Raw genomic sequence first — 144,179 nt, 5'->3', positions numbered from 1 at the left:
TTATGATATTCAGAGTATGAGTTTTCATCTCTAGTGTTGCTCCACTACCATCAGGCATGGACAATGCCCCGACGGAGTCACTTCAGGACCAGAACAATTGTTTCGCTACCAATGAGCCTGGTTAGTACCTCGATGAAGTCACTTGCTCCACCTCCCTGCGCATAAATTCTTTCTCTTGTTTCACCCTTTATTTATTTATTTAATAGGATTGTGCATTGGAACTTATTATTTTAAATGAGTGGAAGAGGGATCCTGACTTATTGAGAGAAGAGGAGGTTTCCCCTTCATAGAAGTATTTTAGGACATCTGATATCGGTTTGCTCGCATTAGATTTTCCCCTTATCCCTTCTCTACCAGATTGGGCAAATGTTAACGCACAGGTAGATTTACACGAAGTTGATTACTTAAAACACTAGCATAGGCACGAATCTAATTGTTTCTCCTCTTGGACGAATTGTATTTTACATCTGGACTTAGCTCAACCTATGGAATTTTCCCAAACAAAGAAGGAGAACAACAAATATCCAAGCGTTGTGGTTGTCACACTTCTCTTTTTTTCCATGACAAAGTCCTTTTGAACCATGCACTTTTTCACACAAGGTCTTATTAAACAAACATGAAAGAAAGACATACAAAACTAAAAACATAAATGAGAGACAAAGCATATGGAGATTGAATCCAAAAATATCATACAAAAGAAAAACAGATGCAGAGACTATTTGGAGAGCTGCAAAGAAGGTGGATGTAATGCAAGAGGAACTAAATGCAACTACGCCTTCTCCTAACCTAATCAGTTAGAAGGTCAAGGATAAGTGCAATGATATTTCTAATGTAACCATTGTCGTTCCTGACCTGAAACCACAAAGATATGAGAAATTGAAAGCAATATAAAATAATGTGCAATATAAAAGATAAGAACTTTGAAAACTTGCACAATAAGCTGAAGGTCTTTATTATAACCAAAAGAAGTTTCCATACGGAACAATTTTAACATGTTTTGAACTTTACCTTTTTTCGCTGAAATATTTATCATACAAACCTTGGAGGTTTCTTGTGAATACACATTCACCTATGTTTTTAGTTCTTGTGAACATCAGAAAAGATTGAAACTTGTTATTTACATAGGGGCTTTCCAAGTAAGATTTCTCTAACCTTTCAGCAACCAGATCATGATATTCATAACAACCAATTTGAAGACCCTTGGACTTATGGGAAAATGAATTTTCATTAATGAATTTGAATCACAATGAGAATATCTGGTATTATGATCATATTGGTCAATCAACATGTAAGGCTCTCGATTCTCTATTGGTTCCCTTTGTATCCAATTACACGCAAAGTCAATAATAAGAAAGGTTAGGGAATTCAAGACAATTGTTGACATTGTGAATCCAGGAAACCTATAAGGATACTGAGTTGACAAAATATTATAAACATATGTCAAATCAAACTCAGTAATAACACAAGGATTTTGGTCGGTTGAATGATTGAAGCAATTACAATTATTCCAAAAGAGAAAATGTGCCATGGAGATTATTAGCTTCATGATATGCACAAAAGAGATAATAAGATGATTAGATTCAGAAGATTTTAACAGAGAAAAATCCTTCAACCCAAAATGTCCTTTATCTCGATCATTAAAATGACAAGTTATCAGGTTGTAAAGATCCAGGAAAGATGGGATTTCCAACCCTCGGTCTAACCCAGAGGATTGACGTGAAAGGTAACTAACCAAACAAAAAGCTTTCATCTGATAAAAAATTACATCTTGGAGATGATGAAGATCAGCTTGAAAATTCCAAGAGTACTTTAATAATGAACTCATAACCAGTGGATGAATATTAAAGAAAGAATTATGTGTGAAAATATGGATCCAACTTTGTTAGGAGATCTCGACGAGATTGCAATGACCTGACATAACCATCGACAGGAGCAGAAGTGCCTCAACTTCTTGACAGGTCTCAAAACTTTATGATGGTGGATCATCAAATTTGGGTGGCTTAGAAAAATCAATTGGCAAACATGCACCACTATTAACAGATGTATCAATGAAAATATTGTTGATGTCACTAGTTTGACCATATTTATGATTGAGCATATTAGATTCTTGATGGATAGAACATTGAGATAGATCAATCCCTTGATAATGTAGGGTTGGAACATCCTCCTCCTCACTTACGAAATATTTACAATTGAATAGATTATGAATAATAGATTCAAACTTTTCATCCTCTAATTGTAGTATCACACCATATTGTACCTGATTGCAACCATGACCAACTGGATAAAGATCGAAAGGATTTAGGGGGGTTGATGGGGTGATAGACTTATCAAACATATCTAGGTACAATGAATAGTGTTCTAAAGAGGAAGAAATATTGAAGGACTCAATAGGAGCAGCAGCAGTTGTCAGATTGAACTTGAAATAACAAAGGTTCAAATTCATTTTAATCAATATAATGGTCAAAGATAGGCATACCATATGACACTTAGATTAACGAGGATCTTCAAAATATTCAAGAACCTAACAACTTACCCCTTTTGATTTGTCATCCAAAGAATCATATATGAATTAAAGAATATTCAGGATCATTCTAGATTAAAAGAGCATCCCTATTCACAAATGGAGATTGCAAATTGTGAGAAACAAATTCTGAATCAATACCTTTCAAATCAAATCCCTCAAAAGAAGAGAAGATATCACCCAATATACTTGGATATTCACCACCATATGTGTTAATGGAAACATGGATATCATGGTAAAGAGCATCCCAATTCACAAATGGAGATTGCAAACTGTGAGAAACAAATTCTGAATCGATACCTTGCAAATCCAAGCCCTCATAAGAAGAGAAGATATCACCCAATATACTTGGATATTCACCACCATATGTGTTAATGGAAACAGGGATATCATGGTGATGGTTATCCAAAGTCTCAACTTGGATGCGGGGTTCAGATTCATTTGACAAGTTATCAAGATTAAACGATTGGAGATTAGCTGAGAAGGTAATATTATCATCTTGAAGGGGAAGGGGGGAAGATAAAACATATCTTCACCACTTTTCTCCTATACATGTGAAATACAACCACCTTGCTCTTGATTGATGCTTGAAATAATAGGAGTAACATCATTATGAGTTGAAGTAGTTGAAACCAGCGGATCATGAAGCAAGGAATCATGAAACATAGATGGTAGAGGTTTCAGAGTATCATCGAAGAAAATCGAGTTTTCATTTGGATCATATTCAAGATTGGACTTATGTACTTTAATATGACCTTGAAAACTCGAGGGATCAAATTTCACTTCAAGCTCCATGCAATTATTGAACCATTCCAAGTTTTCCTCGGTAAGATGTGAATCATAAGAATTGGATGGAGGTTGAATGGATAGATTAATAGTTTGGTTTTCATATCTCTTAACTTTAACATCATCACCAAGGGGCACCTGAATTGGTACCAAAAAAGTAGGAGGACAAGGAACAAAAGGAATAATAGGTTCCTCCTCAAAATATTGAGGTATACCATGGTTAGCAAAAGTTGGGGAGAGAGAATCATCTGGGGGTTCATATTCAAAAGATCTCAAAGTGAGTAGAATCAAATTCTGAAAATTTTCCATAATAAAATTTGAATCAATAACTCCCTCGGGAAATTCATAGCAAAGGTGAAGAAACTGATTAAGAAAGTCCTTTACAAATTCACCAAGTTCCATTCTAAGAAAATCAATTTTATCGCATACATCTTGATAATTATACCTATCAAAAGCTTCACGGAGCTCCTTAACAAGTTGTTCAAATGAATGAATTGAAGCAATAGGTAATGTATGACACCATTTCTTTACTCTACCTTTAAAAGTGAGGGTGAACAACTTGGCCATGACATCTTTACAACATATTCCATTAGAGAGGAAAAAAATGCATAAATTGAAAGAAGTTTTTGAGGCCAATTAGTTCACTTTCTCCATCAAACTTCAATTGAGACAAGTCATCAATGATTTCCATAGGGATGGTAAAATCAAGCTCCTTAGAAAAACATCCTGGGATTATGATTTGGGAAAGAGCCATATAAGATAAGAGATTCAAAATAGACTAAATGGGCACAACTTGTCATCTGGCCCTCCTTCTAGTGCCAAAATGTTGACGGTGTTGGATATCTCCAACATATATGGTGTCTCCCCTATGTCAAGTCCCAATTAGACCTCACACTATTTGGAGTAGGAGCCCCATCTGGAGTATCAGCTTGGCCACCATAACACAAAGGTTTGTCTTAGTTTCAACAGATAACATAAGAGATTATATATGTAAACTTCAAATAAGCAAGTAAGTTAACATTGTGAAGCACCTATTGCAGAATGTAAATGGAAACCTTCACGAGGGGACTTAAGAAGTGAGTCTCTAAGAGGAAAGTAATAGTACTATCCTAGAAGCACAAGAGAGCATGGAAATATTCGTTAGCGAAATAGTTCACACAACGATATTAAAGTGAATACAACACACATTCAACAAGATGAATACTAAAGCCACTGAAATAGTTCAATTTCTCCAATACATATGAACATAAAATATACCGTAAACATTCTAAGAATAGTCCTAAAACATTTTTGATACATGTATGAAAAATTTGTTGACTCATAGAGCTTCAGTTGTAAGGTGAAATATCTAAGTACATCAATTACAATTGTGAACACTAGTTCCAATAGTGGAACATTAGTCACTCCTTGCTTCTCCAAAGAATAGTTTTCTCTCCTATGCCAAGTAGAGAAGCCAAGACTAGTTATCCAAAGCCTAAGCCTCTAAAAGCATTTTGCTTGAGTTCTGGGGTTGATTTTATAACAAGGGGGGTGACCTTTCATATCCCCATGACTCTTGAATTACCCTCATGACTCTTGGACTTCAATTATGACCTTTGTACTTCCATGCAACTCTTGAAATTATAAATGACTTTTGGATACTTTTAAAGACATTTTGTCCATATATAACTAAGTGACTTTTCATAGTCCACATATGATGCTTAGAATTCCGCTTATTTATGTTTACAATTATCATAATAATACATCAATACCTCCACATCATCATGTGATGAGACTTGAGATGTCACTATCTTTGATGATTGGGACTAATAGTGACTGATGACATGTACTTTCTCCAGTGGTGACATGGTTTCCACTTGTGTCTTCATTTCTTTATGCAGCTTCAATTGTTTATGCCCTCACCCTCCAAAGGGTCTTTGATGTAATGGAGTATTTGGGGTGTTTTTATCATCAAGGTTCAAGTGTTCTCTTCGTTCTTCATGCAACTTCCTTCATTTGTTCTCTTTGCCCGATCTTCCTCGTGTGTGCTTGCCATGATGTTTCTAGAATACTTATATCTGTAATCACTCATGACTAGCAATGATCAGCGTAAAAATCTCCTTTTATACCATGTTTTATACATATTTTATGTTCATTCCTTTCAGTGCCCTTGAGAGGGACAAAAGGTACTTCTAGGCGCATGGGCCCACTTTGAAAGGTTGAAGGGTTGAAGGGGAAAGGCTTCATGTCTTCGACATGTGCTCATGCACTTAAAAGAGGGTGACAGTCAAGGAAGGGCACATGGCACAAGTCCGAGGGATGATGGGGAAGGCTTCAGGCTTCCCAAGTGCATTGTGTGCTCAAGGGAGAGAAAGAGGGCACAGGGCACACTCTTGAAGGTTGAAGAATGAGGCTTTGTGCCTTCGGAGTGTGTTCATGCACTCAAGAAACTGATAAGGGTGCATCCCTTCAGGTCGAAGGATTTCTCTCAAGGAAGGCACATCCTTCCATTTCGAAGGAGTGCGCTCAAAGGAAACCAATGAGGGTGCATGGAACAAGTCCGAAGGCTAAAGGATGAGGCTTCATTCCTTTCAAGTGCACTCAAAGGGTCAAGAGGGTGCATGGTGCATTATGGAAGGCTGAAGGGTGGAGCTTAAGGCCTTCTGGGTGTGCTTATTCCCTAAAGAAGGGTGAGTCGAAGGATTGCTTCCAAGGAGGGTGTATTCCTCCTGGCCGAAGGATTGCTTCCAAGGAGGGATCATTCCTTCGGGTCAAAGGAGTGCTCCCAAGGAGGGTGCATTCCTTCGGGTCTAAGGATTGCTTCTAAGGAGGGTGCATTCCTTCGGGTTGAAGGAGTGCTCCCAAGTAGGGCACGTTCCTTTGGGTCGAGGAAATTCTTCCAAGGAGGGTGCATTCCTTCAGGTCGAAGGAGTCCAAGGAGGGCACATTCCTTTAAGTAGAAGGAGTGCGCTCAAAGGAAGGCTTAGTTTTTGAAGGGGGTAGTTCGCAACAAGGAAGGAGAAAGATGGATTAAGGAGTGTGATTTGTGCTTTTGAAGGGTGCAAGGGGAACTTCCAAACAATGAAGTATTCTCGATCAAGGCTTCAGAGTGCACTCATGTGCTCTTTTCCTTAATGAGTAATTACTTTGAAACCAAATTAGTCTAAGTCTGGGAGATAAAACAAAGGGTGATCATGATTATTTTAAATGTAAAACCATGTGCGACCCATACCAACTCATCGAGAAAAATTAAACAGTATTGAAAAATGATAAACACACATCAAAATGCCACTTTGTACACATTCCCCAACTAGAACGAGTGAAGTGTGTGCAACTGTGACCCAAAAGTGTCGTTTTACTACGAAAAAAGATGCTATGACCATGGAATGAACTTGGAGATGTTCTAATTAATACGACGAAATTTGAGAACATTCAGGAATACTTGAAACATATACCATAACATGAGATGACACTTGATGATCAAGGAAACACTAGATACAACAATGATTATAGGATCCAAAATTTTAATGTAGTGAAATTTTGGAGGGTGTTGTAGCAGCGACAACATGCCACTAATGGATTTCTTTACTAGAGCTCGCCTAAACTCCTCTTGTGTGATATCTGCCCACATCTAGTACCATCCGGGAAACCGATATCATCCCATAATTCCCTGGACGAAGGTCTCCTACTCCTTACTGACGTTATTCAGGGCCAAACACACAAGTTCTATAGGTGGAGGCGATTCTCCTACGACTGCAAGCTCATCTCGGATATCCTGAATTCTGGTGAGATAGGGGTTGATGCCTTCACCCTTTTGCATTCAAACATTCCTTAGATTTTCCTTCAGGAACATCTTTTGTTGCTAGGAAGGATTTTTATATAGTGTGGCAATAACATCTCACATTTATTTGGTTGTATTCTTGACCGCAATGTGTGAGACTATATGATCTCGAATTTCGTCGAGAATACCCTACTTCACCTTGGTCATCTCCTTATTATAATTCACTAGTTGATCTGGATTTTTAGGCATGGAAACAATGTTTTTTGTGTACTGCTTCAGACCATACTCGTCAGCAAGGATGCCATCTTGGCCTTCCAGATACAATAGGTTGATGCACCCTCTAATTTTTCTTGATCTTGGAGTCCTGTTGAAGCCATCACTACAAAAAATAAACCTGGGATAGAAATATCCCTCTTTCACCTGCTTGGATATCATTACTACTCACACTCCTTCCTAGAGTTAGAAAATTTGCATGTTGCTAATGTCTACTGCAACTAGAAATTTTGGATTTCTGAAACTAGAAACCCTCTGAGAGAAACTCCCTTTATGTGTGCAATTTCGCTTCCTCTTCCGCTCAAATCTGCTCAACGATTTTGTTGCGTTGCTCTCTATAATTGCTTCCTAACTCTACCTCTACCTATTGGAGCTCTAGCCTGAGCAATTTGAACTTTTCTCGTCACTCTGCAACTGGAAATCGAACTTCTACTCTAGTACTCACACTGCCTCGCTAGGCCCTACGCAAACCCTGGCGAAATTTTGTTGTTGCTCCCTTTGAACATCAAATTTCTCCCTCTTCATCTCTGAGCTACTAATCTAATCAAAATCAATCTAGTACCATGTGAAAATTCCTTGAAATGCAGCAACTGGAAATTATTCTTCTTACCGGTTAATTATTAAGCAGCTTATTTCTATGGCAAACAATTAATAATTCACACTACAATTCTTCACAAATAAAAATTACGTTGTGGAAATAAAATGTGCAGAACTGGGAAATTTAGAGAAATCACACACACAAATTGACACCATTATTTTTGGACAATTTTCCCTGAAAAAAGAAACAAAACAAAAACAAAAAGACAAAACAAAACAAAAAAACTAAAAACAAAACAAAACAAAAAAAACAAAAAAAAAAACAAAAAAGTGGGAAAACGGGTGCAGCAGATGAGGGTTTTATTATTATGCAGTAGTAAGTCTGAGTGTAATAATTTGGATTCCAAACTAGCAATCCAATCTAAGAGAATCATTGGAAATTTTCTTGTGACTATTTTTCCTCACCCACAGTTGATCTCAACTCCTGAAACTGGCTCTCAGCAATTCACACTTCCTTCTGCGTCAGCCTCTGCATAGTTCTTGCACAGGCTTTATTGTTGTTGCCTCCAGAAACTCCTGAAATTTGAAACTTTTCTTCTCTCATGCTCTAAAACTTATTCACTGGCTCTCCTAATCAAAATCCAAACCACCAGCTTCTGAATCAACTTCTCCTCCAACTAGATCGAATTTCTCTACTAATATTGTATGTGCAGTCCCTTTGGGCAAACTTGTATTCCCTCAATCTAACTCTTCTATCACTGGAACGCTCCACCGGAATAGTGCCTTACTCCTCTGCCACCTGATATTCGATCTCTGGCTCAAATACTCCTATTGAATCACTCTGGTACTGGAAAATTGATCTGCCTATATCACTGAGTATCTACATTGGTGTGTTCTCAATCTACCCCATCAACCTCCTCTTATAATCTATCATTGGGGAACCAACGACCATGACTAAATCTTCATCAACGACTCAAATCATCTCTGAGTTGATCCATGTGATTTTTTAGAGAATTCTCACCTTTCTCAATTAATTCCTATTAATTAATTGAATTTCCTAAGTTAGACTTAGGAAATAATTAATTATCGACTAATTAATTTAATTGAGTTGTATCTAGGTGGAATTTCCATTAACGGTTTTTGGGTTTTGAAGAAATCATATGTTTTAGTCTCTCCACAAAGTTTGATACTAGAACACCATCCAATGCTACAAGAACTAATAGTTACACCCTTAAATATATAAGCCAATTATCATTATAATGCATGACCTCTCAATAGAACTCATGTCTCTACCTAGGATTTATTCTGTGTTTAAATATGGTGCTACTGTATCGAATCTACAAAGCACTATTTGCTATGCATTAGCTAATTTGATGCCTAGTTGTAGGCAGGTTAATGCATCCATTTATGGTATCATGTCCATGAATAATTTCTGAAATGTTAGAGATGGAATGAAGGTTCCATTCTTATAGATACTAGTGTTATGAGCAACATTATGCATCAAGGAAAGCTTGGGTAAACTCCCTTGAATTTTCTTGGAAAGTCTAAGTGTAAGTATCACAAAGATTCATACATGTATCTGATGCCATATGAGCCTTAAGCATGACCTTGTATCCAGTTCAGACACATCCCAGACTCGACAGATGTATGCAAACATCCGGGTCATTTGTATTAGCACACTTTTGTGGAGTCACCGGATTCAAATCGATCCAGATATATCACAAGTACAGTTGACATCCATTGTAGGGCCCACTTAAGGGTCTGAAGGTTGGGATCTAGATATAATCACGAATTAAAATTCAAATGAAATTTGAGGTGGGGACCTTTGGCGAAGGTTGGGATCTAGATATACTCACGAATTAAAATTCAAATGAAATTTGAGGTGGGGACCTTTGGGGGAGAAAGCAGAAGATTGTACAGAGAAGCTCAGCTGGCTTATATCATCAATGATGAGAAGAACCCCACTAATCATCCCATTTACACTGTGGACACTGATTTTGGAGCATGTATTCTCCAAATTGAAGAATCCCATAAGACCCCGATGCAGCTCAAGAAACTAGTAGGCCAGGCCATGGAAGAAGAGGGGACGCAGACTTGGGAGATGTTCTTTGATGGAGCCTATTCAAGGGAAACTGCAGGAGTAGGAGTGGTGCTGGTATCTCCAAAGCGAGAAGGCATACATCTGTCTTTCAAGCTTACTTTTTAGGTCACCAACAACATAGCAGAGTATGAGGCTCTAATATTTGGCTTAAACGTTGCCAAAGACAGAGGAATTAGAGACATAAAGGTGTTTGGAGATGTTGATCTCATCATTCAGCAAGTGAACAAAACGTTCCAAGCAAGGCACCCAAGGCTGAAAGCATACAGAGATGAGGTATGGAGACTCAAAGATGCTTTTGACAGTTTTTTTATCTCATATATTCCTAGAGTCAAAAATCAGCTTGCTGATTCCCTTGTTGTGTCTGCTAGCATGTTCATCCCTCCCATGCCTCCTAGGTTGGCTTATGAAGTCCAGATAAAATATAGACCATCTTTGCCTGATAATGTCCAGCATTGGAAAGTCTTTGAGGGTGATGATGAAATAAAGAGGTTTCTTCAAGTCATTGATGAATTCTCTGAAATGCAAATTGATCAAGAGAATGAAGCCTTGGAGGAAAGTCCCCAACCCTAGCTAAAGAATAGAATTGGCCAAGACAACATTGTGCAGTTGCCTAGCAATCATATACCAAAGGGGCTAGTCCCTTTAGAGAAGCTGTTTGACCATAATGATGTGCCTCATAAGATTTCCCAAAAAGAAGATCATTCCGCAGTCCATAGGCATAACATAGGGAGTCCAGATCATCTAAAGTATATAAATCTGTCGACCCATTTGTCTGCCGCCCAAAGTTCTGAGTACTGCACCTTAATGAAGCAATTCGTTGATCTCTTTGCCTGGGAATACAGCGACCTTAAAACATATGATAAAAAGATCATCCAGCATAAGATCCCATTGGAGAAAGACACCATTCCTTTCAAGCAGAAGCTGAGACCCATAAATCCTTTGCTCCTCCCTCTGATTGAAAAAGAAATCAAGAAGTTGTTGGCTGCCAAAATCATAGTTCCCCTGAGGTATTCAAAATGGTTAGCCAACTTGGTAGTGGTGAGGAAGAAAAGTGGAGAAATCAGGCTGTGTGTCGATTTCAAGAACCTGAACAAATGCTCTAAGAAAGACAATTATCCTCTACCAAAGATGGAGCATTTGCTACAGAAAGTCTCAGGAGCCAAAGCGATGTCTTTCCTGGATGGATTTTCAGGGTATAACCAAGTTGCCGTACATCCAGATGACCAAGAAAAAACTGCATTCACCACTCCTTGGGGCACTTTTATGTATTCCAAGACGCCTTTCGGGCTAATGAATGTTGGATCCACCTTTCAGAGAGCTATGGATATAGCGTTTGTGGGAGAGAAGGATAAATTTTTCCTTGTCTACCTGGATGATATAACAGTATACACCAGCAGCCATCAGGACCATTTGCAACATTTGAAGAAAGTGTTTCTGAAGTGCAGAAGGTTTGGGATATTAGTGAACCCCAAGAAATCACAGTTTGCTTTAGAAGAGGGCAAGCTTTTAGGACACATTGTTTCTGCTGCAAGTGTCAAGATTGACCCAGAAAGAGTGAAAGCAATACAGACCTTGTCTGTCCCAAGATCAAAAAAGAACATCCAATCCTTTCTGGGCAAGATAAATTTTGTAAGGAGGTTTATTCCTAATTTTGCAGAACAAGTGAAACACATCACCTCCATGCTAAAAAAGGGATCATAAATCAAATGGACTGATGCAGCAAGAAGATCTTTCGAAGCCATCAAGAGAGCCATTATGGAAGCTCCCACTTTGATCAGCCCAGACTACAGCAAGGAGTTCCATATCTTCTCCTTTGCTTCTGGTGACACCCTTGCAGCAGTTTTATTGCAAAAAGATGATGAGGGTTCAGAGCATCCAGTGGAATTCTTCAGCAAAACCTTAAGGGATGCTGAACTGAGGTATGATACCATCGAAAAACAGGCTTATGCTTATCAAATCTTTAAAGGCTTTCAGGATATACATCCTACACTCTAAGGTGATTGCATATGTGCCCTCTCCTTCAGTAAAGGATGTCCTATTTGCAGCCAGATGTTGATGGAAGAAAGGCCAAATGGATTGCAAAGCTTATTGAATTCAATATAGAATTGAAGCCCACCAAGATGGTCAGAGGTCAGGGCCTTGCCAAGCTAATGGCTGAAGAAAATTGCAGGATACTGGACATGAATTTGATAAGCACAATTTCAGAGGATGGGCAGACAGAAGAAACAACAGTGGGACAGAACCAGTCGTTGGCAAAAAATCTAGCTTCTTGTGAATGGTATTCTACAATAGCTCAATTCTTGCTGAAGCTAGAAGTCCCTTCAGGTCATAGTTCAAGTCAAGCCAGAACTATTAAGCTTAGAGCTGCCAAGTATTGCATTCATGAAAACTTGCTCTACTGGAGGGATCCATCTGGAATCATTTTAAGATGTCTGGACAAAGAACAATCTATGGAGGTCATGCATCAGTTCCATTCCAGCATCTATGGATGGCATCACTATTGGAAAACCACGGCCCATAAGATCCTCAGAGCAAGGTATTATTGGCCCACTTTGTTTTCTGATGTCTTTTCATTTGTGAAATCTTGTGACAAGTGCCAGAGATTTGAAGGAAAACAACAGTTGAAGTCCCTGCCCTTAAAGCCAATACATGCTAGTGGCCCTTTTCAACAGTGGGGTTTGGATTTCATAGGAGAAATTAATCCACATTCCAGTGGCCAGCACAGATGGATCTTAGTAGCCACTGATTACTTCACTAAGTGGATTGAGGCCATCCCTACTAGGAAAGCTGATCACCATGTGGTCATGAAATTCTTGACAGAAAACATTTTCACCAGGTTTGGCTGCCCACACAAATTAGTTACAGACAATGCAGCAGCCTTCAGGGCAAAAGAGTTGGTGGATATGTGTGACTCAATGGGCATTAAGCTAGTTCATTCCACCTCATATTACCCTCAAGGTAATGGTTTAGTAGAATCTTCCAATAAGAGCCTGATAAGGATAATCAAGAAGCTGCTAGAAGACAATAAAAGTAACTGGGATTCCAAGCTGAAGTATGCATTGTGGGCTAACAAGGTAACCACCAAGAAATCCACAGGGAATTCTCCATTCAAGCTAGTATATGGCAGTGAGGCTATATTTCTAATTCAATTGACCCTCCCTGTGGATAAGTTCTTGCAAGAAGAGCAGAATGAGGAGGATGACATGGCTAGGAGGATTAGTGACTTGGCAGAAGTACATCAAATCAAAGATCAATTGGTTGAAAGGTCTGCAGCACATCAGAAGAGAATCAAGGAAGCCTTTGACAGAAAGGCAAAGATGGACGATTTTCAGATTGGAGACTTGGTGCTCAAATGGGATGCACTGAAGGAAAAGAAAGGCAACCATGGGAAGTTTGATGCTCTGTGGACTGGACCTTTTATTATTTCTTAGATCCAAGGGAACAAAACCTTCATATTGCAAAGTATGGAAGGAAAAATAGTTTTTGATGGCCCAGTTAATTGTTTTTCAAAAATTGAGAGCCGACCTTCATCTTTTCTCTCCCTTTTTCTATTTAAACCCTAAAGCAGCTCTTCCTCTATCAAGCATTCAAGTTGTCCTGATGATGGATCCCGGTTGGGATTTGAAACGTTGGCAGAAAATGATTCTTACTGTGGATTCTCCGGTGACTAAGTCGAAAATAATAAACCACAGAGGTCTTAAATCCAGAATCATTTCCCTATACGGAAGGGATACCTGGAGTGAAATCAATTTACTCGAAAAAACTAGAGCTAAGATAGCAAGAAGAGCTGCTGATCTGCATTTGCTGACTTCTCATCAAAATAATTGTTTCTCAAAAATTGAGAGCCCACCTTCATCTTTTCTCTCCCCTTTTCTATTTAAACCCTAAAGCAGCTCTTCCTCTATCAAGCATTCAAGTTTTCCTGATGATGGATCCCAGTTGGGATTTGAAACGTTGGCAGAAAATGATTCTTACTGTGGATTCTCCGGTGACTAAGTCGAAAATAATAAACCACAGAGGTCTTAAATCCAGAATCATTTCCCTATACGGAGGGGATACCTGGAGTGAAATCAATTTACTCGAAAAAACTAGAGCTAAGATAGCAAGAAGAGCTGCTGATCTGCATTTGCTGACTTCTCATCAAAATAATTGTTTTTCAAAAATTGAGAGCCGGCCTTCATCTTTTCTCTCCCCTTTTCTATTTAAACCCTAAAGCATCTCTTCCTCTATCAAGCATTCAAGTTGTCCTGATGATGGATCCCGGTTGGGATTTGAAACGTTGGCAGAAAATGATTCTTACTGTGGATCCTCCGGTGACTAAGTCGAAAAAAAAATAAAAAAAATAAAAAAAATAAAAAAAAGAAGTTTACATTGTTTAAGGCCTCCAGGCCTCAACATTGTAAATATGTTGTTTTTATAAGTTTTAGTGTAGGCTTAATTAGACTCCATGCCCAATGGAACACTAGGAGTTTTTGCTAATCTGGTTTTTGTGATAAGGCAGTGGTCTACGGTTCTTGAGACCTCATAGGGAGGATCTCATCCCCAGAAGGAGCCAATGTTAGCGCTGTTGTTTAACGCCGATTTTCTAAAGGTCAGAGAAGGGCTCGTTTCGTTTGGTGGCATCTTCAAGGAGCTCACAATGGCCATTTTCTCCTTTTTCCTCCACCCCACTTATTCTCCGCCACCTCTGTACCCTATTTTCCTCCTAAAACTCAGCAAAATAGCCCCTTTTCCTTTAAGCCTCGAGCGCAAAGCCTAAACCCGCCATAAAACCTCAACCATATAACTTTGCGCCTTTATAACTCATCGTCTTTCATCTCCGCCGTTGATCTTCCCCATCGATCTAATGGTTCCCGTCGCCTCCGATAAAGCAACCTGCTCTCCCATTCCCAATCTTCCGATCATCTCCAAAACAATCCGACGGCATTCTCTCTTTTCACGCACGCGATTTAATTGAACGTTAGCGCGCAATGAGAGCGGATTTTCTCTCTCATCCGCCGCTACGTGTCGATTGCTGAATGGAATCGCGCGACCTCGTCCTTTTACCGCTCAACGCCCAAAGGTGGTGCGATCAATATCGTTATCTCCCATCCAAACTGCCCGCACCCGTTATACGACCGCGCAACTCCTTAGCCCAATCACCGTCTGATCTGCCTGCCTAAGATCTAACGGCCCAAATTCACCCCGCTCTCGCCTCGGCCAATAGCCTCCGCCGAGCCATCTCCGTCGTCTATTCCCTTGATCCGACGGCTATTCTCCCCGCTCATCCAAATCGTTCACCTGCCCATGCATTCCACATCCTTCACCATTCCGTTTGCCCGAAGAAGGAAGATGACCAGCTTGCCAGCAGTCACAGTTAGACTCCCAACCACCATATTTAACCGCAAGCATGGCCGAAGGGGGAAAGGGACAAGCATGACCCTATAACTGCATTTATCAGTTATGGAACCCCACTAGTACGAGCACTCCAACTGCCTAAGAGGACAACACAGCACCTGAACAGATCAGATTCTTCCACTTCCGCAAGCAAACACACTCAAAGACTCCATCAGGCAATTAAATGTTGTTGGTGGTCAATTATGACCCCTCCATACCTAAAATGGCCAAGTTCCTTTGTAATGAAATCTATAAATACCCAGAAATAAGATGTAATCAGGGTTGATGGTTGGCATTTGATGTAAAGTTCAACTTCTGGAGACTGTAGATATTTTGTCACTTGCAGCATCTCATCTTCATTTTCAGCTAATACAATCTTCTTTTGCTATTAACTGCTCACTTTCCATTTTCCTATGTTCTAAGTTGTGCCTGATATGTTGTGTTCTTGAGCTCTTGATGTTTAGCACTAGATAGCTGTCATCCTATCTCTGTGTTAGAATCTTGTATGCATCATTGAATAGGTGGTCCAGGTTTCTTCCTATCTAATGCAGGAGAGCTGTCATCCTGTCTTTGCATTAGTAGATTAGATTTACATACTTCTTTGCTAGTTGCAGCCGGCCATCACATGGTCTTGTGCATCTGCTGGTGTGGTTAGTATTCTCCATATTCACCTAATACCTCAAACTGTGAGCAGTTGGTGGTCTAAATCCTCGTAGTCTGGAGGTGTTCACGCATGTCTGGAGTGAAACAAAGTAGAAGTGGTTATCTGGCTTGAACTAAACCATCAGTCCTTCCATTAATCCTGCAACAATAGTTGAATTTATATGTTACCAGGCATCTCCGAGCTACAACCTAGGAGAGTTTCTTGGAATCCTAACAGTTAGTTCTATGAAAGCACTGGTGCGTTAAGAGTTACAATGCACCGGGGCATTAATTAAAAACAATACCGATGCTTGAAGACCTAAACTCTCCATGTTGTAGTTTTCTGAAAATGCATCGTTTATGCTAAAAGGTAACATCACTGTGATTTTATTTAGAGTACAACACCAATGCATTTTTATGTTATGGACGCACCGGTGTTTTTGTATGAGATTTTTTTTTTTTTTGAGACATTGACCTGTGATAGTGCAATTATTGTAATTTTTTTAATCTGATATTCATTGAAAAATCAACATATATCTTATAACAGTATTCATATAAATTAATATTTGATTAGTGCATTTGTATATGATGTTTGGATTAATTTGTTATATTATCAGATTTCACATCTCTTCATTATAATATTTAATCATCCATATATTTAATCAGTGGTGTAACATTTCACAACGACATTGGATAACACAATAGAATAAATTAAAATGTATTTTATTATATATCAATAAGAGGCTATTTTTCATACAAAATGGGATTGTTATTGGTAACCTATTTTCTTTCAATTGGGACACTATGTCCATGATTACATTAAAAAAAATGTCTAATTTTCATAGACAATTATTTCAAAAAATACAATAGGTTGCATTGATATCCAAATAAATCATCATTCTTCGTTGGAACTGTTGTCAGTGTTCGAGCTACTTCCATGACTTGGGTTATTTGGAGGAATGTTTTGTTTATTACATCGATTGTTTTCATCTTCTTGATCTTGTTCCATCTGCAAACATAAAAATAAAGTGTAATGAGTGTATCTACATTGGTGAGAATAATGAAAATTGAAATAAATAATATACATCAATGTAAATCGAAAAGCAATGTACCATAGCAAGAAGTGACTCATGAATTATACACATTCTTTCAAAACCAAATCTCATGCCTTATTTCAACAACTCTTATGTTGGCGCAATTCCATACTTTGTTTCCTGCAAGTTTTATACCCCATAATAAATCATATATTTAATATAAAGGATTTTTTTGTTCTATTAATTATAAACTCAGAGAAGTAAAACAACATAGATACTTACAAATTCCACAATTAATTTTTTATATGCCAACATATACTCACAACCCTTATTTAACCCAATGTCAATCAATTCTTCTGATGGCTCTTCTTTGTATGTTAGCACCTATTTGAAGACATTCAAGGATGGTTGTTGTAAAATAACTTAAAATATACAAAAATGAAACCTTGAGTTGTTATAAGGAAATATTAACAATTACTCACAAACTTTGAAATCAACCCTTTTCTTCCTTGTCGTCATGTTTTATGTGCTGAATGAGTTCCATCTTATTTTCTTTTCTGCAAGAAAATACTTGAAAATTAATATTTAATGCTAAATTATTTTTTTTATATGTACAAAGTCAATCATGATTACATACATTTGAAGCACGTTGTTATTGAGATGACTCCTCCTGTGATGCAATTATGTCCATTTCTTTGACCATCTCCTTATACACTTTTTTGGACATTCCTACTGGCATGTTTCACATATCAGCGCATTGATCATTTGGGATTTTCATAATCTTCCTAAAAAAGTAATAAACTATTTTTATAATGATATATGAAAACTAAATATAACAAAATCGATATTAACAAATTAATGATTTATAGTAATATATACATATAATTCTAGAAAATCATTTTATACAATCAGGAATATTACCTTTTGAATGATTCTTTTTTGTTGTTGTATGTTTTTGCTATTGCAACTCTGATATGTCTCATTAACAATTGCTCTAGAAACATTTCCTGTTGTTTAAATATAATTTCGTTATTAGAATCATTGCATTGATTTTTGTATTGTGAGTGGAAAGAACGTTTATATGTTCGTTCCACTAGATCCCTCATAGTTTTGCAAAAAAAAAAATTCCTTTTCATTAACCTTCAGCACCATTCCAGATGAGCTAAGGACCAATTCATCGTCATTTACATGTTCCATAATTTTTCTTTTCTTATAATGGTATTGATTTTTCCCTTTGTTGTTTCTCCATATAGAACATTAAACATATATGAATTAATAGATTGTTTGAAGCATGTTATCTAATATTCTTAAGTATATTATTATTGAAAATTCAAAAAAAAAATTGATATTGAATAGTATTTTTTCATTCACCTGATTCATCATTCTACAATTTTTCTATCAGGCTTTTATGCACATTTGCACTTAGGTTATAAATAATCTTATCGACCTTGTTCATTTTGTGGCTTTGCATGACACACACCAATAATACATATTAGTTAAAATTACATATAGTTCAAACATATTAATTTTGTAAAGAATTTACAAAGAACTTGCCTTTTCTAATTTTTTTGATGTGTTGGCATTGCGTCGATCAGTGTTTTTGTTACTTAAGACCTTCTGAGACCTTTTTTTTATCAATATACAACATGCACCAATCAGAAGCCATTAAATATATTTTAAAAATAAATCAAATAATTTTCAACCAAAAAAAGCTCTGGTAATCGGTGCATTTATCTAAACAAACACACCGATGCGTTTATAAGATTAAAAGCACCGAGCATTTAATTGTTCAACACTGTTATGAAAAGTGATTTTTTTAAAATAATTTTAAAATAGGACAGTGTGATTTGTAAGGCTAAACACACCACATTAATTTAACGGTACTATTAGGAACAGACACACCAATGCATTATAGTACACAGGGACCGACGATGAACAGACTGGACAAAATCGAAAGTGTTATAATATATTGTTGCGTTGTATTACTCTAATAGCCCTAAAGTGTTATATTACATAAAGTGCACCGTGAAACATATAGTCATTTAAAAAAACAAGAAGGAGAAGGTTGACAATGCTATTTGTAAGGCTAAACACAACAAAATGATTTAACAATGTTATTAGGAACAGACGTGCCGATGTGTTATATTACATCGGGAGCAACGATGAACATACTGGACAAAATCCAAAGTGTTATAATACATCGATGCGTTGTGTTACTTAGATAGCCCCGGTGCGTTATATTACATAGGGCGCATCACGAAACATATTAATGTTTTTAAAAAATAAATTGGAGAGGACTTATGGTGCGATTTGTAAGGCTCAACACACTGCAATGATTTAACGGTGTTATTAGGAACATGCGTGTCAGTGTGTTATATTACACCGAGAGCAACGATAAACAAACTAGACATAATCAAAAGTGTTATAATTTACCAGTGCGTTATGTTACAGATGGCGCACCGCACAACACAAAGTTGTTTAAAAAAATAACGGAGAGGGCCAACAAGGTTTGGATCTAATTCAATAAGTGATTTCTCTACTTTATATGTCAAACACCCTATATATAGTAAATACACAAACCCATTAAATCTAAAATGCCTAAATTGAAAAACCCTAATTGTGAAGTGGTAGAGAAAGTTAAACCCTAATGTGAAATTTTGTAGGAAGAAGCAAAGGTTTAAGGTAAGCATTGATTTATTTTTTTAATTTTTTTTCCTGAATTTTAATTAAATTTAAATAGGAACAAATATCATAAAAAAAATTACTAGTAAAATCTATAGTAATTTTTTTTATTATACAGGGTTTTAACTTTTATTTTTTTTGAGTCGTGAATAAATCTAACAAAAAATGTAAAATATTTTAACAGTAAAATTTAAAATTCTTGCTATCCAGGGTTTTGAGTGAATTGCCATACCTTTCAATTTCTGATCTTTCAACGGATCCAAAATATTTTGTAGCTCTGATTTGACCTTCTCTTGCAAATGATCTCTCTTTTAATTAAACCCTAATAAAATTTATACAAAAAATTATTAGTAAAATAAAACATAAAATTTAAAACTTACTCTGCAGGTTTTCACCATACCTTTTAGCTTATGATATTCTGAATAGTTCTGCCACTCCAAAGTATTTTGTTGCTACTGCACAATGCTCCTAGTACATCGCTCTTGCAAATCACTCCCTTGAAAATTTGGGTAAAATAATGAAATGGTGAATAACTTTTTACTATTTAAAAGACTTTATGAAATTAGATTTCAAAAAATCAATTGTCGCTCGTTTTTTAATTAAAAAATAATAATAATAAATAAATAAATTTCGCTCTTTTTTTATTTAATTTCTCCGCACATCAGTGCATTTGATAGTCAAGCGCACCAATGCGTTTATATAAAAATCACACCGACATTTCTGGGGCACCATATTTTTTCAACACATTGACATGATTCAATTCTTTTTCATTCTCAAAATCCTGAAACAATGCGATTATTTTTTTTTAACGCAACGGTGCGATCTATATTTAAAAGAGCACCGAGATGGTTGAATTCATTTTTATTTTCTAAATTCAGGAAACAATTGCGTATCGGTGCGGTTGCATGTAAAGGGGCACTAATATGATAACTTAATTTTTATTTTATTTTTCGGAATATCGGAAACAGGTGCAAGTATTATTTAAATGCCCCGGTGCTCTTATTATTTAAACTGACCCATGCGGTTTATTCTGATTAGCGCACTGGTGGGGTTTAAAAGTTATCTAAAATTTGTTTTCACATAAAATGACATATTAATCTCAAATTATTCTTTAGGACGCATCCACATGAATTACAATAGTTCATAGTATACATTTTCCGCTTAAAGTCGCCTTGTTCTTGAAAAATGGTTTCAAAACTATATTGAAATTCAGATTGTGGTTATATGGTTCTCGAGATTAATTTTAGATATTCACACAAAATTTTATTTCTGTTTTTTCTCAAATACAAGGACAAAATATCAATAATATCAAATGACCAATTCTTCAAATTCCAGCTCATTCCATATTGTTGATCAAAGTCCTTCGCAGAGTTCTCCCTTTCCATCTCAAGTAAGTTCAGATTTTATTTATATTTCAATTATCTAATTGAATTTATTTATTTTAATCCATTTCAATTTGAATAAAAATGTATGCAAATTATTTGCAGCATCTAGATTAAGAATTGAGTTCAGATGCAAAAACTATTACTCCATATTATTTTTAAAAATGTCGGAAGCTCTTATAAAGAGCACCATACCGCAAGAAGTTGGTAGATGAAAATGGAAAGCCTCTTCACCCTGCCAATTGGAACATGGCATCTTCTAGCTGCAATCCTGGATCAACGATGGTAATAATTGTTTGGTATACTGAAATTTCAACAAACCAATTGCATTGACGTGCTTACTAATATCATTGATATTGTACTAATGACGTTTAATATTTTTTGAAATTAGGATTCTAATGATGATGAGCAACCCACCTACCATCTTCTAGTGCACCCCACTAAAACGCCAAATCGAGAGAAGGTTGCATTAAGAGCGAGACTCGGAGAGGAAGCATATAAAGAATGGTTGAATCAACCACCTATTCAATTCCCACTATGTTCAGATTCACCAATTAGGAATGACTAGAACAATAGCATTTCTTCATAACAAGTTGGCAATGGAGATAATCAAATGGAGGTTGGCATGGATGATTACTTACGGGATACGACTGCCATGGAGACAATGTTGTTAGATGCATTCCAGAATGATGAACTAGGGGATGATGCTCATATCACTAATACCTTATTCGAAATCTTGAAATATGCTTCCACCACCCCTCTCTTTGGACCTAGCAGCAAGTCAAAGTCTACTCAGTTGGGGATAACGATGTTGTTGTACAATGTGAAAACAAAGTTTGGCATGTCGAATGCATGTTTCTTGACAATATTGAGGTAATTGACTTGCATGATTGATGAAGTTCCTTATATTTTGTCACACAATCAAATTTAAAAATGGTCGATTTTATGAATGTTAAATATTGACATTGTACAATTATATTCCCCACCAATTGCAGGATATTCAAAGATAAGGTTCTTCCGAGTGATAATGTCTTGTCAGGTAGCTGCGAAGAGGCAAAGTAGTTGTTGAAAATGTTGGGTGTTGAGTACATATCATATCATGCATGTCTGAATGATTGTATTCTATATAGAGGAGAATATGCATACAAAGAAACATATTTGAAATGTGGGCATGATATGTACCGTAATTAAAAAAAAAGCAGGCAAATCACATGGTCCTCCCCATAATATATTGAGGCAAATGTCTACAATCCCAATGATTCAAAGACTCTTTCATTGCAAAGAATTAGCTATGTTGCAGGGATGACATGCGTCACATAGAAGTGATTAAGGAGTTATGCGAATCCTAACAGATTCAATAGTCATGATGCATATAGAGGATACATGGTCTGAAAATTTCAAGGATGAAGTAAGAAGTCTATGACTCATCATAGCCATGGATGGCATCAACCCATATTCCCTCCAAAACACCAACTATTATGTTTGGCTTGTAGTAGTGATCAATAACAATATCCCCCCATGGTTGTCCGTGAAGAATGAACATCTTATGTTGGCTCTCATAGTCCCTGGTAGAAGACAAGTGAAGAATATGGATGTCTACTTACAACCATTGGTAGATGAATTTAAAGAATTATGGGATGGGATGCATATGTACGATGTATCACGACCCATCATAACATAGAGGAGTTTTACGTTGTATGGAATATGTGCTTACACCATACATGATTATCCAGAATTAGGAGTTTGCTTTGGTAAATTACATTCTTATTGATTTGTTTAGTAACAATATTGTTTCACATATTAATTTAATTTGTTGCAATTGTTCATATCTTCATGGTCGCTAACATCTCGACCTGTATACAATAATTTCGTAGGTCTTGTAACAAAAGGGCATTATGGATGTAAATGTCGTGGACCTTCTCTGAAGGCTAGGTGGTCTAACCACCTACGAAATCCAATGTATGACTGCTCTAGGGTATTCCTCCGAGAAGAAAACCCTTACAAAAAAGAAACATCCGCTTTTAATGGTAAACCAAATAAAACCAAAGGCCTGCAATAATGACACTAGTTGGATGGCTTAGAGCATATGAGATATAGAAGCAGAAGGAGTTTGTAGAAATGTTCGATTCAAATGGGGAGAATATGTTCGACGATCCAGATTTCTTCAACACCTATGTTGAGAAGTTACACATTGGGATGAAAAGGAAAACTATATTTTATGAGCTCCCATATTGGGAGCATCTTAAAATTGCCCACTTACTAGAAACCATGCATATATTTAAAAACATTTCATCTTATTTATGGATGCACATATCATCGAAAGAAAGTGACACATTGGTTGTTAGGAGAGATCTTATTTCTTCAAAAACTAAAAAGAAACATTGGCCAATACAAGAAACTAAAGGAGAGGTTGGCCCCTCTTTGTCTTTCAAAGAAGGTGATGTCCCGTGGATTTTAAAGAAATGCGATCTTTCTTTGTCAAAGGAAGTTATAATGAGTGTGAGGGCGCCTTCTCTATATGGGTCTTCACACGATTTTGCTTCACTGTGCATGAACGTTTGTCGAAGTTGAAATCACATGACTATTTGAACCTTCTAAGCGTACGTATGTCAAAAATATGATTTTATTTTTTATTTTTTATTTTTATGTAATGGGATGTTTTATAATTAATTTTTGTATAATGTATTATTTACTGTGCAATGTCATTATCGTCTGCTCGTGCGTGGGTGTGTGAACCATGACTTTCCCCAAGACTTATGATGTGCCATATCTAAATTATCTGCATTTGTACATTGGATCACATCAAAGGAGATTCATAAGGCTAGCATTCTATGGTGGCATCAAGAGACAACTGATATTGTTTGTATGTTTGAGAAGGAACTGTCGACGAGTTTCATGGACTTGCAGGTTCATATTCTAATTCACCTAGTAGATGAGGTTGAATTAGTTGGGTTCATTTCTTGTCATTGGATGTTCTTCTTAGAGAGGTACATGAAGAAATTAAAAGGTTTTGTTCGACAAAGGGCAAAACCCGAGGGGTCTATGGCATAGGGGTATATATCGTATGAGTCTTTCTATTATGCCAATGATTACATCAAGCAGATCGACAACACACCAAGTGTGACGATTTGGGACGACGAAAGGGATGAAGACAAAAGAGAAGGGGAGCTTCTCGAAATGAATGGAAAGAGGTGCAAGCTTATCGTTTGTCAAATTGTTACATAATAACGATTCACATTGAACTTCATATTAATGCATATTTTGATTTTATATATATATATATATATATATATATATGTATATATATATATGTATATCTATATATATATATATATGTGTGTGTGTGTGTGTGTGTTTTATTTGATTTCATTAGCGAATTCAGAAATTGAAGCCATCAACAAATTCATTCTTTACAATATGGAAGTGACACAACCGTGGGTCGCATTGTACGAAGAGAAGAGGAGGAAATGGGACAATGACAGGAAAGAATTCAAACGATTGAATGGTAGAAGTGTGCCTTATCCTGATCATTTAAAAGAAAATATGCCAATGACATGCCCTAATAGTTGGGTTGTTGATCAAGTTAGAGAGAAATATGGTGCATCTGGTCGTTACCCGCATGTTGAAGAGGATGTGTTAAACATAGGGATTGGGTGCAGCAACTCGGTAATTATAATCTCTTTCTGTACAGTTTTAACTTCATATTGCACCTTTGAATTGTAACATCTATATATATTTTATATTTTTAATTATGTTCAGGTTATTAGACACATGACACTGTGATTTTTTCACTTTTTTATAGATTCATTTGTCCCCATCCATGTGGGCATATGGACATCATTTTCACATGGAAGATGTCGATGATGGATGCAAGGAACAAGACTGTGGAGTGGAAGTCGAGTTCGACCAATCTGGTCGTACTAGCCACCGCGATCAAAACCTAATGCATGGGACATTAGGTTACGTTGGAAAGATACAAGAGATCATTCAAGTGGACTTCTCTTCATTCCAATGTGTTATTTTTAGGTGCAAGTGGTGGGACACCTTTGATCAAAATAATGTAAAGGAATATCACGATAGTGGGCTGATATCTATCAACTCTAGAAAGATGTGGCATGAAGCTAGGGAGCCTTATGTTTTCCCAAAACATTGCAACTAGGTGTTTTTTTTACCTAGATGTGTTAGACATGGATTGGTAGTTCGTGTTAAGACACGATCCTGGATAAAAACATGTTTTTGAGAACAACAGTGTTATCATGCCAAGCGTCGAGGAAGATAATCAAGGTGATGACAATGGAGATTGATATGTACTTGTGTTATTTTATCATTTATATTATTGTTGTATGTTTTTGTTTTCATTATTTCACTAAGTATTTCCAATCATTGTTGCTCCCTCTATTGACGTCTCTGTTACATGATTGACATATAAAATACATCAACCTCGTACGTAATTTTTTTTTTTTTATTAAATGAAAAATGTATTTATTAATATGGAAACATAACTTTTAATTTAAAAGAAAAAAGAAAAAAAGTTATCAATGCACCAAAAACACAGTCATGCACCGATTTCGGTGCTTCGTAAAACACAATCACACCGTAGATGGTGCGCACATACCTGTGACACATTGTTGTTGGTCCATAAATTTAATTCATAGCAGTGTGTCACATGTATGCATCGATGCGCACATAGAACATTTTCACACCGGGATGGAACGTTCACGTATTGAATACACCGAGATATAGCTATATTTTTAAATATTATTTAGGCGATGCGTTTGGTAAATATGATAACACCGGTGCGAGCAGAACATACCAAGTGCACCGCATTTGTGATGGTGATTAAGACACATTTGTTTGAGTTTCAAATAGACTTGGTGAAGCATTTTTGTTTCCTGTTTAGATTATGTAAAATAAATATCAATTTTTTTTTATGTATTTCTAACTAAATCATTTAAATTAGACATGCATTTATCATTGTGAACATGATGTAATATTAAATAGGAGAAATGTGAAAAAACATTAATTTTAGCGAATATTTGGTGATAATTTAATTTGTATTATTTAACTCATATTTATTATTAAAAAGAGTTAAATTTAAATGAATACAATAGCAAATAAAGACCAAAATAACATCAAAATGTTATATCTTTATTACTAGAAAAAAATTCACTTGCCTCTTTAAGGGAGAACTTCCAATAGAGAAAATCCCCAACTACAAGTAACTTGATCACAAGCCTTATTTTACATTTCTTTATCCTCATCTTTAGAGAGAGAAATTTTTAATTTAAATTGGTAAGAGTTGCTATAAAGATTAAATTTAAATTGCTTGAAAATCTCATAACTTTAGTAATAAAATAAATTTTATAAAATAGAAATTTTTAAGTTGTATTAAATCTAAATTAATTATGTCGAGAGACGCTCTACAGCTCAGTATGGGAGAGATGTTGTCACATAACGTTACATTTAAAAATAGTAAAATAATAATTGAAATTAACAAATTAAAAATAGTAATAAGAAAATAAATTAATGTCTGTCATAATTACAATACTTCAATTTACACCTTAATCTTATATAACTTTATATTTTCAATTTACACATTAATCTTATATAACTTTATATAGAGATATAATGTAACCCAAAATTAAAAAAAAATTAAAAAAATTAAATAAAATAAAAAATATTTTAGCTTTTATTATGAGGAACAAATGTAATGAGTAAAAAATTATAATTTACTTTTTACTACAAGGAAAAAATGTAAATTTTTCATAGGACAAAAAATAGTATTATTGATATTACATTATGTGTAATGCATTCTATGTTCGATTTACATGTGACATTTAAAACAAAAATATATTTATAACAAAAAATATTTTACTACAACCATAAGTAAAATATTTCAATGTCCATATTAAATAACATATTTTTATACATACTTTATATAGAGAAAAATGAGGTAATTAAATTGAAATTTTTCTTATATTTTCACTTTAGTGAGAAAGATTGAGAGAATTCTTATTCCATTAATAGTTGTTTTCTAATTCAATGTATGAAGGATATTTGTAAAATTTTCAATGTTTAATATGGATTTGATATGTAATATTTTATAAAATATTAATGAATAAAAATAATTAAATGTATACATATTGGAAAAAATATGAGGAGGCATATTTTAGCATTTTAATACGGAGAAAGTGAATTATAAATAAAATACTTCAATGTCAACTGCATATATATTAATATACCAGTTGCCCAGATCCATTAAGTGCCTAGAGGGATAAAATCTCTTTTCACTCCAAAAGATGTTTGCATTTCAAGAGATTTGATCCCTCTCAGCGCTTGGTAGATCCAGAGTTAAGATGGATCTAGGATACACGTTGTAAAAAAATTATGATTTAGGTTTTTTAAATTTAACAATAGGTTGAATTTTATAAACCAATATTGAATTAGTTAAATTGTATTTTTTAATAATTTATTATTAATAATATTTTATATTAAAAATTGAATGAGTTACACATTTTCGCATTTTTAAGAACTAACTAAATTATTTTACCTTTAATTATTTTATCGTTGTGAGTATTGAAATATTTTACTAATTAAGTTAAACTCAATATCAATGAACTATCTAAGCAATAGAAAAATATTTATCGTAATTTTACAATCATAGTTTCAACCATACTAAACTTTGTAATTTATAAAAATATCTTTGCCTTTTTTTTAAAGTAAGTTGTTTTACATGCAATTTCATATATAAAAGTTTGATATAAATTCACCAATACATAATCTATAATAAACATTATTTCATAAAAATAAACATCATGACGATAATCATCTAACAAACATAAACATCATCTAAGATACACATTCGAATTCACTACCATCGTCTAATTATATACACTTTTAATAGCACATATAAGCGCCATTAGCTAGCGTACAAATCTAATAATCCAATAGAGCATCATCACATCTAACAAAACACAAAGAGTGTAACCTAACATTATCACCACACACATCCTCAAATTAATGTAAATCTCATGTCAAATAATTGCTATCACGTACACATCTATTTGTAAGCACATTAAATGTACATATCTAACATGACCTAACAATATACACATCAACACCAACATATAAATTAAGTACATAAACACGAACAAAATAAATACATTATATATATATATATATATATATATATATATATATATATATATAAAGAAGTCAAATAAGTGTAATCAAATATATGATACAACAGACGTAGTAGTGCTTGTAGCCTGGTCTGTAGTAGAAGACGATGGATGGTCAACTACCACCTGATCAAGTATGTATGTCGAACTCAATTGAGGTGGAGGACTGAGAGGTGGTTGGTCTACAGTAGAATATGGTTGGTCTACAGGAGAAGGTGGTTGGTTTGCTCCATCGGGAGAAACATAGGACACATCCTCTAGGTGACCAGAAGGATCACCGACACCTCGACGACCATGATTCGATGGGGTGGCACCACCAGAAGCATCATCATTACCATCCTCATCATCATGATCATGATCATCACCCTCATTTGTAGATTTTTATTGTAGATTCAACAACTTATGTGATTTGCTAAAACACAAGACAAGAATCTACTCTACTCTTCAGCAGAAACCAAAATTGATCGATGAAAACAATAAGCAGAAAAGGAAGAATATCAATCACACATAACACAATATTTCTCTAGGGAAAGCAACTGCTCAAAACCCCGACTATCTATATTGCATTAACCAAAAGATCTGAGAAGAAAATACAATGCTTGTTCAACCCGAACAATTCCTGCACTAGTACAATCTATCTCTCTGCTTCCTAGGTTGACTCTGGCCAACACTTAGCCAATTTAATAGCCTTCCAAGCCCCTACTTCCTTGTGCAATCCCTAAGGGAATTAGCCTCTATTTAATGTGGAAATTCCCTCTCCATAACTACGCAATCCAAACATAGGTCCTCAACTGATTGCATGCACCATCTATAAAATTCAGAAAATTATACAATTGATAGTACACTGTCCCTAAACTCTAATCTCAACTAGGTCTTCCTCTGAACTGACATGCATGAGTTATTTATGAGTGAATATTCAGTTAACTGGTGTGGTACTGGTGATGCACTAGTGCACTACTCCACTACTAGACCTCTACTAATTCCTCCAACAATTAGAACTAGTTTAACTGAATATAACTCAGTTAGACTGAGTTATCTAATTACAACTCCAAAGAACTCAACCTGGGCCCCTAAAATTTAGGGATCACTCTACATGACTCTAAATAGACTTCCAACTCGAATTTCCTAAGTCAATTAAGTCAATTTAACTTAATTAACTATTACAAGTTGCTATGAGAATATAACTACAATTTAATTCCCAATTTAATTCAAGGACAAATTAAATTAGAATTTCTAGATGCTATTTTTAACATTTCTTATTGCTATTTTCAACACTCCCTCTCAACAATAAAGGAATTCAACTCTATCCTGGTCCGATACCTTTGGAATGTTCTACATGCAACACTTGTCACTTTTGGTCTTGCTACTGCAACATCTGCAACCACAAAGCATCCAAACTGAATCAGCATGAGGCATCTGTCACCATAGTCTCTAACCATTACTAGCTCTGCCTCTGTCGACTGAACACTCTGCGCTTTTGCTGACTCTGCCTCTGTGCCATCTGCACTGTTATCAACTCTGCTCTACGCTCCTCAGTATCTGACTGTTGTTAGCCTCTGCCTCTGTCACTCTGACATCTGATTGCATCAACTGCCACTGATCCATCCTGCTACTATGTACTGTGGACTCCCATAGCAAGGTAATGATACATGAGACAAAACCCCTCAATGGACCCTGCCCAAATTTCTGCACGCTTAGGACTAATACTTCACATCGCTCCACCTATCACCTGGAGGTATGACTTCATGTGCTCCCTCTGCCCACTTGGCTCGAAATTTCTCCCTACTGGAGGTCTCTACTTGAGTGTATGTCTCCACTCGATCTCCTCTACGCTTCTCTAATTGCGGCTGCTCCATAACTTTTTGAGGCTGCTTCCAAGGCTGCTTCTTCTCAGCTTGAGTGGATCTCTCCACTCGATATCCTCTGCTTCTCTAACTGTGGCTGCTCCACAACTTTCTGAGACTGCTTCTGAGGTTGCTTATGGGGATACATGTTGATAGGTAATTCATGCTCCCTTTCAACCGCCAAGTCTCTAACATTTGCCTTGCTCCTCAAGGCTTTGCATGCATCTTCGACCTCGAGATCATACAGGTTCTTTACTCGCACACCGATCTATTTCACATGTCCCGTGGCAATGTGTCTAAGGAAAACCTTTCCCTTACTAAAAATCACATCGTAGCCATGATCTTCCAATACCGCGATGGAAACAAGATTCTTCTTTAGTCCTGGAACATACATCACATATGTGATTCTGAGAGGGGAGCCAGACTCCCTCTGAAAGGTAACTGTATCGATCCTGGTAGCGCTATACCTCCCGTCATCTCCAAACTCTATGTTCTACTTGAGGTCTTTCTCCTCAAAGTCACTAAAGAGATCTCTATTCCCTGTCATATGGAACAAGGCACCACTATCGAGATACCACACACTTCCCATTACAATGTTGGTCATGCATGCAATGAGAGTGAAATCAAGTTCGAATTGTGAAGCTAGAGCTTCACCTGTTGCTGCTACTGTTGGCTCCTTCTTGCTTGCTTTCTTCTGTGGGCAATTCGTGGCATAGTGCCCGTACTCGTGACAGTGAAAACACTTGACTTTCGACAAGTCCTTCTTCTTGCCACCCGCCTCACCTTGGGACTTCTTTCCCTTGGCTTTATTTTCTTTTCTCACTAATGCAAAGTCCTCTTCCACTTCTTTGGAAGAGGTCCCATCTCTGGTGTTCCGCCAAATCTCTTCCTGTACCAAATCTGACCACAACCGCTCCCAATCTGGTAGCTTCTCCCTCCCATTAACAGAGTCCTGGTAACTATGCCAGCTCTTGGGAAGTCCTAGAAGAGCTAGGCTCACCATATCGTCTTCGACAACAGTAATCCCGACACTTCCAAGCTCATCCCGACAATGGGTGAACTTGGTCAAGTAATTCAGAATTGAGTCGCCCTTCTCCATCTTGATCTTTCTGAGTTTGTCCTTCAGTGCCAACTTCCTATGGTCACTGTTATTTTGAAACAGGTCTGTCAATGCCTTCCACATTGAGTATGGAGTATCCTTACTGTGGAGACTCGAGACAATGTGGTCTCGAACTCCTTCCAGGATAATTCTTCTCGCTTTTGCCACACACTTTCTCCATTCAACTAGATCTTTAACATCAGTGATCTGAAATGGGGCACTAAAAGCTTTTTTTCAGCTTACAAGAACCTCTCCCACTCCAAAGCTTATATATTTCCAATATCTAGCTTATGATTGATAATTTGTAGAATTAAAAGTGCTTGAAATAGGTGTATGCTTGTGTTTGCCTTTAACTACGTCATTGCCTTAAGTTTATCTGCTTAAACTGATATATAAACACACATAACAGTAAAATGCAGCAAATAAACAAACACATAAAGACAACAAGTTTAGTTAGGAGTTCACCCTGATATCCTGGGCTACTTCTCCTTGAGCTCTAATCAACTCGATTAGGCTCTTTGGGATTATGGTAATGCTTCTTTTACAAGTTCCACACTCAACTCCATTGGTTTACAACTTAACCTATGGATTTAGAAATACCATCTTATCCCGCTAGCTGTCCATACTCTGCAGATAGATATAGGCTTCTCTGGACTAGATTCCTTCAATCAAGGCTATGAGCTATCTTGAGCTCTAGCTTGCACCAACTCCCTCAGAATTCTTTCACTGTCTCTGGAACTCCTTCTTCTATCTTCAGCACACTTTGGACATCAGCAATAGCCTGATCATTTGATCTCTTCACTGTTCTAAAACTTCATTATCGCTCCATGGCTCTTAGAAGTCTTCAGGATTTTCTGAACTCCATCTCAATGGATTCAGCGGTCCCCTACAGTCACCTCAACTATTGGAACCTTGAGAATGAATGTTGGCTCTATTCTCTGCAATTGCCTCCAACCTCTGGCGGCCTCTGCTTCTGCTCTTGACTCTAGCTCTTGGCTCTGGCTCACATAAGCTTCTGGGTTCGCTTGACCTCCAAGCGATCCTCTGTCAATTGAGCTCTATGGTTTCGCTCGACCTCCAAGCAACTCCAAGCTCCCCTTGTCAATCATGCTCTCTGGCTTTTGTGAGGCATCCTTCTGGCTCTGCGATTGGCCATCTGGCTCGCTAGCTCTATGGCTCTACGTATTACATAACGCATCATTGTTACAAAAACGCCCACTCGTAGCATGGCATAGGTGTGATGGCTATTTCCAAATGGAAATGAACCGGCGGGAACTTTCCAGGATGAAATCCACGAAATAACGCATTCCTGTTCGTAATGGAAATACAGAGGAAAACTCACGAAAACAAATCGTGAGCCTTTAACCCGGACTTCAAATAATATGTAGCCGCATTTATAAACCCTTCCGGTCCGTCCTTCATCACTCATCGCAAATCGCATTGCTTATGGCCAAACACCAAATACACTGAAAATCCGAAAATCCGGATTTCAAAATTTATGCAATCGCATTCATAAACCTCATCGGGTCCGTGCCTCGATCGCATATCGCAATCGCACGTCGCATATGTCAACGGCCCTTTGTATTGTGCGATCTGATTGCCGATCGTCGATCGCATTGGCATATCACTATCGCTTTATCAGCATATCGCAATCAATGTGTTCATCGCACGTCGTCACTTGACCCTCCGAAATGCGATTAGCGATTAATTCCCGACAATTGATCTTCTCCTCGATCCGACGATTGATATTCCATCGCAATCGCTTTATCGGCCTGATCGCAATCGTAAGTCGCAACGGCCCTTGTATCCAGGATTCACCGATCGCATATCGCAATCGCATGTCGCAAGTCGCAATGGCCCTTGTATCGGGGATTCGTCGATCGTCGATCGCTCTATTGATGCTATCGCTATCGGCCCATCGCATCACGTATGTAGCATGTAACGGCCCCCTTGGTATTTGCGCGACCCGATCGCCGATCGCATCGGCGTATCGCTATCGGCCCTTCACAATGCTACGGGTCCTTCCCCTTGGGTTATGTACGATGCGATATTGCGATGTGATAATTGCAATCGCATATCGTTGCATCCTTCGGCCTGCTGTCCACTCCTTTGCTTTTCTCCAATGCGATTTCCTTAAGGAATGCATATAAAGCCTTAAGCCCATTTTTATAAGAATTTGCCTCCTTTTCTGAGGATAATGGGCAATCTTTTTTTTACAATAACTTCTTCATCCGAAGTCAGTTTTATCCCATTCAAATTGCGTTAGATTCAGAATGAAGAGATCTCTGCAATGAGACTATTTTCAAAATCATCCAATGACTTTCATTTTTCCTCTGTGAGGAAAATTCATAGACTTATAAGTCTATGTTAGATCCATTTTGGATCACGCCTTCCCACTAAAAAGCTTTTGGACTCCAAAAGACTGATATACTGATCTGAACAGTAAATGAGAGTACCTCACCCTCTTCTTTCAACCTCCATACACTTGCCTTGCATAGTGCCTCTGAACCAAAGCCTTTGAACACTTCCTTCCTAGATGTGCTTGTCCTCCTGGGAAGAATTGTCTTCCTTCTTGACTTCATGCAGAACTCCTGCTGAGAAGGTTACAGAAGGTAGTTTGAACTTCTCTTCCTTGACCATTGATCCAAGGTGGCTCAAACAAATGTGAAGTTACATCTTCTTCACAAAAAATTTCATTTGTACCTGTTTGACATACTGTCAACAACAACAGAAATACAAACAACAACTGGATGGCCTAAACTCTTGCTTCAACAAAAGAAACAGATTTCACATCTTGTGAACACCTCCATGTCTTTACATCTGCATACAAATGATTGACCAGATAACAAGCCAACAAAATCTTACATGCATGTTTACAACAAAGTAATCAACCCTTCAAGTTAATTACACATACATGTTCAAATACAAGGAAATCATCAACATCCCTGTGGTCATGCATATCATGCTTATGCATGCATTTCATCCTTCAACTTTCGCTTAAGTACATTGTACTTTCGAAGCTGAAATGAACATAATGTTGCAGCAATAAAGTGAGTCTCCTACTCAACTTTTCCATTCACCTTCTTGGTAAAACCCTGCAACTTGCATTCCATTAACAAAGAAATGCAAATAGATGCATTATATCAATAGACATGCAATCTTAATTGGATAAGAATTCTAACCATTTCTTACCAATCCATTTCAAAGGTCCTTCCTCTGTCTGCACATAAACATCAACATGTGAATCATCCTGAAACACATAATTTATGGAAACTTCCTTTCCATTCCTACCATTTTCTTTTTCCACCTTCTTCAAGTTTCGTGGAAGCATTGTTGGATTCAGAGTCCAACATTTTGCAGCAATATGTCCCTGCTTATGGCAGTAAGTGCAACACATGTGCATCTTCTTGACAGCAAGATTTGCCTTGTCCAATGGACCTTTGGCTCTTTGCTTCTTTTCCTTCAAAAGTTTCCTATATGTGGCCATTCTCGTCCAACATCTAGAAACATTATGGTTATCCAAACCACAAAAGGAACATGCAATTCTTTTCTAATGCTTATATGGGAATTTATCATGCTTAACATTATCAAAAGGAATATGATTAGAACCAGATTTATACATTTATTTTTCACCTTTATTACCTTCATGAGGAGGTGAATCAAATGAAGAAGTAGTTCCCTTTAGAACACCATCAACCTCTTCAATGGTTTTAGAGTTTCCACAACTCTCTGGTTCAAGTTTATGTTTATGAACACCTTCATCCTGAAAATGATGTTTCAAGCTATTGCATTCCCCATGAATACAATATTTACACTCTTGAGGTAGAAGACCTAAAATGAAACTCCTTCTTGGAACTGTTTCAATTGTCTTCATGGCAGCTTTGGAACTTTCTCCATAAGCTCGTCCATAGCCAAGACCCAAATACTTAGGCCTTTCCTCAACTATTATTGGCTCAACAATACCCTGTGCATGTTTGCCCAAGCCTTTTCCTTCGTAGCCCATCTTGGACATTAACTTGGAACCTATGCCTCTGGTATGTTTTTCAAAAGAACCAATATAAACATTCTTAGAGGAAATTGAAGACAGACTGGAACTATTTACCTCTTCTTCAAGCTGATACTTGACTAAGGCTTATTTGGTAACAAGGAGCTGAGTCTCCAACTCTTGCACCCTTTCCAGGTTCATATTTACAATATGAAGTTGGCCTTCCACTTCCTGCAATTTGTTAGAAAGCAACTGCTGCTCTTCCTTCATGGAATTCAACTGCTCTCGAAGTCCAACACTCATTTCTCTCACCATATCCATCATGATGAACAAGTCTTGCTTCATGTCTTCATCAAAGAATCTTGTGAAGAAAGAAGAATTTGAGGACTCACTTGTAGAAGTTATCATTATCAAAATGAACAAAAGAACTTCAAACAAGATTAACAAAGAGCTTATTCAAGCAACCTTTTGCAACAAACCTCTTGTGCTTCAAGGATTGCTTTGAGGTCCTTTGGGATAAGAAGAATGCCTTCAACCCTTCTTCCTTCTTGTCCTCTCCTGGACTTAGCTATCAATAGCTTTCCCTTCACCTCTGCAAACTCAAACGAAAGTGAGTTTACAAATAATCAAACAATCAATCCTTGACCATTTAAACACATTTCAAGTTAAACAAGCAAATAGATTGCTTTGTCAATCAAGCATTCTGATCTGATATCACCTTCTCGAGTATAACTTAACTCTGATATCACCTTCTTTGAAGGTGGGGTTAATTAACCTGAGGCTCCGATATAACCAGCTCTGATATAATCTTCTTTAAAGGTGGGGTTAATCAACCTGATGCTCTGATATAACCATCTTTGAAGGTGGGGTTAATCAACCTGATGCTCTAATATAACCAGCTCTGATATCACTTGATCTGAAATGGGGCACTAAAGGCTTCTTGTCAGCTTACAAGAACCTCTCCCACTCCAAAGCTTATATATTCCCAAGATCTAGCTTATGATTGATAATTTGCGGAATTAAAAGTGCTTGAAATAGGTGTATGCTTGTATTTTCCTTTAACTGCTTCACTGCCTTAAGTTTATTTGCTTAAACTGATGTATAAACACACATAACAGTAAAATGCAACAAATAAACAAACACATAAAGACAACAAGTTTAATTAGGAGTTCACCCTAATATCTTGGGCTACATCTCCTTGAGCTCTAATCAACTCGATTAGGCTCTTTGGGATTATGGTAATGCTTCTTTTACAAGTTCCACACTCAACTCCATTGGTTTACAACTGAACCTATGGGTTTAGAAATACCATCTTATCCCGCTGGTTGTCCATACTCTGCAGACAGATCTAGGCTTCTCTGGACTAGATTCCTTCAATCAGCGCTCTGAGCTATCTTGAGCTCTAGCTTGCACCAACTCCCTCAGAATTCTTTCACTGTCTCTGGAACTCCTTCTTCTATCTTGAGCACATTTTGGAAATCAGCAATAGCTTGATCATTTGATCTCTTCGTTATTCTAAAACTTCATTACCGCTCCATGGCTCTTAGAATTCTTCAGGATTTTCTGAACTCCATCTCAATGGATTCAGTGGTCCCATATAGTCACCTCGACTATTCGAACCTTGAGAATGAACGTTGCCTCTATTCTTTGCAACTGCCTCCAACCTTAGCCGGCCTCTGCTTCTGCTCTCGGCTCTGGCTCACACGAGCTTTTGGGTTCGCTTGACCTCTAAGCGATCCTCTGTCAATTGAGCTCTATGGTTTCGCTCGACCTCTAAGCGACTCCGAGCTCCCCTTGTCAATCGTGCTCTCTGGCTTTTGTGAGGCATCCTTCCGGCTCTGCGACTTCCTGTCCATTTCTCTGTGTGTAATCATTCCTCTGCCTCTGTGTTTCTTCAACTGGCCCTCTGGCTCTCTGGCTCTGCAACTGGCCATCTGGCTCGCAGGCTCTATGGCTCTGCGTATTACATAACGCATCATTGTTACAGAAACGCCCGCTCATAGAGTGGCACCAGTGTGATGGCTGTTTCCAAATTGAAATGAACCAGCGAGCACTTTCCAGGACAAAATCCACGAAATAACGCATTCTTGTTCGTAACGGAAATACACAGGAAAACTCACGAAAACACATCATGAGCCTTTAACCCGAACTTCAAATAATATGTAGCCGCGTTTATAAACCCTTCGGGTCCGTCCTTCATCGCTCATCACAAATCGCATTGCCTATGGCCAAACACCAAATACACAGAAAATCCGAAAATCCGGATTTCAAAATTTTTGCAATTGCATTCATAAACCTCATCGGGTCCATGCCTCGATCACATATCGCAATCACACATCGCATATGTCAACGACCCTTTGTATTGTGCGATCTAGTCGCCAATTGCCGATTGCATTGGCGTATCACTATCGCTTTATCGACATACCGCAATCGCTGTGTTCATCGCACGTCGTCACTTGACCCTCCGAAATGTGATTAGCGATTAATTCTCGACCGTTGATATGCTCCTTGATCCGATGATCGATATTCCATTGCAATCGTTTTATCGGCCTAATCGCAATCGCAAGTCGCAACGGCCCTTGTACTGGGGGATTCGCCGATCACCGATCGCTCTAACGGCGCTATCGTTATCGGCTCATCGCATCATCGTATGTCACATGTAACGGCCCCCCTTGGTATTTGTGCGACCTGATCGCCGATCGCATCGGCGTATTGCTATCGGCCCTTCGCAATGCTATGGGTCCTTCCCCTTGGGTTATGTGCGATGCGATATTCGTAATCGCATATCGTTGCGTCCTTCAGCCTGCTGTCCGCTCCTTTGCTTTTCTCCGATGCGATTTCCTTAAGGAATGCATATAAAGCCTTAAGCCCATTTTTATAAGAATTTGCCTCCTTTTCTAAGGATAATGGGCAATCTTCTTTTTACAATAACTTCTTCATCCGAAGTCCGTTTTAGCCCATCCAAATTGCGTTAGCTTCAAAATGAAGAGATCTCTACAATGAGACTATTTTCAAAATCATCCAATGACTTTCATTTTTCCTCTGTGATGAAAATTCATAGACTTAGAAGTCTATGTTAGATCCATTTTGGATCAATCAGATGTTGGAGGCTTAGGAATGTCATAATCTATGAATTCCTTGAGGCCATTGTCTTCCATCACTGCCTCCATCTTGTCCTTCCAAGCTATGTAATTCGAGTTTCCCTCCAAGGCATACTCAAGCCGCAAACCATAGAATGACATATTTCTTCTTTGAAGTATGAACTTGAAAATTCGATTTTCACCTACACAACAAACTCGAATTATCCTCTTCTATATTGTCTTCAACTCCGATACCATGTAGATTTTTAATGTAGATTCAACAACTTAAGTGATTTGCTAAAACATAAGACAAGAATATACTCTACCCTTTAACGGAAACCAAAATTGATTGATGAAAACAATAAGCAGAAAATGAAGAATATAAATCACACATAACACAATATTTCTTTAGGGAAAGCACCTGCTCAAAACCCCGACTATCTGTATTGCATTAACCATAAGATCTGAGAAGAAAATACAATGCTTATTCAACCCAAACAATTCCTACACTAGTATAATCTATCTCTATGCTTCCTAGGATGACTCTGGCCAACACTTAGCCAATTTACTAGCCTTCCAATCCCCTACTTCCTTGCACAATCCCTAAGGGAATTAGCCTTTATTTAATGTGGAAATTCCCTCTTCATCACTGCACAATCCAAACATAGGTCCTCAACTGATTGCATGCACCATCTATAAAATTCAGAAAATTATACAACTGATAGTACACTATCCCTGAACTCTAATCTCAACTGGGTCTTCCTCTGAACTGACATGCATGAGTTATTTATGAGTGAATCTTCAGTTAACTGGTGTGGTACTGGTGATGCACTGGTGCACTACTCCACTACTAGACCTCTACTAGTTCCTCCAACAGTTAGAACTAGTTTAACTGATTATAACTTAGTTAGACTGAGTTATCTAATTACAACTCCAAAGAACTCAACTCGGGCCCCTAAAATTTAGGGATCACTCTACATGACTCTAGATAGACTTCCAACTCGAATTTCCTAAGTCAATTTAACTTAATTAACTATTACAAGTTGCTATGAGAATAGAATTGCAATTTAATTCAAGGAAAAATTAAATTCGAATTTGTAGATGTTATTTTAACATTTCTTGTTGCTATTTTCAACATCATGATCATGATCATCACCCTCATCATCATCATGACCACCCTCATCTGATGGATGTGCTGTTGCATGATGCCCTATAACTATCATCTCTGTCAGTAAAGGACTAGCTCCGATGACATGCCGCATAAGGGACATCAAATCCAACAAACAATCCCTGTAAATATCCACGAACATCGGATTTGCATTGATATCTTGAGGCTTCGTAGGGCAGACTCCCTACCGAACCAAAACTCTAGCCAATCTATCACAGTGGTCCATCCGAAATCGCATAACAGTCCTATGCCCCCGGATGCCCACTCCCCCTTGAGGATGTGCCTCACCCTCTTGGGCCTCACCCATCTCCTCATCTCCTCCATCCGACGGTGGGGGAGGAGGCATGTCCCCATCACATGAGCCGATGTCTACAAAATATGTAGTACACAAAAAAATTAGACAATTTCATAAAACAATTTAATAAAAACAAGTTAAAGAACATGCTAGAATATATTTTCGAATTAGTTGTGGTGAGTTTTGCAGTCAATAACTATACATTTTCAGAGTTACATGGAAAGAGTGGTATTGGTGATAGTTGCGGCTTCGGAAGTGATAAATGATCCAAAACAACTATGTGGATGCTTTGGATAGAATGAAGTAGACAACCATTGCAAGCCATTAAATTTAAACAAAGTTTCCTGTTTAGTTAGAGTATTTGAAATAAAAGTAAGCTCAAAAATAACTATAGCATTTAAAAAACGAGAGTCCAAACTACAGAAGGGCATGGCATCTAAGTTTATGTATAAAGAGAACATAACCATTTACCATTTTTACCATTTTACCATATTTAAAAAAATTGGATGGAGTTCAATTTTATTTTTTTATATAATATTTATTCTATTACAAATAAGAGTTTTTATGGGCGTAGTCTAACTTATACACTTATACACGAAATGGCCTTTTTCACGACCATTTTTATGGTTAACTTTAATCAAAATATGACAAAGTTTTTTAAAAACTTGAGTTTAAATTGTTTAATTTGCATAATTCAAGTGCCCGAGGGGTTTTGTAGGTGTTGAATACATTTATGCATTCAAAATTGTATTTTAGACAACAAAAAATATTGAATAAATGTATTCAAAATTATATTTTAGAAAACAAAAAATCTTGAAATTGTATTGCTCGATTTTGGTGAATTCTGGTGAAAAAGACTATTTCATCTATAGGTTAGACTATGCCTTTTTTCTATATAGTGATTTATTTTTTCAAGATGATCGTCACAAATCTTCTATTTCTTCAGTGTACCTTTGCACCTTTAGGGACAATTTCTAGTTTATTATAATTTAATTGTTAATTAGTAGTGAGGGAAGTTATTAGTATTACTAGTCCCTCCCAAAGCAAAAATCGATTTGCTTATTGGCCACTATTTATTTAGCATTGACCAACACAACTTATAATGCTCAACTTTGCAAAATAAATATTTATTTTTCAATATTATTAAAAAAACTAATTTACAAACATTTGATAAGACCATAACTTGAAGGTCTCTTTGTAGCCTTTGCACAAGATAATACCATGTGGATATGACTGAGATATTTTATGCCATAATTTATGGATATGGTTGCAATAATCTTGCATTATTTTTAGATATTTGTGTAGTAATTTTTATTTTAGATATTTATGTTTTAATTTTTATTATTAAGCTTTGAAGGAAGTAAATAACATATATACCATCAATTACTTCCCATCATAACTTTGCATAAAAACTGTCTAGGAATAAGATGTGAATAAATATATTTACGAGGAGTTACTTCTCACCATTATTTATGTTTTCCTCAACACTTACCAATGAGTGAACTTATAAATGTGCAGATTTACTATTGATTACTACCCACCAAAATTTATGTAAGTCCATGTGCCTGAGCAAACAATTAATTTATCCACTTCACATCTCAATTTATTAGTTCCTCCTAAAGCAAGCTTATAGGATTCCATTTTCCTATTAATCACTATTAATTTAGCTAACATTCACTAATGCAATGTATAATTTTTTATGCAATTTTTCCCATAACATATTTTTTAACATAAGTGGCAGGGACGAAGCCACCCTGCAACACTTATTTACTTCTATTTATGAATTTATGTTGATTCATCATTGTTATTCAAAGAAAGCTACATCCCCTTAAATGACTTGTTGATAGTCTATAAGAAAACATACTTTCACTCTTGCCTGCCTTTAAATCTTAGGTTGTGAACCTAAGATAACTTGTTAGTGGTATATAAAAAGACATACTTTCTTTTTGATCAAGTAAGTGTAGGACCTTCTATTAAACTGATTCAAATATACATAATTTACAAGGAGCCAAACCCTCACTGCGAGAGTTCAGCACGAAGCCGGGCAGGCCAAACCACCCAATCACTAAGAGAACCTAAACTGGAAAACCAGGGAGAACCACCAAACAAATCACAAGGAGCATAGAAAACCTTGGAGGGCAAATCCAAAACCCGCCATGGGACCATGAGAGGTCACACCACAAGTCAAACTGGAAATTGACCAATTGACAAACTGAAAAATAGACAAACGGACCCAAAGGAAGTTAAAGCATAATACTCTAATTTTTTCGGGTCCGACCAATGTGCACACACAATTGCCACCATTGATCCATTGATTAAGATCCAACGGTCATCATGGATATCGGAAGGACGAGAAGCGCGAGAGTTAACCACCCGACGAGGGCGGTTTTCTCTCTCCTCGTTCCGCAATGTGTCGCTCAAAGAGTGTAATCGGAGCCAAACACAGAAAAACTGGAAACCGTTCAGACCTCGCTCGATATACCGCTTGTGGTATTGGACCAGTTGAATCGCGTGAAAACCCACCCGACCATTCGCCACATGCTGTCCCTCTATTCCATTCAGTGGCCAATACTTGAGCCAATCCTGTTCACCTGAATTCCCTGTCAACCACCATCTAGGCCAAATGACGTGGGCTACCCCACACTAAGGAACAATCCGAGTAAAACTGCTCTTCATTCAAACAAAGGGAATCCTGACCTTGGAAGATCACCTGGCCATGATGGGTTGGACTGTATGGAATCCTCCAATCTCCCGCTGGTCTTCAGGGTTCCTCTAATCCTCCCTGTTAGTCCACATATCCATATCCTTGGTAGCGTTACATATGCAGTCCTCCCGCAATTTACCTGGGGGAAGCGAATCCCAAGCACACCTTGAGTCCCTGTCCCTATTAGTGACTCCTTCATTCGCCAACCGATCCGCTAACATATTAGCCTTCCTTTTCACATGAGAAAATCTAACAGTTTTGAGGGTTCTCAGGTGAGAATAGATGCGGTAAAAAACCTGCAAGAGCTTCCAGTGCTTCGACACATTATCTGGAGAGGTGCCATTACTAATCTTCTTAGCCACTCTAATAATTAATTCTGAATCCGCTTCAATTATAACATTGAGTGAACCAGAATTTACCAGGATTTCCAAGCATTGCTCCAATGCCATGAGCTTAGCCATGTTGTTTGTAGCCTTTCCTAGGTGGCCATCGAAGATCATCTGTATTTGTCCCTGATTGTCTCTTATGGAACCCCTAAAGCCCGCTAATCCTGGGTTGCCCTTAGCTGCTCCATCAATATTGACTTTTAAGAAACCACGAGGAGGAGGCTTCCAGATGGTAGCACTCGCGTTTAGAAGGTTCACTGTCTTCATTATTCCAAAAGGATTAATAGACTAGAGCCCCAAGTGAAGTAAAATTCTCTCCTCATGGGGCAGGGGAGGATCTTTAGGAAGGGTCCTCAGCAAGCTTCTAACTGTATCTTTGAGCTACCTTAGAATTTGCTCAATGATGTGTTGGGGCCTATGCTTTTTGTTTCTGAAGATTCGACTATTGCGTTCCTTCCACACATGCCAGATGACAAAACCTGGAACCAGAATCCAGGCTTTATTAACTATCTCATTCCCTGAGAAGTTCTTCCTCCAGTTCTTTAGAGTATTGGATATGCTGAGACTGTCCCTGTCAGTTTGTCTAAAGATAGCAGCCACCCAGTCCCACACCTTTGTAGTGAATGGACAGAGGTTGAGAAGGTGTTCAATCGTCTCCTCATGCGCACCACAAAGGTAGCACCTGGACGGACCAATGAAGCCTTTTTTGAGGAGATTCTCCCAAGTTAAGATCTTCTTTTGATGCACTAGCCAGATGAAAAGCTTTATTTTCATCCAATGCGGACTTTGCCAAAGCTTCTTCCAGATCTGATCAGGATTCAGAAAGTTAAATCCTGTGACTTCTTGCTTGACCTCTTTGAGGTTAAAGTTGCCTTCCGTGTTCTTACCCCATCTTAATTGATCCGTAGAGGAAGAGACAAGAATCCTTCTGTGCTTGAGCTCCTGGGTGAGGGCTTCTGCCTTGGTTTTCAGCTGGGTTTCGTCATTGTATCTTAGCTTCTTCCATTCCCTCCTTTTTCCATTATTCCTTCCCTGATCCTAGAATTCCTTTACTAGAACCATACCTTTGCTGTCTGTGTCATTTTTGAGATCTGCAAATTCATCCTTGTAAAGGTTGGGTTCCTGTTGCCAGGTATCCTCCCAAAAACGAGCAAGATCCGCTGCCCGTATTTCCAAAAAACAATGGTGTTGTACAATGTTTTTATTATCCCAGGCAAGGTTCCAAATATGGGAGCCTGTGATTTGCCTTAACATTCTGATATGGTCCTTTTCCTACCATTGCTTGGCATATTTTTGTTTCCAAAGCTTGGCCTAGGGGGCATTTGGTTCCTTAATCCATCTCCACCAAAGCTTGGCTCCTGAGACTTTGCTGAGGGTCTCAAGATCATGAAGCCCCAAACCACCATGGCTCTTGGATTTACAAAGCTTGTCACAGGCTACTAAAACCCACTTCTTTTTCTCTTCCCCTCTGCCCCACAGAAAGTCTCTTTGAATGCTTCTTATTAGCTGCTTAATACCTTGAGGAGCAGGAAGAGCTGAAAACATAAAGTTGGGAATGGCCTGCAGGATTGCCTGTGTGAGCACAAGACGTCCTGCCAGATTTAGTGATCTACATGTCCATTTTTTGATCTTGTCCTGAAGTTTGTTTAAAATGGGTTCCCACACTCTCTTGCTTAGCGGTTTATCAGTAAGAGGAATGCCAAGATATTTGGAAGGTAGCTGTTCTCTTTGAAATCCAAGAATTCTGGTAATGTTTCTCTGAATAACAATATTAGTATTACAGAAAAAACTTTGGACTTGTTAAGGCTTACCTCAGTGCCTGCTGCCATAGCAAAGTCATTTAAGATATTTTTGATTGCTCTGGCCTCCCTGATGGTGGGTATGCCCTGCAACATAGTATCATCTACAAATTGTTGATGAGTGTTGGCCTCTCCATCTGCGGTAAGTTTGATACCTTGAATTCTTCCTTCAGCATTTGCCATCTTAATCGCTCTACCTAGCCCTTCCATCATGAGGACGAAGAGGAACGGTGAAAGCGGATCTCCTTGTCTGAGCCCTCTGGAGGGAGTGAAGGTTCTTGTGGGAGCTCCATTAAGCAGTATGGAAAAACTGGTTGAGGTAACCAATGCCATGACCCATCTTATCCAGTTCTGATCAAAACCAAAGGTTTTAGAATTGCTCTTATGTAAGCCCAACTCAATTTGTCATAGGCTTTCGCGAGGTCCAACTGAATGATCATGCCAGCTTGTTTGTTGCTTTTGAGAGAGTGTACCACCTCATGAGCTTGGATGATATTGTTGAGGATTTGTCTTCCCTCCACATAGCCTGTTTGCTCCTCTGAAATGAGAGAGGGTAGAAGGGGTTTGAGCCGATTAGCTATTACTTTGGAGATAATTTTATACACCACATTACATAAGGCTATGGGCCTAAAACCATTTGGAGTCATGGCATTTTCCTGTTTTGGAATCAGAGCAATGAAGGATGCATTCAGAGCCTTTAGTACCTTTTTGGATCTTCTTGAGTCTTCCACCACCTCAAGGATATCATATTTGACAGTATTCCAACAGGCCTTGAAGAAGTCTACATTGAATCCATCTGGGCCTGGTGCTTTTCCACTCTGCATTTCATTAATCACTTCACTGACCTCCTCTTCCGAAACTGGCCTGTTGAGATTGTGGTTGTCCTCTCTGGTAACCAGCTGAGGGATATATTGAGTGAAATGTTCAATGAACCTAGATCTGTCCTCCAGAGGCTCCTTTGCAATGTTGCAGAAGTGCTGAACAAGGACTGATTCCATATCACTGTGAGAAACTAGCTCAATGCCTTGAGAACCTTTGATCTTTGTGATTCTGTTGTGTGCTCTGTGAGCTATGGTGGTTTTGTGAAAGAATTTTGTGTTCCTTTCTCCCTCTTTAATCCATTGTATTCTTGATTTCTGCCTCCAGAAAATTTCTTCTTGTAAGCATTGATTCTCCCATTCTTCCTGCAGAGAGTCAGTTAATTTTTGCCTTTCTTCGGTGAAGCCATCTGTGATGATGATCTGATTGATCTCCTGGAGCTTCAGTTCAATTTCTCTTTTGGCTTTGAAGATATCTCCAAATTCATTTTTGTTCCAAACTTTAAGACTTTATGTGTTTAAGTTTCTGCTGGAGCATATACATTTTTGAACCCTGAATATTCAACTCCTCTCTCCACCAAGTCTCCACGTTATTAGTGAAATTAGGATGTGAGAGCCAAACATTTTCAAATCTGAAAGGTCTATTTCTTGGAGTGCCCATAAAGGTGGCTTCCAGCTGTACAGGCCAATGATCAGTTCCTCCAAAGGGCAGAATGGAGGCTGTCATGGCCGGTCCTGAGAGAAAGAGGTCCTCTGAAATCATGAATCTATCAAGTTTGGAAGCAACTTGATGGGCCCATCCCCTTTTGTTGTTCCAGGTGAAGGTTCCATTTATTGTTTTAGTATCCATCAGCGTCATGTTTCTAATGAAGTTCTGGAAGGCCATAGAGTCTCTGCCTAGCTGTCTGGTGCCACCTTTTTTTTTTTTTTCCGAAAGAGATCTTAGCATGTTGAAATCTTCTGCAACGATCCAGGGCATAGTGGGATGTCTCTCTCTAATTTCTTCCAGGGAAGTGAGAAGCCTGAGCTTATCTGCTAGCTTTTGAGGTCCATAAACATTCGTAATCATGTATATCTCCTTGTCCCCTACAGGTTGACATATCAAGGAAAGGTAGTTCCTGGATACTTCAACATTCATAATTCCCAATTTTTGTGGGTCCCACAAAGTGAGAACCTCCCCCCGCCGAATGATCTGCATTGACCTCTAAATACTCATAATTGCATAACCACTTATTATGGATATCTCTTATCTTTTCTATCGAACATTTTGTCTCCTGAATAAAAACCATGTCTGATTTTTCTTCTTTCATTCTGTTACTAAGATTTCTTTGTTTCCTTCTATTACCTATTCCTCTAATGTTCCAAGTTGTGAACTTCATTAAGAAAGACTAGTAAAGGAATAACTGGTAAGATCTTTCGTCTTACCTGAGTTGATCAACAGTTTTTCACATTCGTTAAGCAGTTCATTCTGCCTCTTTCTTCCTCTTTTCCTGCCTGAGTTCTTTGGAGATTGTGCCTAAGAATTCTCCATCATCTTGACCCCACTTGGCTCCTGGCTTTCATGATTTATTTTGACTCCCGCTCCCTTCGCTTGTGACCTCCAGAGATAGAGCTGTTGTACTATATCATAGTCCTCTTTTGGCAGGGAGTCCACCCCTATTATTTTTCCTTGTTCCAAAAATTTCTCTAGATCTAGATTTTCCCTATCTAGAATCTCTTGCAATTCATGGTCCTCTGTTCCTGCTTCACTTGGAGTCATCTCCAGGTCCCTACTGATCTCCATCAGGCTTGGTAGATCGTCCTTTCGTTGGTTGTCTACTGTGATGTCCTCCATATCAGCCACCCTATCTTGTTCTTTTGTTACATTCTCCATGTCCTGGACTGTCTCCTTGTTCCCCTCTTCTTCCTCCAGGATCTTGAAGTTGTTTTGAATTTTGTGTTTGTCCTCATTTGCCTTCTTGTGTGGATGCTTTCCTCCTTTTCCTTTACTCCCAACTTTGGTGAAACCCTCGTGGTCTCTCTCGACAGTGGTTTTTTTATTATCTTCCCTGTTGATTGTAGGGCAGTCTCTATATAGATGCCCATGTTCATGGCATTTGCGGCATCTGAATGGTATGTGCTCATAGTCCACTGTCTGCACCCATTCTTCATCATATACTTCTAAAATGATCGCTTCCGACAGGGCTCCAGATAGATCCATTTCCACACATATTCGGGCAAAAGAGGTGTATCTCCCTTTTAGAGTTGCCTCTGAGATTTTTAGGAAATGTCCCAACTTGTTGCCTATGGTTTTCAAAGATTCTGGCAACCAATAATCCAGAGGAAGGGAATATAGTCTGATCCAAACCGATACTGAAGTGAATGTTTCACGTTCCGGGACAAAGTTCATCATCCATGGCCGCATGTAGAGTCCTGCCACAACATAGAAATATGGCCCCCCTTCAAACACTCTGTCTTTGTCTTCCAGGCTTGCGAACACTACAGTGAAGAAACCCTTAGAACCCAGATGCAAATGTATTTCCCCTTTTGGCTTCCAATGGCTCCTTATCCAGACATGTAAAGCCCTTTCCGTCGGCCATAGCCCCATGAACTTGCATATAATTGCATGCTCCGTCATATGATCTCTATGAGCTTGTATCGCTGGGTCGCTCAATACGACCCGAGGAATAATGCCTGACTTGGGCTTGCAGACTCCCGTAGTTTTTCTGGAAGCCGGTTTTTCATTACTGCCTTCGATCTCCTTTTCTTTTCTCGTTTCCTATTGATCCCCTTCCTGATCTTGATCTCTGTTTCTCCCAGATGTCCCCTGACTTCTGGTCTCTGATATCTTGTCCGGTGGTTTTTTGAAATGTTTCTTTCCCGCGTTCTGACTTCCTCTTGTGACTGCCTAGCTGTAGGAGGGAGCAGCACTCCCCCCTGCACTCCTCGCCATGGCATCCTGAATCCAAAACCCTGTCTTCAACTCCAACCCTAGCTTCTCCGCCGATGCTCCCTCATAGTTTAGATCGAAAATCAATAATCATAAAAAGACATACTTATACTTTCACTCTTACCCAATACCTTTAAATTTTAGATTGTTAACCCACTTTCTTATCTCTACATAAAATGAACTCTTAATCAATAAAAAAATAATTTCAAATCTTACTCAAAAACTACAAAATAATTTTAAATATAATATCAACAAAAACTCTAGTATTTTTTGTTAATCATGGTTTAGATCATCTCTCATAAGTCACCTACTTCCTAATTACTTTTACCTTAATCATATACATGAGACAATATACCATTTTTATTTAATTATAATTTAACCTCCTCTCCAAAATTTAATATTCTAGGATGATATCTTATTTATTTTCTCTTAAAATTTTAATTTAACTTTAAATTATGTATTACCATCAATCTTTTATGAAATATTAAAATAATTTAAAAAAAAAATGAAAAGGAAAGCAAGTAATGATAAATCCCTTTATGAAAACGTATTACGCAAATAGGATATGTAAACGAAAAAAGACTGGCTAACGTGCTGAAATTTATTACTACTTCTAATTAATTAATTAAAATTTTACGTTTTAAGTAAAATAAATAAATAAATAATTTAAAATTTAAATCCATTCAATAATTTAGGGATTATTTTTTTTGATTTAATCATATTGTAATTTGTTAGTTACTTCTAATAAATTAATTCAAATTTTATGTTTTTTAAATTAAAAAATTAAATTAATAATTTAGTGATTATTTTTTTGGATTTAATGACATTGTAATTTGTTAGTTATTATCTAATATAGGTCCACATCAAATGATTCGAAAAGTCAACCAACCAATTACGATATAATTAATACGAAACACATGCTCTAGTTCAATATAAATCAACGTTTCAATCACCGAAAACTACGTCAATAACCTTGAATGTTGTAAATGCTTTAAGCTGCTCACCCTCACATTCATACCTTCCACTGCCGTGAACAAATTTGATATTTAAAATTTCTGTCGGAACAAACCCCTTTTGTTCCTCTGGAAAATATTTTTCTCCTCGCACCTTATAAGTCAAAACCCCTATAAACCCACCCGCACCTTTGCAAGGTACCCACTCGCATTCATCTGTGCTGTGGAATTCCCCTAGGAGAGCTGAACAAGGAGGAGTGCTGTGGTGGAGCGAGGACCTTAGAATTCCGCTAGGAGATCTGAACAAGGAGGAGTGCTGTGGTGGAGCGAGGACTTTAGAATTCCGCTAGGAGATCTGAACAAGGAGGAGAAGAGATGGCTTCTGCAATGCGTGGAGCTCTGGGAAGCGCTCTGCGCAGGGCAAATGCGAGCCGAAGAAGGTTGTACTCAACAGCAGGCGTTAACTCCCCGCCTCGAAAGGTGGCCGTACTCGGTGCAGCGGGAGGAATCGGGCAGCCTCTTGCTCTGCTGATGAAGCTTAACCCTCTTGTCTCTGATCTCGCTCTCTATGATATTGCTGGCACGCCTGGAGTTGCAGCTGATGTTGGTCACGTCAATACTCGAGCACAGGTAATCTTTTCCCGTTCTAACTGTTTCTTTCATACTACAGTTACTCACTGTAACTCCCCAAGAAGTGATCACCTGCATTGTTTTGTTCTGGGGAATTATGTGTGCGAACTGCATCTGGTGTACACAACCCTCTCTATGTGGGAATTGGACAGTCCATGAATCGAACCTAGGACCTGGGGCTGCTCTACCAATGGAGCTAACTTCCCACATTCGGTGGGCTTCCAATTGTTTCACACTCGTTCGTGATCGAGTGTGGCTTGTTAGGTTAACACTCAACCCCCTCCATGCTATTTTCCTCAAAATGGGGCACTTGCATTCATTTTCAAGCTCAAAATCCTGAACTAAAGATTAGCAGGCATTTAAAAATCTATCCATGGAGTTTGACAGAGTTATAAATTGGGCCATATGCACAATATTCATATGCCCACTATACCATTAGAAACCGAACGTTCACAGTAGCATTAGGCCATATGCACAACCGTATGCGTACTATACCAATGAAACCAAAAGTTCACATTAACGTTAAACTGCATTGCATTTTAAACCCCATGCCGAGCTTTTGATGATAAAAGGAAATCAATCAGCGTGTAAAATTTTGGAGATGGCATGGCTTTTATAAAGGTCATTTATCTAAGTCGGCACATAATGGTTGGGGATACTTGGTTCTTTTACATTAAAAAAATGCAGCAGGTATCCTGCAATCTCGAGAGAAAAGTTGAGTGTAATTTAACTCAGTTTTTATCATGTGGAGCAGGTTGCAGGATATATGGGCGATGATCAACTGGGTAAGGCACTGGAAGGATCAGATGTTGTGATAATTCCTGCTGGTGTGCCTCGTAAACCTGGGATGACACGTGACGATCTTTTCAATATTAATGCTGGCATTGTCAAATCCCTGTGTATAGCCATTGCAAAATATTGCCCTGAAGTAAGTTGTTACTTAACTTTGTTCTCTCTATTAACTTTTCCTTCCATGTAAATAGGGAATCTAATATTATGCCCTGGTCAGAATATGCGTTGTTATGGCTTTATTACAATGGCTTTTCAGTAATATAAATAGGAGAGGAGGATATTTCATCTTCTAATAATATGCATTGTTACAGCTTTATAAAAATATCAAGGTAATGATTTCTAGAAAAATAATTGAGGAAACATTTCACAATGGTCTAGAGAAAATTGAGCGTTTTAGTTGTGGTGTAATTATGGATGTCTCTAAGTTTGTCTCTTGATGGTTGGTCTCGAGGTTCAGTGAAAGCACTGCATTCAATTTATATGGGCTCTGGTCCAATATTAATATGAAATAGAAATCCAGTTAAGTGAATCCTGCTTCTAGGATTTAACAGAGCTTAGTCACTGTGTATAACGATTTTTTCCAAAACAACTAAAACTTTGTTGTCTTGAGCAGTGGTGAATTTAATCAGCCATGCAAAATTTTTCAGAAGTTTCAAAAATTTATCTTATATTTGTTTGTTAAACTTAAAAAATATATAAAAGAGCCTCATGTAGAAACTACTGGGCACTAACTTGCATTTTGTGGATGGTACTCAGTGCAAACTTCTTGGTGTTGATTATGGACCCTGACTTAGTGATGCATGCAGCAGAGGAAGTGAGCCCAGGAGATTGACCCGGACACATCCTACATGAATCTTGAAATATCAACCATCTGAGCTAGCCCATTGGGCTGGAAAACAATACCATATATACATACAAACATACATACACACATACATATACATATACATATACATATACATATACATATATAGATGGTTTAGGTTGCCAAAGGCCCAAATCTGCAAACGACTGGTTTACCCTAGGTACTATACATACATACATATATATTTTACAATGAAATGTACATCCTAGGGAAATGTACCAGACAGTTCCCCATTTTGAGGATGGTACTTAGGGTAAATCAGCCATTTGCAGTTTTGGCAACCTAACTGGGCAGGGACATCAAGTGATATTCACAGAAGCCTGTCCAGTAATATTCACAGAGGCAGCCAGCCGCAGGAATTGACCCTGTGACCTTCTGCTTGTAATTCACAATTCTCGGCCACTTGATCTAACCCATCAGGCCAAAACAATCCATACATACATACATACATACATACATACATACATATTTTACAATGAAATGTACATCCTAGGGAAATGTACCAAACAGTTCCCCTCATTTTGAGGATGGTATCTAGGGTAAATCAACAGTTTTGGCAACCTAACTAGGAAGGGACATCAAGTGAGGCCTGTAATATTCAGAGGCAACCAGCCGCAGGAATTGACCCTGTGACCTTCTGCTTGTAATTCACAATACTTGGCCACTTGATCTAACCCATCAGGCATACCTTCTGCTTGTAATTCACAACACTCAGCCACTTGAGCTAACCCATCGGTCTAAAACAATAACATACATACAAAATACATACATACATACATACATGATCAGTTTTGACATTTCATTCCACATATTTTTGGGTCAAATTTAGTGTTGAAAAATAATTGTATTTGTTTTTTGTTTGGATATATAAAATTATAATCAGTGTTGTGAAAAGCGCGAGCGGGATTAAACCGGCGCGGGGAACGAATCAGAAAAAATCGGAAAAATCGGGAAAAAAGCGGAAAAAAGCGGGAAAAAATCGTTTGGTACAAAAATATTCATTTTTTTCATTTTTTTTTATATTTTTTAATATCTAAACCATCTACAACATAAAATAAATACATTGACACATAAATATGATAAAAAAACTAATATATAAGATGTTTAATATCATTTCTAGCGCTAAAATCACACATAACATTGAATCATGTCCTGAATAGTAAGTCCTGACTCCTGAGTCCCAACTCAGCCTCAAAATATCAACAAAAAATATGATAATGTATCTCATCATGTCATAATGTCATATACAATAAAATGAAAGTCTAATCCTATTGATTTCCTCTGCCCCTCTTGCGAGAAAATGCCACAGCTTTCCCTTTCCCTCTAGATGTAGATGCTGGTGCCTGTGCTGGTGGAAATGGCAGTGGAGTCTGATGTGCTCTAGAAGCTGAAGAACTAGAAGTAGGAGCTACAGGAGGTAGACCACGTCCTCTACTGGTGGCAGTGGTAGCCCGGGTAGGCGGTGTCACCTCCTCCTCCTGTTCCTCCTCCTGCTCCTCCTCCCCCTCCACTACATCCTGCACTAACCAATCATCAGTAGAATCCATGAGAGGCCTCTCGGCCTCAACCCTCCATGCAGCAGTGGTGTCAATCCCATCCAATGAGATGGCATCCACATCAGGTGTCCTCTCAAGTTGCCTCACCCACAATCGAAGATTGTAGTAGACGTAGACCATGTCATTAAGTCGCTGGGACTCCAACCTGTACAAAGATCATAAAATAATAATTAATAATTAATATTATAAAAAAATATTGTTTAATGAATTCAAAAATTTATTTGGAAATTTGCAATATTTTAAATGTTTAAGTGTTAACCTGTTGCGCTTCTTGTTGTGTATTTTTTCAAATACACTCCAGTTGCGCTCACATCCTGAGGAGCTGCATGTTTGGCTGAGGATGCGAATGGCAAGCTTTTGCAAAAGGGGTACCTTGCCACCATACATTTTCCACCATGCATCTACAAAAAAATTACAAATAAATTTTTAAATAAACATAAGAAAAAAATGGAATTTGAAGAGACAATGAAATTTGAAACAAAGTTACAAACTAAAAAATACCTGGCATTTTAATCATCCTATCAGTGATAGCCATCTCAAAGCCAAATGTGCCACCTGCCATATTATATGTCTCAATTTGTTTAGAGATCTCTATACGTTGTTTTGGAGATCGCGCCATCTTCTGGACATAGGATAAGAATCCATCCATGATCTCAGCATCAAAATCAAACCCACATGCATAAGAAAATGCAGGGTTCAGGAAAAGCCCAACAACATGAATGGGACGATGGAGTGTGTTGTTCCATCGCTCATCAATCACTCCCCATAGAAGGAGTTGTTTCTAAAACCCATCATCTCCCTTATCATCATAGTAGGCCCGAATGGCTTCTTTGGCCCTGTCCATGGCTTCATACAAATAGCCCATTGCGGGCTTCTCACCATCAACCAACCGAAGAACCTTTACCAAAGGTTCAGTAACGGCGCACACCTCATGCACTCCCGCCTAGAAGTCTTCCTGGTATGAAACTAGTCTGCATACGGCCTCTCCTTCTGGTTTGCGGCTCATTGACAAAGCGCGCCACTCCTCTGAAAGAAACATTCTCCACATCCCACACAGAATTCAAGAGGGATTGAAGAGATATGAAACTCGTGGCAAACCGTGTAATGGCGGGGCGCACCAACTCTTTGTTGTTGGTGAATCTTCTCATCAAGCTAAGCACAGATGTATGATTATATATAAATTTTGTGATGCTTTTTGATCAGTCAACAATATCTTTGACAAAGGGAATTTTCCCTATGTCCTCTAACATCAAATCATTACAATGGGCAGCACAAGGTGTCCAAAATAAAGTAGGATGCCTGTCCATAAGCATTCTACCAGTAGCAACATAATTTGCGGCATTGTCCGTTATGACTTGGACAACATGTTGTTCACCCACCTCCAAAATAAACACATCCAGCAAATCACATAAGGTTCTTGCATCTTTGATTTGATGAGATGCATCAACAGATTTGATAAACATAGTTCCCTTGGGACAACTAACCAAGAAGTTTATAAGGGTTCCCCCCTTTTGGTCAGTCCAACCATCTGACATAACAGTGCATCCTGTTTGTGCCCATGATGCCCTAAAATCCTCCAATCTTTGGGTGCAGTCACGCTTTTCATTTTTGAAGAATCCGGCCTTTGAAATCATGATAAGAAGGGATTTTGTACCCAGAGCCAACACTGGCAATAGCATCAACAGTAGGTTGGAAAAATGGATTATTCCTTACAATGCTGAAAAGAATATCACTCCAGAGGAGAAATTTTGCCATCAACCTGTCAGCTTGTTATTTATCAGTTCTTTTTAGCATTGAACCGATAGATGGTTGTGAACCAGGTGTGGTTCGAGGAACTAAAAATGATGATGCAGCTACCGGATTGACTGATGCTGCAGTAGAACCAGTGCCACTTGGCCCACTTCCTTTAGCTGACCTTTTTAGTTGCCTTTTGAGTTCTTCTTTGGCCTCTCTATTGTGCTCTAATTCTTCCAATGCTCTCATGGCTCTTTGGATAAGTTCAGGATTTGTATTTGTACAGGGCTCCACATCATGTCCAGGGATTTGTGCAAGGTGAAACTTCAACATGTACACCCCCCCGTGTATCTCCTTTCCACACAACTTGCAATTCAAGTTTTGTCTATCATTCGGAGCTTTAGGTTCACCATATTCCCAGAAAGGATCCAATTTCCTTGGCATGTTTGTTTTTGAACTTTGAATTTGCAAACCTATGGGAAAATAAGGATTAGGAAATAGGAATTTAGGATTACAATTTAGCATTTACAAAATTACAAGTTACAAATTTCCAGAATCCAAAGTTCCAACCCCAAGTTACCCAACCAAATGGCAAATGCCAAAAACAATGAAAAAACATAAACAATGTTTAAAAAAAATGAAAACAAAGAAAAAAAATTGGTTCCCATAGTCATACCAAGTTACCCATCCCAAATCAATGAAAAAATACAAAAAATTCTTTAAAAACAATGAAAACAAAAGGAAAATGGTGCCCATATGAAGTTTCCCAACCAAAAACAATGAAAAACATAGAAAAACAATGTTTTTAAACAAAGAAAACAAAAAAAAATTAATCAACATACCGTTTCTATGGAGAAATCGGTGGTCTCCTCTTGAATTTGTCCTCTAAGCACTTAGATTTGGTCACAAACCCTCTTCAGCTGCTCTCCAACACCTCCTCCTCCTTCCGCGCGCGCCCACTGTCCAAATGACAAACAAAAAACCCAAAAATGCATTATAAATCGCGCTGCCCGGCAACCCCGTGCTTTTTTTCAGAAAAAATCGCTCGCTTTTTTCGGAAAAAAAATCGGCAAAAAAGGTCGATTTTTTCGTGTAAAAATCGCGATTAAATTGGCGTGGGGAAAAAAGCGCGATTTTTTCATTAAATCGCGATTTAATCACGCTTTTCACAACACTGGTTATAATGGAATTCACAATATTCACTTAATTGTCTTTAACAAACTTAATGTCAAATTTATCATAATTATTTTTGCACTAGAGAACCTTTTTTAAATTTCATCATCCTTGATTTCAAGCACGAACATGAACCAGGTGACTTAGCTTATGATTTTCTAAATATTTATGTCACAATTGAATGTTAATAGCACATCCCATGGTTTTAACTCTGCAAGAAAGTCTTAGAAGAGTTTCAATAAGTATTTGCAAGATGAGGACTTACATATAACACAAGTATTTTCACCGGCTAAAAGAACAATTTCTGAGACAATTATTGCTATGAATGTGAAGTAGTTAGCCTGATGAACATGCCGTAAATTTATTATGGCAGGCATTAGTAAACATGATCAGCAATCCTGTTAATTCAACTGTACCCATTGCTGCTGAAGCTTTCAAGAAGGCTGGAACCTATAATGAAAAAAAACTCTTTGGTGTCACCATGCTTGATGTTGTTCGAGCAAAGACTTTCTATGCTGCCAAAGCAGGTGTCCCTGTGGAAGGTATGCATCGTTATCGATCCCTTTTGGTGCTTGTTTTCAGTGTTGTAGCAGGGAATTTCTAGCATGCTACATACATAAACACATGCATATATGCTGCCGTTTCTAGTTGCTCTAAATGTGTTCTATTGGTTATAATAATTACTGTGCTTGGATTTTTGGAATATTTTGTGTGTGTTTGCAGAAGTGAATATCCCTGTTGTAGGAGGACATGCAGGTGTCACTATCCTTCCTCTCTTTTCACAGGTAGTAATACCTGTATATTTTTTTCCCCTTTAAGTGTCTTAATGGTTTATGATTCAGTTTCTTGGCAATTTGTCAGCAATGATGTCTAATATATTGGTAGTTCTAATAATAGCAGTAATTGGATACGTGATCCACATTTGATATCCCAATATCAGTACTGAATTGAACACTGTTGATAACCTGTTAGGATTCAGTCATATATAGTTACTGCCATATTTATATTAGCACACAATATAGGCCTTTTATTTACTATTTAGTGTCTTGTATCTGACGGTAGCAATTGTGGTCTGTAAAGAAGATGAAAATTAATGCTAGTTACCCATGTGTGCTTTTTGCAAACTATATGAATGCCTAACTTTCTACAGACATTTAGAATGAGATTGACATTTTTTGTTCTAACTTTTCTAGGCTACTCCAAAACCAAATGCTAATCTTTCGGATGAGGATATCAAAGCTCTGACTAAGCGTACTCAAGATGGAGGAACTGAAGTTGTTGAAGCGAAAGCTGGAAAAGGTTCTGCAACATTGTCTATGGCGTGAGTATCTTTCTCCTTTCTCCTTACTGTAAATTGTGTCAGGTTGAGACAATTATTGCATATTTAGCACCACATGGCCAAAATCCCTAGTTTACTTGATTTAGCTTCATGACAACTAGTTTCTAAGCAATCTATCTTTTGTCTTTAACAATAAAACTTTGAAAGTTCTCTATGTGGTTCCGCATGTTTTCTTTAATTGAGTTTTCAACGTGTGTCACACATAGCTGGCAATCTTTTTTATATGCAGTTGTAGTGTCCTTTTCTAATGACCTACATGAACAACATGTTCTCTCCCATTTTTTTAGCTTTCAAGTAAGGTGTCATGATCAGTTGAAGATATATTTTTGATTTTTCCCCTTACAAGATGGTTTCATTGTATAGAAATCCAAAAGACCTTGGTTTTTTCATAGGCCAAGAGTACATACTACATAAGGATTCCTTTTTTCAAATTGAACAGCGTTCCCAGAGCTACATGGGAATGCTCATGAATTTTATTAACAGACTTTGTTTCTCTGCCAATTTGGCACCACTATTATCTTACAATCTGGGTACATAATAGCAAGCAAAACAGAACACAGCTTTTTGGAGAGCACTTAGGCAATTTTAGTTGAACCTTTCTGGCTGTTGCATGATGCAGCAAAGGTACTCTGAGATTTGAGGGCTTTGTTTCTCTGTTTCTTTGTTCTCTGAGTTCTTTCTTGGAGCACACTCTTGTGAAGGGGTTTTTCTGTTCTATTTCCTTTGATGAGGAAAGCTTTTAGGTCAAGTTCCTCAAGCATGGCTATTAACTCTCACTACTTTCATATTGCTAATTTATTTAATCATGTTGTTTGTTGAAGTTTTCTTGTGTCATGGTCTTGTTACCCCCTCATACGCCATAAGGGTAATTTTTGCAATCTTCATCACATTGGAGGATTTTCAAAATAACATATAGGGTTGCTAATGGACTCGAGGTGTACACCTCCTCTTTTAGCTTGAAGATGATGCTTTTATTTATTGAGTTGGTGCATTGGATTGGAGGAAATCTAATTCACATGACACAGGGACATGGACACAGAGGACACAAAAATACAAGTATTTGACACGTGACATGGTGACCCCCCTGAACATGACACAGAGGACACGTTATGTGTTATATATAAAAAAGTATAAGATATATTAAAAAATATAACAAATCAGTGAATTACACTAAAAATATGAAATATATAAAACATTTACATTATGATGATGCAAATCCAATCATACAACTAATGCATACAACCAAAATATCATTGAGTGTAATCCATCTCTGAACCAAATATACATCAATAAAAAGGCCCTAAATAGCTTGTAGAGTCCAAAAAAATTTGTGCTACAACAAATAACTAGTACCACATATCATTAAAATCATTGCCTATATTGGGATCCTCATCATCAATATCACCCTCTAAGCATTAAAATAAGATAGAAGAAGCTTAACATGTCAAATCAAGATTCTGTTTAAGTGATGGGTACATTTTTACTAGGGTCACGACCTAGGACCTCAACCATCAATACCACTAACATTGAGGTACACAAGGGGCTTGGTCCTCTTAATTAAATGCTAGTTCCATACCCTCATACATGACAAACTCTAATGGAAATGTTGCAATCCCCCCAATCCTGAAATCCTGAAAATTATTAAGTCTGTTGGGTTTTGAGTGGTATCTAAAATTCTACTTTCTCCATATGAAATCCGATGAGGTTAGAACCACTCTCAAACATTTTGAGTCAATTAATGGTAATGTTAAAAATTTAAGTAAATGATGAAAATGAAAGATAAAGGAGAATGTTACTTTTATTTTAAGAATATAACATTAACATTAATTGCATAACATTAGTAGGGCTTAGACAAATCCACTTCCCAACCCTTGCAATCTCTTCTAACATTGCTTAATTTCCCTTAGCTGCACTCCAAAACCTTTGAGAGCTCCAAATTTGTGATTGAATTGTGTGAGAATGAGGCAATAAATCGATTTTAAGATGCTTTTTTCATTGGACACGTGTTCAAATTTCGAGACACCAATAGGGCTCGTGTCCGACACTAGTCAAACTCGTGTCTTATGAATAGGTGTTAAAATTGGCAACTAGGGCCAAACTCCATGTGGGTCATCTTATTTATCACAGTTGATATTTTTCTTGGATCCTTCTCATCGAGAGGTGTAGGATTGATCTAAAGATCATCCAATTCCGATAAGTATTCATAGAGTTATGAATTTATTTGTGCTATAAGACAATTCGTCAAGGTCGGCCAACAATTAAATAACACCCACATGTGCTCAACGTTTTAGTATAAAAAGAGGTGGCTTTCTAGTCACTTGTACACACTCTTCTTGTGATCTCTTCCTCTCCACTTATCTTTGGGTTTTGGTGGGAGGATAGATCCTAAGAGATACGCTGCCCTAAGAAGTGCTACCCTAGATATTGCCATGGGGAAGAAGGATCTAAGCAGCTCCTCGAAGATGATGCCCTAGCTCTATGTGCCTTAGATCTAGGACGTTGTCATGGTGAAGCTGCCTAAGATAAAATCATGTTGAAGCTACCCAAGTGACAAGCATATTTGGAGGGCTGTTCGAGGACTGTTGAGAGGAGTTTAGGGCTGCCCAAGTGCCCTAACCAAAACAGTTAGGAACAACAAAGTGACAAGCATATTTGGAGGGTTGTTCGAGGACTGTTGAGAGGAGTTTAGGGCTGCCCAAGTGCCCTAACCAGAACAGTTAGGAACAACAAAGTGACAAGCAGATTTGGAGGGCTGTTCGAGGATTGTTGAGAGGAGTTTAGGGCTGCCCAAGTGCCCTAACCAGAACAGTTAGGAACAACAAAGTGACAAGCAGATTTGGAGCAGTGTTAGAGGTGCGTTGGGTCAAGGATATTGACTAGATTTGGATCAGATTCGGAGCAGCCTGTGGGAGCCACGTGTTGGGTTAACATGGAGTGTTGAATACCCCAAAGGAGTGCAACATGATGTGATGGATGCAACAGTATTGTATATTGCAGCAACATGGTGCAATAAGGTGCATGGAACAACATGTTTAGATGCAGCAGTTGGACAACAACAAGCAATGCAAGGGACAACAAGCTAATACATGAGACAGCTGCAAGCATAGTGAAACATGGGACAACTGCAAGCATGGTGAAGCATGGACAACAACAAGAAGCTTGGGACAGCTGCAAGCATGGTGAAGCATGGTAAAGCAAGGACAACAACAAGCACAATGCTGCAAGTACATTGGGACAACAATATAGTACTTGGTGCAGCAAGGACACAAAGCAACAATGGTGCGGCAAGCACATGGGTGATAGCATGGTGTAGTTGTGGCACTAGGTACATCAATGCTAAACACTGGGACAACAACAGCATGAGGTCCAACATTGTGATGATGGGTGCAGCATGGTGCAACACGGTGAGGTGCAACATGATGACGAGATGTAGCACAATGATAGGTGAAGGAGTCACCTTAGAGAATCAGTTGAAGCAACATGTCTTCAACTGATCTCACGTATCATCTTCCTAGAGATGATCTATGCTGTTATCTAGATAAGTCAAAGTGTTGACTTCTGTTGTAAATGTATAATCCCTCTCTCTCTCTCTCTGCTGAACTATTGAAGAACATAAAAGAAGAATTGATCAAGGGTTTCCCTACATTGGGGTTTGTCCCTAGCTAGCGCCACATCTTGTGTCCTCTTGTTTTGGCTTGTCTTCTGCGATTTATATTTATGTTCTATCTGCAGTTTACTTTAATGCTGATGTGATTGCTAATCTGGAAAAGATATTGAGCTAACTGTGAAAATTGAAATAAATTGCTCTAGCATAGAACATACCTAAAATTAACAATAGGACATGATTCACCCACATGTCGTGTTCGACATGTAAAATACATGACATGAGGGAGGGAGGATGTGTCATATTACTTAGGAGGAAATCAGTTGCTCTTTTGTGATGGATTGTCATGGCTCTCCTTATGGTTTCACATCTTTGGTTGATGGAGCGATGGAGCTAAAAGTTTATAGTCTTGATGCTTTGGTTGATGGTTGTGAGATGCTCTTTGATGCTATGGTATTTCATTTGTGGATGCCCAACTCTTTATTAACCTAGCAGATTACAGATCTATTGAATAAATGCACAACTAGGTTCTTAACACAATTAGCAAAAGCAGAATTACACCAATCTCAATCATATGTGGTACATATTGATTTTGCCAATTTAACAATTCTTCATTAATAAGTCAAGACCTGCTTGGGCTCCTATCTTGGGATAATAGCCCAACTGAAGAAAATACAATTACAACATACCTTGGGTCTGTTCCAGTTGATCAAACCCCAGATTTGTCTTAGATCTCCTTGGCTGATATTGATCTTTAATGTTGCACTTCTGCACTTTCCTTGGACTCATCACACTAGAATGGAAGTCCTCCACTCACCATTGAGATGATTCTCTCAATGTCTTGTGTTGTTGTATGGTGTGGTGTGTCTTTCTCCTCTCCCTAACCTTGCTTTTGTAACTTTCCATTGAGCTAAATCCTTGACCCTAATCTCCAAAGTGATTAACAGTTGAGATTAGATCTCGCCTCACTTGAGCTTAAGGGTTAAGATTAAAACATAATCACTAAAGTACATTACTTTTCTTAAGTTTCTTTAGCTCGATAGCCAATTATGTGCTTTTCTAAGTTAGAGATAGGCTAAGTTACAATAACAACTTATACTCGAGCAAGTGTCTTAAGGAGACTTTTAGCGATTTCTGCACACCTAGACAATTAGGCATGTGCAAAAGTACCTACCTGAGCTACAAAATCAACACTCCCTCTTAGCGAGGTAGCTACTTCTGCCACATGGAATTGGCTTTGATCTTGGAACTTCATCCGCTGCCATGACTACTCCCTTTGAACTGGAAACCTTCCCTGCTAACTGGTTCATAATTATCCTTGAATACTTGTTCCCTTTGGACTTGTTCCTAGAAGCCCCCTTCTCGTGAACATCCCTCTTCATCATGGTTTTCTCCAAATCTCATGGTCTGCTGCCATAGTCCTTGTGCTAAGTCCTTTTAGCACTATTGTTGGTTTATAGATTCGCTAGGATCTCCCTTGTGGATCTTTCTCAATCCTTTGAGACACCCACTAAAATAATATGTTGCCAATCCCCCAAATAGTATTATCTCCCTCTCTCCCTCTTAGTGTTGGCCTCCGCCAATCCTACTAGCAAACTTTGTACAACCTTTGTTGGTTGACCCTGCCAACTGTTATTAGCTTTGTTGGCCACCACTGGCTTGTGCTTGTTGCGGCAGATCCTTTGCCTAGCGACTCTGCACCCACGAACATCGACGGCTGTCCAAGCTCCCTTTGTGGTTGCAGGCTTACTACTCATGCTGGCTCTAGTTTCCACTGCCCTCTGAGCATCTAAACCACAACGACCTTGTCTGTCAACTCTCCTGCCCTGCTTGCACTTGCGGCCTATCAGTGTTGTGTTGGCTTGCCACTGCTTGATGTTGTTCTGGTTGCTGGCTCGACACTCGAGTGCGTGAGTTCTCCAGGTTCACCCTCGCGCCCAACCCCGTGACTACTTTGTGGCCCATTAGTTGTCTTCGCCCCACCCAACACCCTTTGCCTTCTATCAATGGTTGTTCCACTGCTGACCCTCCATCGATTTTGCCTTTTACTCGTCAACGACTCTCTATGCTTTCTTGTGTTTGATTGTAGCGATGGTTTAGCTCGTGCCCAGTGTCTCCACACCTCGAGTACAACTTTTCTACGTTGATGACTCCTCGTGAGTTGTCTTGTTTGACACATTCTGCAACGTGCTGCCTCCTCTGCTCAACCCCGACTCCACCTAGTCCAAACACCACTCGACCACTTGACCCTGTCGACCTTTTTCAATTGTGTGCAACCTTATCTCGACTTCTTTTCACATGGCCCCATCGCTCCTGCCTCCAACCAACAACTCCCTCTCTGTTAATTTTAGATAACAATGGTATGTTCTATGCTTAAGCACAATTTACTTCAATGTTCCTTTAGCAGCGCAATGACAATTTCCAATTATATCCAGTAGCAATCACATTAACTTATAAACATTGACAATAAATGCATATAGAACATAAAATCATATGTAGAAGACAAGCCAAGACAAGGGGACACAAGATGTGGCGGATGCTGGGGACAAACCCCAATGTGGGGAAACCCTTTGATCAAATCTTCTTATTATTCTTCAATAGTTCAACAGAGAGAGAGAGAGAGAGAGAGTACAAATATCATAAATATAAGCCCAAAACAAATCTGCCAAATTAGCAGTCAATGTAGCCTTAACTAGAAAGTCAACAATGGTCAAAGCTACTCCAAATCATCCTCTAATCAGCTCGGTCAACAACAGAAAAATGCGGCCTCCAAAGAGGGTCAAAGTCAACCCAAACAAACCTTGCTATAATTTTTGCGGTCAAAATAGAAAGTGAACACTGCGATTAACATGGTCAAACAATCCCCAATCACCTCGAATTTCGTGCCAAAGAATGCGACTGAAAAGATTGAAATTCTGGCCCAAAAACAGAAGTCAACGCTTGGCAAAAGTGCTCAAGTCAATGCTGCCCTAATCATAGAAATTTTGACCTCTTGAAATCTGCCTTCCTTCCACACATGTGAAGAAGAGAGAGCCTCTAAGTGTACGAACCAATCAAGAGAGGAGAGAGAAGATGATGTGATGAGATGAGTGAGTGTCCAAATGAGAGAAGGGTCACTCCTATTTATACAATTCGTTGAGGGTGAGGAGACACATCCATTGGGCTTCATGAGCCTACATTTGACTGAGGCCGACCTTGACAATTTGTCCATGAGAGAATAAATTCAAAATTCCATTTCTGCTTGTCAGAATGAGATGATCTTTATATTAAAATTGTATTTGTCGGAAAGAGGAATCCAATGCAATAATCATATCTATCATGAGCTGTCCTAGGGTGGAAGTTGGCCCTAGTTGCCAATTTTAACACTCCCTCTCAACTAGGGAGAATTCCACTTGCCAATCCATCATCATGCCAACTTGTCATCCTGTACCATCCCTGCCATCACTGTCCTGTACTGCTCTGCTGAACCATGAAGAAATAATGAAGAAGAAGTGATCGAGAGTGAGTCATAAGATCATACCACTCTCCACTGATTAAAGTCAGTCCTTGATCTGAGATCAAGTTGTTGAACACCATGCATCCTAGCCATAGGGAGTACGACAGTACACGATGCGTCCATCGGTAGTGCTATCGTCCCTGACCATCTTTTCCCAACTCATTGGCCAGATGAGAGGTACTTCCCATGAGTCTCGGACTCTATGGGTAGGATGTGTGCGGGGCATCAACAGGAGAAGGTGAACCACTCATCCTGCTCATATGCCATAGAAGAAGGTGAACCACTCATCCTATGCATATGTCAATCGTAAGGGAAGGTGAATAACTCACACTACATGCATGTGTTTGGGTAGGGGAAGGTGAACCATTCACCCTACACACATGTCAACCATAATGGGGTATCACAGAGAAAGGTGAACCATTCACCCTGTATCTAGGGCACCACTAGGGGAAGGTGAACCACTCACCCTATGGTTGCTCATAGCTAGCTCCAAGAAGTACCCCACGCCCCCAGGAGCTCCCAGAGCTCTGTGTCCAACTCATACGGGATCCTCATAGGAGGGTCGTTCCACGACTCCAAGTGTCTCTCGGAAGGTTAAGAAGACCTTCCCCAAAGGTTTCATGAGAATGTTTGCAACCTGCTCATCTGTCTTGATGTGTTGGAGCCTCACTGCTCCCCATTGTACCATATCCCGGATAAAGTGGTACCTGATATCAATGTGCTTGGAGCGGTCGTGGAACACAAAATTCTGTGATAGATGAATCCCACGCTAGTTGTCGCAGAAGATCACGATGGTATCTAGCACGTGCTCAAATAGCTCACCGAAGAGCTTCCTCAACCAAATTGCTTCACAACAAGCCAGACTTGCAGCAATTTATTCAGCCTCAATGGTGCTTGGTGCAACTGATTTCTGCTTCCTGCTCACCCATGATATAGACGCAGACCCCAAAGAGAAGCAACACCTAGACGTGCTCTTATGATCCACCACACTGCCAGCCCCGTCAACATCTATATATCCATGTAACCTTAAATTCCCGACTGTGTATCTCAATGCATAATGGATTATGCCCTGGAGATATCTCAAGAGATTCTTGGCAGCAATCTAATGAATGTGATGAGGCTCGACCATATATTGACTCAACGTGTTCACAACGAAGCATATGTCAGGACGAGAGTTGATCAAAAACATCAAGGTCCCCACAAGTTGACGATACTCGGTAGGGTTTGCCAATTCGGGCCCAACAACACTTCCACATAGCTTCTTAAAGTTGAGTTCCATCGGAGTAGTCACAAGCTTGCAGTCCACCATCCCACATCTCTCAAGTAGCTTCACAATATATTTTCCTTGAGAAAGGAAAATCTCACCTAGCTTTTGCCAGACCTCTAACCTTAGGAAATAATGCATCGTCCTAGGTTCTCCATCTTGAACTCGGAAGCCAACTCCTTCTTGCATCGATGAATGCGAGGGTCATCACCTGTCAGAAAGAGACCATCCACATAAAGGACCAGAAATAGATCCATGTTTTGTGAGAGAAGTCATCCACAAAAATAACATAATACAAATATCCACTCAAAGATGTCACGAGCAACATACTTGATATATCATAATGGACAGATTGAAGAATATTGGCGGTTTGAGTCTCACTTGAGGGGAATGGTCCCCTTGTATGTTTTCCAACTTCACATCCCTGATAAACACCTTCATGATTTAAGTTGAATTCGGACATTCCTGTGACCATCTTCCTTACATCAGGTAAGGCTTTGAAATGAAGGTGAACAAATATTCGGTGCCATAATTTGGATTGAGGAGAAGTATCACAAGTCATTGCTCCTAACGGACTTCGTCCAACCTGATAGAGACCTTCAACCCTGAATCCAAGAGTGAATGCATCTCTTGGGTTCCTTTGCCAAACACGAACCTTCCCATCAATGAATGTCACTTTAAAACCTTTGTCTGCCATTGCAGAAATAGAAACCAAGTTCTTTTTCAGATCAGGTACATATAGCACTTCTTGCAAATGAAGAGTTTGACCTTGATTTAAGTGGAGAGTAACGGTCCCAATTCCTTTCACGGGATAAGTGGCATTATCCCCAAGTATAATCTCCATATTTGTCTTCTTTTCAACCAAGTTTGAGAGAGCTTCTTTGTACCCAGTGAAGTGCCTTGAGGCACCACTATCAATCAACCAATGGTCCAATGTATCCGGAGGAGAGGGCAGAAGTAAGATACAATTATTTTTGCTTTACAACATTAATTTCATCATACCTGGAGTTTCTTGACTTCTTGGGAGGACGACCACTTCCATTTCGAGCAACGGGAGCATTCCTCTTTCCTTTGTTATTGAACTTGTTGTTCCTTTGATTGCCATTGCCTTTGAAGTTGTTGTTATTGTTGTCATCATCTCTTGGAGTATCCTTCTTGTGAGGACACTCTCTAGCGAAGTGGCCAAACCTGTTACAATTGAAGCATCTTCCTTTCCTTCCTTCTTTGAATCTCGACTTGAACCCTTGTCCTTGATTCCTTGGACCAACATTGTTCCTTCTCTTAGAATGAGCGGAGAAGGCGGTAGGATTGTTTCCATTTGAGGGCTTGTCTCTTTCCATCATCCTTATTTCTTCTTGAGTGCATCTGGCCAATAGTTCATCAAATCCCGAAATCCTATCATTGTTGAGAATGGTAGTGTTGAACACATCCCAATTTCTTGTAAGACCCCCAAGAGCAATAAAAGTGAGCTCCCGGTCACCAGTGACTTCACCAATAGATAGGAGATCATTCTTGATCTCGGTAATTCTCATTAAGTAGGATTGAATGGATTCTCCTCTATCCATTTTGATATCTTTCAGCTTGTTTTTGAGAAAGAGAATTTGATTTGCATTGTTTACTTTGAACATCCCAACTAGCTTTTCATACATCTCCTTAGATGTTTCTAAATCAGAAATATAGGCAACCAAAGGCTTATGAATGGAATCAACAATAATCTTCTTAGCTTTAACCCTAAGTTGTAGGAAATGTGGGCAGAGGGTTTGTTTCCATACGGAAACAAAACAAAAATGGGGAACCCTGTATGGTATGGCCCGGAAACTCGTTCATCAAATCCCGAAATCCTATCATTGTTGAGAATGGTAGTGTTGAACACATCCCAATTTCTTGTAAGACCCCCAAGAGCAATAAAAGTGAGCTCCCGGTCACCAGTGACTTCACCAATAGATAGGAGATCATTCTTGATCTCGGTAATTCTCATTAAGTAGGATTGAATGGATTCTCCTCTATCCATTTTGATATCTTTCAGCTTGTTTTTGAGAAAGAGAATTTGATTTGCATTGTTTACTTTGAACATCCCAACTAGCTTTTCATACATCTCCTTAGATGTTTCTAAATCAGAAATATAGGCAACCAAAGGCTTATGAATGGAATCAACAATAATCTTCTTAGCTTTAACCCTAAGTTGTAGGAAATGTGGGCAGAGGGTTTGTTTCCATACGGAAACGAAACAAAAATGGGGAAACCTGTATGGTATGGCCCGGAAACTCGTTTCCGGCCGTACTGGCCCGTTTCTCGAGGAGGAAACGTGGCTAGTACGGCCGGAAATGAGTTTCCGGGCCGTACGACGGAGTTTCCCCACACAGTTTGACTTTTTCTTAATTTTTATTTTGTTTCCTATTATTTAATTGGGTGACTAAAGTGGCTTCTAGTTGCTTCTAGATGCCTCTCTCAAGTTATAAAAGTGACCTTCGCCTCATTCTCTCATCACACAGTTGAGCAAGTCGTTTCTCTTGGAGACTGACGATTTTAGCAAAGGAGAAGAGAGGAAGAGAGCAGTGGTTTCAGCTAGGGTGTTTTCAACAGTGAGCAAAGGAGATTTCAGCAGCAAGAGCAAGAGATTTCAGCAGCAAGAGAAAGAGATTTCAGCAATAGATTTGGAGTGCAGAGTTTCCGGCTACGGCATTCTTGGTTTTTTGGCTCAGCTACAGCCATATTTCTCTTGTCTTTTCTGGCATTTTGGGGTAGCTTCAGCTATAGAAAATTAATTTGGGTAAGCAACATTCATTTTCTTAGTTTTTTCCTACTATTTCTTCAATTTTTTGAGGGTTTATGCTGCCAAAAATATGAAAAACGTTTTTTATTTACAGATTTGTTTTTTTAATTTATTTTTGCAGCAATGGCTTCCAACCAAAGTGCAACTACAAGTTCAAGCCCTAGGGCCAACCCAAGGGCTGAATATTATCCTCTTTGGAGGCATGTTCAGAAGCTTCAAAAATGTGGAGGTGGTGGCTCATGGGAATGGCAATGTAATCTTTGCAATAATTCATACAAGGGCTCCTACCCATGAGTGAAGGCACATCTTTTGCATGGAGGAGGACAGGGGGTTGCACAAAAACAACAGATCCATTGGCAAGGAGGGCATATCAAAGAGAGCAAGATGAGGTGGATGTTATTAAGAGAAGGCATGATGAGCTTACTCAAGCTACTCCTCAAGCTCCATCTAACATTGAGCCAAGGATTGTAGTTGAAGCAAGAAAGAGGAGAGCCGGTGCCACTCAACAACATGAACAACCAACACCCAAAAATACCAGAGGGGCATCCCCTTCAGTTCAGGATAACAGAATTGCTAAATTGGTGAATGTGCAAGCGAGAGAAGAAACTGATTCCAGAGTGGCTAGGTGCATTTATGCATGTGGTATCCCATTCAATGTTGTTTGCTCTCCTTACTGGCAAGATATGATAAGGGCAATTAACAAAGCTCCTCAAGGGTACAAGGGGCCCAACTATGAGAAAGTCAGAACTCAGCTTCTCAAAAATGAGAAGGAGCTTGTGGAGGATATTTTATCACCAATTCGTTCTTCCTGGAGTAGCTCTGGGGTTACCATAGTCTCAGATGGATGGACAGATACAAGGCGCAGACCATTGATAAATATCATTGCCACTTCCCCCAAAGGAGCAATGTTTATCAAGGCGGAAGACTGCTCAGGAGAGGTAAAAGATGCATAGTTCATTGCTGATGTTATTATAAAAGCTATTGAACAAATAGGGCCTAACAAGGTGGTGCAAGTTATCACGGATAATGCACCAGTTTGCAAAGTTGCAGGTTTAATTATTGAGGGGAGGTATGACCACATCTTTTGGACACCATGCATTGTCCATAATCTGAATCTGATCTTAGAGGAGATCGACAACAAAGTTTCCTGGATAAAGGAAATCACAGGGGAAGCAAGGGAGATTGTCAAATTCATCACCAACCACCACCAATCTCAGGCCATATTTCGAGAGTACTCCAAATTGGAGTTGTTAAAAGTTGCTGAGACAAGATATGCCTCAAACTTCCTGATGTTGCGCCGCCTTGTTGAGGTTAAGCATGCATTAGTTTCTATGGTGGTGAGTCAACTTTGGATTGAGTGGAGACAAGCAGATTCAGAGTGGGGATATATGGTGCGTAGATTGTGCCTTGATGAGGATTGGTGGAGCAAGGTAGATTTCTTGCTAAAGTTCACAACCCCTGCATTTGAGCTTCTTCGGAGTGCTGACACTGACCAACCTCTCTTAAGAGAGGTATATGATGGCATGGATTCCATGGTTGAGAAAACTATGAAAATCATTTCGCAAGAGTCTCCACAACTTTTGTTTGTTGATGATCATTTTGCTGGTTTAGTCAAGAAAATCATTGTTGATAGGTGGAACAATTTTAACACTCCATTGCACACTTTAGCACATGCCTTGAACCCCAAATTTTATGATGAGGAGCTTATTGCTCAAAGCAATGGGAAGAGGAAGACACCCCATAAGGATAGAGAGGTGGCTAATGGGGTGAAAAAAGCCCTTATGAGAATGTTTCCTTCTCATCTACACAGGGAGGTAAAAGAAGAATTTGCCAGTTTTGCTGTAGGAATAGATGATTATGCAGATATATCAGCTTTGGAGGAGAGAAGCACCATGAATCTAGTTAGGTGGTGGATTTGTCATGGAGCAAATGCTGTACATTTGCAAAACCTTGCCATTCGTATTCTTTCACAAGTGGCAAGCTCTTCATCAGTAGAAAGGAATTGGTGCACTTATGGTTTTATTCATTCTGTGAAGCTCAATAGGTTGGGCTCACAGAAGGCAGAGGATCTTGTTTATGTGCACTCCAACCTTCGCCTTGCATCTCGTAGGGGTCCAGAATACAACAATGGTCCTTCTAAAGAATGGGATGTGGATGCAGAAAGTCTTGATTTGGATCTCTCTCTTGCTGCCCTGAATATTGAGGTCTAGATTGGAAGTGGAATTGGCCCATCATCTTCTTCAGCACCACCATCCACTGTTGAGCATTGTTCTGCTTCTATTTTTGATGAGGATTATGATGATGAGGATTAGTCTTTTGTCTCTATAGTTCTTGCAGCCTTATAGTCTTTATTGTACTTGCAGCCTCATATATTAATATATAATAAAGGCTGATTTTGAGATTTGGATATATAATAAAGGTTGCTTTTGGATATTCCGATATTTTTATTTTCATTATGTGATCATTCATGAGTAAATGTGATGTAAATTTAATCATAATGTTTAAATGTAATAAATTATAATGTATCATGTATGCTTTATGATTGCACACACACACACACATATATATATATTCGCGTTTCCCCGTTTCCAAAATTTGGGGAGGTCGCGTTTCGTACCCGTGCCCGTTTCGGAAACTCGTACCTGTTTCCTCGTTTCGTGCAACTTAGCTTTAACCTCACCTTTCTTGTACTTGGTTTGTGTAGCAGCGGATGCATTTGAAGGAGGCTCTGCTATTCTTCCTTTGACATAGTCCATGGCATCATTTTCTTCTAATGTCAAATCCAAAGTCATCTTGCATGCATGATAGTCGGATTTGTCCTTAAGCTTATCCCCGGATTTGAAGAAAAATGTAGTCGTCATTGTGACTAGTTCCAAGTTCTTGTCCAACAACTTCCCTTAGTGATTGCTTTACTTGGGCTTTGTCTTCACTTGAGCTCTGAAACCATGTTAATTTTAGATAACAATGGTATGTTCTATGCTTAAGCACAATTTACTTCAATGTTCCTTTAGCAACCCAATGAAAATTTATAATTATATCCAATAGAAATCACATTAATTTATAAAGATTGACAGTAAATGCAGATAGAAAATAAAATCATATGTAAAAGACAAGCCAAGACAAGAGGACACAGATGCGGCGGATCCCAGGGACAAACCCCAATGTGGGGAAACCCTTTGATAAAATATTCTTATTATTCTTCATTAGTTCAGCAAAGAGAGAGAGTACAAATATCATAAATATAAGCCCAAAACAGATCTGCTAAATCAACAGCCAATGTAGACCTAACCAGAAAGTCAACGGTGGTCAAAGATGCTCCAAATCATCCTCTAATCAGCTCGGTCAAGAACAAAAAAATGTGGCCTCCAAAGGGGGTCAAAGTCAACCCAAACAATCCTTGCTGTAATTTTTATGGTCAAACCAGAAAGTCAACGCTCCAGTCAACATAGTCAAACAGTCCCCAATCACCTCGAATTTCATGCCAAAGAATGCGGCCTAAAAAGATCGAAATTCTGGCCCAAAAACAAAAGTCAACGCTTGGTCAAAGTGCCCAAGTCAACGCTGCCCTAATCACAGAAATTTTGGCCTCCTGAAATCTGCCTTCCTTCCACACGTGCGAAGAAGAGAGAGCCTCCAAGTGTACGAACCAATCAAGAGAGGAGAGAGAAGATGATGTGATGAGATGAGTGAGTGTCCAAATGAGAGAAGGGTCACTCCTATTTATACAATTCGTTGAGGGTGAGGAGACACATCCATTAGGCTTCATGAGCCTACATTTGACTGAGGCCGACCTTGACAATTTGTCCATGAGAGAATAAATTCAAAATTCCATTTCTGCTTGTCAGAATGAGATGATATTTATATCAAAATTGTATCTCTCGGAAAGAGGAATCCAATGCAATAATCATCTCCATCATATGAGTTCTCCTAAGGTGGAAGTTGACCATAGTTGCCAATTTTAACACTCTCCCATTGCACTCTTCTTGTCTCGTGATCCTCTTTTCTCTTTGACCTACATACATGCGCCTTTTTTTTCGTCTTAGCCATTTTGATTTATTTCTTTTGTATGACCTTTGGCCCATTACAAAGTTAAATTTTTAATTTAACTTTTCCATAAACAATACAAAAAATTAATTTTTTAAAAGTTGCCTTTGGCCCTTTAAAAAATAAAAAAAATTGATTTTCCACATTGAAATCATTTGATTCATTGCCCCTTTAAAAATTTTAATTTTCTCTATAAACCTTATCACTTTAAATTTAATAAAAGTGTGACCTAAATTTTAAATCCAAATTCTGTTTTTTTTTTTAAATTTTTTGTGATAAAGGTTATACATTGGGCCTACAATCTTTGAAATATTTTTGTGGGGTAAAAAATTTAAATTTTTCCATACTCAAGGCAACACATAACTTTTTTTTTAAATTTTTGTAAGTTTGACTATAGGAAAGGAAATATTTTCTGGATTTGAGTTATTTAGAAAATCATTTAACTCCAGAATTATTTGAAGTGCTTATTCGATTAGCATCTAAATTTCATGGTTTTTCTTGGTAATTAATTAGTGAAATTTAAGTGCTTAAGCCTTTTGCATGCTTCAGCTAAGTTTCATGATCATTGGCATTGGATTTTAAATATTTTAGTGCTTGATATCTATTGAGATTGCTCATTGTTTAATTAATTCTAAGTGTGGATTTATTTACTTGAATTATTGGATATTTCTTGCATATTTAGTTTTGGAAGATTTTCAAGTAATTGTGATCAACATTTTATTGAATACTCTATTGTGGACTTGTGGAAAATTGTATATCTTTCATTTCCTAAATTGAGTATTTTGAGCATCTACATAATTGGCATTATCTTGGAAAATTCCTAAGGAAAGGGTGATCTTGAAGGATCTGAAGATAACTATGAAGAAGTTTTTGTTCTCTTTGAGCTATAATTGCATTGGAAAGAATCTAGATAAATTGAAGTGATAAGCTTGTGATTTAATTTCATATTGGGCATTACACTGTGATATTTTAAGCACATTGCTGAGCTGAATGTTAGAAGTTTATCTTTCAATCACTGTCTTGTGAAGTGAATATTTATTTTGGCAATTAAGGCTTTGGCATATAACTCAGAAATAAATTGTGATATAAGCGCTTTCAATCCTTGATCTAGCTTCATCTCGCTCCATCTTCTAATCATCTCGTGCACTTGCATATTAAGTTAGTCTTGCATAATTAAAATTTACTTCCAAGCATAAGCTTGGTCGATAGAAAGATAGGTACCCATCCATCTTTGCTTGAGAAGCCTGTTTCTCTTAGTACTTAAAACAATGACCTTGCAGTCGTCAGAGCCACAGTCTCTGCAGTGCCGGAGGCACTAGGTATGTTAGATTTTCAGGAGAGGTATCGTTAATCACACCTTAGTGTGCTTCACCTTATCTTCTCTCTGCCACTTACTACAGAATCAGACTCAATATAGAAAGGATCGAAGGGTTAAAACTTAGATAGACATTTAACTAAAATTAACCAAGATTCCTACATCTCACATTAGTTTTAGGATCTGCATGTCATATAGGTTAGTTATTCATTAAAGCAATGGTTATCCATCCAGTACTTGTCCTAAATTTACTCAGCAAGATAGTTGACTCCATAAGGCACTGGTATCAATCGTCTAAATCTAATCTAATCCTTTAAAATCTTGCTTAATCTAAAACGAGTATTTGGTCGCTTAACTGTGTCTCCCGGATTGGTTGGTTCCCAACTAGTCCTTCTTCCATCCATTTTCGTAGGGTCTACCCCCCTTAGTCTGCTGTTGGGAGACAACTTAAACGAAGAGATTGGGGATCAGGGTGACAACCCCCGATTTGAGCCGTTGTCGCGGTGCCTAGACATTCTGTGCGACAACACCCCGATTGTTGCTTCTTACGCGTTGGTGGCCTTGGTGGCTAAATGTGCCACTATTTTTTGCTTTCAACTGGTTGTCTGTGCCCAAACTTCGCTCGAGCGGCTGTGGCTGTCAGCACACGTTGTTGTGTGCTTTGGTAGCCACCCTTTGTGTGCCAAATAGGTCTGCAGTTGTGTGGGTTGGTCAGTTGGCGGCTGGCCTGTTGGCCACTTTAGCTGGCAGCGCACTTAGTCACCAAACATCCCCCCTTTTTAATTGAAAAGCTCAACAAAAAATTTTCTCAGGCTTGTTCGCACTTGTATGGTGATTTTTTTTCTTTCTTTTTCTTTGGCAGCTGTACACATATGACCTTTGGCTTGAAATTTTTCTTTTGCGGCCACGTATGGTTGTGGTTGAATCTGGCCCTTGCAATGCCTGTACAAACCTAACACCTTGCTTGATTCAGAGATTAGTTTTCAGAGTTTTATGCTTTGATACCATGTTAAATTTCCGTTGAACCTAGCACCCAACACTTTATTAACTTAGCAGATTACAAATCTACTAAATACATGCACAACTAGGTTCTTAACACAATTAGTGGTTGCAAAATTACACCAATCTCAATCACATGTGACACATAGATTCTGCCCAATTAAGGAGTGAGAGACTTAAGGACTGAAGAGAAGGCGAAAAGTGTACAACAAGGAATTTTCGGGAGTGGGCTAACTTATACAAATTGCCCTCTCTAACACCAATAACCTGAGTTGTATCAAGGCTAGATCCTTTTGGCCTGTTAAGTGCTTTCCCTCTTTGGAACTCCATGGCAAAACCTTGTATTCCATGATCGAGACTAAAAGTAGGTTCTTCTTGAGCCCTGAAACATACAACACATTCTTCACTTCCAACGGGCTACTTAACGAGCTGAAATGAAATTGTCCCAACTATCAACGACAAAGCTACGAGCCTTTGATGGTAGACTTTTCCTGCCCCCTCAAGATATTGCCCAAACTTAACATCGAGTTAGTGTGACTACTATGCCTGGCCATGGACCACCCTATCTACTTCAATAGCATGAAGTTGTCTAAAGCAAAGCATAACTACGTGACTATTGAAAGGAAGGGATTAGTCAGGGTCTAGTCACTACAAAACATAAAGCACTATTTTTGGGGTGGACGCTTCAAGTACATATTATTCAACCTTAATACTTGGTGAACAAGTTGGTTTTGGTATGATACATCTGTAGGTGGCTTTTGTTGTTCTAGGACCCACATTTTTCCACATGTACTCCTTAAAGAAAGTGAAGAAGGTTATCCCTTTCCCGTAGCGAAAGGTTATCCTTTTGTTTCTTATATTTCTTTCCCCTCAAAGAGCATATATAAGGTTCGGTAAGATCTCAAACAAACCTTACCTCCTAGTGGGCGAAGGTAAGTGATAACCTTACCAAACGATATTGCCATGCCATAACATGGACCTTGCCATGCTTGCTACTTTTCACCCATATACACTTGGAAAGCCAACTCTTTATCTAAGAACCAATGCTAGGAAAGCTAGGTTCTTGTTTCTTTATATCCTTAGAAGGCAATATCTAAGATTGAAATGCCTTTGAATTTATGAAGGATAATAAGCCAAGGAAATAGATCAATGGGTGTAACCTCTATGTCGTGATTCCGAAATGGATTTGTCTCTTACATGGATGGAGAAACTACTGCTTCTACCTTTCTAGGGTCAACTCTCATTGCCTCTACCTATGCCCATGGTGCCTTTTGATATTTAATTGGAGGATCTCTTGTCTTTGGTGCTTATTCTACCTTGGTTGCTTATGTCATTTTGAGTCAACAAGGTAAACGGGATATTATACTGAGTAAACTTCAATTTGTCATCCTTAATTGTACTAATCAATCTATATTAAGTAACTTGGTCTTATCTTAGTACTAAGAAACTAGGAAATTAGAACTAAGAACCTAACACTATACTGTTAATTTTGATATTTTTAACATGGCCATAAGTTGTGAAGAAGGCTTTCATAACCTAGCATCATACTGGTACTTTTATTGCAAACTTGGCATCATTACCAAGCTCCACATGTACTTTTGAGTCTTGCTTTGTCAGATTGATAAACAACTTTTGTGCTGATGTCATATGGCGAGATGCATCATTGTCAACGTACTATGCACTATTGGAAACTATGCTGATAGAAAGATAGGAAACAAATGGGAAATCTTTCTCAAATTTTGCGGCAAACCCATTCATCTGAGTTTGCAGAGGTTGCTACCTCTTGGCAGCGACTTCACTCTGCCCTTCTTCCTCTTTGGACACTGTGATGCATAGTGACCATGCTTGTGACATATGAAACACTTGATTTTACTCGTCTTTTTTCTTGCCTGACTATGAGGCGGACTCTTGACTCTCTCTTTTATCAAAACCCTTTCCTTTACCCTTCCTTGTTTCACTGACAAAGGCCAACTTCTCGTCACCTTTCTACTTGTTGGCTTAAGACGCTTGAGTTTTTTCCTTGACACAATTGTCCCAAAGCCTCTCAAAAGTGGGAAGGTTTTCTCGTGCATAAATACTGTGTTAACAAATGGTTCCCAAGGCTTTGAGAATCCATTTAGTGTTATGTTTTCAAATTCTGCATTGGTCACCTTCTCCCTAACTTTTGCAAGTGGTTCACGGATCTGAATGATCTTTATGAGGTAACTAATAACCTAATCTAATCTGGACATCTGCATAGATCTGAGCTTATTCCTTAATACCATCATCCTGTTTATGTTATGCTCTCGTAGAGACTTGTCAAGGCGTCAAACATCTCCTCGGACTTCTTCTTCTCGGACAAGTGAGGAATTAGATATCTTTCACCACATCTAAGATTGCCCACATGGCTCTGATTTCCTTCTTATCATGAGCTGCCAATTACCGTAGATCTGTTGATGAAAGAATTGCTTTGTCAACAATCTCCCAATGATCATTTTCTTTCAAAAACAAAGTAACTCTTGCTTTCTGGGGTTGGAAGTTTGATGCTCTGCCCAATTTATTTTCAAACCCAAGACTCGCTATTGTCTTTAGACAGATCTAAGCAGAATTTCCCTGCAAATGTGCTTTAGTCTTTCAAGCACCCAATCAAAAAACAACTGTTGGTCCCTAGATCTGCTAGATCTGCCTGCTGTAAACCCATATTTGCACTAGATGTATCTGCTGGTCACTCAAATCTGCAAGATCTGTTCGCTGTATTGACAGATTTGCACTAGACCTGTCTGCTGGTCACTTAGATCTGCAAGATTTGCTTGCTATATGCTCAGATCTACAATATATTTGTCTGTTGGAAACTCAGATCTACAGCTTTAGCCTTCATATCTGTTGTAGTAACCATCAGATCTGCTGCTGTAGCTTTTAGATCTGCTGCTATAACAAATGTAACATTTATCTTTATCAAGAATTTATCACTGAGGGTTCGGAATTTAAATTATTTCCAATATCAAGGAAAATATCGGAAATTATTAGGAAACTTGAAGAAAATACAATTTTATTTTTATTTTTATTTTTATTTTTAAACTTTTATTCTTTTAAGGCAACATCAACATCAAACAAACACATTGTCACACAAATATGAAAATAAACTGCAATATAAAATGTATAAGATGTTGAGTGGTACATTAATCATTGATTCTGAAATATGATATCTGTCTCGAGTCACAAGTCCTGACAAGATAATACAAAATCGCATCAAAACAAAAATAAATATCTCATGAGATGATCATCATGACGCATCTAGATAGTATAGCGATAATCCAATAATCATATTGCACTTAGATAGTATCGCTAAGGATTAGGTTTTCCATGCCCTTGAATTACTTTTGGTTTCCATGCAATTCCTCAATCCCTCCCTCTAATCTCTCTTTCTAGTAGTATCAAGCAGTGTTGAAAATATTGGTATCGACAAAATATCGACGAGGGTCCAGAAAACATCTTATCGGCAATATCGGGAAAATATCAGTGAATATCGGCAAGCATAAAAAATGCATATCATATTCATTTTTTTCAGATTTCTAAACATATAAAGCAATAACAACATGAACTAAACACATTGGCACATAAATATGAAGAAAACACCAATGTTACCAGACTCGGAATCGGCAATAAATCGGCGAGGCAAAAGAGCGAAGAGTTTTAATCGGATCGGCAAAAAATCGGCAAAAGATCGCTGAATTCATTAAATAAAAATATACACATATATTGAATTAAAAAAACATTTTTCATTAATATTCGGTAAAGGCATGTCCAAACAATGCATAATATCAATAGATGTCCAAAATATCATGAATGAATAAGTATCTCATATATGTTATGAGTCCAAACATGATCCAAAGTACTGAGTCTTGACTCTTGAGTCCTAACCAGTGACTACATAGAACCAGAAGCATATGCTTCTAAAAGTTTACAAAAAACTGCACACTAATCAGAAAAAAAATCAGTGACTAAGAGTCTAAGACTCTTAAGAGTGAGAACTAGAAGCGATTCCTCCCACTCTTTCGCTTGCTTGACTCTCAAAGTTCGCCAAGTCATGAAGGCTTAAAAGAGGAGCCTCCTCTAATTGGACCCAGTCTGCCACATTTGTAGTTTGCAAATCTATCTCTTCAAGGTCGATTGGTGAATGATCCAAACCTGTCATTATCATGAGACATTGAAATGTGAATTAAAGTTTCACTTTGAAGTTTGAACTTTAAAGTACGAACTAGATTATGAAACCTTCAAATTCAAGCTCTCGAGTCTCACCTAGTATTTGTTTGTTGCGAAGTCGTAGATTGTAATGGACAAATACAAGGTCATTCAAGTGTTTTTGTGTCAATCGGTTGCGCTTCTTAGAATGTATTTTCTCAAACATGCTCTAGTTGCATTCACAACCTAAAGCACTGCATGCTTGGTTTAAGATTCGAATGGCAAATCTCTTCAAATCTGGCCTATCACTACCAAAGTTTTGCCACCAAAGATCTAGCAAGTGGCAAGGGTTTGTGAGTAGAAGTACTAAATAGTAAAAACTTAAAAAGACAAGAAAATTTAGTAAAACATTTAACATACAAAATAAAGTGTAAACAAATTTAATGAATTGATGAAGCCTTCAAGTTGGGTACCTAGCAACATCTTCGACCTTTCTCTTATAGCACTGGTATAGGCAAACAATTTAGATGGCACCCTATAATCTTGTAGTTGGGAAAAGACACGACTTTGATATTTTGGATCAGGGAAGCACCTTTCCATGCATGTCATAAGTCCTCTGCCAACCTCCCCATCCTCATTAAATTTGCTCTTATCATAAAAATATTGTGGGTTTAAGAAGTACCCAGCAGCATGTAAGGGGGAATGCAATTGTCTATCCCAACGTGCATCTATAATGTCCCAAAGAGGCATATACTTTGTCTCATCATCCCCATATCTTCTTTTGATGGCCTCCTTTGCGAGATCCATCGCCTCATAAATGTAACCCATAGCGGGTTTGTCACCATCAACCATCCTGAAAGTTCAAGCATTCAAATTTAAAGAATATGAAACATTGTAAATAAAAAGAAGCTTGAAATGAAATTTAAAAAATGAAAAAGTTAAAAGACTTGAAGTACCTGAGAACTCTAACAAGGGACTCCGTCACAACAATAATCTCTTCGACATCTTTCCAAAAACCATCATTAAACACAAGTGCAACAATTTCGATGCCTTCAAGGGTCTTGGAATGTTTAGATGCCATCCACTCAGGTCCCAAGAACATCCTCTTCAGATTTATCTTTTGCTCAACCACAGATTGCAAAGATATGAAATTTGTTGCAAATCTAGTCACTGCAGGTCAAACAATTTCTTTACCTTCAGTGTATTTTCTCATCGTGTTTAGGACAATAGTGTGGTTGTATAGGTATTTGGTTATGGATTTTGCCTTCTCCACAACCTCATGTATCCAATGAAGCTTACCAATGTCCTCAAGCATTAAATCTATGCAATGGGCAGCACAAGAGGTCCAAAAAATAGTGGGGTGCCTAATCTCAAAAAGTCTACCAGCAGCCATATAATTAGCTGCATTATCGGTGACAATTTGTACAACATGTTCTTCTCCCACTTCTTGAATGACTTCCTCCATCATTTCACAGATAAGTTGGGCAGTCTTAACCTTGTTTGAAGCATCCACTGATTTGAGAAACATTGTGCTTGCGGGACAAGATACAAGGGAATTTATTAAAGTTCTATTCCTCTGATCTGTCCATCCATCACTCATGATGTTGCACCCTGTTTCTACCCATGATGAACGAAACTCAGCTAGCACAAGCATGACATCTTCAAGACTCTCTAACAACAAATCTGTCCTAAGGCTCTCTGATGTAGGGGCTTTGAACCCTGGACCTACAACAACAACTGCATCAATCATAGCTTGCCAATAAGGACTTCTGGCACAGTGGAAAGGTATGTCAGAATAGTACCAAAAGTTAGCAATGGCCTTCCTTGCCTGACTATGGATAATTTTTTTCCAACCAGTGGCATCCAAGGTAGGTTGGGAACCGGGTTTTGTGCGGGGAGCAAAAAAGGTGTTTATGTTTCCACCTCCAGTGTTGAAGGAAGGACTCGTTTGGCCTTGAATTTGACTTGGACTTGGAGGCATGTGTGGGAAACTTGGGAACGACATTGAGGATTCAACAGAGAGAGGTGACAAGGGGGTAGTGGAAGAAAAACCATCAACTCCAAGAGTTCCTATTTCACTATTTTGCTTTGCTTTTTTGGCATTATGCTGAGGCAACATATCAATGGTCAAGGTTGCTTGGTGTTTGACATTATCGTCAACCTTGTTGCAAAGACCTATATCATGGCCAGGTATTTGTGCAAGGTGGAACTTGAATCTATAAATGCCTCCACTACATTTCACTTTGCAAAATTTACAAAGGAGCTTGGGGTCTTTGGGAATCTTGTCACAATAAGCCCAAGCAAAGTCCTTCTCCCTCGGCATTGTTGTTGTTTTGGACTTGTGTTTAATTTGTGGCTTCTATTAAGATTTGGAGTCGTGGCTTCTATTTAATTTGTGGCTCCTGTGAAAGACAATAAAAAATTAAATTTAAAAATGATCCAAAAATTTAAAATATGCTAGAAATCTAAAAAATTAAATGAAGACAGATGTCAATAAACATATAGAGACTATGCAAAAGGCGAGTGAGGATCACTGTTATGGAGCAGTATTCTAATGTACCCTGCAATTCCTACTTAACTAAGTAGGCCTACTGTACCTAGGAATTATGATTCATTTGCCTAATGTAATTAGTGTACCTAGAAAACCACAAAAACTAAGTAGGCCTATTGTACCTAGGAATTTGATACCTAGAAAACACAATAGGCCTACTTAGTTATGGAGCAGTATTCTAATGTCATCAATTCCAACACTGTAGGGTGCACTGGAATTTCCTTTTGAGAGATACAAGGCTTTGAAAATCCCCGAGGAACAATATTCGCTTAGAGGTTCTCCCTTTGGAAGAAGAGTCGAAATGGCATTAACCTTCAAGATATGCTAATCATTCCAGCTCCTAAGATGATTAAGGAATCATTTCAGAACACATTTTTTGGTAGACTTAGGTTCAACCTCTTTAGAATGAGCATTTGTTATGACAATCTCCTAGTTTCACTAATAATGTCAACCCCCGCCCCCTCCCGACACGGGTAGATAATCCTTGGTTACCAATCTTGAGGTTATTCAAGTTAGGCACTAAGATGATTCAAGTAATTTTTTCCTTGGAACACAAGGATTCGATATCCTAAGAACAATTAAGGAAATTTTGAAATTGAAGGACTCATACGGTCTGCCCGTTTCATATTTGTTTTCTCTGCCCATCTGTTTGGAATGCGGCTTCTCTGCGAGTCTGCGGCGTCGTGGACGGTGGAATGGGCTTCTCTGCGACGTCTGTCTGGAATGTGGCTTCTCTGCAAGTCTGTGGCGTCGTGGACGGTGGAATGGCTCTGTGGCGTCGTAGTGGAATGCGGCTTCAGCAGCGAAGTGAACAACCCAAAAACTGGCGACAATCCAAAACCCGATAAAGCGACAATCCAAAACCCGATAAACCCTAAACCCAAAACTGGCGGGACTCGGGAAAAAAACGCAGAATCGGCCCAATCGCAGACTCGCGAGTCAAACTCGCGTTGACCACGAGTCAAACTCGGTCAACGCGATTTGACTCGCAGAGTTTTGACTCTGCTCGTTTCACGGGCGATCGGATTTTAACTCGCGAGTACTCGCCGATTCCTGTTACACTGGAAAACACTGATATATGATGTCAAATAGAAATGATACATCAAACTTCAAAGGTGATACCAAATCTTGCTGATCCCTGATAATTGTCCAATCAAGGACTCAAACAAAATAACATCACATATCCTGTTGATCCCTGATAATTGTCCAATCAAGGACTCAAACAAAATAACATCACATATATAAAACTTTAAAAGTATTTCATCATCATGAGTTATAAACTTATATGTAGCAAAAGTTGCAAAACAAATAAAAGTAGCAGCTATCTATCTGAGACCATTGGCCTCTCCCTAGCAGCTTTCTTTCTGTCTTGTTCAGCAATTGCTTCAAGAGTTTTTTGTATAACCTTCGCACTAGAAACCATACAAGGCATTACATCTGCATCATGTGCAGGGAGTCTAGCCAGATGGTATTTCAATCGTGTAACCCCTCTTGACATCTTGGTCCCACACAATTTGCATGATATATATGCCCGATTTGCCCCACCAACAGCCTCCCCATACTCCCAAAATGGGTCCAAGGCTTTTGGCATATTTGACATTTGTAGTGAACTAATTCAAACCTAGGGCACAAAAAAACAAAAAATTGGCATTAAACCCCCCAACACAAAAAATAATAAGTAATAACCACCTCATTTAAAAAAAATTACTACATTATTTGCATTTTGCAATGTGAATGAAAAATGGCAATAAGAGGGTGCATAAGAAAGTTGAAAAAACAATGAAGCTTGCTGTCAAAATATGGAGAAAACCCTTGCATTGGCTCATGGGCATGAAAATCATAGCAAATGGAAAAAAACAAAGAAACAAAATGTTGGTAGGCAAAGAGGCAAGCAAGCATAACCCTAAATCTATGAAAAAATCATTAACATAGGGGTTTTTAAGAACATACCTGTTAATGGAAGAAATGAAGTTTGTCTCACTGTTCAATCTTTGATCCACAAAAAAATCTTAGTTGGTGGTGATAATCGTTGTTTGATCCTCAAACCCTCCTTGACAACCACCACAAAACTCTTCCCCTTCCTTCTCCAACACTCAGAAACAGAAATGAAGAAAAAAACGATTTTCCCTTTTTCTAGCCACGGTATAACATGCTCGGTGATATTTTTTGTCGTTTCACGTATTTTGCCGAGATATCAAGCGATATCTTGGAAATATCGCGATATTTTCTCGGCGATATTTCGGCTCGCCGAAAATATCGCGATATTTCCGATATTCGGCGATATATCGCTGATATTATCATCACTGGTATCAAGAATTGAGTTGTTTGCAATAAGGACATTGTCTAGGGTAGCTATAAGGCAAATATCCGCTTCATGCCCTGGGATTTTGACAAGATGGTATTTCAAGCAGGTGTTCCGCCAAATATTTCCATTCCACATCGCTTGCAACTCAAATTTGTTCTATTATCACCCCCACATGGTTCACCATAGTCCCACATTTGGTCTAATGGCTTTCCCATTTTGTAGAGCTCTAGTTAGATTTTTAAAATGTGGACCTATGACACAAAACAAATGGGGAAATTAAAAATCCAAATCCACAAAAAAACTTGAAGAATGCTGCATTTAAAATATCATAGCTATATAACTATGATATTTTTCATTAAAAAATGCAAGAAGAGTCATATCTAAATTTATACAAGATTGAAAAACAAAGAAAAGGAAGGCAATTTTTTTTAACATACGTGGAAATATGGATATGGTATATTGGAGTAGATCTCCACTGCACAAATGCTCAACTGATGGCAAATAAAACTATGGATTTTCTTTTCTTTGGTTGATGAAAAATGGTCACAAGACTCACACTACCCTCAGAGCTTAATCTTGGCACGAAAAAAAACAAAAATGACCCTCTAAAACCTGAGCCAAAACCTTATCGGATCGTTTTAAGCAGCATTCCAATAATTTGAGGTCGTCTTGCAATAATTTAAATTATCACAATAAATTAAATTGGGAAAATTATTGCGATAAGTTCTGGCAATAACACTGACAACATGGGTTTCAACAATATTATTGCGATAATTGCGCTAATATCCCAATATATTTAAAAAAATTATAACTACTTGGGAATCAACTTCTCTCAGAGATCGGGTTGTGGGACCACGTTAAAATCTCTATTCCGAGAACCTAGGTAAATTAATTCCTTATGATTTTCTTCTTGAAAAATTGCTTTTGATGGAATTCTTCAACTCATAGAAATAAAAAAACAACGAAAGCTATAGAAAATTGTTAAAATTGGCAATTAGGGCCAAACTCCATGTGGGTCATCTTATTTATGGCAGCTGATATTTTTCTTGAATCCCTCTCATCGAGAGGTGTAGGATTGATCTAAAGATCATCCGATTCTGATAAGTATTCATGGAGATATGAATTTATTTGTGTTATGGGACAAATCGTCAAGGTCGGCCAACAACCAAATAACCCCCACGTGTGCTCAACGTTTTAGTATAAAAGGAGGTGACTTGATAGTCATTTGAACGCACACTTCACTCTTGATTTTTCTCCACTTGTTTTTGGGTTTAGTGGAAGAGAAATCTAAGAGGAGGAAAGGAGACTAAACAAGGAGCCCTAGCCACAGTCTGGCCGTAGTCATGAAGAGGTTCAATACTGCCCTAGCCGCAGTCCTAAAGAGGGTGGTTTAGCTGTAGTCCAAGAGAGGAGATCCCTGCTCCTATACGCTGCCCAAACCTGCCCTAATACGCTGCCTAAAGGGATACCCTAACCGCTGTAAAGAGGCTCCCATACACGCTGTCTAAAGGATGCCAAGCCGCAGTCCAAGCAGGGAGAACTAAGGCCTATACACGCTGCCCTAACCTGCTCCTATACGCTGCCCTAGCCTGCCCTAACTCGCTGTCTAAAGGATGCCCTAACAACAGTCAACAGAGGCTACTTAGCCGCAGCAAGAAGGGAGCTGTTTAGAGGATCATCTATACGCAACAAGGTAAGGCCTAAACGCAGTCATCCCACGCTGTTTTGGAAGGGTTTAGGACAGCCCTTAGATGCAACAAAAAGGAGACTTAGCCACAGTCTATACATAGCTAAACGCAGCCACAAAGATGATGACAGGATGCCCTAGCCGCAACAAGAAGAGACAGCAAGGTAATGTCACTTCAGGACAACATGGAGAGCTTAGATCAGAGGCCAAGTTGCTGTGGAAGTGCGGATTAGTTTGAGGGTTGTTTGAGGGTGCAAACAGGTCCTGAACAGGGCTGTCTCAAGGATCAAGGAGTTGTGTGTAGGGCTGTTGAGGCCAAGCCCAATCAAGATTGTTTGGACTGCAATCAAGGGGTTTTGGAGTGAGCTGTAGATGACAACTGTACTGTGATAGGCAGCAGGCCTTATCACCTCAGAACAAGAGACAACGTGGACAGGCTTGGGGATATTTGTGCACAGTATGTATAGTAGCATAATGATGTTATAAGTGGCAGCATGATGAAGGCAACATGGTGCAGTACGGTGCGACAATGGGACAACATGGTAATGATGGGCATATAGCAGCAACAAGAATGTATTGCAGTAGCCAGATGATGAGGTATTCCAACATGCATTTGAGTGCAACATAGTGCAATGAAGAGCTCAGCATAGTGCAGCATGATGAGATGCAATACAGTGATGGGTACCGTCATGATTAGTGAAGCATGATGAGATGCATCATAGTGATGATGGGTGCAACATGGTGCAACACAGTGAGGTACAACATTATGACGAGGTGCAACACAATGATAGGTGCAACATGGTGATGGAGTCACCTGGGAGAATCAGTTGAAACAACATGTCTTCAACTGAGTTCAGCGAACTCATGTATCATCTTCTTAAGGATGATCTATGCTCTTATTTAGATAAGTCAAAGTGTTGACTTCTGTTGTATATGTACTATCTCTCTCTCTCTCTATTGAACATATAAGAATAATTGATCAAGGGTTTCCCCACATTGGGGTTTGTCCCTGTCTAGCGCCACATCTTGTGTCCTCTTGTCTTGACTTGTCCTCTGTGATTTACATTTATGTTCTATCTGCAATTTACTATTAGGCTGATGTGATTGCTAATCAGGAAAAGCTATGGAGCTAACTGTGAAAATTGAATTAAATTGCGCTAAGCATAGAACATACCTAAAATTAACATGGTATCAGAGCTGAGGTGAAGACAAAGCCCAAGCAAGAGTGAAAGAGCAACCACTGAAGACAGTTGGGAAAGGACAAAAGGCTCAATGGATTCCTCATCACTCTTCAAATTCACCAAGGGTGAATTCGAAGCAGAAAATATTATCAGAATGGCGCAACGAAAGCTTCTTATGGCCTACCTAAAGATCATTTCAATGGGAAGTCCGAATCCAAGGGTGGAAGGAAAGGCAGATGCCTTGTTTGTAATAAGTTCAACCATTATGCAAAGGAGTGTCCGAATAGTAGGGACACATCACTTGATGATGATAACAATCATTCCAGGGACATCTTCAATGATTGGAGGAATGATAGGTAATGCAGGTCATCAAGGAAATAGCCGACTCTTCAAAGAAAGCAAGGAACCCCAGGTATGAAGAATCAAATGTTGTTTCTGATAAGATAAAGAAGCATTATCTTATATTGGCCCTCTCCTCCAGACTCTTTGGGAATCTGGCTTATTGATTGTAGTGCTTCAAGGCACTTCATCGGATAGAAGGGTGCTCTCTCTAATTTGGTAGAGATGGAAACAATCGTGGGATTATACTTGGAGTCAATGCCACCTATCCCAGAAAGGGTGTAGGGAATGTTACCCCTAAATTGAATGAGGGTAACTCGATTCATTTACCAGAATCTCTTTTATGTACCTGATCACAAGAAGAACCTAGTGTCCATTTCGTCAATGGAAATCAAAGGTTTCAGGGTGGCGTTGTCGATGAAAAGGTACGTGTTTGAAAATAGAATTTTAAAAGATGCTTTTACTCATGGGTTCAGGGTTGGCAATTTGTATCAAGTTGCAGGAAGTCCATTGGGGACCATGTCAGTTAACACATCTCATCTATAGCACCGGAGGTCTGCTTATTATGGGGCCCTACCCGATGTGAGTCAAATGGTGACAAGGATGCCTGAATTCAAGAAGAGCATGAAGGTACATGTCCAAGATTTACTGAAGGAAAATCTTACAAGGGGACCATTCCCCTCATGTAGCAGGTCCATAGGTTTGGAACAACTTGAGGGGTTTGAGATTCATGATCAGGAATCTCATGTATGCAGGTGGAAGAAAGCCCTCTATGACTTGAAGCAAAACACCTCGGGCTTGATATGAGAGGATTGACAGCTGTCTGATAAAGCTGAGATTCACTAGGAGTGAAGCCGATCCAAACCATTGCTTGAAGGTTGTGGATGATAGACCTCTCATACTAGCACCTTATGAGGACGACCTCTTCCTGACAGGTGCAGACCCTTTCATTTGCAAAATTAAGAGGGAGTTGGATATCGGATTTGGAATGGTGAACTGCAAGCCCGTGACTACCTCGATGGATCTTAACTTTCTGAAGTTTCGTGGTAGGGATGTCGGACCTGATTTGGGAAATGCCTCTGAGATTCATAAACTCATTCTAGCATTGATGTTCTTGGTGAACTCTCGTCTGGATATATGTTTTGCAGTTAGCATGTCGAGCTCATATATGGTTGAGCCCCACTGGATTGGTACCAAGAATCTTCTGAGATATCTTCACGACACAATCTCTCATGGATTGAGATACATTGCTGGAAATGTAAAACTTCATGATTATTCGAATGCTGGCTGGGTAGGGAATGTGGAGGATCACAAGAACACTTCTGAGCGCTGGTTCTCTTTGGGTTCTGCTTCGATATCTTGGATGAGCAGGAAGCAGAAGTTGGTTGCTTTAAGCACCGCTGAGACCAAATACATAGCTACGAGTATGACCTCGTGTGAAGCTGCCTGGTTGAGGAAGCTCTTCAGTGAGCTGTTTGACACATGATGGATACCACCGTGATCTTCTGTGACAACCAGAGGGGGATTTGACTGTTGAGGAATCCCGTGTGTTATGATCGCTCCAAGCATATAGACATCAGGTACCACTTTATCTGGGATATGGTACATCGATGAGCAAGAAGGCTCCATCGCATTGGGACTGATGTGCAGGTCGCAGACATTCTGTCGAAGCCCCGAGGAAAGGTCAAATTTGTGACTTTCCAGAACGACTTGGAGTCATTGAGAGACCCTCTTATGAGGGTCCTGTATGATGCATGCATTGAGCTCTAGGAGCTCTGGGGGGCTTGGGGTACTTCTTGGAGCAACAAGCGACCATAGGGCGACTCACCCTCCCCTAGTGGTGTGCTGTGTACAGGGTGAATGGTTCAACCTTCCCCTGTGATACCCCGTGGCGACTTGTGGGCAGGATGAGTGGTTCTCCTACCGAGGCATCCTACCCATGCAGTCTGGGACTCATGGGAAGTACCTCTCATTTGGCCAATGAGTAGGGAAATGAGGATAGGGACCATAGTAGTACCGATGGACGCATCGTGTATCTACCGTACTCCCTATGCTAGGATGACCGACATTGATCTGGGATCAATTGGAACTGACTTCGGGTCAATAAGAGTGATATAGCTCACTCTTTCTTGGAATTGATTTGGGATCAGTATGAGTGGTTTGAGACACTCTCTCTTGATATTGATCTGGGATCAATGAAACTGACTTCGGGTCAGTATGAGTGGTTTGAGACACTCTCTCTTGATATTGATTTGGGATCAATGAAACTGACTTCGGGTCAGTATGAGTGGTTTGAGACACTCTCTCTTGATATTGATCTGGAATCAATGAAACTGACTTCGAGTCAGTATGAGTGGTTTGAGACATTCTCTTTTGATATTGATCTAGGATCAATGAAATTGACTTCGGGTCAGTAAGAGTGATATAACTCACTCTCTTTTGGAACTGATCTGGGATCAGTAAGAGTGGTATGACACACTCTCTTCATATGAGACTGACTTCGGGTCAGTAAAGAATGGCATGAGACATTCTCGATCAATTCTTCTTCTTCATGGTTTAGTAGAGTAGAGCAGTGCAAGGCACTAATGGCAGAGATAGTACAGTCTGGCAGATAGATCAACAGAGGGAGTTCTCCCTAGTTTAGAGGTGGTGTTAAAATTGGAAACTAGGGCCAAACTCCATGTGGGTCATCTTATTTATGGCTGCTGATATTTTTCTTGGATCCCTCTCATCGAGAGGTGTAGGATTGATCTAAAGATCATCTGATTCCGATAAGTATTCATGGAGATATGAATTTATTTGTGTTATGGGACAAATCGTCAAGGTCGGCCAGCAACCAAATAACCCCCACGTGTGCTCAACGTTTTAGTATAAAAGGAGGTGACTTGATAGTCATTTGAACACACACTTCTCATTGTGTTCCAGTTGCACCTCGCCATCATGTTGTACCTTGGAGAATCAGCTGAAGCAATCCTCTAGTACAAGTGTCCTCTGGATCATCCTTGGGCATGGAGTCTTCATATAATCATCAGGTGCCACTCCAGTGGTCAACAGTGCCATTTCTATTATCCAACCTAATTGGATAACTAAAGCAAGGGATCAATGGAATAATGATAAAGAGGTATGGACATTCATTCAAAAGTTGCAGCAAGATCCTAGTGCATCTAATTCATTTATTTGGAAAAATGATTCACTGTGGTACAAAGATCACTTATATCTATGTAAGAACTCCCAACTTAAACAAAATGTTCTTTTGGAATTGAACACCTCTCCTATAAAAGGGCACTTAGGATTTTAAAACAAATACCACAGAGTCAAGAAATAATTTTTTTTGAGATGGACTAAAATTTGATATTCAAAAGTTTGTGGCAGAATGTTTGGTTTGCCAACAAAATAAAGTTGAGAAAATTAAGACCCTAGGTCTTTTACAACCATTAGCCATTCCAAGTTAGCGTTGGGAAGAGGTCTCAATGGATTTTATCATAGGTTTACCCAAGTTTGAAGGAAAGAGTGTCATCATGGTGGTAGTTGATAGACTTACTAAGTATGCACACTTTTGTGCACTATCTCATCCTTTCAAACCCAGTACAGTGGCTATTGCATTTATGGAAACAGTTCAAAAACTACATGGAAACCCAAAGATTATTGTAAGTGATAGAGATCCCATTTTCACCAGAAATTTTTGGACAAAATTATTTTCTTGTCGTGGTACTTAATTAGCTCATAGCTCATCTTATCATCCTCAATTTGATGGGCAAACTGAGATAGTGAACAAATGTTTGGAAGGATATCTTCATTGTTTTGTATTTGATAAACAAACACAATGGATCAAGTGGTTACCCATGGCAGAATGGTGGTATAACGCTTCCTACAATACCACAACAAAAATGACCCCATTTATGGCGCTTTATGGATATCATCCACCGCCCATCACAACGTCTTTAGGAGACAATTCTAAGGTTCAAGTAGTGGAAGATCATACCGAGCATCAACAACAAGTTCTCCAACTCTTAAAGGATAACCTGGCTCTAGCACAAAATTGAATGAAACAACAGGCAAATCAACATCGCAATTAATTTTTTTTGATGTGGGCAATTAGGTATTTTTACGACTACAACCATACAAACAAATGTCCCTCAAGTAAGTTAAGAAGGATAATAAATTATCACCCAAGTACTATGGTCCTTACAAGGTGTTGCAAAAGATTGGTACTATGGCATACAAATTTTAGCTGCCTGCATCTTTGCGAGTACACCCAGTTTTCCATGTTTCATGTTTAAAGAAGGTTATAGGTGACAAATTTCTAGTTCAAACTATATTTCCTGAACTTGTCAAGGAAGGAAAAATCATATTGGAGCTTGAAGCAATCACAGAAACAAGAATCTGACAACTACGAAACAAATCAATTTCAGAGTATCTCATTAAGTGGAAGAACTTACTTGTTGAAGACTCCACATGGGAGGATGAGTATTTTATTCATAAGCATCCAAAACTACTCAAGCGTTGAGGACAAGTTACAACACTTTTTTGAAGGAAAGGGACATGTTAGATCCCTATAATACTAGTGTAGCCCCCACATTGTTATTGTTGTGCCACATAGAAGCCCATTGTTGTTATTGTTTCGCCCTTACATTATTATTGTTATGTATGCCCTAATTATATTTTGACCCCTTAGACTCCTATATATACCAAGGAGGTCATGTCATTTGAATCATCCAAGAATTGTTCATTTATGTGATGTAAAAGGAGGTTGCCCCCTCAATGAGGCTTATTTTCAAGGTGTTGATCTATCTTTTTTGTTTTTGTATTTGTTTTTGAGATCTGGCTACATAACAAAGTGTGTCAAGGCACAGTTGGAGAGCATTAAAAGCTCATGGAAGTTTACAGGTTGCACAATTATCGCTGATGGGTGGACAAATTAGAGGGGCAGAACAATAATATATTTTGTTGTAGCTTGCCCTAAAGGAACCATGTTCCTTAGATCCATTAATGCATCTACACATGTAAATGATACACATTTGATTTTTACATTGTTGGCTGAGGTTGTGGAGGAAGTTGAGGTTGCAAATGTTGTCCAAGTAATCACAGACAACGCAACAAATTATGTGGTAGTTGGAAAGTTGCTTTGTGCCAAATATCCCACCATTTTATGGACTCCTTGCGTTGCCCATTGCATAGACTTGATACTGAAGGACATTTTGAAGTTGGAGTGGGTGCAAGATGTTGTGCAAGAGTGCAAATAAATTACCAAGTATATTTGTAACCATGCTTAGGTGTTGAACCTTACGAGGGAATTCACAGAGAATGAGCTTAGTCGCCCAACTATCACACAGTGTGCTACAAACTTCCTTTCCATCCAAAGCCTTTTGTATGAGTACCAAGCTTTGAGAAGAATGTTTTGTAGCCAACAATGGCTATTTTGAAAGATAGCACAAAAATAGAAGCATTGGCTGTGAAAACATCTTTCCTAGGTGATAGTTTTGTGGGAGAAAGTCATTGAGATTGTTAGCTTCACTGAGCCCCTTGTGAAAGTCTTGAGATTGATGGATGGAGAGAAACCTGCAATGGTATATATTTATGAGGGCATGGACAGGACCAAAGAGTCCATCAAGACTTTCTACAAGGGTGATGGATCTAAATATCTCCCTTTATGAGAAATTATTGATTCCAGGTGGGATAGGCAACGACATTCACCATTGCATGCAGCGAGAGCATATCTCAACCCGAGCTTATTCTATAATGAGGGGTCTAACATTAAAAAAGATCCCGAGTTGATGAGAGGTGTCATGATATGCATTGAGTTGGTGTTATCAGATCAAGATATTCAAGACAAAATCAACATGCAATGAGATATGTACAAGGAAGCATTTGGCATGTTTGGATTCAGCTCAAGCCAACGTCTCAACGACAAGAAAATGCCTTGTAAGTGCTTAGAACATAGCTTGTAATTTTGCTAGTTCTCTTTTATATGTTTGGTGTTGCAAAATAGCTTTTACAACTCATTGGCGGATAGATTGTGGCTGCGAGGCACCACAATTACAAGAATTCGCCATCAAAGTTCTGAGTCAACCTTGTAGTGCTTCTGGTAGTGAGTGCAATTGGTCGGTATTTGAGCACATCCACAACAAAAAGAAAACAAGTTGGAGCAAGAGAGGTTGGAGAAGTTGGTTTTCATATACTACAACCTTCGAATGTTCACAAAACAACTACAACCAAAGGATCTAGATCCAATTTTATTGGATAGTATTGATTTAGAGTCTGATTGGGTTGTGGAGGAGGAGTCCCCTGATTTGAGTTGGCTTGATGAAGAGATTGAGGATCTCTCTAGTTTTCCATCTCAAATGGAAACTCCAAATACACCTGCCTCATAGTTGCTTCAACCTTCCCATGTTGGCACTAGCTCCTCGAGGGCTTATTCTAGGTGTAGTCGTGCATGAGACTCAAGATTGTTATGAGACTATGACTTATCATTTATGACATATGTATTTGAATTTTGAACTTGCTACCATTTTTGATTTTGATTATGGAATCATGATTCCTTTTCCTATTCACTATCTAAATTTTTTGCTTACAAAAATCAAATATGTTATGTTGTACTATCGTAGCTATGAGATGATGTTATGAATTATTGCATGTATTGTGGTTTTATAACTTATTAGGATTGGAAATATCATTAGTTTCTTTATTGTGCTTAAAATTTACCATATTTTAAGTTGTTTTGTTTGTTTTTTAAATTCTGTATTTTGCCAAGGCTTATACGAGTCGTTCCCGATTCTTATACGAGTTGCTGAGTCAATAGCCAGACAAGTCTTATACGAGGCCGAGTTGTGCAACATTGGTGTATGTTAATCAGTCTTATGTGCCCACAATGTGAAGAAGTTAGGACTAGCTAAGGTAACTTAATAACACTACCTTCATTGTGCAGGTATGCTGGAGCAATATTTGCTGACGCATGTTTAAAGGGTTTGAATGGAGTGCCTGATATTGTGGAATGTACATATGTTCAGTCAAACATTACTGAATTGCCTTTCTTTGCCTCAAAGGTAAGCAATTATTTTCCACCCCTCCGCCTCTTGAATTCAGGTTGTATTTTCTTTTATCATTTGTTGTATGTACTGTATTTGGTCTGTGTCCATTGTTACTGTTCTGTTACGACTATCTAACTTTCTTGTTTTTGAGTGTATAATTGTAGAATTGAGAAATCCTACAATTTGTGAGTGAAAATTCTTTGTATTATGGTTTTGATTTTCAAAATATATCTCATTTCAAGTTGTGCTGCATTTTTTCTGTTAATATTTGAATAGGTTTTTATCCTGAATCATTGAATAAATTTTGACCAAAGAAAGCTTTACCATCACCTTTAGTTTTCCAAGTTTTTATTTATGGTGATAGTTCTGCTGCTTGACAATTTGACACTGCAGCATGCCCTGTGCCGATGCCAGTAATCTGTTTTTTTATTTCTGTTCATTGTAAGCCGGTATATAATCCATTAAAAGATTTGTCCCAGTGAGAGTTCTTGCTGCCTGAATCCATCATTTCTTTACATATTCCTATTGATGACTACATGTTTCCTTATGCACACAGGTACTGTTATTAGAATGCTAAATTCTGATCTATAGCATTGTTCGTATAGTGTCTTGTTTGGTGGATAATGTGATTTGGCCATAGTGTTCTTCTTGACTTTGGAGTTTCTGACCTTCATTTTATGGCAGTATGCAAGTTTCTTGCTAATGATCTACTATTTGTAGAGAGTTTTTAGTATGTACATGGGAGCATTGTGTTATATTCTGAGAAGGAACATAGAAACTCTACCATCCTATTATATTTTCTTTGGTGATGTTTCTGCTGATTGGTATCTGATCCTATAGCAAGTAATCTGATTGTTTGTTCACTAAAACCCTATACATAATATACTAAGAGTGTCTTTTAATTAGTTTCCCTGTCTTTTAATTAGTTTCCCCACTGTAGCTGCGCTATCCTCTGTAATTGTTGATGCACAGAAGTATTATTAATAGAATGTTGATATATAGGTAGTTCTGCTTTTTATCTTGTTTCAATGAACTGAAATGGTGTTTTCAGCGTTAATATACTTGATTCTTGTGTTAGTATAGCAATACTTCCTGAATCTGTAGCTGCTGGACTTATGTTCATGGCAGAATTTGTCAATGGCTTAATATCAGTATTGCAAACATCTCGATTTTATCTCGAAATCGTGATATTTTGGCCTAGCCGTTGTGTGCCGATTTTTACTGATATTTTGGTGATATCTTAAATTTACCGATGTTTGCAACATTGCTTAATATATCTAAAAGATATTTATGCTTCACATTCCGTGGGGGGATATTGAAATTAAAGGAAAAGCCTTTATGGAATTATTTAATTAAAAATACTATTCTGTTTCTTGTGGTACTGTCAAAAGGTGCAACTAGGCGCCAATTCCCCTTCCTAGAAGCCCCTCCTTTGATGGCTCATCACTCCATTAGACTACCCTTAATGGCATCCTCCACCTCAAAAATCAGAATTTTTGGAGGCTGGTGGTTTCTCTTTCCTTTGGCTGCAGAATTCTAGACTTTTTTGACCCTTCCTTGACCAGATTGGGAGGCCACACTAATTGGATGTTTGACCGATTTATCTGGATGCTGTTTGCCTGGGATTTGACCTAGTTTGACTTGACTGGTTAGGGTATATTGACTGCTGTTGACTGATCTCAGAATTGCAGACTTTGACAGATCAGATTGGGCTTCTTGTTTTGGCCAACTTCATTGGATAAGCCAATACTAAATTGGATTTTCTCTCTCTGCTGGACATTTGGTATTGTTAATTTTAGGTATGTTCTATGCTTAGAGCAATTTATTTCAATTTTCACAGTTAGCTCAATATCTTTTCCAGATTAGCAATCACATCAGCATTAAAGTAAACTGCAGATAGAACATAAACATAAATCGCAGAAGACAAGCCAAGACAAGAGGACGCAAGATGTGGCGCTAGCCAGGGACAAACCCCAATGTGGGGAAACCATTGATCAATTATTCTTATATGTTCTTCAATAGTTCAGCAGAGAGAGAGAGAGATAGTACATTTACAACAGAAGTCAACACTTTGACTTATCCAAATAAGAGCATAGATCATCTCTAAGAAGATGATACATGAGATCAGTTGAAGACATGTTGCTTCAACTCATTCTCCAAGGTGACTCCTTCACCTATCATTGTGCTGCACCTCACCGTGCTGCACCCATCATCATAACGCTGGACTTCATGACCATGCTGTACACATCATACTGCTGCACCATGCTTGCCTTGCTGTCCATGCTTGCTGCTATCCCATGTGACTTTGCTGCAACATGCTAGTCACTGCTGTCCTATGTGGCATACCGCTGTTCCACTGTTCATTCCAAGTTTGCTTGCTGTCCCATGTATCTTTGCTATGTAGCCTGCTGTCCCATGCATCTTTGCAGCACTATGTAGCCTTGCTCTCCCATGCATTTTAGCTGCACTAGTCACCTTGCTGTCCCATACATTTTAGCAGCTTTATGTAGCCTGCTGTCCCATTTTCTTTGCTGCACTAGTTAGCAGCGCCATGTAGCCCAGCTGTCCTATTTACTTTGCTGCTGTCCACAACACTGCTGTTCCAATGTTGCCCTTACTGCTGCTTATATGGTGACTGGTTAGGGCATCTGGCAGCCCTTACACACCCATCTATCCGTCCACAAACAGTAGCATATTGCTTCTATTCTCCTCGGCCTGGTTGTTTTCCTATTGTGCTCTTAACCGTCCTGTCCCCACACTGTCCCTACAGCCCTTTCACGCTGTCTAGGGCAGCCTCCACGCTGTCCCTTTGACCTTTCACATCAGTGTCCTCCTTCTTGAGCTGCCTTAGGATAGCTTCGTTAGGGCTGCCTTTAGGTCTTAGTGAGGGCTGCCTTTAGGTCTGCGTTAGGGCAACCTTTAGGTCTGCGTAAGGGCAGCCTTTAGGTCTGTGTTTTAGTAAGGACCAGCGTATAGGTTTAGGGCTCCTTCTTGATAGCGTTAGGGCTTTTCTTCATGACTGCGTCCTTTAGATTAGGGCAACGTATTTCTTCTTGACCGCAGCTAGGGCAACCTCTTATACTCCAACGTCTACGGCTTCTACTCCTAGATTTCTCTTCCACTAAAACCCAAGACAAGTGGAGAGAAATCAAGATAGAAGTGTGTGTGTGAAATGACTCTCAAGTCATCTCCTTTTATACTAAAATGTTGACCACATGTGGGGTTTATTTGGTTGCTGGCCAACCTTGACAAATTGTCTTATAACACAAATAAATTCATAACTCCATGAATACTTATCGGATTCGAATGATCTTTAGATCAATCCTAACCTCTTGATGAGAGGGATCCAAGAAAAATATCAGCTTCCATAAATGAGATGACTCCACATGGAGTTTGGCCCTAGTTGCCAATTTTAACACTCCCTCTCAACTAGGGAGAACTCCATCCGCTGATCCATATGTTCGACTGTACTATTTCTGCCATCAGTGCCCTGCACTGCTCTGCTCTGCTGAACCATGAAGAAGAAGAATTGATCGAGAATGTCTCATACCATTCTCGACTGACCCGAAGTTAGTGTTATTGATCCCAGATCAATATCACAAGAGTGTCTCAAACCACTCATACTGATCCCAGATTAATGGAGGTCATCCTAGCACAGGGAGTACGATAGATACAACGATGCATCCATCGATAGTACTACTATGGTCCCTAACCCCATTTCCCTGCTCATTGGCCAGATGAGAGGTACTTCCCATGAGTCCCAGATTGCATGGGTAGGATGCCTCGACAGGAGAACCATTCATCCTGTCCCAAAGTTGCCACGGGGTATCACAGGTGAAGGCTGAACCATTCACCCTGTACACAACGCACCATTAGAGGAGGGTGAGTCCCCCTATGGTCGCTTGTTGCTCCAATAAGTACCCCAAGCCCCCTGGATCTCCCAGAGCTCAATGCATGCATCATGCAGGGCCCTCATAAGTAGGTCTCTCAGCGACTCCAAGTTGTTTGGGAAAGTCATAAATTTGACCTTTCCCTGGGGCTTTGACAGAATGTCTGCGACCTATACATCAGTCTCAATGCGATAGAGCCTCCTCGCTCATCGACGTACCATATCCCAGATAAGTTAGTATCAGATGTCTATATACTAGAGCAATCATAGAATACGAGATTCCTCAACAATCGAATCCCCCCCCTGGTTGACACAGAGGATCCCGGTGGTATCCATCACGTGTACAAACAACTCACTGAAGAACTTTCACAACCAGGTAGCTTCACACGAGATCATACTTGTAGCTATGTATTCGGCCTCAACAGTGCTTATAACAATCGACTTCTGCTTCCTGCTCATCCAAGATATCGAACAGAACCCAAAGAGAACCAACACTCGGAAGTGCTCTTGCGATCCTCCACACTGCCTGCCTAGTCAGCATTCGAATAATCATGCAACTTTATATTTCCGGCAGTGTATCTCAATCCATGAGAGATTGTGCCCTGAAGATATCTCAAAAGATTCTTGGCACCAATCTAGTGTGGCTCAACCATATATGAGCTCACCATGCTAATTGAAAAACATATATCCGGACGGAAGTTCACCAAGAACATCAATGCAAATGAGTTTATGAAACTCAGAGGCATTTCCCAAATCTGGTTCGACATCACCACCATATAACTTTTGAAAGTTAAGCTCCATCGAGGTAGTCGCGGGCTTGTTGTTCACCATTTCAAATCTGGAATCCAACTCCCTCTTACTTCTGCAAATGAGAGGGTCTGCACCTGTCAGAAATAGGTCGTCCTCAGAAGGTGCCGGTATGAGAGGTTTATCATCCACAACTTTCGAGCAATGGTTTGGATCGGCTTCACTTATAGTGAATCTCAGCTTCATCAGACAGCTATCAATCCTCTCATACTATGCTCGGGGTGTTTTGCTTCAAGCCATAGAGGGCTTTCTTCCACTTGAGATTTCTGATCATGAATCTCAAACCCGGGTTGTTCCAAACCTGTGGACCTGTTACATGAGGGGAATAGTCCCCTTGTAAGATTTTCCTTTGGTACATCTTAGACATGTACCTTCATGCTCTTCTTGAATTCAGGCATCCAAGTCACCATCTGACTCACATCGGGTAGGGCCCCATAAGTAGACCTCTGTGCTATAGATGAGATGTGACAACTAACATGGTCCCCAATGGACTTCCAACAACTTGATACAACCTTGAACTCAAAAGTATTGAAAATTCCATTTTCAAATACGTACCTTTCCATCGATGAATGCCACCCTGAAACCTTTGACTTCCATTGCCGAAATGGACACCAGGTTCTTCTTGTGATCAAGTACACAAAAGAGAATTTTGTAAATGAATCGAGTTACACTCATTCAATTGAGGGGTAACATTCCCCACACCCTTTCCGGGATAGGTGGCATCGGCTCCAAGTATAATCCCGCGATTGTTTCCATCTCTACTAAATTAGAGAGAGCACCCTTCTATTCGATGAAGTGCCTTGAAACACTACAATCTATAAGCCTGATTCCCAAAGAATCTGAAGGAGAAGGCCAATACAAGATAATGCTTCTTTATCTTATCAGAAACAACATTTGATTCTTCATACCTGGGGTTCCTTGCTTTCTTTGAAGAGTCGGCCGTTTCCTTGACCCGCATTACCTGTCATTCCTTTGATCATTGAAGATGTCCCTGGAATGATTGTTATCATCATCAAGTGATGTGTCCCTGCCATTCAGACACTCCTTCGCATAATGGCCGAACTTATTTACAAACAAGGCATCTGCCTTTCCTTCCACCCTTAGATCCAGACTTCCCAATGAAGTGATCTTTAGGTAGGCCATTAGAAGCTTCCGTTGCGCCATTCTGATAATATTCTCTGCTTCAATTTCACCCTTGGTGAATTTGAAGAGGGATGAGGAATCCATTGATCCTTTTGTCCTTTCCCAACTGTCTTCGGTTATTGCTCTTTCACTCTTGCTTGGGAAATATCTTCACCTCATCTCAATATTTTTTCTAGATTAGCAATCACATCAACATTAAAGTAAACTGCAGATAGAACATAAACATAAATCGCAGAAGACAAGCCAAGACAAGAGGAACAAGATGTGGCGCTAGCCATGGACAAACCCCAATGTGGGAAACCCTTGATCAATTCTTCTTATATGTTCTTCAATAGTTCAGCAGAGAGAGAGAGAGAGAGAGATAGTACATTTACAATAGAAGTCAACACTTTGACTTATCCAAATAAGAGCATAGATCATCTCTAAGAAGATGATACATGAGATCAGTTGAAGACATGTTGCTTCAACTGATTCTCCAAGGTGACTCCTTCACCTATCATTGTGCTGCATCTCATCATCATGCTGCACCTCACCGTGCTGCACCATGTTGCACCCATCATCATAATGCTGGACCTCATGACCATGCTGTACACATCATATTGCTGCACCATGCTTGCTATGTTGCACCATGCTTGCCTTGCTGTCCATGCTTGTTGTTGTCCCATGTGCCTTTGCTGTAACATGCTAGTCGCTGCTGTCCTATGTGGCGTACAACTATCCCACTGTTCATTCCAAGTTTGCTTGTTGTCCCATGTATCTTTGCTATGTAGCCTGCTGTCCAATGCGTCTTTGCGGCACTATGTAGCCTTACTGTCCCATGCATTTTCGCTGCACTAGTCACCTTGTTGTCCCATACATTTACTTTGCTGCACTAGTTAGCAGCACCATGTAATCCAGCTGTCCTATAGCCCAACGGTCGTATTTACTTTGCTGCTGTCCACAACACTGTTGTTCCAATGTTGCCTTTACTGTTGCTTATATGGTGACTGGTTAGGGCATCTGGCAACCCTTACACACCCAACTATCCGTCCATAAACAATAGCTTATTGCTTCTATTCTCCTCGATCTGGTTGCTTTCCTATTGTGCTCTTAACCGTCCTGTCCCTACACTGTCCCTACAGCCCTTTCACGCTGTCTAGGGTAGCCTCCACGCTGTCCCTTTGACCCTTCACATTAGCGTCCTCCTTCTTGAGCTGCCTTAGGATAGCTTCGTTCGGGTTGCCTTTAGGTCTTAGTGAGGGCATCCTTTAGGTCTGTGTTTTAGTAAGGACCGACGTATAGGTTTAGGGCTCCTTCTTGATAACATTAGGGCTTTTCTTCATGACTGTGTCCTCTAGATTAGGGTAGCGTATTTCTTCTTGACTGTGGCTAGGGAAACCTCTTATCCTCCAACGTCTAGGCTTCCACTCCTAGATTTCTCTTCCACTAAAACCTAAGACAAGTGGAGAGAAATCAAGATAAAAGTGTGTGTGTGAAATGACTCTCAAGTCATCTCCTTTTATACTAAAACGTTGAGCACATGTGGTGTTTATTTGGTTGTTGGCCGACCTTGACAAATTGTCTTATAACACAAATAAATTCATAACTCCATGAATACTTATCAGAATCGGATGATCTTTAGATCAATCCTACACCTCTCGATGAGAGGGATCCAAGAAAAATATCAGCTGCCATAAATAAGATGACCCACATGGAGTTTGGCCCTAGTTGCCAATTTTAATAGATATTGATCAATAAGAAGGATTGATTGGGTTTTCCCCCTTGTGGGGTTTTGCGCTGGGATTAGCCTAAATCTTTGTGTTCATTGTCTTGGCTTGTATTCTTGTGCATATTGTTGATGATGTTCTATCTACAATTACTGTCAATAATGATGTAAACTAAATGCCAAGTGATTGTTACTCAAATCTATTGTGATTGTTGTTGGAATCTGAAGTGGAATTACTATTGAGCTAATAAGAGATTGAAGTAATTCTTGCAAACATAGAACATACCATAAAAATTAACATGGTATCAGAGCTAAGGTGAAGACAAAGCCCAAGGAAGAAGTAAGCAATCACTGTTGGAATACTTGACTAGTTAGGGCGTATTGACTGATCTCAGAATTGCAAACTTTGATAGATCAAATTGGGCTTCTTGTTTTGGCCAACTTTATTGGTCAAGTCAATACTAAATTGGATTTTCTCTCTCTGCTGGACATTTGATATTGATCAATAAGAAGGATTGATTGGGTTAGCCCCCTTGTGGGGTTTTGCCCCGGGATTAGCCTAAACCTCTGTGTTCATTGTCTTGGCTTGTCTTCTTGTGCATATTGTTGATGATGTTCTATCTACAATTATTGTCAATAATGATTTAAACTAAATGCCAAGTGATTGTTACTCAAATCTATTGTGATTGCTGTTGGATTTTGAAGTGGAATTACTATTGGGCTAATAAGAGATTGAAGTAATTCTTGCAAACATAGAACATACTATAAAAATTAACATGGTATTAGAGCTAAGGTGAAGACAAAGCCCAAGGAAGAAGTAAGCAATCACTGTTGGAATACTTGCTGCTGCAAAACAAGGACTGTTGGACAAGTCTCCATGGCTGCTACCTCTTATTTCAAAATTGAGGATAAGCTCAATGACAAATCAGATTATCATGCCTGGAAGATGACTCTTGATTTGACCTTGGAGGAACATGAAGTGTTGGATTATGTGCAAGGGAAAGTGGTGGAGCCTCCTTCACCTGGTGTTGCTAGAACGAAGTATATAAAAGGTGAGGTCAAAGCTAAGAAAATCTTAGTTGATTCCATTAAAAAACATTTAATCTCTTATATTTCTAATTTGGGAACTTCAAAGGAAATGTATGATAAATTGATTGGGATGTTTAAAGTCAACAATGCAAATCAAATCTTCTTTCTCAAGAACAAGTTGAGGGATATCAAGATGGACAAACGGGAGTCTACACAAGCTTACTTCATGAGAATAACTCAAGTAAATAATGATTTGCTATCTATTGGAGAAGTTACTGCTAACAACAAACTCACCCTCATTGCTCTTGGAGGTCTTTCAAGGCCATGGGAAACATTTGTCACCACCATTCTCAACAATGACAGGATACCTGGTTTTGATGAGCTATTGGCTAGATGCACTTAAGAGGAAATGAGGATGACAGAGAGAGATAAGTCTTTAAATGGAAGTGAATCCACTGCTTTCTCTGCACATGCTAGAAGGAGAAATGATGTTGGTCCATCTAATTCAAGAAAGCAAGGTCAAGGATCTAAGAAGGGATTCAAAGGAAAAGGCAAAGGAAGATGCTACAATTGCGACAAGTTTGGCCACTGTTACTGCTCAAACTAGCAGGGTTCCTAAAAGGGGATCCTAGAGGGGCAACTCCTAGGTCAAGGGCAACAATGGAGCAATAGTATTAAAGTTGGCAACTAGGGTCCAACTCCATGTGGGTCATCTTATTTATGGCAGCTGATATTTTTCTTGGATCCCTCTCATCGAGAGGTGTAGGATTGATCTAAAGATCATCCAATTCCGATAAGTATTCATGGAGTTATGAATTTATTTGTGTTATAAGACAATTCGTCAAGGTCGGCCAGCAACCAAATAAACCCCACATGTGCTCAATGTTTTAGTATAAAAGGAGATGACTTGAGAGTCATTTTACACACACTTCTATTTTGATTTCTCTCCACTTGTCTTGGGTTTTAGTGGAAGAGAAATCTAGGAGTGGAAGCCCTAGACATTGGAGGAAAAGAGGCTGCCCTAGACGTAGATGGAAGGCAGCCCTAAACGCAGACTAAAGGCTACCCTAACGCAGACCTAAAGGCAACCCTAAATGATGGTCTAATCCAACCCTAACTGATAGTCTAATACAACCCTAAACGATGGTCTAATTCAGCCCCAACTGCAGTCAAACAAGAGAGTCTTAGCTGCAGCATGAAGGGTCAAAAGGGACAGCGTGTAGGCTGCCCTAGACAGCGTGAAGGGTTGTGTGGACAACAGAGTCTTAGCCGTCGTATAAAGGGTCAAAGGAACAACGAAGAGGTTGCCCTAGACAGCGTGAAGGAGCTGTAGGGACAGCGTGGCCCTAATCGCAGTTAAACAAGCCAAAAGGAATAACATAGGTGTGGAGGGTTATTCCCTTGGAGAACTGCAGTCTTTAGAAGGCTGTCCTGCTGAATTGTATGGAGAATAAGGGCTGTAGGTGATTCCCTAACCTGTGATGCAGTACAATAGTGTAGCATGGTGAAACAACAGATGGTAAGCATGGCAAGAATGGAGTTGCAAGGGACAACTGTATAATAAATGGGACAACAAAAGAATGCTAAGGCAAGACAACAGTTGTGACATGACAACAAAGGTACATGGTGCTGCAACCTCATTGGATAGCAACAAGCATGGACAACAACAAGGTATGTTAAGATGCATGGGACAACAAGCATAGTGCTGCTAACATGTATGGGACAACAACAAGGTATGTTAAGATGCATGGGACAACAAGCATAGTGTTGCTAACATGTATGGGACAACAAGGTATGTTAAGATGATGGGACAGAAGCAAGGTATGTTAAAATGCATGGAACAACAAGCATAATGCTCCTAAGACATATGGACAAGAACAAGGTATGCTTAGACATATGGGACAACTGCTAGGTATGGCAAGGCTAAGTGGGACAACAGCTGTGACATGGCAGAAGGCACATGGTACAACAACAAGCGTGGTACAACAACTATCATGGACTAGCATGGACAACATGGCTATCATGAATAGCATGGATAACAACAAGAAGCATGGTACTGCAAGCACATGAGACATGTTGTATGACAACATGGTTCAACAATGGCATATGGGACAACAGTGCAGCATAAGGTACAACAGTCATGAGGTCCAGCATTGTGATGATGGGTGCAGCATGGTGCAACACGGTGAGGTGCAGCATGATGACGAGATGCAGCACGATGATAGGTGAAGGAGTCACCTTGGAGAATCAATTGAAGCAACATGTCTTCAACTGATCTCATGCATCATCTTCTTAGAGATGATCTATGCTCTTATCTAGATAAGTCAAAGTGTTGACTTGTATTGTAAATATACTATCTCTCTCTCTTTGTTGAACTATTGAAGAACATATAAGAAGAATTGATCAAGGGTTTCCCCGCATTGGGGTTTGTGCTTGGCTAGCGCCACATCTTGTGTCCTCTTGTCTTGGCTTGTCTTCTGCGATTTATGTTTATGTTCTATCTGCAGTTTACTTTAATGCTGATGTGATTGCTAATCTGGAAAAGGTATTGAGCTAACTGTGAAAATTGAAATAAATTGCTTTAAGCATAAAACATACCTAAAATTAACAAGGGCAACTGCTAGGTCAAGGGCAAAAATGCAGCAATAGCCCACGGTCACCTCAACTAGAGCTCCCTACTTTTTACGAACTTACACCGATGACAGGAGACCCGGTATGACGGGAATAACCTAGATGAATTGGTCAATAAAGGGAAAAGAGTGATTCCTTAAGAGGCCTATTCACAAGAGAGGCTCAATATATGGCTTTGCTTGCCCAGGAGGCAAGATGAAAGGCTCTCTAAGAAGGGCCAAGAGTGTCTTAGGCACTAGGTTTAGGGAATGAAACTTCTTGAGGAGGGACCTAGTCCTAAAAACCCTTATGAAGAGTTGGTTTCCAAATGGTCTTTGAAGAATTTCCTTCCAAAAGTTATGGGACCACACAGGCCAAGTAGACCCCAAGTTAGGTCAAGGGGATAGGATTGAGCAACCAATGATGTGCTTGACCTAATTAGGGAGGAGAAGGGGATCAAAGAAAGAATTTTCAATGAAAGGTAATGCAATGATCCCAATGAAGTGACTAGCCATGGGAAACCTAGGGAAAGAAACAATCCTTGAGCTAGGGCTTGTAATATCTTGAGATCTCACCGTTGGATTTGCTTCAAATTTGGAGGACTTCTAGATCAAACTCTAGCGCAGTTGTGGACCAAATATCGAAGTATTTGGATGGCTAGATTGTGAGATAAGTGATGCCATAGGTGACCTATGTAGGCTAGCCTAGAAAGAAAGGGAGAATGTGAAAAAAATATGCTTTAAGGTGATCACCTATGGAAGACTAGTGCCTATTCATTTGGGAGAAATGGAGTCAAGAAAATTTCAATGATTAGGACGATTTCATTCAGTCAAGGAGGCCTCTAGAATAATTTTTCATGACAATTAGGGTAGGAGGAAAATTGCTTCAAGTTATTTATACTTCAATGTGCAATATGTGATGACTTATTGAGATAAATTTCAATGAAATATCTCTAGGAACATTCACTTATTCAAACATGGCCCATAACATGATGCAACACTAATAAAAGACAAATTTATACCCTTTCACCAATGAAACGCAACAAAATTTCGGCCTAGTATAGCGAAAATCCTAGCATCATTTATGTGACATAGAAAAGAATAACAAAATAACATTAAAAGAGCACTTACATGTAAGAACAAGTATATCCAATCATTATCATATGCCAATATAGAAGCTCCAAGACAAAAATGAAGATATCTAAACATCAAAATTCATCCATCCATTCAATTTCGTCCTCCAAAAGGAATAGTGAAAATCTCTTAAGAGAGAATGATCAATCCAAGTGATGATGAGAGAATGAATCAACTCATCATCTATTTATACAATGTTTAATGAATTTGATTTAGCTTATTTTGGCCTAATTGAGCCCCTAGAATAAAATAATGTGCAAAATAACAATTACTTTTGGTGACAAGCCCACCAAATAGCTCAATAATACATGAATAAGCCTCTCAAGAGGGTCGAATGATCAACTAAGTGAGTCGTTGGGCCTTTGAGGAGGCCTAATGAAGTCCAAAGGGTGCCATGATGTAGAAATGGACTCCCAACATAGTGGACAAGGGGTTGGCCCCTTGTTTTCCAAGCAAAAACCTGTGGTGCTCCCAAGTGGGTGTGGGGGGAACAAGGTCATCCTCATGGGTCTCCAAATGGATCGAAAGTGTTTGTAGACCATCTGTAAGGGCTGTAATGATGGCATAAGCCTTGCCTCTGTAGTGGGGAACAATCTTCTGGGCTCTGGAACATCTACCAAGTGTATGGTGCATCTGTGGAGCCGACTGGGCATGGTGAACTAGGTGCATGATCTTCATCCAAAAGGTGGGATAGTAGCAATCAACAAACACTGCTGGGGATCCATGAAGTAATCTCGGCTATGGTGGAGGTCCATATGTTAATTTTTGGTATGTTCTATGCTTAAGAGAAATTTACTTCAAAATTATTTTCTTCGCCCAATATCAATTTCCAGATTAGCAATTACATCAGCATGATAGTAAAATGCAGATAGAACATTAACATAAACAGTAGAAGACAAGCCAAGACAAGAGGACACAAGATGTGGCACCAGCCAAGGACAAACCCTAATGTGGGGAAACCCTTGATCAATTCTTCTTATATATTCTTCATTAGTTCAGCAGAGAGAGAGAGAGTACAAATATACAAAACTGATATTTATGACAACAGTAGAAAGTCCATCATTATGTTAATGATGACTGTTCAAAGATGCAACCCTGAATTCTTATGAGAGTCTGCAACCAATCGTTAAGAATGCTGAAGCATACCCTTTTTGGAGATCATCAATCTAGAAGCCTTCAACATAATACAACTGCAACATTCCTTTGCTCACTTGCTGTTCCTGCAATTTCGGTTAGGGCACAATAGGCAGCCCTTAACCTTGCACGCTGTCAGCGAACTAACTGTCCTAAGGACTCCTACAAGTTGCCCATCAAACTGTCTCAACACATACAAGATACATTCCAGAAATGTGTGCACTAGTTCACTGTTCGAGGGTATTTATGCTGCTGCAATTCTGGACTGGTTAGGGCACCCAACCATAGCCCCTAATATCCCTCAAACTAACCCATAATTCCTTCCTCTTGCTGCAACTATCCCTCAATAGGATGTTTCCTTCCACGCTATTCCTTTAGGGCAATTACAAGCCCAATGCATGGACTTGAAACAATTGTTGCACCCTCCAACAAACCCTCCTTGCCTCTGCCTCCAAGAACAAGGCCTCGACCCTCCAACGAGTCACTCTATCCTCTAAACGGATCCCAAAAATAGCCCTCAAGGGACCTCGCTGTCCAGTCTTCTCCTTGCTGCGGCTAGGGCTTCCTTTTGCTGCAGTTAAGGGCTTCTTCTTCCTTTACTCTTGTTGGGATATGGCCTCTCCTTGCTGGGGAATTAGGGCCTCCTTTTTGCTGGCGAATTAGGGCCTCTTGACTGCAGATAGAAGACCTTAGATTACGTCTCTTTAGGTTGCAGTTAGATCCTTCTTGTGCTGCGTGTATGGTCTCCTTGTTGATGCGGATGAGAGCCTCCTCTGTTGCGTATAAGAGTTTTGTTCAATTACGGATATATGCTACCTCTAGACAGCGTATAGGAGCCTTCCTTTTGACTGCGGCTAAGGCAACATTAGACCTTCCTTGACTGCGGCTAGGGTACCTTTTTTTAGGACTGCGGCTAGGGCTCTTTCCTTTAGACCTCTCTTTCCACCAAAACCCAAACGAGTGGAGAGAGATCTCAAGAGATGAGTGTGTGTCAAATGACTTGAAGACTCTTCTATTTATAATGCAACATTGGGGTTGAGCTGGGGTAATTTGCTTGCTGGCAGACCTTGACAAATCGTCAAATAATACAAATAAATTCATATCTCCATAAATACATGTCGGAATCGAATGATCTTTAGATCAATCCTACACCTCTCGAAGAGAGGAATCTAAGAAAAATATCAGCTGCCATAAATAAGATGACCCACATGGAGTTTGGCCCTAGTTGCCAATTTTAACACCATAGCTCTCAACGCCACCCTACGAGTGCCAATGTGGCCCTTCAGAGGGATAGGACCTTGTATAGGGAGACCAAACACCAAATGGCAATCCACCTGTAATCCTGCATAAGATCCAATGCGTCCCCTTGCCCTTCAATACAACAAATCATTAGAATAATCAAGTAAAAGAGCTTACAAGTCATGGAACCAGTGGGGCACTTCATGGTGGCATGCCCTTCCATAGTGGGCTTTGGTATGTATAAGTGTCTCCAAGCTCAATAAGGGTTTGCCAAGGACCCTATTAGGTGGTTTCAACCTCTAAAGGGGGTGACATGTCCATGGTGCATCCTTCAAGTGGCAAGTGGCAAATGATATAATAATGGAATGGAGTGGGGATCAGGGGAAACATCCAGGCCACATGTCAAGGTGCCAGGGTAGCTATAATAGGGGAAGCCCATACCTGGGTATATAAGTGCAGGAGGGAGCAAATCGTGGTACATGAGTTACCCCGACCTTTGTTTTTCCACCCTTCTTCATATGCCTTTTGCCTTTTATTGATTTTTCTTCATAACTGCTCGGGGCTCAAGGGAATGAGAGCATGATGTGTAAAGTATAGCAGTGGACACCCCTTTTAAGGTGGGGCAGTTCATTACCCACCAGGGGTTGGGACAATCATGGGTTTCTAAATGATAGAGGAAGCTCATCTAGGGCTTATGGGAACTAGGGTGATGGCCATGGAAGAGGGTATAGCTCATGTATTGGCTTTTTCCCACGTGCTAAATGTGTTTGTCCTGACCATCTTTTGCATTTTGTGGTACAATTCCCTGTTGAATGTGGCCAATTATGCTTTTTTGTTTTTTTGTTTAGTTGCATCAACCTCCGGGGCATCGTTTAGGATGACCCAAGGTGTGGAGAAGGGGAGGGGAGGCTAACCCCTTGTGGATCCAAATGGAAAAATAGATGAATGGGGGTAAAATGAATAGAAGGGGAGTGACGCAGGTGGTATCGGGAAGCGAGACAACGCAACCAAAATCGGGATTTCCCGTGTAGTGCCAACCCAAAAGCCAAATGGTTAGTAAAGGAGACCCCATGAGACTAGAATACAAGGGTAACCACGAAATCAAGGAATGGAGACAAGAATATAACCCTAATCCACTCTTTCCGCCGAATCCCCGCACTAATCTATGTCCAAAAGTCCCTGTGACAAGTAAGGAAAAATACTCAACTGTACCAATGAAGAGCCATACCTTTGGGGTCGGAAGGCCCACCTTCAAATATACATTCATGACAAGTGGTTGAGGGACCACATGATTGGCTCAAGTGGTGGAGAAAATAGCACATCGAGCTATCTGGTGGCTCCAAGGGGCTGCTCGTTGCCGGTTGAGGACCATCTAGGAGAATTTTGTTTCTCCCATATACATGTTACCCACAAGTGGTGGGTAACAACCACTATGCTAGAGAATGTCCTAACAAGAAAAAACTTCAAAGGAACAACAAAAACAATAAAAAAAACAACAGGTCTAACAACAAAGGAAAAAGAAATGCTTCTGCTGCTCGAGAAGGAAATAATTGACCTCCAAAGAAGACATGAAATGCCAGGTATGATGAAAATAATGTTGTTGAAAAACAAGATGAATATTATCTCATTTATGCTTTGCTTACTGCCTCTCCTCCGGACACCTTGGATCATTGGTTAATTGATAGTGGAGCCTCAAGACATTTCACTAGATATAAGGAGGTTCTCTCAAATTTAGTTGAGAGGAAGACTAATCTAAATATTATTCTTGGAGATAATGCCACCTATCCCGTGAAAGGGATAGGAACTATTACTCTTCACTTGAACTATGGTCAAACCATACATCTTTAAGATGTTTTGTATGTGCTTGATTTGAAGAAGAATTTGGTGTCTATTTCTGCGATGGAAGACAAAGGCTTCAAGGTAGCTTTCATTGATGGAAAGGTACGTGCATGGAATAAGAACTTTAAAGATGCTTTTACTCTTGGGTTTAGGGTTGATGGTCTTTATCAAGTTGGTGGAAGTCCTTTGGGAGCTTTGGCAAATGACACCTCTATTCAATGTGAGCTATGGCACTGGAGATTTGCTCACTTACATTACAAAGCCTTACCTGGCGTAAGGAAGATGGTTATAGGGATGCCCGAGTTTCATTTGAATCATGAAGGTGTTTGTCAAGGTTGTGCAACTGAAAAACATACAAAGGGGCCATTCCCTTACAGTGAGAGCAAGACATCTGATATTCTTCTATTGGTCCATTCTGACATGGTTAGTCCTTTGCCCGTGACTTCATTGGAAGGATACTTATACTATGTGATATTTGTCGATGACTTCTCCCGCAAAACTGGGATTTATTTCCTAAAGAAGAAGGATGAAGTATTTAGATGGTTCTTTCAAAGCCTTGGTGGAGAATCATACAGGAAAGAAGATCAAGACATTAAAAACTGATAATGGAACCGAGTATGAATCTATTGAATTCAATGAATTTTGCAAAGAGGCAAGTATTAAGAGGAAGACAACCTTTCCATATAATCCACAACAAAATGGAGTTGCCGAGAGAAAGAATTGAACTATTATGGAAGCCACATGTGCCATGATTTATGATCAAGATCTACCGAAGTTTTTATGGGTAGAAACTGCGAACATTGCTGTGTACATTCAAAATAGAAGCCCTCATCAAAGCTTGGATTTCAAGACGTCCGAAGAAGTCTTCACTAGTAAGAAACATGATGTTTCTATTTTTAGAATCTTTGGTTGTCTTGCATGTTTTCATGTACCAAAAAAGAAAAGGAACAAGTTGGAAGCCTTTGGGAAGAAAGGTGTATTTGTTGGATATAGTGAAGATTCAAAGGCATATCGAATTTATATGCCTGGTCAAAGAGATGTGGAAGTGAGTAGAGATGTTACTTTTGATGAAGACACTGTCCTCAGAAAAGCTATGGATCCCTATCATAAGGAAGGATGATGATGCTACTAAAAGTCAAGAAGAACCTCAGATGGATGCCCATGTCCGAGGTTGATGGCCCAGTGGATCCACTTGATCCACCTCCTTGTGATCCGTCTACTTCAAAGAAAAGACCACTATGGCCCCGAGATACACTTCAAGATGCTGAAAATCATGTTGCTCCAAGAGGGACATTTTGGGAAAGTAAAAAGTCCACCAGGTATCAAGGATATTTGGTTGCCATGAGTACTATCATCCAAACAAAACCTTGCACTTTCGAAGAAGCTGTGAAACACCAGGTATGGAAAGGTGCTATGGCTAAGGAATATGAATCGATCATGAAGAAATATGTTTGGGAAGTGGTGCCTAGACCCAAGGACAAGGTCGTGGTCACCTCAAAATGGATCTACAAGATTAAGCATGGAGTTGATGGAAGTGCTGAAAAATATAAGGCAAGGTTCGTGGCTCGTGGGTTTTCTCAAAAGGAAGGAGTTAATTATGATGAGATATTTGCACCAATTGCTCGATACACCACTATATGATCCATAATTGCTCTTGCTGCAAATCAAGAATGGAGCTTGCATAAAATGGATGTCAAGACTGCATTCTTACATGACTCACTTAAAAGATGAAGTCTACTTGGAACAACCTCAGTGTTGAAAAATGTAACTAGTGTCGGTCTTCATAATTGCACTTGATGAAAAGAAAGAGAAAAGAAATTTATTGTAAAAGAAAAAATATTTTGAAGCATGAGTTTCATGCTCTTTTATTTATTTTCTAGGTCAAAGCCTCCATTGAAGGCTTCTAGGTTTTGTCATGAGTCAATATAGTCATTGCCATTTTTATTAGAGCCTTCTTGGGCATTTGTATCATGTAAAAGGAATTATTTTTGAGTCAAAAGAGTTATTTGTCACCTCCACACCAATTCTGCCTTGTCCTCGTGAAGTCGGCCTGGATTAGGGCTATTCGACCCTACAGAAGGAGTATATATAGAGGCAACTCGACTCATTTGTAGCACACTCAACAAGTTCGATCTACAAGAGAAAGTGGCAGAAAAGAAGAGCGAAGTTGAGGAGAGAGAAGGAAGAAGTTTGTAGGAGTCAAGGATAGAGTCTTTAGGCATCTCTATCTCACATGTGTGAAGTTACTAGATCGCCGTTGGGGCTGAAATTTCAGAATCTACTACAGGTCCGAAATTTTGAAGTTGGGGGCCGAAATTCTGTAGCTGGGGGCTAAAATTATGGATTGAAGCTGCAATTGAGAAGCTGACACTTGGAGACTTTGGCAGGGATCATCTATTGGAAGGAAGGGTTGACTTGGTGATTGGAGGAGGTCTTTGTCTAGGTCTAAAGGGTCTTGTATTGTCTCATCTTGATTTGAATCTACTAGTGGAAGAGTTGGACTAGGTTTTCCCCTTGGAGGGATTTTGCCTTGGCAGAGTGCCTACATCTTGTGTCTCTTGTTCTTATGGTCTTCATATACATTTAATTTGGTAATTGCTTGATGAAAGATAAATTAACAAAGAAGTAAAAGAAGCCAACATAAATCACGAGTAATCATCAAGAAAGAGGAATCAAACCCTAAGCATTGATTTCTCAACACACAGGGGTTTGAAAAGCATGATACAAGGGTACATGTATGCAGGTTGAAAAAATCCCTTTATGGGTTAAAGCAAGCCCCTAGGGCTTGGTATGAGAGGATTGATAGCTATCTTATGAGGCTGGGATACAAGGAGCTATGCTGATCCGAACTTATACTTCAAGGTTGAAAAGGACATGCCACTTATTTTGGTCTTATGTGTTGATGATCTATTTTTGACTGGTGTAGACCCTCATTTATCAATGTAAGAGGGAGTTGACTTTCGAATTTGAGATGGACCTCAGATTGATGCACTACTTCCTAGGCTTGGAAGTTTGGCAAAAGCCAAGTGAGATTTTCCGTTCTCAAGGAAAATATATTGTGAAGCTGCTAGAGCGATGTGGCATGGTGGAATGCAAGTCAGTGACTACACCGATGGAACTAAATTTCAAGAAGCTATGCAGAAGTGCTGTTGGTCCAGATTTGGAAAATCCTACTGAATATAGACAAATTGTGGGAGCATTCATGTTATTAAATAATGAATCCATATAGGTGAGGAGAAATTTAGATAGAGGAGGAATGACCTGTTATAGAGTTTTATGAACCCAACGTTTCAGACTACCAAGTGAGTCCATCATTAGGGGATGTGTCAATAGATTTAAGAAGATACTAATGATGTATCCAGGAGCTAAATTTCAGAGTATCCAGGAGAACATGAATTGTGGGAGCATTCATGTTCTTGGTGAACACCGACCGGACATATGCTTTGTTGTTAATACATTAAGTCAATTTATGGTTGAGCTTCATCATATACATTGGGTTGCTGCAAAGAATCTTCTGAGATATCTTCATGGTACTATCAATCATGGACTGAGGTACATTGCTGGGAATTTGAGACTGTAGAAATTCCTTGTAGATTCAAATTGTTAATTATAATATGCTAAAACAATAGACTTGAATCTACTCTACTCATCAGTGGAAACAATTAAACGATCGCAAAATCACAAAGCATACAAGAGAAAGAATTCAATCAACACATAACACAATGATTTCCTGGGGAAAGCCACAGCTAAAAACCCCTGCTATTTGTATGTTGCATTAGTCAGAAAATATGATAAGATTACAATGCTTTGCTCAAGCCCGAGCAACCTCTGCACTATCTCTATCTATCTCACAACTTCCTAGACAAGCCCAGGCCAATACTTAACCAATTTTCTGCTTGCCCAAGTCCCTATTTCCTTGCGCTGTTTCCTTGGGAATTAGCCCCCTATTAATTAGGGAAATTCCTCAATTGGAATTGTGCAATCCTCATAGGCCTTACTTTAACTGCATGCATCACTTGTACAATTCAGATGATTATACAATTGATAGTATTGCCCATGAACTCTAATCTCAACTGGGTAACTCTCAGATCTGACATGCATGAGTTATTTATGAGTGAATCATCAGTTTACTGGTTGATCACTGCAGGCAGCACCACACTACACTGCAGGAAACACCACACTACTAGACCTCCCACTAGTTCCTCCAACAGTTGGAACTAGTTTAACTGACTTTAACTCAGTTAAACTGAATTAATTAATTACAACTCAAAATAAACTCAACCAAGGCTCCTATAATGTAGGAGACACTCTACATGACTCAAGTTAGACCCTCAACTCGAATTAACTGAGCCAACTAAGTCAAATTAACTTAGTTAACTAATACAAGTTGTCATGAGATGTGGAATTACAATTTTATTCCCAATTTAATTCAAGGAAAAAATTAAATGAGGATTCTCTTGTTGCATTTTCAACACTCTTTCTCAACAAGAAGGGATTATTTGCTACCCCGATCCTGCCTCTATGAAACTCGAATTTGCATCTTGACAATGCCTTTGTCAAAATATCTGCATCCTGTTCCTTTGTAGGAATGTATTCCAACAACATGATTCTCCTCTACACACAATCTCGTAGATGGTGATACCGGATGTCGATATGCTTGGACCGATCATGAAAAACTGGATTCTCAAAGAGTTTGATACAACTCTGATTGTCACAGTAAATCACTGTAGGATCCATCTACTGACCAAATAACCCAACAAGGATCTTCCTCATCCAGATAGCCTCACAAGCTGCTTGACTAGCAGCCATGTACTCTGCTTCTGCCGAACTGAGTGCAACTGATCTCTGCTTCCTGTTGTACCAAGAAACTGCTGCTGACCCAATACTGAAGATTCCCCCTAATGTGCTCTTCCTGTCGGATGGACTCCCTACCCAATCTGCATCTGTGAAGCCTTGAAGCTTCACTCCCTCTATCCGTATGTACCAAAGACCAAACTGAGTGGTGCCTCCGAGGTATCTCAGCACATGTTTAGCTGCCTTCCAATAGAGTTTGGTTGGCTTAACCATTGCTTGACTAAGCTGGTTAACTGCAAAACATATGTCAGTCGTGTGTTCACCAAATACATAAGTGAACCCACAAGTTGCCTGTAAATAGTAGCCTCCACTACTTCACCTGAAGTAGCATCTTCCTTCCTCCAATTTCCTACTAGAGGAGTCTCCATGGGTTTGCTACTCTCCATGTGGAACTTCTTCAGTATCTCGTTGGCATACTTGCCCTGAGAGACAAACAGTTCCTCATCTCCTTGCCATACTTCCATACCAAGGAAATAATGCATGAGCCCCAAGTCCTTCATCTCGAATTCTCTTGCAAGATCCTCTTTGCAAGATTTTACCAACTTCTCATCACCTGTTAGAATTAAATCATCGACATATAATACTATAATCAACAATTTACCTTCAACCACAATATGGTAAAGGTTCGCATCTACTTCACTTTTGGTGAAGCCCAACCTGGTGAAATAACTGTCAATCCTGGTGTACCAAGCACGAGGTGCTTGTTTCAATCCATACAACGCTTGCTTGAGTCTGCACACATGCGACTCTTTGTTGAAGGTCTCAAATCCTTCTGGCTGCTCAATTTACACCTATTCCTCATTCGCACCATTGAGGAATGTTGTCTTCACATCCATCTGCTGTATCTTCCATCCCATCTGTGCTGAAAGTGCTTGAATAGATTTGATTGAAGAGTACCTTGCTACTGGAGCAAAGATCTCCTCGTAATCAATTCCGCAAATCTGGCCTTGTGTTTCTCCACACTCCCATCTATTGCTTGCTTTACCTTGTAAAGCCATCTGGAACTTACCACTGACTTGTCTGTTGGTCTTGGGGCCACTTCCCAAACACTGTTTCTGATAATGGAGTCATACTTCTCAATCATGGCATCAATCCATATTGGTTTTTGCACTGCTTCCTCGAATGAGGATGGCTCAATCTCTACACTCTCGCTCCTTAGAGCCATGTAGCCAGTGTATCGATCTAGTGACCTCTGCCTGCGCTGTGATGTGGGTGCTCCCACATTCTCTCTGGCATCATGCATCAATTTGTTAGCCTCTTTGGTGCGGTTCCTTCCGTCTCTGGAAGTCTCTACATGAGTGGGTGCTTCCACTCTCTGCTCCTCTGCATGTGGCTGCTCCACATCATCCTGAGGTTCTTCTTTTGGAGCTAAAAGCTCCTCTTCTCCATGCAACTGAAGCTCCCTCTCAAGGGAACATCTCATGGCCTTCTCTTCATTGAACTTCACATCTCTACGAACCACTGTCATCTTGTGAGATGATAGGTACACTCGATAGTTGTGAGGTGTATTAGTGTACCCCACAAATATGCCCAACTCCTCTGTTGGTTCTAGTTTTTTTTCTTGCATCCTTGGTAACATGATAGTAGACTGATGAACCAAAGTTCTTGAAGTGTGCCACATCTGCTTTCTTACCTGAAAAATCTTCTTCTGGTGTATTCAGCTCGAGAATCTGATGAGGAGTCCTGTTCTGCACATATACAACTGTGTTGCATGCTTCAACCCACAAGTGCAATGGTAGGCCTTAATCATGTAACATCGCCTGTGCAGCGCCCACAGTACTTCTGCTCTTCCTTTCAGCCACCCCATTCTGTTGTGGGTTATGGGGTGCTATTAACTCCCGTCGAATGCCTTTTGATGCACAAAAGTTCTTGAATTCATTCGACACATATTCTCCACCGTTATCGCTCGTGAGAGCTTTAACTTTTTTGTTAGTGTCTTTCTCAAGAAGTGCTTTAAATTCACAAAATTTAGCGAACTTCTGATCTTTCTTCTGCATGAAGAAAATCTAGCATTTACGAGAAAAATCATCTACAAATATTACATAATACCTGTGTTTGGCCATGGAGGCTGTCGAGAACGGTCCCCACACGTTTGAGTGAACTCTTTCAAGAATTGTTTGCGCTCAACTGTCCTTATCATGAAAGGTAGCTTTGGTGTACTTCCCCAATGTACGCCCTTTGCATGTGTCTCTCTGCTCTAGTGTACCCTGGGAAGTCCTGTAGAAATTTGCTGCATGATCTTCAAAGCTCCGTGGTGCAAGTGACCCAATCTTCTATGCCACAACTCACCGATGTCTCAACTCTGCACCTTCTATGCTTTTGTGCTCAAAGAAACACAATCTTCTACATCCAATTTGTAGAGGTTCTTCACCTGAACCCCGATCCGCTTCACTTGTCCTGAGGCTATGTGATGAAGGAAAGCCTTTCCTTTGCTAAATATCACATCGTAGCCACAGTCCTCCAACATGGCAACTGAAACCAAATTCTTCTTCAAACCCAGAACATACATGACATCTTTTAATGTGAGAGGAGAACTAGACTCCCTCTGAAAGGTAACAATATCGATGCCGGTCGTGCTATACCTCCCATCATCTCCCATTTCGATGTGCATCTGGAGGTTCTTCTCCTCCAAGCCACTGAAGAATTATTTGTTTCCGGTCATATGGAATGAGGCTTCACTATCCAGATACCACACACTACCCATCACTAATGTCACCATGCAAGCAATGAGGGTGAAATCCAACTCGAATTGTGAAGCAAGAGCTTCACCTACCGGTCCTCCTGAGGGCTTCTTGCCGGCCTTCTTGTGCGGACACTTCGTGGCATAGTGCCCCAGCGTGTGACAGTGAAAACATTTAATCATCGACATGTCCTTCTTGCTACCTTGACTAGAATCTGATTTGGAATGGGTTGACTTCCCTTTTCCTTTCTTCACCTTTCCAGCTAAGGCACATGTTAAAATTGGAAACTAGGGCCAAATTCCACCTTGGGACAACTCATATGATGGAGATGATTATTGCATTGGATTCCTCTTTTCGAGAGGTCCAAGTTTGATATAAAGATCATCTCATTAGGACGAGCAGAAGTGGAATTTTGAATTTATTCTTTCTCATGCAGAAAATTGTCAAGGTCGGCCTTAGTCAAATATAGGCTCAAAATGCCCAATGGATGTGTCTCCCCACCCACATCGAATTGTATAAATAGGAGTGACCTCTCCTCATTTAGACATCACTCACTTACACATCCTTCTCTCTCTCCACATCAGATTGGTTTGTACAACTTGGGATCTTCTCTCTCTCTCACACGTGTGGCAAGGAGGTCGAAAAATTCAGAAGACAAAGAGCAGACTGAAATTCTAGATTGCAGACCAGCGTTGACCAAGGCTAGTTTGACTTGATTTGACTGCGTTTTCTTGGGCATAATTTCGATTTCTTGAGGCCGCACACGCTGGCATAGAAATAGAGGCATTTGGGGCAGTTTGACCTGCGTTGACCGCAACATTGGCTGAAGTTTGTTTGAGGTTGGGTGGATTGTTTTGGGTTGACTTTGACCCTTCTTGGAGTCTGTGTTGACTACCTTTGACTGAGTTGCAAAGGAGAAGTTTTGTTGCTGATTTGACCAATGTTGACTTTTTGGTTAGGGCTGAAGTTGACTGCTTTTGGCTGTTGTTTTTGACAGGGCTGTTTTAACTGTGTATTGGGCAAGTGAATTTGATCTATGTACTCTCTCTCTCTCTGTGTTGAACTATTGAATAATAATAAGAAGATTTGATCAAAGGGTTTTCCCTACATTGGGGTTTTTCCCTGACATCCGCCAAATCTGGTGTCCTCTTGTCTTGGCTTGTTTTTTGCATATGTTTTTATGTTCTATCTGCGTTTACTGTCAATGTGATTAAGTTAATGTGATTGCTACAAAAATTAATTGGAAATTGTTATTGGGCTGCTAAAGGAACATTGAAGTAAATTGTGCTAAGCATAGAACATACCATTGTTATCTAAAATTAACAGCACAGTTCTCCTCATCATCATGCTTGGATGAGGATCCATCTCTGGTGTTCCGCCGAATCTCTTCTTGCACCAAGTCAGACCACAAATGCTCCCACTCTGGTAGCTTCTCCCTCCCATTTATCGAGTCCTGGTAGCTGTGCCAGCTCTTGGGAAGGCCTAGAAGTGCTAGGTTGACCAGATCATCTTCAACAACTGTAACACCGACACTTCCAAGCTCATCCCGACATTGGGTGAACTTGGTCAAGTACTTTGGTATTGTGTCGCCCTTCTCCATCTTGATTTTCCTGAGCTTGTCCTTCAGTGCCAACTTCCTGTGGTCACTGTTGTTTTGAAACAAGTCTGTCAAGGCCTTCCACATTGCATATGGAGTCTCCTTACTGTGGAGGTTCGAGACAATATGATCTTAACCTCCTAGGATAATCCTTCTCACCTTTGCAACACATTTTCTCCACTCTGCCAGATCTTGAGCATCAACTGCTGGAGGCTTAGGAATATCTTTGTCTATGAATTCCTTAAGCCCGTTGTCTTCCAACACTGCCTCCATCCTGTCCTTCCAAGCAATATAGTTCAAACTACCCTTAATCCGTAGAATGACATCCTGCTAGCTTTGAAGTATGATACTGCAAATTCGATTTCCCCTGCAAAAGACAAACTCGTATTCTCCTCTTCTAGAGTGATTTATGCTCTGATACCATGTAAAAATTTCTTGTAGATTCAAACTGCTAATTGTAATATGCTAAAACAATAGACTTGAATCTACTCTACTCATCAGCGAAAACAATTAAACGATCGCGAAATCACGAAGCATACAAGAGAAAGAATTCAATCAACATATTACACAATGATTTCCCGGGGAAGGCCACAGCTAAAAACCCTTGCTATATGTATATTGTATTAGTTAGAAAATATGAGAAGATTACAATGTTTTGCTCAAGCATGAACAACCTCTGCACTATCTCTATTTGTCTCACAGCTTCCTCGGCAAGCCCAGGTCAATACTTAACCAATTTTTTGCTTGCCCAAGACCTTATAACCTTGCGCTGTTTCCTTGGGAATTAGCCCCCTATTAATTAGGGGAATTCCTCAATTGGAATTGCACAATCCTCATAGGCCTTCCTTTGACTGCATGCACCACTTGTACAATTCATATGATTATACAACTGATAGTACACTGTCCCTGAACTCCAATCTCAACTAGGTAACTCTCAGATCTGACATGCATGAGTTATTTATGAGTGAATCATCAGTTTATTGGTTGATCACTACAGGAAGCACCACACTACACTATAGGCAGCACCACACTACACTGCAGGCAACACCACACTACTAGACCTCCCACTAGTTCCTCCAATAGTTGGAACTAGTTTAATTGACTTTAACTTAGTTAAACTGAATTAATTAATTACAACTCAAAATAAACTCAATCGGGGCTCCTATAATGTAGGAGACACTCTACATGACTCAAGTTAGACCCTCAACTCGAATTAACTGAGCCAACTAAGTCAAATTAACTTAGTTAACTAACACATGTTGTCATGAGATGTGGAATTCCAATTTTATTCCCAATTTAATTCAAGGACAAAATTAAATTAGGATTTTCTTGTTGCATTTTCAACAAAGACTACATGGATATACTTATGCTGACTGGGTTGGCAGTGTGGTGGATAAAAAAAACACATCTGGGTGTTGTTTCTCTTTAGGATCCGCTTCAATTTCATGGATGAGCCCAAAACAAAAGTTTGTTGCCCTAAGCACTGCTGAGGCTGAATATATTGCAGCTAGTATGGCTTGTTGGGAAGCCGTTTGGTTGAGAAATCTCTTCAGTGAGCTAGTTGAGCACGCACTGGATACCATTGTCATTTATTGCGATAATCAAAGTGGGATTCTCCTTTTAGAGAATCTCGTGTTCCATGATCGATCCAAGCATATTGATATTAGGTACCAATTTATCCGAGATATGGTGCAATGGGGAGCAATAAGGCTTCAACATATCAAGACAAATGAATAGGTTGCTGACATCCTCATGAAGCCCTTGGGGAAGGCCAAGTTCTTAGCCTTCAGAGAGAGACTTGGAGTCGTGGGAAGACCCTCCCATGAGGGTCGTGCTTGAGTTGGACATTGAGCTCTGGGAGCTCCCGGGAGCTTGGGGTACTTCTTGGAGCTATATGAACACAAGGTGAGTGGTTCACCTTCCCCTGTGGAGTACATACACCAACATTTGAGAATAGGGTGAGTGTTTCACCTTCCCCTATGGAGTATGCTATATGAGAACAGGGTGAGTGGTTCACCTTCTGCTATGGATACCCCAACGTACATCCCACCCTTACAGTCTAGGACTCTTGGGAAGTACCTCTCATTTGGCCAATGAGTTGGGAAAAGTGGTTAGGGTTAATTAGTACTACCGACGGATGCGTCAGGTACTACTGTATTCCCTATGACTACGATGCATGATGTTCAACAACTTGATCACTAAGGATCAAGCCTGGTAGGGTTCTTTCCCCCTGGACATGAGGTCTTGCCTCTGTCATTTTGGCGAGGGTGACAGGGTCTTGTGACCCACTCATATGATCCTTTCTTATTGGTCTATGATATCAATCTTCAGCAGAGACGAGACATGTTGCAGAGATGGATGATCATGATGGCATAACAATGGATGGATGTTGACAACTGGAATTACTTCCTAGTTGAGAGGGAGTGTTAAAAGGTGCAACTAGGGGCTAATTCCCCTTCCTAGAAGCCCCTCCTTTGATGGTTCATCACTCCATTAGACTACCGTTGATGGCATCCTCCTTCACCTCAAAAATCAGAATTTTTGGACACCTACAAATGCCCTTTCTTCAAGGTGACCTCATCTCCTTGAGTCAGCCCCTCTTCATGTAGGCTCACTTGGTCAAGAGACATGTCTTTTGACCCCCACATTGATCCATATAAATACAACCTAAGGTCACCTCATTTTTGCCATCAACTCATCACACATTCCTCTCTCGTCATCTGATTGGTTCGTACAGCCTAAGGCAGCATCTTCTCTACACATGTGCTAAAGGTTTCTTGGCAGCTCTGTTTTTCTCTGCGTTCACTTTCTGCAGCTGACTTTGACCAGCGTTGACCAAGGTGTTTTTGGCACTGTTTGACTGCAATTTTTGTGGAATATTCTCTGTTTGGACTGGCCACATCTTTTGGCACAGATTCTGAGGGTTTCTGGGCAGGTTGACCAGCGTTGACCGCAGGCTGGACTGCAGACTTTGAACGCAGGTTGACTGGTGATTTCTCTCTTCTTTGACCGCAGAATTCTGGACTGTTTTGACCCTTCCTTGACTAGCTTGGGAGGCCGCACTGATTGGCTGTTTGACCGATTTATTTGGAGGCTGTTTGACTGGGCTTTGACCTAGTTTGACTTGACTGGTTAGGGCATATTGACTGCTGTTGACTGATCTCAGAATTGCAAACTTTGACAGATCAGATTGGTCTTCTTGTTTTGGCCAACTTTATTGGATAAGTCAATACTTTGACTTTGACTTTGACTATTGTACTAAATCGGATTTTCTCTCTGTGCTGAACATTTGATATTTGATCAATAAAAGGATTGGTTGGGTTTTCCCCCTTGTGGGGTTTTGCCCTGGCATTAGCCTAAATCTCTGTGTTCATTGTCTTGGCTCGTCTTCTTGTGCATATTGTTGATGATGTTCTATCTACAATTACTGTCAATAATGATATAAACTAAATGCTAAGTGATTGTTACTGAAATCTATTGTGATTGCTGTTGGAATCTGAAGTGGAATTGCGATTGGGCTAATAAGAGATTGAAGTAATTGTTGCAAGCATAGAATATACCATAAAAATTAACAGGTACCCATTTAAGTGGTGTCCTCTTTGGATCTCTATAATTTGCAACCGCTTTTGTTTGACTGTCAAAGATCCGGAACACCTCCTCTATGCTGTTAGTTTTTATATTTGCTCTTTTCTGTATTTTCTGAACATTCTTTTTGCATGGGTAGTATTTTATGCTATTAGTTATTGTGCTGTTTTGTTCTACCCCCTCCCCCCTCCAACAGCTACCATGGTTTTGAACAGAAACATAGTAAACTTTGCCATCCTTGAATATTTTTCTGAAGTTTATCATGGTTCTGAACAGAAACATAGTAAACTTTACTATCCTCGAACATTTTTGTGGACTTTATTCTTACAAAACTGATCCTTCTTCCTACTATCTGATGGTGTTGAGAATTTTTGTTTTGTGATGAGTCTTTGGTATTTTATTTTCTGTCTTCACAAGTCTATATATGTAGGCTGCTGAGATATTTGTTCCCAATAGGGTCCTGACATAGTTGCACCATTCACCAGAATTTGTCTCTCTTTTATGCTTTCCCTTTGAAAGGGACTTTTGATGGATACAAATACTATTATCAGAGCAACAATTTTTTTAGTTGAGCCTGTATTATCTTATTCGATGCTTATCTTTGGCATGGATATAGCTACACTTTCTGGAACTGGAGCTGTTTCACATGCTCTGCTTATGAAAATATCCTTGTCAATGATTTAATATTTTTTGAGTAATTGATCTATCCTGGACAGATCAGAATATTCTGTTTAGTGCCCTCCCTGGCAAGTTTTCTTGAATTTTCTTCGTTTAACTTTATAAATCCTTGTTCATTTTTGAAGACATTCTGAAATCAGGAAGTGATTAGATGTCTGAAAAATATTTTCTTTCGGATGCTCTACATATTGCCACACTATAAGTAACATTATCTTTCACTGTAAGAAAATAACCTTCATTTTGAAAAGGTTGGTTCATTTTACACAGCAGTCTCCGTGTATCCGTGAAATTGGTAAAGGTACTGTCTTTTGTCATGTGCATTTATATACACAGGTTTCCACTAAAATGTCAGTTATAAATTCAGTTACATCATCTTTAACTCCACATTTTATGAAGTATTGTGTGGATTACTTTGCTGTATATCAAATTCATATTGTAATCGTGAATTTCTGCTTTTTTGGTTTAGGTTATTGAATATTAATGCAGTGCACCAATAACTGTGGTTGCAGGTGAGACTGGGTAAAAGTGGCATTGAGGAGGTTCTGGGGTTGGGCCCCCTCTCTGCTTTTGAACAACAGGGGTTGGAAGCAATGAAATCAGAACTCAAGTCTTCTATTGAGAAAGGAGTGAAGTTTGCTACTGCAAACTGAGTCAGGACTCTCCTTGTGGTACTTCAGTGTTTGGTATTTACATTGAAGGAAGCTAAGATACTGCCATTCTGTCATATTGGTTTAGTAGGCACCCTATTGGGGCAGTTAGAGTTTAAATATGCTAGAGCCAGTTTGTGCAGTTTTTGTTGAACATTGCGCAGTATTCCATCCCAGGTCTGCCTTAGAGAAATGAAAATTTCTGTGGTCTTAATAAAGTTGGGAGGAAACACATCGAATTCAACCTTTGAGCTTTTTGAAACGAGAAATAAGAGTCACTTTTTATGTTACTGCCTCTTATGTCTGCTCTTCATTTGATTGTTAGTAAAGTCTTGCAAGCCTATCAGGGAAAGTACAATAAGAATGTTTTGCATCTTCCCTGCTTTTGACAGTAATTTTCACTCTTAACCCATGAGGTTTGGGCCAATTGGTTTGTGTGGGTTTTAGTACACATCAGGTCACTGGTTCAAATCTCATGGGATAGGGTTGAAGGTGGGAGCCACCTATGGGGGATAAAAACTGTCTCATGGGGTGTCCAGGCTTGACTGAGCCTCACAGATTCCTGGTGATAGCATCCCACAGGTGGGCAGATTGTTCTTCCATCCAACATTGGGGCTGGCCCTGGCGTAGGCTCAGCCTAGTTGGAAAAAGAGAAGAAGCAGCCAAAACCTGATAATCTAGTTCAAGATACTGAGGTAGTCAACTTACATAAAGCTTTGTTGTTGTTTACCTGTAGATACACAATACTGCCCACAAGCCTGTAGGGATTTGTTATCTTGGAAGGCAGTACTGTTTTCCATTTAGAAGATTGCAGACTGTAGATTTATAGGCATCCATAGTCATTACATTGGCAGTGAGTTTAATGCACAGTTTTGTATTGGTAGGAAGTATCCAGTGCAAGACATGCTGCAGACAGATTTTGCCTTTTGTGTTCTGAGACCCAATATGAGCTGGCTTTGGATTTCATTCCAATGTATTTTTATTTCATGGATCATATATATATTAAGTAGGGAGAAGGAAAATTTTGATGGGTCTAATGGATAGTTTTAAGTGCCTTATTGCATGTCTTAAGATTAACCAAAACCAATGTTTCCACTAATCCCATCTCGAAGGGTGGCATTGGTCATTATGCTCTTATTTTCATTTGGCGACTAGATTATACGGGGAAGAGAGACAATCTGTTTAAAAATTGTTGCAAATGTGCTCCAGATAGTAACGAGTCATGAGACAGACAGGACGTGCGTAGCCAGGATAAATATTGTCAGTTATACGGTTGTTTGAATTACAACAAATACATGAAAAATATAGCACAGTTGTATGTCATAATTCAGAAATTAAAACAAGGGTACATACATTTAAATAAAGTATCCATTGAGAAAAGCAGAAAAGCAAGAGGGCAAGGTGGGGACTCTTTATGTGCGAACTTGATATCTTGCCAATGTTCCACGACGTTTCTGGGATGGGTGTGGTAACGGGGAAATGTGTGCAGGGAACATGTGGAGACACTTGTCAAATTTTCAGTAATGTCATTTGAAATGTTGGGGTCCTCAACATCAGGGACTCTGTTTGAAATCCTAAAAGAAAAATATAAATATATAAGAAACAATGACAAGTCACAAACATGACCAATGAAATGTTGAAATGGATAGGCACATTGACTTTAGTGTATTGAATTTTTGCTGTTTTTTATTATTAGTATTTATTTTTTTCTTTCTTTTAGACTTTTAAGCCCTTTTGTCAAATTCAAAGGGGAATGCTCAGGAGTCCCCCTTTTTGTAGGGGAAGGGGTGCCTAGGAAGGGGTGCCTAGGAGTTCCCCGCAGAAGGAAAACATCCCACCATACATTTCCCTGACTTTCCCAGAAGGGGGACATGGGGAAACATTCCCATCGAATTTCCCTGTCCCAAGAACATATCCTTCCTACCTAGGGAAGTGCCCCACCGTGTAACACTTTATATTGCATGTGCTATATTCATTCTACCTAGGGGAGTGCCCCACCATGTAAGACTATATATTGCATGCATCAAAGTCGGTGCAAGAAGTGGCAAACCAAAAATACAGAAATATATTGCAACATGCAATAGAAATAAATTACAGTAAAGTTATTTTGGATAATTTTTACCTTTGAATAAGCAATTGAAAATAGAAAATTAACAACGAACGTTTAGAAAGTGGTTTAGAGGTTGCAATCAGCTTGGAGTGGGTTTTGAGTTGGGACACGTTAATTGATGCATAACAGACGAAGTAATAGTTTAATTTGTTGCTAGTAGGTGAAAGCATGTGAATGAAATATTTAATTTACGCAAGTATAATTTAATTTACTGAACTTGCATTGCACCAGGGAGGTACTACATTGTATGTTGAGATAGAATGAATAAAATCCATTATAACCATCTCAGCTTTTGCGATGTGGTAGTGGAGGTTCTTTTGTGGCTCACTCAAATAAATATTTGAGAAGTGGTAGTTGAGTTTATTTTGTGGCTCAAAGAAATAAGTATTTTAAGTTGTAAAAATCATTAATGAGTTTTTTTTTTTAATCATTAAATAATGTGTTTTCTAATTATGCCATCCTAACGAGGAAAACCACTTCAGAAAGAGGCACAGGTTTGGATGCTAGCCCTTTTACATTCTCTATATTGTCTCGAGTGTTCATCAATTTTGTCGCGACATAGAGAGTAGCAAGCCCCTGTAAACCACTGGGTAAGTGGACTCTCACCTTAGGGAAGAATTGACAGCAAGCGAAAGGTTGGGGAACTAGTAAGTTTTGAATAGCTAGATACGAAGTTGCATAAAATTATTAAATGTTAATGAAGTGTGTAACTATGATTTGTTTTAGTGTGGATTCTTAATTTGGATTGCCAAGAAGACTAACACTGATCACCTGCTCAAAAGGTCGTTCAAGTGGGGGCTCTGCCTTCGAACTCAGCATGTCTGTCAAATCCCACGTGCAATGTATGCTAACAAGGATTTGTCGGTTCATTGCAAGAGAGGTTTTATTAGATGAAGTTCTCAAATCTGGACTTTAGCAAGTAAAACACTGAAACGAAAACAACTCGAAAAATTAAAGTTGAGTGCAAAAAGTTAATGTGTTATTAATGAAAGAGAAGGAGAACGGAGTGAGCATAAAAACAAAAATTGTAATGCAACAATAAAGAAATTAGCCTAAGCTCATGAATCAAGCAAACAAACCAGCCTACATGCATAAACGGAATTGCAAGAACTCAAATCTGTTCCTACTTGTGAAAGCAGATTTGATTGAAAGCGCTTTGCATTTTTGAGCATGTTGTTTTTGTGTTGTGAAAAATTCCAATTAATCCAACTTTAATGAAAATATGCAGGCTAAGTGGACGAATTTGAATCAAACAACACCAAACAAATCCATCTCAGAAATAATACTTCAGGCTAAGTGGAGGAATTTGAATCAAACAACACCAAACAAAGTCATCTCAGAAATAATAATAATAATTTATAGTGAGTGACGGTGGACCTAAGCAATGTTTCTTTCCAATCGTGAAGTTGTGAAGATTGCAAGAATTAAGTGGGATAACTAGGTGAAGATTTTTTTTCAATATTATAAGTTTAAATGACAAAGAAAAAAGGTTTTTTTAAGAATCATGGAAGGCATTTGGGTTAAGAAACATTGCTAGTTTATTCAATCCCAAAGGATTGCTGATCTCAACTTTCCAAGTCAAAGGCAACCTGTAGTAATTGCTCCAAACGTATTGATTTGAAGGTTCCAACTAAAGTAAGTAGTAAATTAATATAATGATCCGCATAGCCTATGCGTTTTTGGTTAAAATTGGGATTATATTTTTTCGTGGCCTTTGCCAGGGAAGGGAACATCTCCTTTGGCAATAACTTTTGATCAAGTTATTGCAATGCTCAAAACAATTGTTGCTGCTACTACAGAAAGAACTAAATTGTTTTGATTAAAAACTTTAGGTTTTGTGAAGATACTATTAAATTCCTTGTGTTTTGGTATCTCCTTTGATTGCAAGGAGGAAGGTGTTTTGTTTTTTCGGCATGGGGATTGATCAAGCAATGAACTATCTTGTGGATGAATTTGTGCACGATGGAGACATGGTTGTAGAGGAGTTGTCTCTTCTTGATAAAATGAAAGATGCAAACCTTCTTATGTGGGATGGGGTATTTCACCTTCCTATTTGAATTAAAAGATCAAGATTACATGATTAGAAACAACCCCTATTTTATGGGTCTAGGGGAAATGTATCTATTGGAAACTTAATCCTTTGGAATTATGGTATTCTTGAGGAAGAATACAAAGTCATCGATGAAGGTGATCATTTATTGGAAGTCCCAAAGACCTTGGAAGATGAATGCAATGGTCATAAACTACTATATTTATATGCGTATCTTATTAAGAAAGGCATCCGACATTTATTTAAATGATAAATCCGTCCATTTTCGTGTGTTCAACAGTGGTATCAAAGCCTTCCTCAAATTGGGTAGTCCTCCTTAGGAGCTTGGGTGATCTTCATTGGTATTGTGGATGATTGTGCCTCATTTTGATTGTTGTGTCATTCCTAATGCTCACCTGCCATTCATAATGATGCAACAAAAGGTGTGGGATTGTGATCTTCGTGAAATCATTTACAAGATAGAGATCAAAAGGTATTCTGAATGGGAAATTGAAGGATTCGCTTCGTTATTGATCTCTCATGATTCTTGATTGCTTTACCTTGACCTGATTTGATGTGGTTGTCTTGAAAGAGCGTGTTGGTATAGTAAATACATGAAGCTCATCCACTTGTTTGGGCTAATTCCTTTCTTATTTAGTTCATCCCATCTTTGTTAAGGGGCATAGAAATTATTGAATTACTACAATGAAATTACAATTGCAGTACGAGGTAGGAAAAGGTGTGTGGATTGACTATACATGATAATTTTTGTTTATGTTCTGGATTTTGGTCATGTAGGAGCAATGAGGAATCACCTTTGGTGCACTTTTTCTAAATTGGAATTTACATTTACATCAACATCGACAATATATAGGATTCAATAGTGCTTGACAAAAGAAGCTTAATAACGTGCCCAATTTATCTATTGTAGGATATTCCTTGCGAGTAACAGTAGTTGCAATTATTACATGACCACAAATGGATCATCAACAACTCTTCTTGGGTCATTTAACAAATATGTGCTAACAACTACAAGATGTGTGGCGTAAGGAAACTCTAGTTGATCCAACTGTTATTATACTCCTATCTCTATGTATGACTCTTCTCATTGCCAGTGAACACCAAAGCAAAAATAATAGTAAAAGCATTTGTGTTTTTAAGACTACCATTAAATTGCTAACAATGGTGTCAAATTTAGTGGACCCACTCATAATATCATCTCATAAAGCTGATCTATGGGAATTTTGTCGTTATCTTTGTTATTCTCTCAATGTGAAGTATGTTTATGCTAGATTCATTATATTAAAGTGAAGTGTTACAATATCGCAGACCTCCCACAAAGTCTATTAGTAGTTTGTTGCTTCCATTATCAGTAATTAGTTTTGTTATGGTAGGAGGTGACGTTAAGTTAAAATATAAGGAGGGTGCAAAAAAGAAAGGACTGTGATTGGTATCCAAACATAACGTGGTGTGTGGCCTTTTTGGACCACGAGTTTGGGGTCCCTTGAACCTTTGAATTCTCTCCCCTCTGCTCATATTTTTGTTAGAAAATCGAAAAGGCAGAACTATTTTCTCTTATTGATAATTACTTGTGATTTCCTTAAATTATTATTATCTTTCTTATGTTATTCTTTTTTATCTTAGTTCATCAAGCAATTACCAAAACCAAAACACGAGAATTAAGGACAACAGATGTAAACATATAGCCAGGGCAAAACCCCTATATAGGGGGAAAACCCAGTCAAGAACTCTTCCTTCAGTAGATTCATATGACAGTGAGACAACCAAGACCTTAACCAACAAACTTTCCTCCTCCACCAAGTCAACCTTTCAATGAGATATAACAATCTTCAATAGTCTCTTCTTGTCCAACAACTTCAACCCAGAAATTTCGGTCGGGCTTCAGAATTGCAGCCCCTCTAGCAACTTCACAACTTTACATGTGTGGGAAAAAGAGAGAGAATTTCGACTCTCTTATGCTTGTGAGAGACCTTCTTCTCCTTCGCTATCCTTCTTCCTCTTCTTGGTTGAAATTCACACTTTTTTTGGCCCCAAAAGTTGCAGGTTGAACTTATTATGTATGAGTGACAAATGAGGTCGAGTTGCTGCCTTTATATAGTGATTTTGCTGCCCAGTTTAGGCCGACTTGTCCTTCCTTGAGGCCGACTTGGTGGAGGAGGCCTAAATGACCTATTTTACAATAAAATAATTTTATTCTTTAACAAATAAATCCCAAGAAGGGTTCTTTTCAATATGACATGGACAAGGACACTTGACATAAACCCTAGAAGCCTTCAATGGAAGCTTTGACCTAAAAACAATTGACCCAAACATGAAACCCATGCTTTAACAAATCAATTTATCTAATAGTAAAATTTCTTTTTCTTTCTTTTGATAAATACATTTCATTATGACTCAAGTACAATTATGAAGACCGATGCTAGTTACATTCTTCAACACTCCCTCTTAACTAGGGAGGTATTCATAATTACCTATATCTATAGAGGTACATGGAAGATCTCCAAAATGAACTATAAAGAGTTCTGACACACTGAGTGCCACAAATTAGATTCCTAACAAAGGGTAATCTATCCGGGTGGGACTAAGATGGACTAAAGCTTTCAACCAGTCTAGGTACCATCAGACTTACTAACTAACCATCAACCCAGGAATCTAGGTGCGTATCCAAGGTCAGAGCTCCAAGATCAGCGCCACCTTCTCTTTTCAGGATCTAGATATCAAACGCACATAGGTCGGCCAAATGTCCTCCCAAGCATCCACCATTAGATGCTTCAACTCTCCCTAATAAACTGGATATATCCATTTGTCCAAGCATGCTTTCCAAGTGTTCGTCCTTTATGGAGAGATTTACCTGTTCAAACACAACCCAAAGCAATAATAAACTTTCAAATATACAAGTAAACACAAACCTTTGGGGTCCTTATTCGTTTGGACGCTGTTTGTATAATCAAGTTATCCATATACAATTTTGTCGGAAGCTTTCTTCTTCTTGTTTCATTTCTTTAGCAGCACCAAATACATTCTCAGTACTTCTCATGTCTTTTTCATGAACATTCATCTGTAGATCTTTTGTTTAATTCAAAATATTTATTGTGATAATGTGCCCTCCCTCTCAACTGGGGAGACATACCCTTTCTTCTATCCAGACTCCTCCTTAACTTAGGGAGATCAACTACTTTCTTCTTTTATAACATCGGAGAAGCTTCAACCTTTCACGACTTCATTAAGGTCACCTTCATCGTTATGCTTGTACATACATTATCTTGAATATTGTGTACATGCAAAACTTAAATAGCAAGCACACCCAAATACATATATAGAAGCACAGAATTAACTATATCAAAATCATGTTAATGTGTTCAGTTTAGGTATGTTCTATGCTTAGAGCAATTTATTTCAATTTTCATAGTTAGCTCAATATCTTTTACAGATTAGCAATCACATCAGCGTTAAAGTAAACTGAAGATAGAACATAAACATAAATTGCAGAAGACAAGCCAAGACAAGAGGACACAAGATGTGGCTCTAGCCAGGGACAAACCCCAATGTGGGGAACCCTTGATCAATTCTTCTTATATGTTCTTCAATAGTTCAGCAGAGAGAGAGAGAGTACATATACATCAGAAGTCAACATTTTGACTTGTCAAAATTAAGAGCAGAGATCTTCTCTAAGAAGATGTCACATGAGGTAGTTGATTTGGACTCAGGTGATTCCATCACCTTGCTATACCTATCACTATGATGCACCATGCTGCACCATCATACCATGTCCATCATCACTGTGTTGCACCATGCTGCACCATCACCATGTCCATCATCACTGTGTTGCACCATGCTGCACTATGCATCACTGTGCTGCACCACTATCATTGTGCACTATATTGCACCATCACCATGTCCATCAACACTATGCTACACCATGCTGCACTATGCATCACTGTCACTGTGCACTATGCTGCACCATCACCATGTCCATCATCACTGTGCTGCATCATGCATCACTGTGCTGCATCATGCATCACTGTGCTGCACCACTGTCACTGTGCACTATGCTACCATCACCATGTCCATCATCACTGCGGTGCACCATGCTGCACTATGCATCACTATGCTGCACCACTGTCATTGTGCACTGTGCTGCACCACTGTCACTGTGCACTATGCTGCACCATCACCATGTCCATCATCACTGCGTTGCACCATGCTGCACTATGCATCACTGTGCTGCACCACTGTCACTGTGCACTATGTTGCACCATCACCATGTCCATCATCACTGTGCTGCACCATGCTGCACTATGCATCACTGTTTCAGAGATTACCACTGATGTAACCTTCATTGAGATCATGATCTTCAACTCCAAGATCATATCTTGTGCATGTGCCTTACTCTAGAGTGAGACGATGTATTGTAATTTGTATCAAGGATAAGGTTGTTACTATTCTTGGAAGTACATCAAGACTGCATCATACTAGATCCGAATGGTACCTCTTGAGAAAGTCTGTCTCCATTCATAGGTATGCCTAGGATCTCTTGTACATCTCCGAGAACTATTACACCTTTAGAGTTATGGCAAGGCTGTAATACATATACATATACATAGTCTGCTATTCATTGTCTAGTCTTCACCATGATCAACATATGTCATGACTGCTGCTATATCATTGTTATACTGAGATAGATATGTCGAGAATATCAACCTGTTGCTGCGTCCTTACACATGGTCATGACTGCACCTAAACCCAAGACATTGGTGCAGTCAATACCCTTCTGCGACTCTCTGTTTTAGGACAACGTATAGGCTTCATTTGGACAACGTTTAACATAAGGATGACAGCATATAGTTTAGGCATCCCTTCCATGACAACGTATAGGATTTAGGCTCATTTCATGACAGCATATAGGATTTAGGTTCCATAACAGCGTATAGGAGTTAGGCTCATTTCATGATAGCGTATAGGATTCTCTATTAGGACAACGTAGATGCTTAGGGCACACATTCTATGACAACGTATACTCTTAGTGACTCTTTCTTCCACTAAGACCCAAACGAGTGGAGAGGAAGAGATCACAAGAGAAAATGTATGTTACTCAAATGACTAACAAGCCACCTCCTTTTATATTAAAACGTTGAGCACAAGTGGGGGCAATTTGGTTGCTGGCCGACCTTGACGAATTGTCCTATAACACAAATAAATTCATATCTCCATGAATACTTATTGGAATCGGATGATATTTACATCAATCCTACACCTCTCGGTGAGAGGAATCCAAGAAAAATATCAGCTGCCATGAATAAGAAGACCCACATGGAGTTTGGCCCTAGTTTCCAATTTTAACATAATGGAAGCATTAGACTTTAGACATCAAATACCTAAACCTTCGTAGGTTCATAATCAGCAAGAGACATACTTTTAAACTTCAACTTCTCGCTAGGGTTTTGTTACAAACCTTAGACTACAACATAAAGCAACTTAATTGAGAAACCAATCTCATTCTATCAAGGGCCTCAATAGAGATATATGACAAATTCTATTGTGATCCATTACAAACCCTAGATTCCATCTTAGAGATACAAATCCTTAGATATCAATAATTCAATCAAATGACAATTCTACTATACATTTTAGACTCTACTAGGGTTTGTTGCAAACCTTAGATCATATAGGAAACAATATCATCATATCTTAGAATATCAAACTTTTACCAGGGCTTTGTTACAAGCTCTAGAATTTACAAACTACGAGCATCAACAATTAGGTTAACATATATACATATATAGGATTTCATAATCACGCACACGTATAATACAACAATATCTACTAGGTAAACCCATGACACAAATATCAATACATTAAAGTTAGACATACAACAATTTTGACTAGGCTAGTGTTTTGATCGGACAGACGAACATACACTTAGGGCTTCATTCATAGGATCTTACTATAGATATTATAAGGGTTTGCTCATAAACCCTAATTCATCAAACCCTAAAGATCTAGGGATTCAATACATAACTTTATATAGAAAACCCTAAAGGATTAGGGATTTTATCATAACAATAACAAAACATCAAAAGAATAGGAATTCTAGATTTCATCAACAACCCTAAGTAAACTAGGGTTTCCATATTAGCATCGACATACCCTTAGGTTAGGGTTTTACGGTGAATATTTTAAGGTTCCACAAGAATGATAATATAATGAGGGTAGATTCAATCTAATGATTAATCACCCTAACAAGATTCCTTGTGATTCAAAACCCTAACATAACGATGTTAGTAATGTAAATCAAATTTTAAAAGAAAGAATGACTGTACATTTTGCATGAAGAGAACTTTATAACAAAGCAATGTTTAAGACATACCTCGAGTTTTTCCTTAACAAACCTTGTATGACATCAATTCTTGAAGGGCATAACTTCTTCCATGCTTCAAGTCTATCCTTTGAAGTCTCCTCCATAACCCTTGAGTATTCAATAAACTTTCCTAACACAGAAAATATAAAAGGTTATTAGCATATAATTCAAGCAAGTCTTGATGCGAGGAGGAAACCAAACATGAAAAGATGAAACAAAGAACAAAATACTTACTTAATCCAATCTTGAGGGAAACCTACAACTAAAAATAAAAGGTGTTCTAACAAGACATGTTAGACCTACAAGTTTTAGAAATCAAAACACAAAGGAAAACAATTCAAAACTTAGAATAGAAGGATATGTAAGGTATAGAGTCCCTAAGAGTCCTTAGAAAATAAGTCATTGACTTCGGATTCTTCCATCTTGTTCTTCTTTGGTGGAGCTTCATCAACAATATTTGCTTGATCTCTATCTCTCTTCTTATTCCTTGGACTCTCTGGACAATGAATTTTGTAATGAACCATCTTGTGACAATTGTAACACTCGAACTTTGATAGCTCTACTTCTTTGGTCTTTTGTACTTCTTGAAGTTTCCCTTTTTCTTGTGATGAGCGGAATAGGCATTTGAGATGTTCTCCTCTTCATCCTTCTTGTTGCTTACTAACAATATTATGTCTTCTTCTTGACTACATGCATTCCACATTTGTTCAAATGCTGGAGTATCCTTCCAACTGTTAAGTCATGAAGCAAAGGCACTCCAAGATTTTGGTAGTCCCAGAAGGGAAGTAATTATGAGCTCTTTTTTTGGGACAACTTCATCTATTGCTTGGAGTTCATCTTTGGTTCTAGATATCCTTATGAAATATGATGAAACATTATCATCATTTGTCATTTTAACAGTTCTTAGTTCATTCTTGAGGATTTTTATTTGACCAATGTTCTTGATTGTGAATAACTTGGAGAGAGTCTCATACATTTCTTGAGTGGAATTTATGTTGGATATGTATGGAATTACGTTATCCTTAACTCCATCAACTATAAGGTTCATAGCCACGATTTAGACTTGTCTAAGCTTTGCTTTCTTTGCATCACTTGATTTGTATGTAGGCTTCTTGATTTTTCCTTTAATGAGATCCAAAACTTTGTTCTTTTTGAGAATGAGGTCTATCCTCTTTTTCCAGGGCATGTAGTTGGAGGCTCCTTCTAGTTTGTTTTCTCCTTTCATTGATTTTTTCATAGTTCTTGTAGATAGTAGGATTTTCACTATATATGATCCCCTTGAATTTTCCTTGATCTCTTTTTCCTCAATAGGTCTTTAACTTGCCTTTTTTTCCCTTCTTTACCTTAGCTCTGGTCCCATGTTGGAAAATAGGAAAGGCAAAGATTTTTTCTCTTATTGATAATTACTTGTGATTTCCTTAAATTATTATTATCTTTCTTATGTTCTTCTTTTTATCTTAGTTCATCAAGCAATTACCAAAACCAAAACACGAGAATCAAGAACAACAAATGTAGGCGCACAATCAGGGAAAAACCCCTATATAGGGGAAAAACCCAGTCAATAACTCTTCCTTAAGTAGATTCATATGACAGTGAGACAACCAAACCTTAACCAACAAACTTTCCTCCTCCACCAAGTCAACCTTTCAATGATATACACCAATCTTCAATAGTCTCTTATTGTCCAACAACTTCAACCCAACATCAACCCAGAAATTTTGGCCCAACTTCACCAACAACTTCAGAATTTCAACCTTCATAACAACTGCATATTTCAGCCCCTCGGACAACTTCACAACTTCACACACATGGGAAAAAGAGAGAGAATTTTGACTTTCTTATGCTTGTGAGAGACCTTCTTGTCCTTCACTATCCTCCTTCCTCTTCTTCCTTGAATTTCACACTTTTTATGGCCCCAAAAGTTGTAGATCAAACTTATTGTGTATGAGTGACAAATGAGATTGAGTTGCCGCCTTTATATAGTAATTCTGCTACCCAGTTTAGGCCAACTTGTCCTTCTCTGAGGCCGACTTGGTGGAGGAGGCCTAAATGACCTATTTTACAATAAAATAGATTTCTTCTTTGACAAATAAATCCCAAGAAGGGTTCTTTACAATCTGACATGGACAATGACACTTGACATAAACCCTAGAAGCCTTCAACAAAATCTTTGACCTAAAAACAATTGATCCAAGCATGAAACCCATGCTTTAATAAGTCAATTTATTTAATAATAAAATTTCTTTTTCTTTCTTTTGATAAATACATTTCATTACTACTCAAGTATAATTATGAAGATTGACACTAGTTACATTCTTCAACAATTTTCCCTTGCATCTATCGTCCATCTCTTGTGTGCAGTAATCAACAGTTAGGGTTTCACGAGTCTCTTGTATTGGGCACAATCTCTCTCTCAGTTTGATTCCATTGGAATGCAATTTTGTGTGTGTCTTTCTTTGGTTGTAAGATATTTTGAACCAACTTAAAGCCACATTCATCACCCTCTTCAAAAGGTTTCTCAATCAATTTATACCTCTAGGCCCAGTTACTCTACGATTCAATGTGAAGAAACCAAAGGAGACTATATAAACCCTCCAAGTTATTTCGAGTTAGTGTTTTGGTGAGACATCAATGACAATCAACAATAAGGGCATATGCAGCATGAGATAACTTTCTTTTGGTCGAGTGCAAATATTTTTTCCAGGGCCTTTGATTGGTGCTTTTTGACTGACACTGCAATCAACTATGCTCGATGAAGGCTTGTGGAGCCATAGGTGGATAACATGGAGGTAATAATCAAAGGAATCAAAGCATCAATGATACATTTAGTTTTGAGGATCAACTCAACTCTAGCGTCAAGTATAATGGTATCTTACACACAACCTCTTTTGTGAGTTTACTTAATGAATTGCATTGTAAACAAGTGCTTTTTTTGGTAGATCCAACACCCTTCATTCACTAAGCTTGATTCATCGAGAAGAAGGCTCAAATTGATGAGTTATTGGAGTTATTGAATACTGTAATACTCTTTATCTCTGATGACACAGTCAAAATATGCAAAGCCACTCTCATCGATATTCTAACCCGTTTACAAGATTCACAAGACAAATTCGAGTTTCTCCAACTCAAATGAAAACTCCAACAATTTATATGAACTATAATAAAGGAATCAACATTCTGAACTAGTTCTTGTTCATAACAACTCTTTGTTTGAGTTTGAGAAATATTCCCATCAACATCCAACATATGATCAAATTAGTGACGACACTTCAGGAGCACATTCGAATGAAGATGCAGAAGTTATGCTTGCACTTTCCAAGCCCATCATCATACCTTGGGAAGAAGTCATCTATAACAAGCACAAAGCCAGTCTTGGATATGGAAAGGAAATGACCTTTCACATTCCATACTATTCCAAACCAATCCAGTTCCAGAGTGTTGGGTTCCTTCAAGAAAGCTCATCTTTGCCTATTCACTTCCACATTAGATTCTAAAATGCCAACATTGTCTTTGATTTTGAAACATGGATGATCAATGTCTTGATCTTCATCCTTGTGAGCACTGTTTAAAGAATAATCATCATTCAGACAAATGTTCCAGATAAGAACCCTACAAGAGCAAAGATTCTTCGTGGTTGGATCGCTTTTTGGCAGTGGTCATCAATAACCAAAAAGATATATTGGTCATACCATGGAATCCATTTTAGATTATTACGACATCTTGCAAATGGGGAAATTTTCATCTTCTCACCTTGTATTTGATAGGGGGGGAATATCAACGATTGATAATCAATTTTCAAGTTTCGATTCCTATCAATCGAACATAAACAAGCAAACCTCACTGTCAATCACTAATATTCCTTGATTGTTAGAGACAAGGTGAGAAGATGAAAATCCCTCCATTGCAAGATGCATTAATACTCGAGAATGGATTATATGGTATGGCCGATATATTTTCTTGGTTGTTGGTTCTGGTTCTAGTTATAGTTGTTGGCCCTAGTTCAAATTCACTTATTTCTACTTGATTGATAGGACAATTTTTGCACATGACCCACGCTCCCAACCGTTAATGTAGTGAATCTTGTCAAATATGACCTAAGCAACCTGTTTCAAAACCTTGGAATTGTTGTAGAGCATCCCTTTGAGAATATTCATGATCATAATGAGGCATAAGGCATTCAGAGACATTGACATGTTACTTGTCATTAACCCTGTTGGCTCCCCATAGTCACACCCCATTGTGCTGTGATGTAGAGCCCAGGAACATCTAAATGGGGCTTTATTTTCCATTTAACCGATGAGGGATTCAGATTGCGGCTCTGATTGTGATCATTTTACTTATCACTGTATGTATTTAACACCCTCACGATATTAATGTGTTTGTTCTCGGCCAAACAATGATTGGTATGCTATAGGTTTTTTTTAGCAAATAGGTAGACCATACAATTATGGTTCTCAGAAATCATCTAGGACCTTGAAATTCAGAATTAAGGATTAACAAGAAAACGTACATTATACCATTAAGTCACATATAGGTCATTTTCCCCTTTTAGTGTCACAAGAAAAGAAATACATGCCGAATTGAGACACAACCATAACATTAAATCCATCTACATATTTGCATCATGTTCTTTTTAAGATAATGAATTAGTCAAACATCAAGCATAATTAAACAAACAAAATCACGCCACACATGATTTTGAATATCATTCACGTAGGTTATTTTTAGCTTTCGTCAAAGATAACCTATATGAATTTGTAACCATGGTAAATCTCAGAGAGTTGGATGAAGAATTTTTTTAAAATTTTTGCTGTAAATTTTGTGAGTGGTTTGGGATCATGGTTGGAAAAAAACACCATTACATTAGATCCTTTACTGAGTTTCATTTGCTTAAGGGTAATTAAGGAGGATAATTTGACTGATTGAGGTTGCATAAATTTGGTAGTCATTTCACGATACAAAAGCTCATCGGTGATTGCTCCAGCAGAATGACGAGCCATTCATCCAACAAATGGTTAAACGCGAGGATTAATGCTAAGCATGTGGCCAAGTGGGATGTTTTTAGCAAAGGATTTGATATTTCTATGGCTGAGGAAGAATGCCTCAGTTCGAACGTGTGTGTTTATGGTCTAGACCAAGAAGCAATGAATTCACAATTGTTAATGCGAACATTAAACTCGAAGGGACTTTCCTCGTTGTCATTTTGGAGTTAAGTCTAGCTATAAGAGGATGGTTGTGTAGAATTCATGGACATTGGCTCTCCATACATTCTTTTCGAGCCAAAGAGATCATGGCCTCCTCGTTAGGTAATGGCGTTGGTGGCTCCCCAGATGAGATTGATTGGGTGTTCAAGCAGGAAATCAAGGAGATGATCTCCAGGATAGGTGGGAAAATAATTTTTGAGGCTCGCTCTCATTTCACCCTGGTAACAGGTCAGTTGGAAGGTTTGAAAAAAGATGTTGAAATTGTGCAAGCGACGGTGGAGGTAATTATATCCAAGATAGAAAATCTTGATTACAAGGTGGAGAACTCTGAGGTCAATGTGGAGAATGCAATTGTTTTAGTGTTAAAAGAAATATTTGACCTCGATGACAATGGTGAACAAGATATGGCGATTGGTGAGGGAGGGACTCTCCCTTTGGTGTTTCCCGGTCAGCAGGAGTTGGAGCAGGAGTAGGGGAAGCAATGAGCAGTAGAACCATTCCAGCAAGAGGAAGCAGACAAGGTTGCTATGGAGGAACTCAGTCATAACAATGTGGAGGGAGCTGGGTAGTTAATTTCATAGTAATAACTAAGAAGATTATGTTATGTAGGTATGTAAGTATTAATGGGGTAGTTTGGAGAAATTACAAGAAGGATGTACTAAATTGGAAAAAATATTACTACATTCCCAAAGATATCGGTCAGAGCAATTTTGGAGGACTTTGGAAATTTTGATGCTTTTGAATGTAATGGCACTGACCATATTTTAGTTTGATTAATAGAAATATACTCGTTCCTTTTAAAAAAAATAACATGTGAAATGATACATGTCCAGTAGTCTACTTAAGTCAAAATGATACATCATGTACAAATGATATAAATAAAAATGATGAATTATGTAAGGCAAAATGATACAAGTCAATATGATACGTCATGTCCAAATGATGTAAGTTGAAATGATACATGTCAAAACAATACAACTCAATAATATGGTACAGGAGGCCGTGAAAATGATACATAGGATAGTAACCATGAAAATCAACATCATAAAAATATATAAAAAATGACCCATGATGCAGTCTATGTGATCATAAATGTCACTAGATGCTACCAAAAATTGCCTCATGATCATCATTGTCATCATCATCATCATCTTCTGTATCGACATCGACCTTGTTATCATCTGTATCTATGTCATTATGATTATCATCTGCCATCTCAACACCAAAGCCAACGTGATCTGGATCTATGTGATGAGGATTATTTGGATCTTTTGGAAGATCCTTGTTCTGCAAAAAAAACATTTAGAATGAAAATTTATTATTTATTTCATGCAATAATTAATTTCTCTATTATATATCTAATATTGCAACATATAAAATGAAAAAATAATCATATTGCATCATATCAAAGTGCACAAACAATAATAAAATTTCAAATAAGTTACAACTAAGATGCTGTAACAATGGATGCTATAACAACGAATGTTGTAACAACAAGCCATTTCATCTTGCTTATCAGAGCTTGAAAGTGGGCAGCCAAAAAGGTGTTTCTGCACCAAACACTACACCAACACTTGGGAGATCAAGAAAACAAATTGAGAAGCGCAAACATAGGTAATAGTGGATTGAGAAGTAGATGCTGTAACAACGAATGTTGTAACAACAGATGCCATAAAACATGTTGTAACAACAAATGTTGCAACAATAAGCCATTTCATCTTGCTTGTCAAAGCTTGAAAGTGGACATCCAAAGAGGTGTTTCTGCCATCCAACACTACACCAACACTTGGGGGATCAACAATTTGAGAAGCACAAACATAGGTAACAACGGATTAAGAAACAAATGTTGTAACATCGGATGATGTAACAACAGATGTTGTAAGAACATATGCCATAACAACATGTCAATGTTAAATATGTTGAAAATGTTGTAGCAGTTGATGTTGTAACACCCATTACTGTTGAAAATGTTGAAACTGTTGTAAAAGGTGATGCTATAACAACTGCTACTATTGAAACTACTGAAACAGTGACCATTACAACAAATGTTGTAACAGAAAACGCTGTAACAATTGAGGGGGTAGAAATCCATTTGATTTTGCTTTTCAAAGCTTGAAAGTTTGCAGCCAAAGAGGTGTTTTTGCCACCCAACACTACACCAACACTTATAGGTAACAATGGATTGAGAAGCAGATGTAATAACGGATGTGTAACATCACCCAACCCCTCATACTGTTAGAGGAATGAGGTAAAACATATATATATATATATATTTTCCTTTGAACTCTACTTGACTTCACAACTCATCATAAGGGCCTCACAATTAGAGCTATTATTCTACATGCCTCTCTCTCTCTCTCTCTCTCTCTATATATATATATATATATATATATATTAGGCCTTGCTGAATGCAACAACCTCCGCTCATTGTATCAACCCATCGCCGACCTGTCAAGAGGGTCCACCTTTGACTAATCGCAAAAATTCTAGGCTGGAATGTAAGCCAGGTCATCCCCGTCAATCCCATAGCTGCGCCACACAAGCCTCTCGGGAAATCTTCTGGGTTTGTCCCTCCGGAAGACGTTGTCACTTCCTCATCCAATTGTGTTAAAGGAAAAATCAGGTCATGCCAATGAAGGGTCTCCACGACTAGGGTTTGGAGCAGTGCAATGTTTTGCCGGATATGCCATGGCTCAACTAAGGGATCTTGACCTTGCCTTAAGCAATGCATTAGACACGAATCGACTGTCATAAGAGCAAGTCTCGACCTGGCCATAATTTCCCTTAGTTATTTCGACCATGGCTCTATTTCAGAGGTCCTGTAGACCTCCAGATCAATGCCAATACTCGGTGTCGACATTGATGGCTTATTAAGGTATCCTATGGTTCTAGCCCTCTTGAGCTTGAGCCAAGGGGTAGGCCTCTGGAATCTTATTGCTTAAATGTTTTCCTTAAAATACATTTTTGTGCATTGTGAAGTCAAATCCTTAGATATAAATTCGGTGCCATCAGTATGTATTAGAAGCTCTCCATTCAAGTCATAAACCTCCTTTTTATTCTCATCCAAACATGTTATATCCACCACATGGATAAAATTTACATATGAGATATCACCTCCAAAGGGAATGGTTTTTGAAAGAATCAATGTAAACTGAGCTATGTACTTCTTCAAATTGGCAATAGTATGTACATGTATAAACAAACATTGTGCTTGATGGATATATTTGTTAAAAAAATGTATGTACTTTTTTCATCTACTTCTGCAAACAAAGTAACATTTGACTGATGATGACATGGGATTTTTCCTTTTTTCCTTGCCACCATCCTTGATTAAGTGCTATAGGGAGAAGGTAGGTCTAGGTCTTAATGCAGGTGTGATAGGTGGTGTAGTTGGATTTGTGCGATAAGCCACAAGGGCACCTCTGAACTGAGGGAGATTAGGGCAATGGTGTGAGTAATGACCATAGGCCCACCAAGGTAACTCATCGATTATTTCTTTCCCGTTTAGAGAGATCTTACCTATGCTAGATAGAAAGAATTCTATCTATGTTCGGTCTAAAGTAACCTTATTTCCTCTATTTATTCAAGTGAAGGTAACTACAATTGTCCAAAGGTGAGATCTAGAACGATGATGAAGTGGGTCTAAGCTGTGAACATTTCTTGTTCTATGGATGTAGAAAGGGGAATGCTTCGAAAGGGGTGAGGGGTATAAG

General features: G+C 38.9%; 2 protein-coding genes across 2 annotated transcripts; one reads left to right on the top strand and one right to left on the bottom strand.

Annotated features, from left to right (window-relative positions):
• The first annotated feature begins 49,377 nt into the window (after positions 1-49,377).
• Positions 49,378-125,034, top strand: LOC149204869 (malate dehydrogenase, mitochondrial-like). Its single transcript, XM_089394815.1, has 7 exons — positions 49,378-49,968; positions 50,723-50,896; positions 56,462-56,630; positions 56,812-56,873; positions 57,282-57,409; positions 94,072-94,189; positions 124,607-125,034. Exons 1-7 carry the CDS (start codon positions 49,714-49,716, stop codon positions 124,745-124,747), a joined length of 1,047 nt encoding a protein of 348 aa, XP_089250941.1. The 5' UTR covers positions 49,378-49,713; the 3' UTR covers positions 124,748-125,034.
• Positions 52,713-53,568, bottom strand: LOC149204870 (uncharacterized). Its single transcript, XM_089395895.1, has 2 exons — positions 53,441-53,568; positions 52,713-53,326 (listed from the first exon to the last, which is right to left on the bottom strand). Exons 1-2 carry the CDS (start codon positions 53,566-53,568, stop codon positions 52,894-52,896), a joined length of 561 nt encoding a protein of 186 aa, XP_089252021.1. The 3' UTR covers positions 52,713-52,893.
• Positions 125,035-144,179: the final 19,145 nt, after the last annotated feature.

Source organism: Pinus tabuliformis, chromosome 1_2, assembly GCF_031772625.1.
Source record: "Pinus tabuliformis cultivar Carrire ecotype Pingquan chromosome 1_2, CPIR1, whole genome shotgun sequence".
Taxonomy (NCBI): Eukaryota; Viridiplantae; Streptophyta; class Pinopsida; order Pinales; family Pinaceae; genus Pinus; species Pinus tabuliformis.
This window is presented reverse-complemented; position numbering and strand designations above follow the sequence as displayed.

Coding starts and splice junctions, on each gene's coding strand:
- LOC149204870 (XM_089395895.1), bottom strand. CDS start 53,568: ATGTATGGTGGCAAGGTACCCCTTTTGCAAAAGCTTGCCATTCGCATC. Junction 53,327..53,440: donor CACAACAAGAAGCGCAACAG/GTTAACACTTAA, acceptor ATCTTTGTACAG/GTTGGAGTCCCAGCGACTTA.
- LOC149204869 (XM_089394815.1), top strand. CDS start 49,714: ATGGCTTCTGCAATGCGTGGAGCTCTGGGAAGCGCTCTGCGCAGGGCA. Junction 50,897..56,461: donor TTGCAAAATATTGCCCTGAA/GTAAGTTGTTAC, acceptor TTATTATGGCAG/GCATTAGTAAACATGATCAG. Junction 94,190..124,606: donor TGCCTTTCTTTGCCTCAAAG/GTAAGCAATTAT, acceptor CTGTGGTTGCAG/GTGAGACTGGGTAAAAGTGG.